Below are 138,534 nucleotides of genomic sequence, written 5' to 3'. Positions count from 1 at the left end.
CCTGGCTGCATCCCAGCCAACCCACACCCTCCCTGGGCTTCAGGGCTCCGGGGCGGGCGGAGTTGGGGTGTGGCTTGTTTTGGGGGGGCCTGGTTGGGAGAGGGGAGAGCCCTGGGCGGGGAGAGGCGCTCAGGAGCATCTCCTGGGCCAGGGCCCGCCTCCCCTCACAGCCCCACCCCCCCCCCCGGGAAGCCACCCAGAAAAGGAGGAGGAAAAATTTCATTTCCTGAACATGGGTGCAGGAGAGGAAGAGTGCAGGCCGCGTCCACGTGGCAGTTCCTGAGCGCCCGCCCCCGCCAGCAGCCTCACCCAGGCAGGCTCCCCAGGGGGTGGGGAGGACCCTACTGGGACCAGCGGCACCCCCTCCTCTCCGCTGGCCCTTCACGCCCCTCCCCTTCATGCCCTTCTCCAACTCTGCCCTCCTCTGCCCTGCAGAACTGGCTTGTGCCTGTCCCCCGAGCCCTTGACAGCAGGGACAGGGCCCCAGGAGCCGGTCAGGGTGGGGGACACGCAGGTCTCTCCCACCAGCAGCAGGGGGCTCACCCAGCTCCCAGGACCAGGCTTTCCCTCGGGGCCAAAGCCACGCCTCTGTGTGCGAGGTCTGCCCTGGCACCAGGGACACAGCCCAGAACAAAGCCTATGTCTCTGCTCTGGGTCCCCCGAAGAGAACAAATAAACAAGCATAGGGCTTGCCGACCCCACCTGAGGAAGGAAGATGCAGGGAGGAGATGGAGAGCAGGGTTGGGGGGGGCGGGGACCCTCAGAAGCGACACCCGAGTGAGGACACGGCGGTGGCAGAGAGAACCTGGAGTTCTGGGAAGGTGCTCCAGGCAGAGGGTGCGGCAAACGCAAAGGCCCTGAGGCAGGAGGGGCTCCCAGGAGGCCACAGTGGAAGGGAGCGAGAGGGAGGCCAGACCAGGCCCCGGTGGCATCCCAGAGCCGGGACGGAGCTGCCTCTGGCCCTCCCTGGTCTTGATGGTGCAGACAGCTGATGCCTGGGGAGGAAAGCGAGTGTTTCCTGCGGTTGTACAGGCCACCCTCTCCCTAAACACACTGAGTGCCAACCGTGTGCCTGGAGTGTCTGTGCGTGAAGTGTCTCCAAGGTGGACGTGGGGCACTATCTCCAGGCCAGGCTAAATCCTCCCCCGGCAGTCCCACCGTCCAGACCAGGAGGCCGGCACCGTCCAAGGCAGCACTGACGGAAAGCGCCGGCACGGAGCAGGCAGGGGACGGCCTGGCCCCAGGCTGGCCCTGCTCCAGCCGCTGCTGCCCTGCTGCTTGCAGACCTCAGATGTGAGGCACTGCGGGGGAAGCCCGTGATGACGGAACACCCAGGAGGTGGCTCTGGAAGGTTCTGGGAGTTTGCCCAGCACATCCTCCTACCCCGAGGGGTCTGCAAATGCTCCCCCAGGGGAAGCCGCAGGAGCAGGGTGTTTGGGGGAGAAGAGAGGTCCACGGGAGGGGCACCAGCAGGGCTTGGCCTCATCCCGAGGGCAGTGCGGGTGGCTGCTGGGGGGTACGCAGGGCCCGCAAGGCCCTCTTCCAGTTCCCCCTCCACACACAAGCCACCCGCCTCCTTGCAGATCTCCCCAGAGAAAGGCAGGAGCCATAGGGCTGCACTGACCCGGGACTGTGCCGTGCTCGGGGACCCAGGCACTGAATGCGGGTGATCTCACGACAGCCCAAGCAGGGGGGACGGCCACCCCCGTCACAGATGCCCGGGGGGTCACATTACCCCCTCCCCAGCCATGCAGCTGCCGGGTGCTCCAGCCGCCAGGCTCAGCCCAGGTCAGGACTGCGGAGCCGAGCCTCAGTGCTTGGCCGAGCTCAGCCCTGGTGCTTAGACGGAGCCCCGTCACCTCCCGAGTTTCCAAGACGAAAGAAAGTCGGCCCAAGTCAGAGGCTCACAGAGCTTCTTCCCCAAAGCCAGCCCAGTCCCAGCACCCCTCGGCCTCCCAAATGGACACCCAATGCGGGTGTCAGGGCAGGCTTCCCGAGCAGATGTGAGGCGCAGCCCGGACAAGAAGAAAAGCTGGGGAGGAAAGCCAAGTGCTTCCCTCACTCCCCGGGAGATGCCCTGAGTGGGAAGACGGGACACAAGCCTGGGCGGGACCTCGTGGAGGGCAGGCCGCAGCCTCCTCCCCAGCTCCCCCTGCACCTTGGGGCCCTGCTCACCGCAGGGGCCAGAGCCACGATCACATGCAGTTTGCACCCCGAAGGCCAGAGAAGCCCCAAGCTCAGACCACCCAGCCTCCTCCTGGGAAAAGCTGACAGTGGGGCAGGGTCAGGTCCTGGGGCTCTGATTCCAGCTGGGAACCCTGGCAGGGTGGAACTGAGGGTCCCCAGAGGGCACCAGGTACCCCTCACAGACATGACAGCCCAACACCCCGCTAGTGAACGGACTCTGTCTGGACCTAGGACATGGGAGGACAGGGCCCGGCACGTGGCATGCCAATGACCACATGTGAAGGGAAGGGTCCTCAGAAAAGCCCCTGTGGTCGGTGCCGTGACTTCCGCTTTGCCTGCTGGGAACTGGGGTGACCTGCCCCAGGCCTGCAGCTCCAGAGTAAGGCCCGGCCAAACGCTCCATCTGCAAGAGCCTCAAGACCTGGCACTGAGCCTCCAGACGGTTCCTGCAACCCCGAGGCCCGGGGTACCACCTGAGGAACAGTGAGCCACCACCCCAGCCCAGGACACCCCTCAGGTCCCCTGGGCTGCCCGTGGCCAGACCCCTGGTTGGGTAGGCTTCCTCTGCCCCCTAGTGTCCGCAACTTCAGGGCCCGTCAGGGTCAGTGGGGCAGGAGGGCCTGTGAGCAGGACCTGGGGCCAGTCACACCCGCGGCCTCGGGCATGAGTGCAAGTGGGGTGGGGCGAAGACCCAGACAGGCCACGCTCAGGAGGCCGTGCTCTGTGGTTGTGAGATTTTTAATCACCCTCGAATGAGGACCCCTGCAGTTTCCTTTTGCACTGGGGCCCGCAAGTTCTGCAGCTGGTCCAGCTCCCAGCTTCCACACTGGGTGGGTTGGACTCAGCCAGGCCCCTACCCCGGCCTTGGTTGCTCATCTGTGAAATGGGTTTATGCCCAGGTCCCAGGGTGGTCTCGGGGGTGAAGGAAACAGAGACTGAGCTCTGACACTCTGGGGCGGGTGGTGAGGGAGTCCGGGAGGCTGGTAGGGGGAGAGAGGAGGGGAGAGAGGGAGTAGGGGGGAAACAGGAAGAGAGGGAGGTAAGGGGGAATGCAGAGAAAGCGTGGGAAGGAGGGGGCAGGGAGGGGGCAGGGCCTGCTGCAGGCCGGGCACCGGCGAGCATGGAGCCCCCCAAGGGCCGCAGCCTCTCTCTCTCTCTCTCTCTCTGGAGCCGGCGTCCCCCACTCCCCCGCCGCCCAGTCCCCCACCCTCACGGAGGAGCTGGGAGGACTGGGCCACGTCCCGTGGAAACGAAGTGGCTGCATGTTTCCCGAGATGTTTTAAACGTTGTTCTGGCAAAACGCTGAGGCTCCCGCGCAGCCCGAGACATCCTGACATAAAACACGCCTGACCCCAGGCTCCTCCGGCCTCCTCTCCCGGCCAGCCCCAGCTCCCAGCTGCCGGACACACAGGCCCAGAAAGGCCAGCCCACCCTCTTCAAATGGCCTCTTTTTAGGGCCAAAATACAGCTCATGGTGAGTTTGTTTCTGCAGTTGCTAAATACAATAGCAACGCTGCATCCGTGTGGCTGGTTTCCTACTCTGCGCAGACTTTCTGGGCCAGAAGGGGCCCAGGTCTGCTGGTAAAAAGGCCTCATGATGCAGGGGAGAAACTGGAGTCCAGAGAGGCACAGGAACTCGCCTGGACCTCGGAGCAAATGGTTGAGCTGGGGGCAGTGTGTGGTCCCTAACAGCTGGGTCGTGGGGTGTCCCAGGGGAGGGGCCGGTCTGGTCAGCGCAGCACAAGTGTCAGCCCTGTGGGCCCTCTAAGCCTCGCCTCCCCTGTCTGTACCTGCTTCTAAACAGTAAGGACATCATTTTACCTAAACTACCTGGTGCAGGACCTGATTCATGGAGGGCAGCAAAAACAGACACTCAGGCAAGGAGGGAGGGAAGGGCTTGGACAGGTGAATAGGAGTTCACCAGGCTTGCCAGGCAGAGGCAGGGACCCAGACCACGTGGTGCACAGCAGGAAGGAGGTCAGCTGACCCCCACCCTGGGCCTACCACCCCTGCTCACCCCGGCTCCCTTCAACGTGTGAGAGGTTCTGGAAACATCTCCCGTTAGGGAGGTGAAACTTTTCCCCTGTCTTCTTATGTTCAGTTTTGGAGGCAAGAGAGAGATTATGGGAGAGAAAAGACAGATTTTTATTCCTTTGCATTTGTACTTGGGAGTTCACAGAAAAATTTGACTCAGGCAATTAGAACGTGGGGCTTATATGCCGCCTTACGGGTACATGATGGGGAAGGGGAGGGGGAGAAGGGTACTGGCAGGAAAACACGTGACTTTCCGGAAGGCTTCCTGGGCCCCTAGGAGAAGGGCAGGAGCTGTGACAGCTTTGCACGTGTCTGCTCGGGTGCGGTGTGTAAGCCCCGGCGCGCTCGTGCAAACAGTCTTTACTGGTGGCTCCGAGGACGGGATTTACGACAATTGGATTCTTTGGAGTTCTTTGGGGCGTCTCTGCTTTCAGGCAGATCAGAGATTGGGGGGACCCAAACGCCTTATTCAAAATAGTGTCTAGGCCACCAAGGCCTCCTGGGAGCCCTGCACTGCTCTCCCCAGACCCTCCATCTGGCAGGGGGGCATCCACTGGAGACACGGGACTCACAAAGGTTCAGGCTTCCTTGGTCACGTGCCTTCTGAAGGCTCCTTGCCAGCGAGGGTGGCCTCTCCTCCCCTGGGGGCACGGCTGCTGGGGGGGAGTTAGGGACATCCCCGTGGGAGGCTCCGGGGTAACCGAGCCACTGTGTAGGCAGAGGGATGCCCGGGAGAGCCGCCTGGGTGCATCCCCGGAGGGCCCCGAGTCTGGAGTGTCTGGTCATCATGGTGTAACTCCAGGCTGCTTGTACCAGGGCTTCGACACTTTCATCCATTCCCCGCCCCCCAGGTCACGCCCGGGCTCCCGGTCACGTACCTACGCGCAGGTGGGGCCCTTCTCTGGAGACGAGAGAGGAAGATCAAGGGCTGTAGGGCACCCAGAGCCCACCTCCACTTCCTGGCCCTCAGTTCAGCCGGCCTGCAGGGCCCGGGTGACTTCAGCTGCAGCTCCAGACCTAGAATTAGCACGTGAGCTGAGGCCATCGGGCCCAGTGACAGTGAAGCAAGGGACGTGGGTCAGGGCCGGGCATGCAGAGGTCAGCTAAGTGAGCCGAACAGAAGCAGGACACCGGCGCTCCAGAGCCGCAGTGGCTCAGACCTTCTGGCTCTACCCCAAGAGGCCTGCCTGCCCGGGAAGCCCCAAGATGGCCCCTGGGGGCCGCAAACACGGATGCCCTCCACACAGGTTGGCCCCAGTGGGTGTCAGGTTTTCACCAGCATGGGATGTAGCTGGGAACCCCACTGTTGACTTTAAAAAATGCACAATGTGAGAGTTGCGAGTTAAGTTTTATTGGGGGCAAAATGAGGACTGCAGCCCGGGAGACAGCGTTTCAGATGGCTCTGAGAAACTGCTCCGAGGAGGCCAGGGGAGGCGCCGGGATATACTGGAGTTTTGCAACAAAGGGCAGGTAGTGGGGAACTGTCAAAGGATTATTGTTAATTAAAGAAAACCAGATATCTCAAGTTAAGGAAGTTAGCACTTGGGTTTCCCTGGTGGCGCGGAGGTTGAGAGTCGGCCTGCCGATGCAGGGGACGCGGGTTCGTGCCCCGGTCCGGGATGATCCCACATGCCGCGGAGCGGCTGGGCCCGTGAGCCATGGCCACTGAGCCTGCGCGTCCGGAGCCTGTGCTTCCACAACGGGAGAGGCCACAACAGTGAGAGGTCCGCGTACCGCAAAAAAAAAAAAAAAAAAAAAAAAAAGGAAGTTAGCACTTTTCTGTGTATGGGAAGATGCAAGAGTCTGGGCTCACTGAAATCATTCCTTGACTGACGTGCACCTTAGCTTTCTGGGGCCTGTATCCTGTGTTTTCACATCCTGCGTTTCCTCAGGGCTCACCTGCTCACGTCGGAGGGCTGCCATCATTGGTGACTGTGACATCCTTTGTTTACTGATATGGCAGGAAATAATCCATTTATAAATATTCCGTCGATCACCACCATGTTTTGGCCACACAATGCACCTGCTGGGATGCCCCCGCCTCTCCCCACGGGGCATAGAGCATTGCGGTCCATCCTCAACATCTCCGCATGTACCCCCTACAAGGACTCAGATATCCAGTGCAGAACAGGAGCTCTGTCTACGGTGGGATCTCTGGGGGCTAAGGCCGCTAGCTTAGAGCTAACTGGCCACCTAGGCCCCACATTGGCTGGGCCAAGACCAAGGGGAACTGTAGAGGAAAAAGGTCTTCTTCATTTCCTCCTGGCCCCCTGGGCTCCCTGCTCACAGGTCCAGGGCGGCTCCCTCGGCCCCACGCCCACTCCCACCATCACGATAGGGATGCAGCTGAGCTCTGGACAAGGCTTCTGCTTGGACGCCCACAGGCACCTACACTGGCCAAGCCTGGGGACACGGAAGGAGGGAGGCTCGATGGGGCGTCGCAGAGGCCGCTGTCCGAGGGTGGAAGTGGATGGCTGCACTGAGTTCCTGGGGAACGGGGGTGCAGAGGAGGGCCCCGAGCCCAGCCGGGTGTCTCTGGGGCCTCAGCCGTGCACCGAAAGAGGGGAAGAGGGAGCCAGGTGAGGAGAGCGCAGAGGTGCCCGCGGTGGGAGCTCCGGGAGGGTTGGGCGGGGGTCAGGGGAGGGGAGGTCCAGCCTGACCCACAGCTTAAGAGTGAGCAGCCTTCAAGTTGGGACTCTGAGTTTTTCCTCATGGGAGAGATAATCAGATTGGGGTGAGGACAGATGACTAAGTCACCTCTGGCAAGAGAGGGGTGACCCAGACACTGCTGCTGCTGCAGAGGGCAGTGGAGGTGGCCTCGCGGGGAGGTGGCCGTGGGGATGGAGAGGAACGGGCGGCACAGAGGCAGCTCTCCCCCGACCCGCTTCCTGCGGAGCCTGGCCCTTCCCGGGCAGACACCCCCTCACTCCTGCACCTTCCGAAGTGGATGCTAAACAAGCCTTGAGGGTGAATCCTCTGTCCTCCTTTTAAAACTTTTTTATTCTTTTTTTTTTTTTTTAATGAAAAAGACCATTGAGTAACAGGCAATGGAAACTGATTCTATGGAGAAGTTTGGGACAGTCTCCAGGCCAGTGACCTGCACAAACATGGAAACTTCTGGAGGCTGGGGAGGGTCCGTGGCCACAGGCCTGTGGATGGATACCAGATGGCCGGGACGACCAGGGGCCTCCCTGTCTCAGCCACCGACATGTCCCCGTTTCATTGGCTGCTCCAACCTCCTGCCTGGCTGGGTGCTCTGTTGGCTGGGCTTTTTATTGCCCAGTTGTGACTCCAGCAACATCAACGCCCTCACCCTACAGACCGTCTTCAGGCAGACAGATGCCGCATGGGGGCTGTGACTGACTGGTTTTCTCCATGAAAAGGAGTAGCAGGAGTTCAGCTGCAATGAAGATGCAGAAGACACACCGGAAGCGCCAGAGCTGCGTTCCTAAAGCACGCGGCCTCGGTGTGCAGAGCTGGCTGGGCCCTCTCGACGTGCCCGGCGCTGCCCCGCGTCACAGGTGCCACCCTCGACCCCCCTTCCCCATAGCCACCGACAGCAGCCTGCAGCCGGGAAGTGAGTGGCCCTCCTCTGCCTCTAGCCTCCCCCCAGGCCCGCACGGCCCAGCACAGCCCTCCCAGGGCAGAGGCCGACAGACAGACGTGGCGCACAGCCTGGCTTAGGGCAGCTGCCGCTGGGACAGTCCCGTCACACTGGCTTGGCTCTCGGCCGGATGCTGTGCTGAAACCTTTATGCCAGAGGAGGGGGTTCTTCTTTTATCCCTATTTGACAGACAAGGAAACCGAGGCCAGGGAGCCCAGGGACATACCTGAGGTCAGGCGGCCGGAGTTGGAACACACATCCCACCAGGCTGCAATGCTCCCCCCAAGACACAAAACAGTCCCCGCAGGCCCCCCAGGGGCCATTTAGGCCTGGGCACGAGGCAAGCGGGGAGGCCTGGGGCCCAGCTCAACCCAGACACTGACGGAAGCATCCCGCGTATCAGACGTTGGGTCCCAGTGAGAAGAGTCAGGAGTGTGAGAAAATGGGCCACAGGTTGGTGCCACGAGGGCCATCTTGGAGAAAGGCCACTGCTGGGACCCGGCTGAGCCGAGCGGGCCACCCGAGGGCCAGGTGACCAGGAGGACAGCGTGCGAGTGACAGTGCAGGACTTCAAGGCGGTGGCTTCCCCTGGGCCCCGACCACGTGTGCTGGGAAGCCGGCCACCATGTTGTGAGGACGCTCAAGCAGCTCCCTGCCCCCACCGGGGTCCTGCAGGGGGACAAGCCGGCCCGCCACGCGGCGGCGACCCCGGGAGCAGCTCCACCGGCCCCGGTCAAGCCCGCAGAGGATGCAGCGCCAGCCAGGACCACCCCTGAGCTGCTTCTCAGTTCCTGACCCACAGAAACGGTGGAGGAGGATCGACGGCTACTGTTGCCTTAAGCCAACGAGCTTCAGGGTGGTTTGCTACACCAACCCTCCACGGCCCTCCCTGCTCTCAAGAAGAAGGTGGGAGATCTTCTCCCAGGACCCAACCCCTAGGCGCGCTGCCAGGCGCCTGTCACTCGGTGTTTTCTCCCGTTTAGTCCCCGGGGCACACGGCAGTGCGGGGCTCGGGGGAGCCTTTGGCAGGTGGCGTGAACAGACGGCCATCACCTGTCCTCGGCCTCCAAGGAGCATCGGAGCAGCCCCGTCAGGAGCTAGTTCCGGCTGAGGGAGGAGAGGCGGGGACCCGAGCGCTGGGCCCAGGCTTCCCCACATCCCCAGCACTGCGGAGGGTGGGCAGCTGTCATGTGAAGGCCCCCTCACCGGCTGACGGCCGCCAAGCAGCCGGAGGCTCCAGGACCCTCCAACTAGCAGGGACAGGACTTCTCGGAGGTAAGGGAGCCGTGCCGTCCAGCCGAGGCGTTCCCACCACGCCAGGAACCTCCCCCAGGCCGTCTCTCGGCCAGGCGGTGCGCTGTCACAGTTTCTCTGGGGACAGCCTGGGTTTGGCAGCCGTGACAGCCTCTTCCGCATCTCCCCAGCACAACTCTGAACGCCTGCACTTCACCCTCAGGTGACCAAGATGCCGTCTGGGTCCTGTCGACGTGGGGACGCGAGGGACATGCTCTCGACCTGGCCACTGCGCTCCTGAAAGCCGTCCAGGAGGCCTGGGGATGCTCGTGGTGTCGGCCGGCCGGGTACCCCGCCCCACTGGGAACAACCCAAATCCCCACCAGGGAGGGCACGGGAGGGCCCAGAGATGCCACCTGGAAGAAGGCAGCTTGGCACCCGATGCCCAGGAAAGGGGCCCCACGCCAGCGATGAGAACAGCTGTGCGGGGCATATCGGCCTGTCAGATGCTGGAAACTTCTGGAGGGTGAGCACAGAGCACGGGAACACCATTCTTCACCGAGCTCTGGAAGATTCTTTCTCCCACGCCCGTGCACCTATCCGTGCACCAGACCCACCTGATTCGGCCACTGACCAGCAGACAGAGCTTCAGGCGACACCTGCCCTTCTCTGGGCCTCAGTGTCCCTTTTGTCACCCAGAAGGCCTCACAGGGACGGGCCCCCAGGAGCCAGAACCAAAGCTCCCACAGCAGGAGCCCACCTGGTCCCGGCGCCGCAGGCCAGGACCGCCAGGGCGGGGCCTCCAGCTGTGAGGGCCCCAGGGCTCGGGAGGGAGGGGAAGGTTATAGCAGCGCCCCGGACGGACGCACAGCATCTCACACCAAGAGAGCAGAAATGCTCAACTGGGGAGAGCTCTGCAGAGAACCAGGGCTGGCTTCCTGGAGGAGGCCACACCCGGGCTGGTCCGAATCCCGCCTGACTCAGGAGGGGGCTGATTTCTCTAGGCCTGGGGTTCTCGACCAGGGGCATTTTTGCCCCCCGGGGGACATGTGGCAATGGCTGGAGACACTCGTGGTCATCACAGCCAGGGTGGGGGTGACACCTGGCATCAGGCGGTAGAGGCCAGGTGCCCTGAAGTCCTGCGCTGGACAGGACGCCCACCACAGAGACACAGCCAGTCCAGACGCCCGTGGTGCTGGGCACAGAAGCCCTGCTCTGGGCCCAGAGGGGACAAAGGGACTTCACAGACCGACCAGACCCCGCCCACGGGTGCAGCAATGGCCCCGTTGCCGGGAACCCCCAGCAACCTGCAGGCAGACTTCTGGGAGAGGATGCGGAAGCCTGGTTTGGGGCTCGAGGCAGAGGTGCCGGGACTCTGTATCAGGGGCACCGGGGAGCCTCAGTGTCTGGGGAGGGAGCCTGGCACCGATGCGAAGGGGCTTCTTGACTTTGGACTCACGGCAGCAGGGGTAGGGGGGTGGGTAGGGGATGGGGGCTCACTGCTGAGTCAAGCACTGCTTAAACCTCCTGAAATAAATTCTCAGAAACAGACATTTGTCATTTTGGAGGGTCCTACCTTCCTAACTTCAGTGACCTGAGTGCCATTTCCTCCACCCGCCTCTGAGCTCCGGGCCACCCCCCCCCCACCCCCGTATCCTCTCTTGCCCTCCAGCCTCCTGCTGGCTGAGCTGGCAGGTCGGGGGCAGGGCAGGGGAGTAACCTAGTTCTGCTCCCCACGGCCGGGCACGGGGCTGCAGCGTTCCCTCTGAGGATTCCCATGAGGCTCCCTGCAGGGCTCTGGGCCCCTCCCCCCATGTGGCTCCATGGAGGTGACAGCATCCACCCCCGTTCCCAGCCTGGCCCTGCACCAGCCCTTGGATCCCCTGCACCAGCCCCGCTGTGTAGGAGGTGACTCGTTATACACAGGTGACTCGTTAAACTCACATCGCTGGCCCAGTGGCCTGGGGCATCCGCTTCCTGCCGGAACCCTGCTCCCTCCCAGTCCCTGAGGCCCACGACTCAGACGGTGACAAGTCAGCCGCCCCTGACTCAGCAACCTCTCCAGGCCTCTGTTTCCCCAAACTGCAGATTGAGAGCTTGCTCCAGGGGAATCTGAAGGACCCGACAAGTTTCCCTCTGGACTTCAGAGAGAGCAGCCAGGCAGGGTGCCCCGGCCGGAGGGCCTCACAGCCCAGACAAACGCCACCGCCACTGGCCACCACTCCCCGGGTACCTCACAGCCCGAGCCCTGAGCGGAACATTTGCACTCAGCGGCTCATGGACTCTTACAATGACCCTCCCGGCTGGGCATCAGTCCCATCGTACAAATGGGGAAGCTGAGGCTCAGGGAGGGTTCGTCATTGCCTGAGGTCTGAGAGCTTCATTTCCAAACTATACAAACAGCTCCTACAATTCAATAACAACAACAAAAACCCAATCGAAAAATGGGCAGAAGACCTACATACACATTTCTCCAAAGAAGACATACAGATGGCCAACGGGCACGTGAAAAGATGCTCAACATCTGACGCACGTGCATCAGATGAGCTGAGGAGGATGTGGCTGGGTCCCCCCCACACCGTCCAGGCCCAGGTCCCTCGTCCTCCCATCCTGTCGCCTGGGACAAACAAGGCCACTCGCCCTGGGAGCTGCCCAGGGCCTCTGTAAGGAGACAGACCCGGCCCCAAGCCCACAGTCGACAACCAGTATGCAGTGGTGACTGCAGCCGGTGGGAGCCACAGTGGGCAAAGGTTTAAGAAGAAGTGGGACTTTTGTAGAGTCTCAAAGCACAGCAGCAACGCCCCACCCTCAAAAAAAGAAACCCACCAGCGTGAGCGGCCTGGGGTTCCCAGAGCACAGATGAAGAGCTGGGACTGGGCAGGCACGGAGAGGGGCCTCCTGGAGGATGCTCGGGCCTGAGGAAAGAGGCACGTGGCCTGGGCATTCTGAAGCCAGCCCCCAGCTCTGGGGGCTCCCGGCCCCTCCAGGCACCAGGCACTGGGCTGGGGGCTTGCATCCATCCTCCCCCTTAAATCCTTCCAGTAACCCAGGGAGGCCAGTGCTGCTAATGTCACAGAAGGGGAAACTGAGTTTCAGACCCATGGGCAGCCCGTTCAAGCCCCTGAAGGCTGTGGGTGGCATAGCCGGGAATCACAGCCAGGCCAGGGGCCCTCTCAGGGTCCACACACCTGGCCCCGCTTTCCCATTGGTCAACACAGCCAATGTTGGGGGGGCCTTCCAACCACCACACCTTAGGCCTAGCCCTGCCCCTGGCTCTTCAGAGAGACAAGACTTCCATTCACAAAAATGCAGAAGACGTGAAGATCAGACTGTGCTGTCCATGTGCCAAATGGCGGCAGAATCCAAAGAAGGAGGAAGCTCAGGTGGACAGGGGTGTTCAGGAGGGCTTCCTGGAGGAGGGGGTAGGATTGCAACTGGTCTCAGACTGTCCTCTGTGGAAGCCCCAGGGCCATGTTGCCAAGACCACTTGGGGATAAGCCACTTGGGGTCTTTCCTAGGCTGCATCCGCTTCCAGCCACCAGGCCCCCCACGCAGGTTGGAGTCCTGCTGTCCAAGATGGACCTGCCCCTCCCAGCCGAGCTACAGAGAGGAGATAGGAGCTGAGGTCCTGAGTGCAGCCGCAGACCAGGTGGCACTGAGCTTCAAGCATCACTGCAGACCCATTGCCCCACGTGCAAGCCCTTCGGTCAGCAAGTGCTCTTGGGTTCCTGGGGTGCCTGCATTTCCCGTGGGGCGATGAGGCCTTCAAGGGGCTCAAAGGAGGGTTTCTGACTAACCATTCATGGCCAGGGTCCCCCAGCGGAGAACCAGCCCCGGGTAAACACACAGGCAGGGAGGTGCCCCGCCACCAGCACCCAGTGGGGAGGTTTCGGGGTAGCCGCTCCTAAAATTAGCGGCATCAGCAAACACTCAAGCATCCACCACTTCCGCTGCCCCCCACCAAGAGGACGGTCCACCTCCTGTACCTCCCTACGCCCCCATCTTCCCCCAGAGAGTTAACGAAGGAATCAGGTCTGTCCCCCTACAGCCAGACCTTGACATTCATTGTCTCATCGCACCCCAGGCAGGCAGCAAACTGAGGTCTCAGGGGACAGTGCTTGCTGGAGGCTGACCGGCGTCCAGAACCTCCTGAAGGACCCCTGCCTGGCGCTCCCGCCCCACCCCAGGCCCATGGAAAGTCCAGCAAAGAGAATCAGCCCGAGGAGAGTGCAGCCCACTGCCAAGGCCCCAGCAGGCGGTGGGAGGGAGACAGAGAGCTCCCTGCTAAGCAGAGAGCCAGCGGCTACTTTCCATGGAAAAAATGTCTTCAGACCCCCAGAGGCCGGGAGGCCCCAGCCCATGAGTCAAGGCTCTGCTGCAGCCACTGCTGAATCGCTTCCCAGACAGACAGCCTCGACCCTGGCCCCCCACCCCATCCTGCGCCAGGCTCTGTCCCCCTCCCATCCATCAGGGCTGGGTCACAGCGAGGGACCCCTCCAGGCTCAGCCCCACCGGCAGGCGCCGTTGCGCCTAGCAGGCCCCTGGCCCTCTGCCTCGCCCCAGCACGGGCCCCAATGCGAGTCCCCTGTCCTCCAGGATGTCCACCTCCCCCCTGAAAAGTGGGCTTGCTTCGAGTGGGCTCCTGAGAGCCCACAGCGGCGTTGCTCGGGGGTGACCCCGGGGCCTGGCCTCAGGCCCTGGGCCCTTGCTTTCAGGCCTGGCACCAGTCAGCTGCCAGCAAACTGGGATCTGAATCCCTCCAGGCAGATGCTCGCCCATTCTCGCGCTGTCACTGGGCTTCTCTGCTGGGTTTTATTTCAAGAAGCATGTCTGAGACAGAACGTGGAGATGACAGCTAAGCCGGGCCACCTGTGCGGTCCTCCCTGGAGTGACTCCTCGGAGATGCCAGGGCTTGTGCCCGACAGGGCTTTATAAGTGGCAGGTGAGGCCCTTTCTGCCCGGGGGCCCCCTGCCGCTAGGGCTGGGAGGGGTCTGAGGCTCTGGCGACCGTGGCCCAGAGGCCTGGGCTCTGGCGGGGTGGGGAGAGTCCCTGGAGAAGGGGACTTAGCACCCTTGTGCAGTGAGGACCATATCAGCTCCCGCCGTGTTCCAGGGCCCCTGGCTCAGGGACCCGCCCTCCGGAGACCCCGTCTGGAGGTGCTGGGACAAGCAGGGTCCCGAGGACAGGGGTGGACAGAGGTGGGCTGCCATCCTCCCCCCACTCCAGGGCCCACGGTAGCCAGGGGCTGGGGACACTGTGGGGGGCCCAGACAACCGGCTACAGGGCTGACTTTGGACAGTGCGGGAGCCGGGGGGCACTCAGAGGCAGAGCCCTGAGGGCCGAGTCACCCCCGCAGCCCCGAGGGGACCCTCCTGACAACGAGGCTGGAGGGGAAGCAGAGCAGGCCCGGCAACGCCGTGACGTTTCCGTCCGGGGCCAGCGGGCTCTTGGCAGGGTCGAGAGACACTGATCTTTTCGGGAGCAGCCCAGTGGGCGCCCCTTCTCCCTCCCAGGCTGTGGGGCTGAGACCAGACAACCCAGGACACCCAAAGCAGGGGACCCCGTCTCCCCCACTTCTGCTTATCTCCTTGTGCAAAAGACCCCATGGGTCATCAGCTGGCCTGGCTCGAGGGCCAGGAGCCGGCCTGGGACCTATTTCATGTTGTGTGTGTCCCAGAACCAGCGGCGAGCTTCATATTTTCCCACTGACGTCACCCGGCATGGTTTGAATCTGAAGTGACTTCGAAACCCTCAGAGACATAATTGCAGTTGTCTTTGCAAAGTGAAATCAGATGGTTTTTCCAAACCTCCCCAGCCCCTGCCTCTTCCCCCACTCCCTCTCGCCCTCTCTCCTTTTTATTATGTTCCTTGGACCACGTCCAGGTGTTTCCTGCAATAGCAACCCTCCAAACATTACAAAAAAGAGCAGGCGTGCGGCTTCCCGCCGGCCCGGGTGGAAGTGGCGACGTGGCAGGGCGGGGGCGGCAGCCAGAGCTTCAGGCCGGCAGGAGGCAACAGGCTTCAGCCAGGCCACAGGTCCGGACACCCGCAGAACATGGCCGCAGGGCCACAGGGCTCCGGGGCAGCCCCCATCCCCGGATGCGGGGCCCTGGCCCAGCCGTGGGCCGAACGCAGGCCGTGACCTGGGAAAAAGCAGGGCAGAACGTCAAGTCCAGGCTCGGGGCTCAGGCTGACCCGGGTGTGATCCCAGCTCAGTGGCTCACACATGTGGCCGTGGGAGAGCCATGTCTTCACAGCGGCTGGGCGCCTTCATGACAAGCAGCGTCTGTCCAGGGCTGGCATCGGGGACCACGTCACCTAGACCAGCTCACCTGGAGGCTGGTCCACAGGGCCCATGGGAGGAGGGGCTTCAGAGCCTGGAAGGAGACCCAGCAGCCCTCCTGGAAGGAGGCAAAGATGGGGAAGGTGTGTCGGGCGGGGATGCCCTTGGGGCAGCGGCCTGGCTAGACCCACCGCTGGGGCCCGAGGCACCTCTGGGAGAGCCGGCACATGAGGACCCCTGGATGCCCCCCGAGCCTTAGTGAGGGCAGCACAGAGGCAGCCCCTGAGCCGGGGGAGAGAGAGCCAGATGCTGCCTCTGGAAGTCCCGCAGCCCCAGCCAGCCCCCAGCGCTCCCCCTTCCAAGACGACTGAGTCTGCACACGGACGCAGAGTCCAAAGTCTTACCAGGCAGTGTCCCCTCTGACCTATGTGCCTCCAGGTTCAGAATGGGGTGGGGTGGACGGGGGGAGGCCTCGGTCAGCAGGACCCCCCTCAGGGAGGGTCCCCCAACCTGAAAGAGTTTGGCTCTCCCCGGGACTGTAGGTGCCAGGTGGATGCCCAGTGGGCAGAGCTGGGAACCTGGACAGGGAAGCCCTCAGCAAAATGTCCCAGCGTCTGAGGACGTCCTACAGGGCCTGTTGGACACAAGCCTGCCTGCTGGGGGTCGAGGCAGAAATGGGACGGACGCCCCCCCACTGGCCTCGGGGCCAGTCAGCAGGGAGACTGACACTGCTGTCCAGGGGCTCCGACCACCGTCGGCTTCCGTGATGCACTGGAAGGACTCACAGAACCCAGACAAGCCGCTAAGCTCCTGGCTAACGTTTATTAGGGCGAGAGGACAGGGAAAAACCAGCCAAGGGAAGGTCCACATGCGGCAGGTCCAGGAGATACCAGGTACCAGCCCCTCCTGATGGACGTGTGATGTCATGGGTGAGGGTTGGCAGCCAGGGAAGCCCCCCTGAGCTTTGATGCCCAGGTTCTCGTTTGGAGTGGGTCATGTAGGCATGGCTGACTGCCCACGTGGGTGACCTTAGCCTCCAGCCCCTGCAGAGGTCGAGCTGGTACCATGAGCCCCTAGGCCCCCCCATAAACCCCATCATTTCACAGACTCTCTGGCCTGGCCTGGGGTGCCCCAGGTAGACAGAGATGCTCTTATCAGCAGGACGTCCCAAGGCTCAGAGGTCCCTGCCGGGAGCCGGGCCAGGGACGGACCTTTCTTGAATGTGCAGGGTGTGGGCAGCCCAGGTCTGCGGGGTTAACCTTTGACTGCACAGTGACCGTGACCCACCATGCACCATATTGGGAGGCAGTCTGCCCAAATGAGCCCAAGCTGGGGAGGCGAGGAGGGAAAGCAAAATTACAGCCCCTGCCAGACATATGGCAGGCGCGGGGCCAAGGGTGGGGCCGCCGTCACCTCCATCTTACAGGCGACGGAACAGAGGCTGGATGGGGGCACGGAGCCAGACTGTTCCAGAGCCCAAGTCCAAACCCAGTCTCACATGCAGCCGGCCCCTCAGCAGAGCGAGCTGGGCCCACGTCTCGGCGAGACCCTGCAATGGGCTGGGACTGGCTGCTGGACCAGCTTCCTCTCCATCACCCAAGGGTTCTTCCCTCAACTCCAGTGACACGAGCACCCTTCACCGCGGCCCCTGCTAAACCCTCCCAGGACCCCCGAGAAGAAAGACCGGGACCACTTCAGTCTCAAATGTGCAGCAAGTGTCTGGAAGGGTAGAGGGTGATACTTCACCCCCCAGAATGAAGCCCCGAAGCTCGGATTCCAGACAACAGAGGAGGCAGCTTTGGGGAAAGGGAGGTCTTCCTGCTGCCCACCCCATCCCCCGGAACCACAGAGTGTCGATTCCAGAGAAACCCCCTCTTTCCACAGAAAGGAAAGCTGACACCCCAGAAAGCAGAAGGGATGTGCCTCTGGCCACACAGAGCCGTCACAGCCCTCGGCCGCCCCGCACCGGTCACCTCTCCAGAGATGCCCCTGATGCAGGTTTAATCTTTTGATTCTTTGTAGAAACATTTTGGAAGGTTCACATCTAAAGGATTTTATGAACACGGCAGCTTTCCAGGCTGGTCCCTGGGAATAGCCACGGGTACGGGCGGCATCTGAGTAGCTCTGCAAAGCAGCCTCGCCTGGGACCCCAACAGCAGCAGAGACGTTTCCGTTAGACCTAAGGAAGACTGCCCGAGCGGCAGCCAGGAGATCGTACCTGGTTACAGACAAGTTTGGGGAATCCCCACCTGCACCTCCTTCCTGTATCACCTCAGTGAAGGCTCTGGAAGGCACAGGCACACACAATGGCCTCATAACACAGCAGTAGGGCCAGGTAATGCTGGCCAGTGGCCTGGCCAATACAGCTAAGGTCTATGGCCCGCCTATTAGTAGCTAAACCTCTAGACCTTGGTGTTTGGAACTAAAAGATGGCGAAATATCTGCATGGCCCAGGGGCAGGAAGAAGAGGATTTAAACCAGCGGCTCCTTTAGGAGAAGCTGGTGGGAGGTCACGGAAAGTCCTTGATTTCTTCAGACCCCACCTAGGCAACGAGGAATGAAATTAGAAGGTTTTCTTTTCCCTACATTGTACCCAAAGAACTACTATTTTCCTTTCAGCGCCGAGCTCAAATGCCACCTCCTCTGGGAAGCCTTCCAGCCTCCTCCCCCCCTGGCTGCTCCCTCCTCTGAATTCCCACAGCACCTTGGGCGTGGCCTCCTCCTGGCCCAGATCAGCCCACATTGGCTCCCCTCCTTACATGCAGCCCCAAGAGAATGTTCTAGATTTTCACTCTCCAATATGCCAGCCACTGGCCACATGTCGCTTTTGAGAGCTTGAAGTGGGGCTGGTACAAGTGGGGATGATGTGCTGTAAGTGTAAAATGTGTACCAAACCTCAGACTTGGTACCCAAAAACGAGTGTAAAATAGCTCACTAATAATTTTTAGATTGCCCACATGTTGAAATAATAATAGTTGACCATTGGGTTAAATTAAATATATTGTTAAAATTCACGTGGCTCTTAATGTGGCTACTAGAAAATTTTCGGCCACGCACGTCACATTCTATGGGACAGACTCTGCTCTCCCCTGAGCCAGCCCAGGGCCCGGCCCGTGCAGGTTTCCAGGCAGTGTTTGCTGAATGAATGAACAAATGACTGGGTGGTCAGGGCCACACGCCATTGCCTTTGCCCTGGAGCCTCGGACTCACCCCAGCGTGACCCATGACCATCTTGTTAAAACACAGACGATGTGTGAAGTTTAAACCATAGCTCCCTCCTCTGGAGTCTACAGCCAACCCGTGCCGCAGGCAGTGTGCGCCTGGCCCTGTGCTGGGGTCTCGGGGCACGCTGGGGAGAAGCTGGGGGGTGCACCCCGAGGGGTAGACGGGGAGCTCCAGTGAGCGTGCAGAGGTCTGCAAGCACGCCCTTGGCTGCACCTGCAGGCTCACAGCGGGCTGTGCAGGCAGTGGGAAGGCTGGGCGCCCGCCTTCTGCTCAGGCTGAGAGTCTGCCAGGCCGAGCTGGAGAAGGAAGCGGGAGGCTGCAATGTCCTTCCCTGGGTCTCTGCGGGCTGGCTCCTCACTGAGGCCCGGCCCGACCACGCCGTCTAGGTCGTCTCCCCAGACACCTCCTGGGGCTCCCCACCTGCCCCACCACTTGATTCTCACTCTGAACTGGGAAGGTGCCCGCCTGAGGCTTTCTACAGGCTCCGGGGAAAAGCTGGGGGTGTGGCACTGGGGTCCAAGGTGGTCAAAATTCATAATCGCTTCTCGCTCCACAAGGTCTGGCCACAGAGGGAGCTCCCACGGGACCTCCGCTGGGACCAGCTGGGGGCGGATGTCCCAGGCCCCTCCACTCTTCCACCGGTGATCTCCTGCATTCTGCATGCCCCTCCTCTCGGCAGGCAGCCACTGCACCCTCCCCGGCCCACTCTGCACCGTGGGGTGTGAGATGATCGCTGCCTTTGCACCTGGTTGTGAAAGTTTGCTCTCTCTCTCTTTTTTTTTTTTTCCCTGCTCTGTGTTTCCAGAACAGGACGTGGGAAAGAAAAGCATTGGGGGAAAAGGAGGGCCCCTCAACCAAGATGAAATCAGAGATGCTGGTGTGGGGCCCCTGGCTACTGGCACCGTCCATTTGGGCAGCTCCGCGGCCCCAGGCTCAGGGGACAGAGTGCGGAGGGACAGCACCTGTCCATCACAAAGCAGCACGCTGCTGGATGGGCTCTGGGAAAGGGAGGGCTGGAGGCGGTTGCCAGGGAGACGTCAGGGCTCAGCCAATCAGCACCGGCCACCAGGCTTGGTGGTGGGGTTCACTCAGTGGGGCAATGCTGTCCTCTGGTGGTGGAATGGGGAGCTGACAGCCCAGCCCCATCTCTGCCATCATGCCGGGTGGAGGCACCTGGTGATGTTTTCGCCTCATTCTAGGTACATTAAAGATACCCAGATAGGCATGCGTTTCTCTAGTGAGGGGTGGGGGGGCGAATACCTCCCTTCGTGATGAGTTTCACAACCATCCTGTACTCCAAGGAGGTTATTTTTATTGGAGTCACCCTCACCTGCTGCCCCACAAGTCAAGGTAAGCTGTTGGCAGGTAATAGATCACGAAATGGCTCTTTCCTTGAATCTGACTTAATTCGAAGTTATAATCCACAGAGTTCTGTGCACAAAGATAGGCTTTATTGAACTTGCTCAATCAGTAAGTTATCTCGGTTTGGTAAACCCTAAAGTTGCAGAATAGAGGAACTTTCCGCTTGGAATAGTTAGAGAGCGCCACCCACTGTCGACCCAGAGAACTGCAACCCAGCTTTACAAGCTGTTGTAACTCTTGGAACAGAAGGGCCACAGCCTCTGTGAGTGGGGCGGCTGGAGGGGTAGGAGAGGGTGTCCAGGAACTGGTGGGATTTCTAGAGCCCTAAGAGGTCCTGGCGGGACCAACAGAAAGAAACCACCAAAGTCAGAGGGATGAGTAAGTGAAGTCAGCTAGCTCCGGACCTTTAAGCCAGCTGCCCTCTCACACATTCCAGCTCACCCATGGACACAGCTACACAGAGGCAGTTCTATCAGGTTGGTAAGTGTACAGCCTCCACTCTCCTAAGGCTGTGGCAGAACCAACCCATCAGGCATCTGAATCCTTCTCAACACAGTGCCCCAGGCAGCCCCTGCTTTTGACTGGAAAGGGCAGACAGCTGGCCCTGGAGATGAACAGCTCAGAACAGCCCCTCAATCCACATTCTATTTGCTCCTAACTCATTTGTTTGTTTTGTGGGTTTGGGGGAGGTTTTTTGGTATATTTCTTGTTTTTTTAAATTAAAATCTCACTTATCTGTTGCACCCAAAGTTCACTGGATTTGTACTCACTGGCCAATTCCTGGACCCTTTCCTCCAACTTGTCCTACCAGGGCCCTCTGAGACCTCAGGGCCCTCCAGCAACCCCGATATCTTGGTCCTCTACTCCCTGGGCAGCCTCCTGAGGCCCAGGGGAGCCCCACCTTCTACACCCACCCACCTGTGACATTCTGCTCCAGAGCGGGGAAGCTGATGTGCGTGACTGCAGAACCCAGGGGCAGGGTGGCTGAGACCCAGGACTGGGTTCCGGAGCTGCCACCACCAGCAGGGCCCTGAGACACTGTCATGGAGGCTCTGAAGAGCTCACTTCCTGTTCCGTAAGGATGCTCTAATCTCCCCTCCCACGCCTACCTCATCCAACCCCAGACAAATCAGAAAACCTTGCCTCCCTATTGGGAAAGTATTCCCACCCCCTACACATGGGACCTCTCCAGCCCGGGTCCTGCTGACCTAGAACATGAGTGGGGGGTGATCTACTGGAGAGCTGGAGTTTGGGCCCCGAGGGGTAACATATGGTGTGGCCTGGGTGTCCAGCTGAGCCTCCTGCCCCCCCTGCCATCCCTGGTGCGTTCACTGGGCCTGGAAGCCAGACCATGGGCCTGCCGGGTGGGCACCGGCTGTGAGATGGGACTGGTTTCCGCCCAGCAGCCCAACCCTCCCTCGCCCGAGGCACCCGGGCTCTCCCCTATCAGCTGAGTTTGGGGCCTTTCAGATTGAAACACAAAAGCTGAGCTACTGCATGAAAACTTGTCCATGTGGTTCTGTAACTGGGGTCATGCCCATTCCCAGAGAGCTTTCATTGCTGGGGAAGGGGCTCAGGCACATACAACAGAGACCCTAGTTAGTGACCTTAGAGGGGTAGGAGGGAGTGGGGAGGGAGGGAGGTGAGGGAGAGCCAGTCAGTCTAGCAGGTCAGCTCTTCAGCCCCCTCCCGTCACCAGACCCCAGCAGCCCCCCACCATGCTCTCTCCCTCCATCTCTCTCTCCCCCCCCCCTCCTGAATATGGGATATTACACACAGGCTGGATATGGAATATCTCTGAAAAAGCAACGTCCTTATTCGCAACAGCTGGGCTGTCTCGCAAGAGGTCTTCAGTAAACACACTGGTTTCCGTAAGTCAGTATTCAGGCCACATTTTTTGTGTATATATGCTGCTTTGATTATCTAAATAAACTTTTTAAATTTTAGAATCATATTAGATTTACTGGATTGTTGCAAAGATAGTACAGGGAGTTTCCATAGACCCCTCGCCTAGCTTGCCCTCATGCTAACTAACATCTTACATTCATATCGCACATCTGTCATAACTAATGAACCAATATCAATACGTTACCTAAGGCAACAGCTCAGAGATATTGCGGGTTCGGTTCCAGACCACTGCGTTAAGTGAATATCACAAGAAAGCAAGTCACAGGAATGTTTTGGTTTCCCAGGGCCTATAAAGTTATGTTTACACTGTACTGTAGTCTATTAAGTGTACAATAGCATTAGGTCTAAAAAAACAATGTACAAACGTTCATTTAAAATATTTTATTGCTAAAATGTGCTACCCACCATCTGAGCCACTGGTAAGCTGTAATCTTTCTGCTGACGGAGGGTCTGGTCTGGATGCTAATGGCTGCTGACTGATCAGGGTGCTGGTAGCTGAAGGTTGGGGTGACTGCGACAATGTCTTAAAATAAGACCACCATGAAGTCCGCTGAATTAACTGACCCTTCCTTTCGTTAACGATTTCTCTGTAGTGTGCGATGTTGTCTGCTAGCATTTCGCCCACAGTAGAACTTCTTCCAAAATTGGAGTCAATGTTTTGAAACCCTGCTGCTGCTTCATCAACTAAGTGTGTGTAACATCCTCAATCCTTTGTTGTCATTTCCACAATCTTCACCAAATCTTCACCAGGAGTAGGTTCCATCTCAAGAAAACACTTTTGATGGCCAAAAAGCCCATGAAAAGATGCTCAACATCACTGATTATCAGAGAAATGCAAATCAAAACTACAGTGAGGTATCGCCTCACACTGGTCAGAATGGCCATCATCAAAAATCTACAAACAATAAATGCTGGAGAGGGTGTGGAGACAAGGGAACCCTCCTGCACTGTTGATGGGAATGTAAATTGATGCAGCCACTATGGAGAACAGTATGGAGGTTCCTTAAAAAATTAAAAATAGAACTACCCTACGACCCAGCAATCCCACTACTGGACATATACCCTGAGAAAACCATAATTCAAAAAGAGACATGTACCACAATGTTCATTGCAGCACTATTTACAATAGCCAGGACTATTTACAATAGCAACCTAAATGTCCATCGACAGAGGCATAGATAAAGAAGATGTGGTACATATATGCAGTGAAATATTACACAGCCATAAAAAGGAATGAGATAGTGCCATTTGCAGCAACATGGACGGACATAGAGATGATCATATTAAGTGAAGTAAGTCAGACGATTATACCACTCATATATGGAACATAATTTTTAAAAAGTGATAGAAATTAACTTAATTACAAAGCAGAAACAGACTTATCGGTATCGAAAACTAATTTATGGTTACCAAAGGGGAAACATGGGGGTGGGGGGCGTGTATAAACCAGGAGCTTGGGATGAACATACACACACCACTATATATAAGACAGATCACCAACAAGGACCTACTGTACAGCACAGGGAATTCTACTCAATACTCTGTGACAATCTGTAAGAGAAAAGAATCTTAAAAAGAATGAATATATATATATATACAACAGAATCATTTGCTGTACACCTGAAACTAACACAACATTGTAAATCAACTTTACTCAAATAAAATTAAAATTTAAAAAAAGCAAAAAATATGAGATTGAAGTTGGTAGATGTTAATACGTAAAGCATGAGTTTAGGGCAAAGGTCAGCAAACTAAAGCCCACTGTCTCCTTTCGTAAATAAAATCTTATTACAACACACACACTCACAAAAGACATCACTTCCTTTGCTCATCCGTAAGAAGCAACTCCTCCTCTGTTACAGTTTTATCATGAGGTTGCAGCAATCCAGTCACATCTTCAGGCTCCACTTCTCATTCCAGTTCTACTATTTCCACCACATCTGCAGTTCCTTCCTCCACTAAGGTCTTGAACCCCTCAAAGTCATCCATGAAGGCTGGAATCGACTTCTTCCAAACTCTTGTTAATGTTGATATTATGACCTCTTCCCATGAATCACGAATGTTCTTAACCATATCTAGAAGGGTGAACCCTTTCCAGAATATTTTCAGTTCACTTTGCCCAGATCCATCAGAGGAATCAGTATTTATGGCAGCTGTGGCCTTACAAAACATGTTTCTTAAATAATAAGACTTGAAATTCCTCCTTGATCCAGGGGCTGCAGAATGGATGCTGTGTTATCAGGCAAGGAAACATCATTGATCTCATTGTACATCATCTCCATCAGAGCTCTGGGGTGACCAGGTGCATCGTCAATGAGCAGTACTATTTTGAAAGGAAATCTTTTGTTCTGAGCAGTAGGTCTCAACAGTGGGCTTGAAATATTCAGTGAACCATGTAGTTAACGGATGTGCTGTCATCCAGGCTTTGTTGTTCCATGTATAGAGCACAGGCAGAGTAGATTTAGCATTATTCTCATGGGCCCTGGGATGCTGGGAATGGTAAATGAGCACTGACTTCAACTGAAAGTCGCCAGCTGCATTAGCCCCTAACGAGAGAGTCAGCCTGTCCTTCGAAGCCAGGCATTGACTTCTCCTCTCTGGCTATGAAAGTCCTGGATGGTGTCTTTTGCCTGGAGAGGCTGTTCTGTCTACACTGAATATCTGTTGCGTAGTGTAGCGCCTTCATGAATGATCTCAGCTGGATCTTCTGGATAACTGGCTGCAGCTTCTCCATCAGCACTTGCTGCTTCCCCTGGCACTTCGACGTTACGAGACGGCTTCTCTCCTTAAACCTCTTCAGCCGACGTCTGTCCGCTTCAGACTCTCCTTCTGCAGCTTCCTCGCCTCTCTCAGCCTTCACAGAATTGAAGAGCGTTAGGACCTTGCTCTGGATGAGGCTTTGGCTTAAGGGAACGTTGGGCTGCTCTGATCTTCTATCCAGGCCACTGGATAGAAGATGGCCATTTCTCCATACCAGCAATAAGGCTGTTTTGCTTTCCTATCATTCGTGTCTTCACTGGAGCAGCACCTTTAATTTCCTGCAAGGACTTTCCTTTGCCTTCACACCTTGGCAAACTGTTTGGTACAAGAGGCCCAGCTTTAGGCCTGTCTCAGCGCTTGACATGCCCTTCTCACCAAGCTTCGTCATCTCTAGCTTTTGATTTAAAGTGAGAGCCGTGCAACTCTTCCTTTCACTTGAACCCTTGGAGGTCATAGTAGGGTTATTAATTGGCCTGATTTCAATACTGCTGTATCTCAGGTCAAAGGAAGGCCCTAGGAGGGAGAGAGAGAGAGACGGGGAACAGCCGGTCGGTGGGCCAGCCGGAACACACACATTGATCAATTCAGTTCACCGTCATATATGGGTGCCGTTCATGGCTCCCCAAGCAATTACGGTAGTAACCTCGAAGGTCACAGATCACCATAGTGGATATAACATTAATGAAAAAGTTTGAAATACAGTGAAAATTCCCCAGATGTGACACAGAGACACAACATGAGCACATGTTGTTGGAAAAAAGGCACCAACAGACTTGCTTGACTCAGGGTCGCCGCAGACCTTCAGTTTGTAAACAACACAATATCTGCAGTGCGCAACAAAGTGAAGCGCAATAAAATGAGGTTTGCCTGTGTTTGTGTCCATAGTTTAATTTTCTTTGTTTTTTCCCTCATGTCCTCCTCTGTCCCCGGACCCCACCCAACCTTTAGCTGTCCCGTCTCCTAGGGCTCCTCTGGGCTGGCATGGTTTCTCAGACTTCCCGTATTTTCGATGTCCTCGACAGTTTTCAGATTGCTCAGGGATTTTGTAGAATGTTTTCAGCCGGGGCTGGTCTGGCGTTTTTCTTGTGGCTGGACTTGCTGGTGGGTTTGGGAGGAAGACCCCAGAGGGGAGGTGCCCACCTCATGCCATCACACCAGGGGTGCGGGCCAGCACCCGGGCTCATCACTGCTGGCGTTGACCTTGATCCCTGGCTGAGGTCATGTTTGCCAGGTTCCACCTCCGTGAAGCTCCTCTTGCTCTCCCTCCCTGTAGAGCCCTATTTATAAGGAGGTCACTGGGCACAGCCCACGCTCAAGGATGGTGGGTCAGGCTCCACCCCCTAGAGGGCAAGCGTCCACGTAACTCCTTTGGAATCCTTCTGCAGGGAGACTTGTCTCTTGTCCACCATTTGTCTATTTATTCAATCATGTATTTATACGAGTTACAGGCTCACGGATATTCATGCTATCCTTCGCGTTATCATCCAATCCAACTTTATTTATTCTGTCCCAGCTCCGGTTGTTGCAGCTTCAGCCATTGGGAACTGTGCCAACCACATCCTGTGCCCCCCGACGGCCCCACTGTCGTGCTTCTGTGGTTTCTGCGGGGCTTTTTCATTTTTACTTTCTAGCACGACAAGATGCTCCAGGCTCATCCTGGCCATTTCCTGCCCCAGCCCTAGAATCAGCAATCTCCCACAGAAGCCGTGGTCCTTGCATTGGAGCATCTCCCGCAGAAGCCGTGGTCCTTGCATTGGAGCATCTCCCGCAGAAGCCGTGGTCCTTGCATTGGAGCATCTCCCGCAGAAGCCGTGGTCCTTGCATTGGAGCATCTCCCGCAGAAGCCGTGGTCCTTGCATTGGAGCATCTCCCGCAGAAGCCGTGGTCCTTGCATTGGAGCATCTCCCGCAGAAGCCGTGGTCCTTGCATTGGAGCATCTCCCGCAGAAGCCGTGGTCCTTGCATTGGAGTATCTCCCGCAGAAGCCGTGGTCCTTGCATTGGAGCATGGTGTTAGAAACCAAGATCTGGGCGCGGGGGTGCTCGGGGCTGCTGGGAGCTGTGTGTCACTTCCAGTCTCTCTCAGCTGGTGGAGCAAGGAAACTGTGTGTATCCTACGCTGGGCTGTGTTTACACATAATTATAGGTATTCTCCATGCAGCCGTCTGTAGGAAGCCAGACCTGAGTGCGTACTGCATCTCCAGCTCTGAGCCACTGCCAGGCCGGTCATTCGAGCCCCTCCCCTGCTGGTCTGTCCCTCCCACTCTAGCAGCTACGTGCCAGGCCCCCCCGACACCCACCCCACGGCACGGTTCAGTTGCAGTGTAGACATACAGCAGCATCGGATATCAGAGCCGTCAGCCCGCAGCCCCGGAAACAGCTTTCTCAACTGAAGTGCGGCCTCACACAGTGCGTTTCATCTCTAATTTTACAAACCCCACTCCTCTCCAAAGCTGCTAGCTCAGCGGCTGTTCCCTCCACCCTTTCAGTGAGGTTGATTCAGGAAGGTTGTTCTGCCACCGTCCGCACGCCAACCTGGGATTCTCCCAACCTCCTAAGTAATTCTCTATTTGCATGCAATAAGGCTCCCTGTTTGTTCAGTAAAATCCTGTGGGTTTGGACAGGTTTGCAGTACCCACCAGTAGCCTCGTACAGAATAGTTTCCCTGCCCTGAGAATCCTGCATCTCACCTACTCGCTCCCCCCTGGAGCCCCTGGCAACCACTGATCTGTTTACCATCTCTATGGTGCCGCCTTTTACAGAATGTTGCATAAATGGAATCGTGTAGCATGTAGCCTTTCTCTTTCTTAGGCTTTTTCACTTAGCGATACGGATTTATAATTCCTCCCTGTCTTTCCGTGGCTGGACAGCTCATTTCTTTTTTGTTAAGAGTGTTCCCTCTGTCTGGATGGACCTCAATCTGCTTGTCCATTCACCTACTGAAGGACATCTTGGTCGCTTCCAGTTTTCGGCAATTATGAAGGAAGCTGCTGTACACGTCTGCGTACCAGTCTGGGGGCAGCCTGCCAAACCCCCTTCCAGAGCAGCCTCCCCAAGCCCTCTGCAGAGGAGGCCAAGTGCTGGGGGGAGCCTGCCCTGACGCCCCTGCGGCGGCAGCCTCTCCCCTTTCTGAGCTCTCAAACGGCCTTGGGCATCTAAAGTTTGGGCCCCACCGCCCAGCCCCTACCCCACCTCCCCGAGGTCTCGGCGGCAGACGGAAAGGGAGGTCCCCAGGCATCTCTGCCGGGCTGCTCCGTCCCAGCACCCGGGGCCCCACCTGCCCCGCTGGGCAGCCTGGGCTCCGAGCAGGCGGCAGGGCGGGCTCACGATGGCTCCTCTCCTGGCAGGAGCGCCGCCTAGGGGCCGGGGTTCCACTGCTCAGGCTGAACCCGGGCGGTCACCTCCTCTCCGGGCCTCAGTTTCTTACCTGAGCAATGGGGCTACTTGGTAGGATCATTACTCTGCTCTGAGCCGTCCGTCACAGCACCTGCTCACTACAGGTCTCCCCCATCCATAGAAGGGAGACTGAGGCCCAGCAGGGAAATGTTTTGTCCTCCATCTCCAGCGGGGTTGGACTCCGGGCCTGGCCTCCTGAGTCCCATGCCTCCCCGATGGCCCCGGCTGGGCACTGGCAGCTGCTGGTGTGAGAAGGGCAGGAGGATGGAGGCCCGACTTCGGTGGCTACCCGGAGACCTGTCCCTCCCCAGCCAGAGCAGGCTTCTCAGAGCTACATGGGGACCAGCCCCCGGGGGGCAGGGCGGCCAGGAAAGCCTCTGTGAAGCGCGTTGGCTCTGGGCCCCCAACCCATGTGCCCCTCTGGGCTGCGGGCCTGGACTCACCTCTGCCTTGTGGAGACGGGAACCAACCACAGTCCCACAGGCGGAAGCAGCTTTTTCCAGCCCCGCTGGGTGCTGTGCACCGTGCCTCACGGGCTTTGGGTCGAAGTGTCCGCGGCAGTCCTGCCAGGTTAGGGCAGGGCCCCAGGTGTCCAGGCAGGGAGGGCCTGGGGGTCAGGCTCGGGGACAGCTGGGCCAGGCCGCCCAGCGGGGGGTGGGATAGGGATGTCCGGGCACTCCTGGATTCAGACCCAGGGGCCCTAGTGGGGTGGAAAGCCCCTCAGGGTGGGGCTTGGGCCTGGTAAGTGTCATCCGTGAATGACGGCACGAAGTCCCCTCCCCGGGATCCCCAAATGCCCAGGGCTTGGCCACCCACCCGGGCAGCTCTGACCTGCCCTTGGAGTTTCACCTTCAAGGACACGATGGTGCTGACCTTCCCGGTCCCCCGGCCTGGAACTGGGCCCATAGCCCTGGCGTCCTGGCCCCCATAGACGTGGCCCCAGGCCAGAGCTCCGAGGGCTCCAGCCCCCGCCCCTGCCAGGTCTGCGCCTCTGTGCCACAGTCCCTTCGCACGGAAGCGACACAGGAAGTGGCGACTTCAGAGCACTTTCTGGATGACCAAGGTCTTGTACACCTCATCACAACGGCTCTGGGAGGTGGAGACGTCTGTCCTCGTGGTGGGGAAGCGGAAACTGAGGCCCAGAGAGGGCGGGACCCGGCCTGCCCCACCTCCCGGCCCAGGCTGAGCGCACAGTAGGCCCTGCTGCCCAGCCCACCCTGGGCATCCCTACTAAGCACCCGTGCCGCCCTCGCTTCTCCCACCCCAGCCTTCTGATGTGATCAGCTTGGGGGAGGCGGCCTGGGCATCAGGATTCCGCGAGGCTCCTGGTGATTCTGCGTGTAGGGCATCGGGACCCACTGCAGCGCGGGCTGCAGGGATGGGAGGGACAAGGGACCGGAAGGACCAGGGTGGGCTTTGCCCCAGCACTTCCAGCAGGGGGCAGTGCCGCCTCGCACCTGAGGCAGCTTGGCCCCGAAGCTTCTGTTCTGAGGCACTCAGCGCACCCTTCTACAGGGGTCCCTCTTAACGGGTGGGGGCTGGGCTGGTCCTGCCTCTGGGCCCCGCCACCCGACTCAGAACTCCTCCCAGGGGCTCTGTCTGCATCAGGGAGGCTGCCCCGGGGCTGCAGCCCCTTCCCAGCCTCCTGTGGGTTCTCCGGGCGTCCATGTAGAAGGCTTCTGCGGCTGGGTGGGGTTGGGGGGGTTGAAATGGCCAGTCCACTCTGACACTGAGTCCTCGAGGTCACCGGCAGTCGGGACGCCTCCCCTAGGGACAGGACGGATGGGAAGTCCACAGCCAGCAGGCTGGCCGTTCCCCGCGTGGACCCACAGCCACACTGGCGCGTAGTAGGGCAGCAGCCTCTCCTCGTTCTGGCTGGGGACGACCCACCACTGCAGGGGAGCCCCCGCGTTCGGGGGCAGATGGGATTCTGTGTGGGCAGCAGGGGCTGAGGACTGAAATCGTGACAAGGCCGCTCTGCCTAACCCTCCACATTCCGGTCACTTCCTGCCTGAGGTCTCAACTCTCCTGACCATCTCTGCAGGGTTCTCGTCACTCTGGGTACGGCAGCCCTCGGGCCCCGTGATGACACCTACTCTTCTGTCCTCTGCATCCTCTGCTGGGCATCGAGGCCTCACTGGGGGGCTCACCCCACCTTTCCAGGATGTCCCCCCCATTTCCCACACATGCCCTTTCTCCAATCACACTGCCTGCTTGCTGACGGCAGGGCCAGCCCTTTCCTGTCACTGGGCTCCGGCACCCAGCCCAGAACCTGTTATCTAAGGAAGCTCAGCACGGTTCCATCCAAAAACCCCCCACCCAAACCTCACCTCTCAGGTTACAACCCCCAAGCCCTGCTGACTCATCCTGTCACCACCTGATCCTGCTGGTGATAAACTTATCAAGGCCAGCATCTCTGGTCCAGGGGGACCGCCCTGGGCAGGAGTCACCATGGCAACTGGAGGCAGCAGAGAGGCCAGAAGCCAGGTTGCCAAGCGATGCCCGTAGGCAGCCTGGGTCTCCGCTTGACTGGAGGCTCGCCAGGGGCACAGCTCTCCTCAAGAAGCCGGGTGTCAGAGCCCTGCCCACCCGGACTCACCCACCTCTCGGCCCCCTCCACCTACTGGCCCCTCTGCTGCTGTCCCTCCGGGGTGACGTCAGCCCAGGTGCGCTCCCTGGAGCCTCTGTCCTGGACGTTTGGGGGATGCTGGGCCTGGATAGGTCCTCGGTCACTGCCCTGCTCGGCCTGGGAACCCACCTCTCCCTGCTCTTCCCCTGAGACCCCCGTGGCCCCTCCTCGCCCTGCAGCCATTGCAGCCATCCCTCCTCAGGGCCCACTTACACCTGTGACCCCGCACCCTGCCCAAGACACCCCTGCAGGATCCATCCGTGGAGGCCGGGCCCAGAGCTGGGCCAGGGTAGCCAGTGGGCCTGGGCATGTGGAAGGCAGGGCAAGGGGCCCTCAGTGGGTGGCAACCCTCCAATTCTCCAGGCCCCCCAGGGCTGACCCACTTTTCAGACCAAGATGAGGCCCCCGCGGCTGGTATTATTTGAGCTTTTATGACAGGAAACCAGAGCGGGCCGGTCCCAGCAAGGCCCGGAGGCGGTGGGAGGCTGTCTGCCTGTGCCCGCCCCTTCCAGGAGGTCCAGGCTGAGCTCTGGTGGGCAAGGCCACGCCCTCTCCCTGGGGAGGCCCTCCCAGGCAGCAGCAGGCCTGGCAGCGGGTCCGCGGCAAGGCCTCCGCGCCCTGCGCTTCCAGAGTCCCCCTGGCACGGCCTGCAGCCCTGGCAGGGACGGGAGCCGCGGAGTTTGTGAGGTGGTGTGCGTGCACGTGTGTACGAGCGTTTGCATGGGTGTGAATGCGCGTGTCCCCATGTATACTGTATGTGCACGAGCACATCTTAGGGGGGTTACCAGGGGAGCCCCTGCCTCTTGGGCCACAGGCCTCGTGGTGAGATTCACGCCCTCCTGCTGGAAGCCACCTTTGCCCTCGGTACCATGTGGCCGGCGCCACCGGGCGGGACTCTGGCCCTCAGGGTTCCCAGCTCCAGGACACCCCCGGGGCTCCCTGGAGGGTGCCTGCTGGCTGGAGGTGCACGAGAGGGTTCGGGGACCATCACCAAACTGCGGCCGGGCCCAGCCCAGCCCAGCCCCCGGACAGCATGGGGACGAGAGGGGGAAGGGGCGTCGCTACCTGCTCCCTAATGGGGCAGTTCGATGACGTCACTCATTCTGTGGCTGTGTGTGAACCTCCCGCCCGTTCAAGCCAGTGTGGACACCGGGGCTGGGCTCGGCCCACACCTGGCCCCTCGGACGCTGAGGGCAGCCCTCTCGGGAGGCCTCTGGACGGGGCCCAGACCCAGAGGCAGGCTCCCGGGAGCTCTGCGATCGGAGCAGACCCGGGAGGAGAAAGGGCCCGGGGGGGCCCAGGGCGCAGCCTCACCCTCCTGAACAGGCCGACACCGCCGTCCGGGGTGCAGTTGGGGCACCTGGTGTGGACCCGGCCCAGGTCAGGGCGAGGCCGGCAGGCCCTCCCCCTCCAGGGTGGCCGGAAGCCCCCGGCGTGGCTGACTTCCAGACCGACAGGAAAACCCCATCAGCACAGAGGCAAACTGAATGGGGATGTATTTTTAAACACTCATGTTTTGTTTGTTTCTCCTCTCACGTTTGGCTTTGAGTTTCTCTTTTCCACAATTCTAACACCATTGTTCGTGCATCCCCGGCACCTGCGGCCGCGAAGTTTTCGAGAACAATCACGTGGGGAAGTAATTTCACAGTCACAGAGTCTCGGGAAGGCCAGCTGGCAACAGGGACAGAACAGAGCAAGGCTTAAAAATTACTCGAAAGGGGAAGAAAACCCTTGAAAGTTTCAGGCCCACCTTCCTGCCCCAGAAAGAAAACATCTGTGTGCAGCGGTTTCGTCTGAAGCCCGTGCCCCGTCCCGAGAGCTCCCTCCTCCGCTCCACCTTGCGTGCCAACGTTGACTCAGAAAGCTTTCGCCTCAGTCTCTAGAAGCAGAAACAAAACAAGTCCCCCCTCCCCGCCACATCCTCCAAGTATACATGAGGGATAAAATTACATTTGTACAAAAATAGATTTTTTTTCTACCTTTCCCGATGCTTTAGACGTCTCTTTTCTCTGTATGTATTTGTCATCCTCTCTAAGTGTGAGCTACGCATCCCGGCTAAGGCATTCTAAGGACTGGGAACGGCTAAACCTGTTTGCTCCAAAGCATCTTAAAATAGATGCATCTCCTTGCCACGAGATATCCATTCGAACCCGGATTTCACCAAAGGAGGGGTCCTTACGTACTTGCTTACATGAAGCAAATCTGTAGGAAAACGGGGGGTGGGGGTGGGGGGGGAGGAAAGTCTTGATTAAAAATAAACAGAAAACGCTGGTAACTGGTACGTGTGTGTGGATGGCAAGCAGGTCTGTGCACACAGGGTCTCTGTACAGCAGGTACATTGTACACCACACACCTGCGTGGGCAGGGACCGAATTCCGTGATGGGGACGACATCAGCTGATTACCCGCTGGCTGCACGTTCCAGCCGGTGGAGGAAGCTCGGCATGGTCTCCGGCACTGGCCACCGGCCTGCCAGCCCGAATCCTTCCGGAACACGGCGAGTGCAGCGCCGTCTTCCCCCCCACCCCGGGGGACGAGAGGGCCAGGGGCTGACCCGGGAGTCATCTGGGCGGACGTCCCCGGGCAGGCCAGCTTCCAAGGAGACGCCTGACGGGGGACGAGCCGGAGTCTGGCTTTGCCAACACCTTCCAAACCCGGGGCGTGGTCGTCTTCACTCCTCGGCCTCGGCAGGCCCATCTGATGTCCAAGCAGGGAGGGGACGTGCCGGAAGCGTCCAGCAGGCGGGGACGGGCACAGGATGGCTAATGAGCTGATGTTAGTGCTATCTTTAGAAAATTAAAGATTGTCCCACCAAAATAATAATAATAATAATAATAATAATTACAAAAAATCACCTTAGTTGAACCAGATTGGTAATACTACTGAAGGTCTGGTTAAATAAAAATCCTACCTCTCTACTGAGTAATGTGCCGTTTCCCCACCATCATCTTTCAAACAAACAGCACTGCATGACAACATCGATGACAGCGGACCGAGGAGAAGATGAACGGGCAGCCCCCAAGAGCCCGAGATGCTGCCGTGCCGGCGGGGCCACGGAAGGCTGAGCGGCGAGGGGCCAGGGAGTTTCCGGCTTTGGGAGGGGGTGGCCTGGGGACCTCAGTGCTTTACGGGCAGTCAGCCCACGAGGCCGACCCCCCAGCAAAGCGCTCCATCCTGGGTCTTTCCCACTGGAGCCATCACGTTCCCGAGGGGTCCGGGGCAGCGGGAGGGGGCTGGGCGTGGACAGGGTGCATCTGACTACAGAAGGCACCGGGGTGGCGGGCCGCGGGGCGGTCCACGTTCCCAGGGGGAGGGGGTCCCAGAGGGAGGCCCCTGAGGGTGCTGGCGTCCCTCTGCCTGACACAAGCATGCCCCCAAAGGGTGCCAAGACTTGCAGGAAGAGTCTGGGAAGAGGGACAACTAGGCAGGCGTGGGCTCGCCCCATCTCTGCCCCAGATGGTGGACGGGGCTGGGGGTGCCTGTGTGGCAGGGGACGCCTCGCCTGGGCCACCACGTTAAGGGCGGGGTGGGGTGCCAGAGAAAGGGCATGTTTGTGGAAGCTTCCACGTCTTCTGTCCAGGTGCCTCACGCTTAGCTCGGGCCAGACCCTGGAGGGCAAAGAATGGACCCCGTCCTCCCTAGAGGCCTGGAGGCCGGCATCTCCCCTTCCAGCCCCAGGGGCACCCTTGCAGCAGCCGGGGGAACAGACTCGGGGGGAGGGCATCCACAGCCCCCATGCCCACCCCCGCTCTGGGGCCTCTCTGGTGGGGAGTGGCGGGAAGAAGACAGGCACCGCAGAGCATCCCCTTCATGGGCTGAGAAGACAGGACTCTCCTCCCCAACCCCTACCCCCGGCCCCCCAGCCCCCCGGCCCGGTTCAGGCCTCCCCCCCGACTGACAAATGCTGGGTTCATGGAGTACGAGGCATGCGAATGGAAAGTACTCAGACCAAAGGGAGGGCATTACAGTGCAAGAGAGGCCAGTTCAACCTGAGAGACCCTGCCCCGCCCCCGCCCCAGGGGGCGGAGGGCCTGCCTGCCTGGGGTGGGTGAAAGGTTCAGGGGTGGGTGCAGGGCTGGGTGGGGTGCCCTCAACCAGACCAGGTGTTGATGGAGCTCCCACAAAGGGCTCCATCAGCCGGCCAAGACCACAGCCAGGCCGGCTGTCCCCGAGGGGCATCCAGCCCTGGCCCAAGGGTGCTGGCTCTCAACGGTTCCTGACCCCAAGAGTCCTCTGGACAGAACAGCCAGCGAAGGGGCCTCCCTACCCAGAGCGTTCCAGAATGGACCATCTGCCCCCTGCCCCGAGCCATGCGCCCACAAGTCCCTCCTTCGACGTGCACAGCTGCCCGAGGACCCTCTGCGGAAAGTGACTCTCCTCTCCTCCCGTCCCTGTGGGCCTCCTTGGTGATGACCTCTGCCCTTGAGAGGTCAGCAGAGCCCAGGTCGGCATGGCCCTCCAGTGCTTCCAGGAGGGCCAGAGACCAGGCTAGCCCTCCAGGACTGGGGACTGGGGTCAGCCTTGGCCCTGGGCACAGACTGCAAGATTTGGGGGCGGGGTGGGGGTTGGTTACCCAGGGCTGGACAGGACCATGTGGGACAAGAAGCTGAAACCAGGACGATGCAAAGAGAGAAATGAGGTGGGGTGGGGTGGGCAGGTGACTCCAGTCCCTGCAGCCTTGAGGTGGCCCCAAAACCCTACACAGAGGTCAGCTTCTGTTCTGACTGGCTCGGGGACAAGGCTGAAAGTCATCTTTGGAAACAGGGGTTGCTCACCCTTCATTCTGACTGAGGGGAGACAAGGCTGCTTGCCCCAGAGCCCCTCCCGTCTTCCCAGGGGGCAGGTGGAGTCTTTTGCAATGAAATGCCAACCCCCCCACCTGTCCCCTCCTCCCGATTGTGGGTGAGGCCGGGCTGGCAGGTTGCCAGCACACACAGGAGGCAGAGGGATCCCTGCAAACAGAGGACCTCGCGACAACAAAACAGTGACGGAACAAAGCCACCCTCTGACCGCTGCAGCTCCGGGGGCGGGGGCCTGAGACCCCGTGAGCCGCCCGGGCTCCCCCGGGGCTCACACCAGTTCCTGCCACTCCGGCTGCCACCCCAGCATGGCCACTGCCCGGTCCAGTCGAGTAGTACTGAAAATGACGAGGGTGGCAGCACATCTCAGGCTTAGCAGTGACGGGCCACGCCCCCAAGTCCAAACATCCAGGCAGAGGAGGGGCGGGGCAGGCTCGGCTGAGAAGAGCTGCTGGCAGCCGGGCGGGGCGGCCGGACCGGCGGGTGCGAAGAACGGCCACGGGCCTAAGTCATTTGGTGCGGGGCTTCCAGCATCTCCATGAGGAAGGTGTCGATGGGCGTGTCCCCGATGAGTTTGAAGAAGAAGAGGTGTTCCAGGCACTTGAGGCCGATGGAGCGCAGGGCCGGCAGACGAAGTAGCAGCTTTGCAAACCTGCGGGACGGGAGCCGCGTGAGGGGCGGGCAGGGCGGGCCCTCCCACCCTCCGTCCCAGCGCCCAGCGGCCCCCTGGGGAAGGGACCAGGCTCACTGCCCCATCCCCCTGAGGCTGCCACGGCAGGAGCCCCCCAGGGTGGAGATCCAGGATGAAGGTCCAGTGGCGAGACAGTGGCCGGGCTGGGGCAGGCTGGACGGGGCTTCGTGGGGAAGCTACGACACGTGAGCTTTCTCCAGCGCAAGAGGGAGCCACGGTAGGATTTTAAGCAGGAAGAAGGGCTACGAGAAGAGATCTGAGCACCAGCAATGCCCCTGGCTGCAGGGGCGCCGAAGGTGAAGCCGCTCCTGAGCTGGGAGCAGGTCTGAGCCAACAAGCCCTTCTCGGCAAGGACCAGCCTCCAGGGGGCCCCACGCCAGGGCCCACCTTCCCCAGAAAGAGCTCGGCCAGAGGCACCTGATGCCCAGACAGGGCGGGTGGGAGAGAAGGAGGCGCCTCGGCCCGTGCCCACCCCCTGGGGAGTTTCTGGGGAGGACGCTGGGTGGGGGAGGAACACAGCAAGACTTTGGGAGCCTCTTGCAAAAGGGACGCCAGACTCAGTGGCCCCGCTGCCAAGGACAGTTGCCGTGGGGGGGTGACGGGGCCACATGCCCCTCCAGCGGCATCCACATCTGTCCCCCATGCCGTCCCCATCCCACGTGCTGCCTGGTCTCTCCACATGCCCCTCCAGGGGCCCCAGGGCCTCGTTAATTATTAACAGTGTCTGTATTTCAGGGGGAAAAGCCCCGTGCTTGGCTGCAACACTACCCGCGTTTTAAAGGCAGAAACGCAGCTCAGAGGCTGGAACAGGGCCAGAGAACGAGCTGTTTTCTGCTGAGCTGGCGAGATGGGCTAGGGCGGGAAGCCAGGAAAAACAGGCGGGCCTGCCACCCCTCCTCTCATCCTCCTCCGGGAAGTTTCACTCTAAACCAAACCAGATGAGGCTGAGCGAGACAGTTAACCCTGTGTGGCCCGTGTGCGCCAGTCGGCGGGGCGGCCAGCGGGAGAGGGAGGGGCACAATCAGGACACAGATTTGGAATGCCGTGAAGCCACTGATGCTTCCCCTGCTCCTGGACCCCCACGGCGCGCCCGGCACTGTGGACCCAGAAAGGAGACAATTCCAGCCCTTCCGGGGCCCACAGTCGGCCAGGAGAGACGGGCAGGTCTGCAGACCACGGCCATCTACTCTGCATACGCTTATAAACCACCTACTGTGTGCTGGCGTCCTTCCCTGCTAGGGGTGAGCACGCCAGGCCCCTACCTCTAGCGGTTCCCTTTGGCAGGCGGAGGAAGGCACTGACTTCGTTCACGTGCTTTACAGCGACAAGCACCTACTGTGTGCCCGCGCTGGGCCCATCTTTTTGGTGGGGCTACAAGGAAGCGTGAGAGCGTGCCCGCTGAGGCCGGGAGAGCGCCTCAATCCCCCACTGCCCTGGGTGAAGGCAGGGTGTCGCCTTGTAATCCACAAGAGGGTCTGAAGGGCTGGTGGCGGGGTCCTGCCCCGGGCAGGGGGTCTGCAAAGAGACCCCGAGGGCCGTCCAGGCAGAGGCTGGGCCGAGGCTCACCTTCCTGGCTGCTCGGGGTACTTGTGTTTGCAGTACGCCTCCAGGGACGCGTAGACCTTCTCGCGAAGCGTCTCCACCTCGGCCGGGTTCGAGAGCCCCTTGGAGTCTGTGAGGGAGCAGGGGCCGCAGGTGAGAGCCCTGCCCGGGGAACCTGCCCCAGGGACCGAGAGCCCCGACTCGGACGAGGCTGCTCGAGCCCTGGCCCTGCCGCCTGCTTGCCAGCCACTTGACCTTAGGCCAGTCCCCTGACCTCCTGCCACTCAGCCCCATCTGCAAAGTGGGACGGGCCTGCCCCCGGGGCGGCTCCTGGTTACCATGGCAACCGGGTGGCCTCCAGAGGTCTCAGCCCCCTGGAGCGAGAAGAAGGCTCCAAACCCTCTTGTACCTAAAAGAGCCAGACCCACGCTCTGGGGGGCCCCGAAGCCATCCCGAGCCCTGGGGCCCTGGCGGCAGGAGTCCAGTCTGGAAGGCTCTGCCTGTGGACGGAGATCCCTGGGGACCAGGGTCGCCAAAGCCCCCAGGGCCCAGGGGTGAGGCTTAGAAGCACGGGCCGCCCGGCTCATCCTGGTGAGCCGTCACAGGCCTCTCTCCGAGGCACTGAGAGCCCCCCGGCCGGGCAAAGCTTTGCTAATAAGCGCCCTGGGCTTCTTCATCTCCTGGAGTTACCCAGCAAGCTGACACTGGACGAGCCTCTCTCTCTCTCCCCGCTGCCCCCGGACAGCAGCCACCACTGCGCATCTGGATCTGGGCTCACACAGCCCCAGCCAGGCATGGTCCGTCCTAGTGGCTCAGGGGGCAGAGGCTAGAGCCTCCCTGCTGCTGGTCTGAAGCTGACGCAGCGTCCGGGGGCTCAGCCACGGAACAGGACTGCTGTCGGTTGGCCTGTAAGTCCCAGACCAGGGGGGTCCCACACCGGCCCTGCCCTGGCTGGCTGATGTCCCAGTAGGAGCACTGCGGCCCAGTGTGAATGCCATGGTGGCCCGGGGTCCTGGGCACCTTGGGAACGTGCCAGGCTCCGCTGCAACTGGGCTCCCCCAGGCCCTGGGGCTCCGCCAGCTCTGGACATCTCCCTTCTGTCCCCAGCAACCCCACGCCTGGGCCCCAACAGGTGAACCAGAGCCAGGAGCCAAGCCACGCACGACTTCAATGGGGATCCCGCCAGGCAGGGCCGAGACACGCGGCTCAGCCTCCCATGCTGGCAGGGTCACGGGCTCGAGCACAAAGCTGGGGAACACACGTCCCTGGCAACGGGCTGTCCCCCACGAGCGGACTCCCTCTCCACCCCGGCCCGGCCCTCAGCACTGGAGCCGGTGGAGGGCAAGGAGTCAGGGCCCATGACCCCTAGGGCCGTCCCGTCCTCCCACCGCCTGGTCAGCTCCCGGCACCTCCCCCTAGAAGCCCTCAGCAGCCCCAAACCTGCCCCCGGTGTCCCCGTCCACCCCCAAAGCATCCGGACTCCAGAACTCGGGCAGCAGAGGCGCGCGAAGAGGCCATCTCCTCTGGAGCCCAGGATGCCGGGGCGAGTGGGGCCTCGCTTTGGACGCAGCGCCCAAAGGCCCGGCCAGAGCCCTCACCAAACCGCAGAGGATGAGCGCGGCTGCGCAAGCCTTGTCCGACCTTCACGAGGGCCTTGGGAAGAAGGTGGCACGGCTGTGCCCCCCTCGTAAGGGAGACCCCGAGGCTCGGAGAAGGGGCGGGTCGCCGACGCTGCAGCGCCCGTGAGCAGCGGGGCTGGGATGAGAGCCCGGGGACTCTAGTCCCCCAGGCGGGCTGACACCCGGGCCTGGACAGCAGGTGAAGCGGCAGGAAGGCAGTACCGGGGTTGAAGAGGACGATGGCGCGCAGGCAGCCCAGCTCCGTCTTGTCCATCTGCATGTCCCGCATCTTGGACACCAGCTCCGTCAGCACCCTGCGGGGGAAGCGGGCAAATGCCGACGTCCCAAGTCAGACCACGGCCCTCACAGGACCCGCCAGGAACCCCAAAGCGCTCGGGAGGCCCGCTGTGGGCCTGGAGGGCAGCTGAGAAGAGCCAGGAGACCGGGGGAGCTGCCCAGCCTGTCCCATCCCACCCCGGGGGCGCCATGCCTCTTCCTCAAGAAGGTCTGCGAATGGGATTTTATCCTGGGGGGCCAGAGACTAAAGAGGAGCCTCGTGACAGCCGGGGCGAGCCAAGGCCCCGCACGTCCAGGGCAAAGCCCACTGCCACACGCCCCCACGGGGATGCAGACCACACACGGCGGCCTGAGCGCCGCATTCCTGCCGCTCCCCGGAGTCCGCCCGCGGGAAGGCATTTCCCCAGCTCCTGGGCTTCCCGGCTCCTTCCTTGCAGCCGGAGCGGGCTCCGTTCCACTTCCCGACACCGGCCACTTATTACATTCCCATCACCGTCCCCTCTCTAGCAGCTGGAAGCACAGAGCTGTCAGCTGGGTGCGTGACTGGGGCCGCACTTCTAAACATGCCCCCAGGGGACGTGCTCTCCAAGAAGCCGTCTGTGGGCAGCAAAGCCCGCGCTCCACAGCCCCTTTGGGTGGCACTACTGTACACGAGCTCGCTAAAGGCCCTGAAACGTCCTGCGGCAAAGACACATCCCTACACTGTCTAAACCAGTGCTTGCCCGCGGTACGCGGTGCCCCTCTGTTCTCCCTGAGCTGTCCCACGGGGCAGCAGGGCTCCCACATTTATCCCCGGGGGGCTACAGGAGGGGCTTCTGCTGCTCCCCTCTAACGTCAAGGCTCCTGTACTCGGGGGCTCCCCTGGGACCCCTCCCACCACCATCCCCAGCCCCTACGCCCTGCCACCCGCTCCTTCCCACTCACCACTCCTGTGCCACGCCCCCCACACCCGAGGGACCCTGGGACGCCCCTCCCCAGCCCTTCCCACTCCGGCTGGCTGAGCTGACACCCAGGTCCCCAGGTCCTCCGGGCTCTTAGGCAAGGCCCAGAGACAGGAATGAGTAGCTCCCGTCCGCCCTGCCTGGTGCAGCGCAGGTGGGCCATGATTCTGGAGGTACTTGAACGGAGCCCCCTACCCACTGCCCAGCACTGGCCCCCCGGCTGTGTGCCGAGGGGCAGAGAGCGGTGTCTCCACCGGGGACACGCCAGAAGCAGCGCTGAGATGCAGCCGGGCACCCGGGGACAGGGTGCGCGCGGGCTCACAGGCGCCGCGATGCTTTTAGTCTCAGCTCGTAAGAGTCTCCGCCGCATCCGACATGACAGCAGCACGGAACGGAACCTACGGCACAGGCTACCTTTGCGTTAAAAATAGGGCAGCTTTCCTTCCCACGGGCAGGACTTGAAAACATACTTGGAGAAAAGTAAACCAAAAACGTCAGCTGCGGCTGTCGGGGGTCCCCGGAGGGATTTTAACCTCAGTCCTTGCACGTCTCTGTATCTCCGCAAGTGTAGCCCTCGTGAACAGGACAAAGGCCAAGCAGGTCACGGCCGTGGGCTGGGCTGGGCCCCCACCTGTCAAAGATGGCGCCCACCCCCGCGCTGTGGGCGCTATTGCGGTGGACGTGCAGCCCGGTGGCCAGGAGGATGCCGTCCTTCACGGCTATGGAGCGGTGGGAGAAGGAGGCGATGAGCAGCTCGTTCCAGCCTGCGGCGGGGAGAACACACGGTCACTGCTGTCTCCAGACCCCCGGGCCTCCCTGCCCCCGACCCCCGTTGGGCCCCCCAGAGGCAGCTCTCACCCTCCCAAGCCACGGTTCCCAAAGTGGGCTCCATGAAACCCCGAGCCCATGACCGTTCCACAGAAAGGAAGTTCCCAAGCATGGACGTTTGGGGGATGCCTCTACAGCGCGTGCAGTAAAGGCCCTGAGAAGTCCCGCACAGAGCATGTCCTGTAGCGTAGCTTAACCCAGGCTCCCCAACCAGGGTGCCAGGGAAGTCTCTCTCTGTAAGTGCCAGACACTTGTGCCACGGAGCACAAGGGAGCTCCCAGGACCCTCTCCAGGCGGCCCTGGAGCAGCTGCCGCCAGTCTGGCCCCCCACGGCAAACTCCCAGAGACTGACGTTTTGTGGATGCCACAAAACAGCAAATTATTGAGCTGAAACAAGGTGTGTTTAGAGCCAAAGGCCAACTCGCCGCTCTCTCTACATGAGGCCCTGGCGCACCCAGCGTACGTGCAAGGGCTACAAAGACGGATGGAAGCGATTCTGTGAGCAGGTGTCTCGATGACCCTATAAACTGAACAGCATGAATCGTCCCACAGGACTGTCACTAGTGACCGTCACAGCCACCACTCCTGAGTGCCCCGAAGGTTCTGGGCTGGCGGCTGCCAGTATCACAAGGATCATCCCACTGAATGCTGATTCAACCCCACAGAGCAAGTATCGGCCCCGTTTCATACAGAGGAAAACTGAGGCCCAGGGAGAGGAAGGCGCTGCCTGGTCGGTGAATCAGAATGCCCTCCGACCCCTGGTCCCAGACTTTCCCAATCCCTGCGGGTCTGACGGCTCTGGGTGTTGGGTTTTGTGCCCCAGAGTGAAAACTCCTCTGGGCACGGGCTCTCCCCGCCCCCAGGTTCAGCGCGAGGGACACCCCGCTGGCCAAACACCAGGGCCAAGGACCAGAGCTCTGCGAGGGGCCGGACCAGCCCCCCAGCGCCTGCCCTACCTGCCACTCTGCGATCACTCTGCCTCTCTCCCTCTCATCCCCCACTGAGGCCCGCCCAGCCCCTTCCTACCTCTGACCCTGCTGCCACCTGTCCTCCTGCCCCCAAGAGTGGGCCCGGCAGGCGCTGGGCTGGCCCAATGCTCCTGTGGCTCCCAGCACAGGCCCGGAGCACGCAGGTCAGCGGGTGCACACCGCAGGGCCCAGCGCGCACGTATGGACCGGTGGGGTGGGGCTCCCGCCCAGCACCTCCCAGCTGGCCAGTCCCTACTGTCTCTCTGGCAGGAGCTTTGCACCAAGGACCCCAGTGTCCCAGCAGAAACCGGCTTCCACGCGGCAAGGCCGTCATGCCCACTTTCCAGATGAGGGAACGGCCTGGAGGGCGGGCGGCTGCCTCGTCGGGACTCCAAAGCCGCCGCTCCCCTCCCCCGCCCCCGCCCGCCCCCAGGTCCCAGGATCTCCCTCACCACCCGTTCGGCCGTGAGGTGTGTGCTGAGCACCGAGCGAGCTGTTTTTGCACCAGCTTCGCGCATCGCAAGCCCAGCCTGGGAAAGGGGCTGCGGCCTCAGTCGGGGGAGAAGGCAGAACACACAGCCCCCCGAGGGCAGCCCTTGCTGGACATGCTCACCCCTCCCTCTCCACAGGTCCCCCAGACGGCCCGTCACCCCTCTGAAGGCCACTAGGAGAGACCCCAAACCGAATCCTTCCTTATGAGGGAGGGGAGGGAAGCCCAGGCCGCGGTGGGCAGTGCTGGAGCAGAAGCCCCGGCCCGTGCCCCTTCCCCTGCGGCCCCACACGGCAGCAGGAAGGCCGCGTCCCGGCAGCAGGAAGGCCGCGTCCCACCCGCGGGGCCCCAAAGCCCCCGCCCCTCTCCTGTCCACGCCTGCCCAGCCCCCGCCAGGCCCGGCCACTCACCTGCCCGCAGCAGGATGACCTGGTCGTCCAGGGGCAGCTCGGAGAAGTGTGGGATCCGCTTGGCCCACTCCACCAGGGTGAAGAGCTGCTTGTCGGCCGCCTGGCAGATGTTGGTGACGGGGTCATTGGGCTGCGGGAAGGGGCACCGCGTGAGCACCGAGCAGAGAACGCGGCCCCAGGCCAGGCCCCGCCACACGCCTTACCCGGCAGTGGCGGCTGAATAACGCCCCCGGCGACACCCACGTCCTATACCCCAGAACCTGCTAACGTGCCACCTTACCCGGCAAAGGGGACTCTGCAGACGCGGCCGGGTTAAGGGTTTGGAGATGGGAGGTTACCCTGGAAGAAGTGGGTGGGCCCAGTGCCATCACGAGGGTCCCTACTGGAGCGGGGAGGAGGTCAGAGCGGAGAGAAGGCGTGAGGACGGAGGCCGAGGTCGAGGAGGGAAGACGCTGCCGGCCCCGGAGCCGGAGGAAGGGCCGGGAGCTGAGGAACGCGGGCAGCTCCAGAGCGGGGTCAGGCCGGGCAGCAGCTTCTCCCCGAGAAGGGCCAGCCCTGCCGATGCCCTGACTTGGCCCAGGGCCACTGAGCTCAGCCTTCTGACCTCGAGAAGCGTGAGATACTAAACTCTGTGCTGTCTTAGGCACTTGATTTGCGGTCACTTGTCCTAGCAGCCACAGGAAGGACACCGTGCCACGACCCACTCGGTCCCCACCGCAGCCCCGGGGGCTGGGGCCGGGTGACCCCGTGTCAGAGGCCAGACTCGGGGGTGGCACTCAGAGAGGGTGCATCAGAGGCCCCTCCAGAAAGTTCTAGCCAGAAGGGGACGCCCCGGTCATTCTCAGAGACGAGGAAACCTGGGCGGCCTCCGCGGCACCCTGCTGCTCCTGGCTCCAGCCTGTGGGGCTCGGGTGGAGAACCCTCTGGGCCCGGGGACAGGGGGACCGAGGCCCGTGCATGGGATGTGGAAACCCCTCATTCCAGAAACCATGACGGCCAGGCAGCCACACGGGGGAGGCCCCCTCGGAAGAGCTTCCCCTGACGGAAACCATCCGCCCTCCAGTGACGCAGCCTAAACAACCCAGCCCCGTGAAGGGCCTGCTGAGGGCTCTCGTGGGAGGCCCGGTGACCAACTGGGACCGAGGCCACCGGGGTGGACAGAGCCAGGCGAGCAGAGAGGGGACCTGGGACCCCGGGAGAGGCGGCAGCCGGGGGCGTGGCCCGTTGGTCCGCGGACCTCAGGGGGAGGGGCAGACAGGCACCAGCTGCTGGGCGCCCCCCCCTCCACCTGCTCTGCAACAAACCTCCCAGGAGCGTCAACCGGAAGTCCACACACTCGCTGGGCCCCGGACACCACGTGCCCAGGACACCCTGCGGGCGTCGCCCACCCCATCCCGTCTGATGGACAGCGGCAGCCACGGGCACCCACACGAGCGAAACACCCAGCAGCTAGCGCGCCAGAGGCCAGGGCCGGGTTCTCGCCGGAGCCACTGCGGCCAGGCTGCACTCCCGGGACCGTGCTCCTTGCCCGTCCACGCCGCAGGGCAGCCCCTCGAGGTGAGAGCACAAGCCTGATGGTGGCGGGCATGGGGGAGCCATGCAGGGGGAAGCGGGGGGCGTGGGGAAGACCCGAGGAGAGCCCCAGCGGTCGGGCCTTCTCCCTGGGCACCGGCCAACGGCCCCCCTCCGAGCCCTCAAGGGGCCCAAAGCAGGTCCGGGGCACAGGCTGTCACCCTGAGCCATCCCGGGCAGGCCGGGGCCTTGTAGGTGAGCACAGTCACGCCTAGAGCTGGGGGCGACGTCTGCCTGCACGGTGGGTGCAGGACTAGGCCTGGGGGGCTGCCCTGGGGGAGGGGGCTCCAGCTCTGCCCTGCTCCGTCCCGCAGGGTGGTCTCCAGCAAGTACTTAACTTCTCCGAGCCTGGATTCCCACTCAGAGACAAAACAGGCCTCATTCAACGGCAGCTTCTGGAGTTCCAGCCCGTGCCTGAGAGGGCGGGACCTTCCCTGTGCTAGGAGGTGACAGCGGGATCCCCAGGCAGAGGCCCGAGGCTGCCCCAGGGCAGAGAGGTGTCGCCGGTGTCGAGAGAAGGGGCCTAACGAGCCGTCCCCGGGGGGGGGGGACCCAGGCCAGCCCAGCGCAAGCTGCAGCACGAGGGCAGACCCGCTGCCCGCCGGCCCGCCTGCCTGTCCCCTAGACCCCCCTCCGCCTGCCCTGAATTCGTGGACAGAGAAGATGGCAGATTTGTTTTCTTCCCAATAACGTCCTTACTTGACAAAATTAAAAGCTGGCAGGCCAGGACCTCTCTCTCGGGGTTTCGACTCAGTCGTGAAGCCCTCCCCACCCTGCACTGGGACCAGAGAGGGGGCGTGGGGTCGGGCCGGACCACAGACCAGACGGACCGCTGAGCATCACAGCCGACGGGAGTCATTCTACGAGAGGCCGAGAGGCGGCGCGCCCAGGAGAGGGCCCGCCTTCCCTGGCACGCAGCCGAAGCGGGCGTCTCAGAGGGGCCGTGGTCCTGGGGCATCACAGAGTGCGGGGCAGCAGGGCGGCCTGCGACCCCCCACAGATGAGACGGGACCCTCACACTCGGAGATGGGGGTGGGGGCCACGTGAGAGCACCTACGGGCAGGGCAGGGTCCTGTGGAACAGCCTGATGGCAAGGATGGAGAATTAACCCACCGCACACGCTGCGGTGTGGCCCCCACGTGCTAGGGGCCGTGAAGAGTAACGTCAGGAGCTCTGAGCCCACAGAACAGGGGCACCAGGGGGGTCAAAGGGAAAGGGGCTCCGCGAGGAAGTGACACCTCTCTGAGGCTGAAGCCCGAGGAGGAACAGAGGGAGCGGCACATGCAAAGGCCCTGGGGTTGGGGCAGGGAGCTGGGCAGGTGCGTCCGGTGCCGTCTGGGCCACCGTGAGCCGGGGAGACCTCAGGGCAGGCCACAGGGCTGTGGTCCCACCCTGACCACACACGGGAGACATAGATGAAGTCTGGACCTAACACTGCCCGCAAACCAGAACCCCTGAAACCCGGCTGGACGATGGGCCAGAGACAACATGAAGCTTGAAGGTTACCATAAAGTCCTGGGCTTTGAGCCAAACAAGCAAAACCTCACCCACCCGACTGGGGACATTCCAGAGGGGGTCTCCCTCCCAGGAGCGCGCCGGGGCCACAGTCCCCAGAGCAGGGCGGGGGTGCACTCACCGAGCTGGGGTTCAGCCCCACGTTTGCCTCCACGTACGTCTCGGTCTTGGGCTCGACGGCCAGCTCGGCCTCCAGGATCTTCTCCACGGGCATGTCCTCGTTGGCGCTGCTAGTGGACTCCACCTCGTTCTCAGCCCGGTCCTTGCCCCGCTGCCGCTCCTCCTGCACAGCTGAGGCACGGGGAGGCTTCCAGTCAGCCCGCAGCTCCCGCGGCAGCCCCTCCGCCGCCAGGGCCCGAGCAGCGCGCCCACAAGCTGGCCGGGGCCGGGGAGAAGGATGCTGCTCAGAGCCGGCCAGACTGCGGCCCCCTTCTCTGCCCCAAGCCTGGCCTCCTGGAGGCTGTGCGCTCTGAGAACAGAACACGCCGCCTCTCATTAATTCATTCACCTACTGGTCACCCCAGGACCCGCCCAGGGCCAGGGCAGATGGGACCCAGCTCTCAGGAAACTGACAGTTCAACAGGGATCCCAACGTGGAGTGAGAAGGGCTTTGATGGGCTACGGACTGAGGCAAAGCCAGGAAGGCTTCCCGGAAAAAGTGACAGTGAAATTGAAGGAACGGGAAAAATAGGGAGAGCAATTCAGGCAGGAGAGGTAGCGTGCGTCAAGGCCTAGAACCAGAGCAGAAATGCCGCTGATGAAAGGGCCTCTCACGTCAGCTAGGGAGCAGAACAAGGGGTGCAACGCTGGGGAGCGTGGCCGAGAACAGGGTCCAATGTGCCCCAGGAAAAGGATGGGGTGAGATGCAGATCTCTGATGGTCCCTTTCTGCTGCGGGGAGGAGAGGGGCTGGGGGAGAGCACAAGCTGGGTCAAACCCAGGCTTGAGACGGGACAGCCCGGGCCGGCCGGGCGGGTGCGGGGGTCCAGCACGAGGGTAGAACCTGAGCAGATGCTGCAGTCGGGGCAGCCTAGTTTCTGGGAACCCAGGGAGAGAAGCTGATGGGAGGAGGCGGAGAGGGAACGGTTCATTCCAACACATCCCCGCGGAGACCCAGGTGGGAGGGAAGGCCGAGGGGACCAGGCACCCCGCGGCTGGGCGTTCACAGACCCTCGACTTCACAGCCCGTGCAGCTCGAGCCGCCCTTTCCCAAGAAGGGCCGAGACCTCCCTGAGGTCACGCAGCAGGCCCAAGGCGACGCTGAACCAGAGCCAGGCTGTGGACCCACCCAGAGCCCCGCAAAGACACAGGAAGGCTCCCGGGGGCTTCTGCAGCGCCCTCTGCTGGCCCTCACACCCCCGCTTCCTCTGCTGGGGACACCAAGGGCCCTGGACCCGGGGAAAGGAGGCCTGGCGGGGTGGGAGAGGCTGCCCACACAGCACCAGCATGGGGGAGCCCCTGGGCGTATCGGGCCTGTGCCTCCCCAGGGACGCGCCAGATGCCACTAAGCGAGGGCCGCAGCGCCAGGACGGGGCCCGCCACCGCCGCCGGCCGCCCTCCCTTGGTCCGGCTCTGCTGAGCCAGAGCAGATGTCCAGACGTCCCCCGACACTCCCAGGGCGCCCACGGCCTCCTCAGGACCAGCTCCTCAGCCCCCACCCCACACAAGGCTTCCTGGGGCCCCTGGAGACCCCAAGGCAGAGCAGGAGCTCATGCGAGGCGACTTCCCGAGGGCGGCAGTGAAACCTCTCACACACTCCCAGCCCCACCGAGGGGAAGGCCCTGCACGCAGCCCCCAGCATGGAGCCTTCCGGAAGCCGGGAGGGCGCGGCCCCTCGGGGGACTTCCCACGTGCCATCACCCCTCTGGGCCTCCGTCGAGGCTTACCCTCCCCTGCAGGAAGTCTGGACCGGGCAAAACACAGCGCCCTGCTCCCGCAGACGCCGCTGTCACGGGACTGCCCCCCACGCGTACCTCCAGACCCACCTGCCCTGCCCAGCTCCGGGCCCGAGCTCGGGGCGGCCTCACCCGGGCCCTCTCACCCTTGGCCTCGAGTGGGTCTCGCAAACGCAGGGGACCAGCAGGAGGGAGGAGGGGGTCCGCGGCTCTGGCGCCCGCCCTGCCCGGCCACGGTTCTCAGCGGTCACTTCCTCCTCAGGCCACAGCTCTAGGGGCTCTGCCGGCCCAGCCCCGCTCTGTCCTCCAAGCCTGGGGGTGTGAGGGCTCCCCTCTTGCTCCCTGGGGGTCCCCCGGGCCCGTGCCATTCTTGGGACACCGCCCACAGCTCTGCAACAGTCCACGTGGACCCCTCTCCACCACGCCGGCCCCGCCAACGACCGTTCAGACCCTCTCCGGGCCGCGGGGCTCCCTGAGGGCCAGCCCTGCATCCTTCTCGCCTCCACAAATGGCTATTTAGGGATGGCCCCTCCCGGGGGCTGCGCTCTCCAAGACGCAAACGCCGACTCGAGTGAGAGATTCTCCATCCGTGTGGCGAGACTCGGGACAGAGGGCCGGCCCACGCTTCAGATCCACCAGCTGGGCCCCGGGGCCAGGCGGGAGGCCTCGAGTCAGAGTTTTTGCAAGCCTGGTGCTTCTGGAAAGTCTGACAGCCGGTGGGGCTGGGTGGGGAGCTCAAGCTGGCCGGCCTGGCTCTGGCCTCTTCCGACACAGCGGATGCCGGGCTGGAGCAGGGCCCCTCCTCGTGTCGCCGTCTGCTACAGGGGACGGGGTCACAGACCAGAAGAGTGGACCCGGTGGGCGGCAGCCACAGGCTGATCTGGAGTGATGGGGACCCTGGCAGGCCGGTGTCCCTGAGACCCTGAGGGTGGGGGTCCCCAGGGTCTGTCCTCTGAGCAGAATCCTAACTCCTCAGAGCCGGGACACAGCTGAGAGGCACGTTTGAGCAGGTGGGGAAACAGGCCCAGAGCACCAAAGGGGTGCGGCTGAGCCCTCAGGAGAACAGGCGGCTTCAAGCTACAGGCTCTGGAATCAGACGCTGTGTGGCCCCGGGCGAGTCCCTAGCCTCTCAGTGCCCCAGCTTCCCCAGCCACAGAGGGACGAGGTTGGCACCGGCCTCCAGGCTGGACCCGCAGGAGGCGCCCTCGGGACGCTCGCGGCTTCGTCCCCGCACACGGCCCCCATGACGCGGCCCAGTTCAGGGGCTCTCCTCCCCTTCCAGACGGGACAGGGTGGCAGGTGGGGGTCCCTCAGCACTTGCCTCCTACGTGGGGGCGTCCGGAATTAATTCGCGAGCGCTCTGTGAAGCGCTCTGAAGCCATGAAGGGCCGGGCCGCTCCGAGCAGCATCGTTACAAATGTTATTGTTTTATTTAAACACGGGGGGGTGGGGGGCAGGGGGGAGGGGCTGGGGATTCATGCTTTGCCAGCTCGACCACCTCTTAGACGTGGCTGTGATTGACTTATGTCCACTGGCGCCGGGAAGCCTCGGGTGGGAGGCGTCGGCCAAGACAGGGCCTCGTTATCCTCCCAGCCCCGAGCCACGGGCGGACGGGCCGGCACGGGGAGGGGACGCTGCCGGGAGGGCAGAGGAGGCCAGGCCCCCACGCCAGGGATCCCCAGGAAAGCCCCCGGGGCCGACCCTCCCCCAGCAGCCGAGCACGCGCCTGGGAGGGGCACTCAACGCCCAGCATAAGCGGGGTCCCCGGCGTCAGGAGACAGCTGGTGCCGGACGTCCTGGGGAGCAGCAGCCCACAGCCAGGGTGGGACCCCCGTCCCGTGACCTGCACAGTGCCCACTGCCGCCCTCCGGCTCCTGGGGCCGGGCAGGAAGCCGCGAGGTGGGAGGGGTGTCTGGGCGGGGTGGGGGTGGGGGGACCACAGGCCTGCCACCTCCTTTGCTTTGGCACCGCCGGCGGCTGGGCCCTTCCTCCATCCCCTGTATGGCCCCCGGGGCAGGCAGGGCTGCACTTCTCCAAGGGCTCTGGCCCGGCGGCCTCTTCTCAAGGCTGGCAGGGCATGTCCCTGTCAGAGGTCACAGGGCGAGTTATGTCCCTCGAGCTCGGAGGACACATCCCTCCTTCCCTCAGGGGGCTCAACCCAGGACAAGACGCCTGCACACAAGAATGATCACGTGCAACATACACGGGCACGCACATGGGTTCACACGCTTGCACACACGCTGCGGCCCCCACTCTGACCCCGCCAGGCGCGGGGCTGGCACCCGCCACGTTCCCCCCAACAGGCCCTTCGGGGAGCCTGCCGACACCCCCATGCACCGCGCGGAAACTGAGGCTCGGAGAGGCAAGGCCACGCGCCCCACCCGCACAGGGAGGCGGGGGAACCGGCGGGGGCCTCTCCGCAGCCGCTGCGGGGCCACGTCCGCTGGCGTACACGCATCGGGCACTGCCGCTTCCCCACCCCAGGCCCTCGGAGGCAGGGGATGGGGCGCAGGAAGGAAACGGGGAGAGGCCTTCCTCAGAGAGGAAGAAGGAAGCAGAGGCGGGGCAGCGGGTGACCCTCCAGCCTGCTGCTGTCAGGTCCCCCCCCTTCAGACGGGAGCACAGGCAGGCCCCCGAGCCCTGCAGCGGCACGCGCAGCGGACAGGCCCGGGCTCAGCCTGGGGAGGGCTGGCCCGCGGGGCAACTCCCACCTGGGCCCCACCAACCCCGGAATGCTGCGGAACGAGCCCCCAGGGGCTGCGTGTGTGCGCACGCCCCTGCCGTTGCCCGACACGAGAGGCCGTGGGCCTGCCGCGTCCCTCCTTACCAGCGCGGGGGCAGGGTGCCTGTCGGCCCTCCCTGCGGTCGGCCGGTCCAGGGGCCAGCCCCAAGCCTGTGCCCCACCTGCCCCAGGGGTGTGATCAAAGCCTCTCCCAGGGGTCGTGCGGCACTGAGGCCGGTCAGCATGGCCGCCCGCGTGGGGCTGGCGCCCAGGAGGGCTCAGGCCGGCCCTGGGGGCGGACAAGCCACATCCTGTGTGCTCCCAGCCAAGGCTGGGGTGGCACTCCAGGCCCCCGTCCCCCTGGGCCCCACTGGGCCCCAACTCATGCTGCCACCAGCCCTGCCACCGCCAGGGAGCCCTCCTGGCGGGGGTCGCCCGAGGACAGCAGAGAGGAAGGAGGCTGCCTCAGGACCGAGCCCCCTGCAGGGCCGGCACTGAGGCTGCGCCGGGGCCACCGGTCACTCCTCCCGAGAGCGAGGCAGTGGGCCGGGCCCCGCAGGCGACGGGAAGCACGACGGGCGCTGCCACCCACGCCAGGACAGAGCCTCCTCCCGTGGCCCCAGGGCTCGCGGGCCGCACGGCGGCGGTGAGGAGAGTTTTACATCGTGTTGGGAGCAGGAGAGGGCGGTGTAGGAGGATCCTGACCGCCTGCTTGTGACTTATAAATCCAGCAGGAGGCAAGGGGGTGCGGGGGGTCCTGATGGGATCCGGTATTTATCTAATGGCCCATAAATCAGGTCTGCCTCAGGATCTCGCCCAGCGCTCCACATTTATGCACCAGACGAGAGACGGGCGGCGCGGCTCCGGCCCAGGCAGACGGGAGCAGCCTGGCCCCGCCAGTGCGGCCCTGAGACCTCCGCGAGCGCCCATCCCCCCTGCACCCCATTTCTCCACCCGGGAGGTGTGGGAACAGCGTCACAGCACCACGGCTGTTGACGTGTGTGCGACAAGGACAGAGCCCCCAGAGAGGCTCCGCACACGGCAGGCGCTCCTACAGCCCCCGGTGAGCACAGGGGAGGGGTCGGACCCGGTGCCCCCCCAGCCCCGGGCCTGCAGCTCCACTGGGACAGGAGAGGGGTGTCATCCACTCTCCCCCAGGCCTTGGGGGAGCAGGCAGCTGGGGTCTGCCCCAGGCTGACCTTAGGAGGGGGTCAGCATTTCCGGGAAAGCCCTGGGGACCCGTGGACGGTCACCCCCTGGGGCCCCACAGTGCCACATCCACTGAGTTTCTCGGCCTCGGCGTGCGCTGACCCCGGCAGCTGGGCACGGGGTCTGCCAAACACTCTTCCACTCTTCTGGTGTCAGCTGGACATCTGCCCACCCAAGCCTTGCCTGACGTCCACGGCTGGGCCAGGGGCCCACTCTGGGCTCCCACAGTGCCCTGGGCTTCCCCCAAGGCAGCACTGATCACACCTGGGGGGCCCTGCCTGGCTGTCCGACGGTCGCTGTGAACGGACGGATGCCCATGGCTCGCTGCTGTGTGCCCAGCGCCCGGCGTGGTACCAGGCGCCCGGGGTGGCCAGCTCAGCAGGAGAGTGACCTCACTCGACACCGTGGTGCCCGCAGGGAGCCCCGAGCCGCAGCTGCACGTCGGGGCCCCACCTCCCCTCAGCACACTGGTACCTCCCCTCTGGCCAGGCCCCACATCTGGATGCAGACTGATCTGCTGCCCACCACACGCTTGCCCCCCGCCCAAGTTTCCATCCTTCAAGAACCACGCTGCACTCACCACCTCCAGGAAGTCTACCCTGACTACAAAGGGTGGCCAGAGGAACCGGGGCTGGGCACAGGCCTCCCCCAGCCAGGCACATGCTTCCTCTGCCCTCCTGATGGTCTAAAGGAATAGCTCTGCACTGGAAGCCAGAGGCCCAGGCTCCAGCCCGACATGTGACCTTGGACAAGCCCTGGACTCTCTGGGCCTCAGCTTCTCCACCCACACAAAGAAGGGTGGGCCAAGGTCTCCATGGAACACGTACCCTGATCAGGAAGGCCTGGAGCCCAGGCCGGCCCCTCGCTCACGCTGAAGCCCAGGAGGCGCCCCGCCCCTCACCAGCGGCTACCACCGAGCCCCATCACATCACTGCAATGCACAGGCAGCCTCGCGGCCTCAAGGAGCAAATCCTGCAGGACCACACGGCCCAGCTGAGGTTTCGGTTTCTCAGCAAGAACAAGTGGGGCTGAAGAGAGAAACAAGTGAAAGGAGATGAAAACTGCAGTCCCCACGAGAGAGGAGTCCTCGGTGGTGAGACGCCAGCCCGAGACCCCGACAGGAGCCGGTGGGAAGGAGGTAGAAAATCACAAGCCACGCGTGGACCATGGGAGCAGCCGCAGCAGAGAAGGGATCCCAGACAGCACCTCCTAAACCTGCGAGGCCCCAGGCGCGGGACGCTCAAGCAGAGACGCAGACCAAACCGAGAGAAGCCACCCAGAATACAGGAGCCGCCGAACCTGCGCTGGGGAAACCGAGGCCCACGGACGGCCAAGGGCCACGAGGAGCCACCCCGGGCTCGGGCCCAGGTCTGGCTGGACAGCTTGACAAGCTCAGCGACCTCAGGGGAGCGGCCTTCCGCGCTACACGCCCCATCCGCCCCTAATAAACGTCACAACCCAAGGCCGAGAGACCCGCAGCCCGAGTCCCTCTGCTTGGGAGGACCTGGGGTCGCCAGGCACCCCGGCCAGATCTGCAGGAGGAAGCACAGCCCAGGACCAGCTGGCGTCCAGCAGGCTTGGGAACGTCCCGATGGTCTCTGGAGTTCCCTGCCCCACCCCCGGCCCGGGTCTCCTCGACCGGCCCCTACTGCAGCGGGAACGAGGCTCCAGGACCCGCGCGCACGCCCTCCCGGGCTCGCTCATTCAGCGCCCGCATCTCCCACCCCCAGCCTTGGCTCCCGCTGCTTCTGCCTCTGCCTCTCCCAGAGCCCAGGCACTCGGCCGGGCCCACCGTGACCTTGAAGAGGCTCTGATCAATGTCTGTCCCCAGCGGGGCTGGGAGCCGCCAGCAGGCAGGACCGAGAGTGTCTCTTCCGTAATCCCAGAGCCTAGCACACGGCAGGTACTCGGGAAAGAGCCGGTGAGTGAGCTCACAGCCCCCGGAGAGGTGCTGCCAACAGAGCAGCAGCCGCCGCCTCTGGAGGGAGTGAGCACCCCGTCATCAGAGGTATGCAAAGGAGGTCCGCGCAACCGCCAAGTCCAGAGCCACCCCTGTGCTCCGAGAGGGGAGAGGGCCAGCACCGCCTACCTTCGCGTTTCATGCCCATGGCCAGGCACTTCTGGTAGCGGCAGTACTGGCACCGGTTCCGCTGCCGCTTGTCAATCAGGCAGTCTTTGTTGTCCCGGCAGGTGTAGGTCAGGTCCTTGCGCACCGTCCGCTTGAAGAAGCCCTTGCAGCCCTCGCAGCTGTACACCCCATAGTGCTTGCCTGCAGGTGGGGCGGCCGTGAGCAGCCTGCGGCCAACTGGCAGAAGGGGCTCGTCCCACTGGGGTAAGGGAGCCAGCCTGGGAGCGCAGCAGGGCTGCATCCCGGCCCCGCCCAAGACCCGGACCCCGGGGTCCTCGCCGTCTCCGCGTCTGAGATGGCGGCCCGAGGAGGTCGGCCGTCCTGCCCCCGGGGCTGCCGGGCTCGGAAGTGGGACGCGAAGGGCCCTTCACCCGGGGCACAGCCCTGCTGCCCCCACGCCATCGTCACCACCACAGCTGCCTCGTCTCTGGAAGCCTCAAAGCCACGCTGCCGCTTACCACCTCCCGGACGTGGACACGCTAGAAGGTCCTGGGTGCGCGGCTCGGAGCTCCGAGCAGCCCCCTGTTGGCCGGGGCCCTGCCGTCCCCACTGTGCCCTCGCGGCCTACCTGAGGAGCGGTCCCCGCAGATAGCACAGATGTGCTTGGTGAAGGACGCCATGTTCCCCGAGGGGTGGGCCGGGACTTTGAGGACGCCGTTGAGGCCCAGCGGGGGCTTGATGTCCTCGCTGCTGCTGACGGGGTTCATGGGCGAGTTGAGCTGAGGGGGGGGAAGCCGGGGTCAGCCCTGGCAGGCTGCTGCGAGGCACCTGCTGCTGGGCCAGGAAGGTGCTGCCACACACCCCCTTTACTGAGAGACAAACAGGCTCAGAGAGGGGCCCTGCCCACCCCAAGCCACGCAGAGTGGCAGGGCCCAGCCCCGCTGAGCGCAGGCGGGATGCCGGGCACCACTTCCTCAACCAGGCCGGAGGAGCCCGTCCTGCCCTCAGGGCCCGACCCTCCCGCAGGACCCCAGGCTCGAAGGAGGACCCGCAAGGCCCCTGCTCACACCCTCTGCCCCTCGCCCACCTAAATAAGAACCGCCTGCCATTCCTGGGCGCTCCCCCGACAGGACAGCGAGAGCGCTGGGACCCTCCGGTGAGGCAGGCGCTTTGGGGACTCCCAACCCATAGATGGGCACTGAAGCCTGGTCCCAGCAAGGAGGGAGGAGATCCAGGGTCCACCAGCAGGCCACGCTGCCCCGGCCTCGGCAGGCAGGGTAGGGGTCTTGGATCGTGTGACCCAAGAAGAGAGGGAGGAGACAACATCCCTTACACACACACACACACACACACACACACACACACACACCCCTCCATCCCTCCCGCCATCCTGACACTGCTCCAGGAAGAAGGGTGGGAAACTCACCAGTCACCCTGGCAACAGCTGCTGCGGCTGCAATGACACAGCAGTTTTGGTTCCGCTGCGCCCACCCCAGCTCTCCCATCAGCGCCAAGGGCCCCGAGGTGCTTCCCGCCGCATCCTGCGCGCCAGCCGGTCCCCACAGGCGCCAGGACGCCAGCTGGGCGGCCCCCCAGCACCCCGACTTCTGCAAACCCCTGACAAAGGCGGAAGTCAGGTCCTACGATGTCTCTGGATGGACTGCAGCTGCCATGCTGCCCCCCGGTCGCCCCAAGCTGGGCCCCTCCTGCACAAGGGAACCTCACCCCCTTCCTTCCCTGCGGCCCCAATCCCCTACTCCCATCCCCCTTTCTCACGGGATGGGAAGAGCCGGGTGCTCAAAGCACAAACCATCCCAAAGGCTGTTTCACACCAGCCCCAGCGCCTGCAGGGATTCTTCCAGCCCTGGACAGGTCTGGATTCTTCTGCTCAGGTGGGCTGTGGTTCTATCAGGTCACTTAACCCCACGGGACTCGCGGGGGGCTGCAAGGAGGCCGGGAGGCCAGCCCCGGCCACCTGGGGCTGTCAAGATGCAGGAGGTGGGGCGAGAGAGCGTCCAGAGGACCCCACTGCACCCAAGAACACGTACCCCACACCTCCAACCACCCCCGCAGGACCTGCAGGCTTCAGGAGCACCTCCCAGATGAGCCTCAACTAAGCAAGGGCGCCTACTGTTTGCTAAGGGCCACCGTGCACGGCATCTGTCACGTGGAAAGCCCCTAGCGAGCAGGGAGAGCTGCCCTCCCCTTTCCAGAGTGGACACGGAGGTTCAGGGAGGTCAGGGGACCAGCAGAGAGCCCACGGGTGCTAAGTGGCCGAGCAGGTGTGAGCTCAGGCCCCTGGGAGCCACAAGCGCTGAGGGACTCCCCGCACACGGCAGAAGGGACAACCAGGGCCCCAGGGAACGGGCCGGCCCAGAGCCGCTCGGTGATCCCATCCACCAGACCATCCGCTGAGCAACCAGCCAGGCGCCCGAGGCCCCGAGGAACGCGCCCTGCCCAGCCTGCAGAGCTCGCCCACGGCCGTAGGCGGGACGGCCACAGCTTGTCGCGGGATTCTGCCTCCTCTATTCCCTGTGTGACTGCAGGGAAATCATCTCATCGCTCTGGGCCTGACGCTCCTCGCGTAGAAACTGGAGAAGACTGAGTGCCTCCATCCCAGGGCTGCCGCCGGGATGACGGGGCGACTCGCGGGCAGCAGAGCTCCTGAAGCCGGCCTGGGGCGCAGCAGCCCCTGCGTTAGCACTCGGGCTTCCGGGGGCCGCCGCTGGGCCAGCTGGGCCGCGGACAATGGAAGGCGGCGTCCCAGGCAGAGGCCCCCCCACCCCCGGAGCAGACGTCTGGAGGTGGGGAAACCAAAGGACTGTTGGGAAAAGGGCGGGAAATCCGTGCGGCCAGGAGTGGAGGGTCAGCTGCAGGGGCCGGGGGCAGGCCTTGAGGGGCCACCGGGCGCGTGGGAGCAGCGGGCGCAGGCTGGAGGCTGGCATGAGGCCTCTCTCGGGCTGCGGGAGCCCGGCCGCGACTCCACGCGGCTCTGGATCCGCTAGGCGGCACTGAGGAGAGGAGCTCGGGCGTGTCCTCTTTCTGTGGTTGCTCAAACCATGCCGGGTGGGTAGGGGCCACCTGTCCTCTCTCCCAGGCCCCCACGTGCAGGCCCTTGGGCCCGGCGCCCGCCCTAAGGAAACAGGCAGGCCGCAGCACCAGGGAAGCAGCTGCAGGCAGGATGGATGGAGCCGTCAGTCGCGGTCAGTGTCACGGCCAAGCTGGCTCCCAGGCCACACGCTGAGGGCATCCCTGCCCTCCCGGGCTCAGGCTTCCTTCCCGGGGGCACAGCTGTCAGCCCAGAGGCTCTGGGGAGCCCTAGGAGACCCTGCACGTGTGTGAAGATGTCGGCTGGTTGTAGCCCCGTCCTCACCCCGGGCCTGGGGCCTCCACTTCCCTTCTCTGCCTCAACTGGTGGGTCCTGGCACGGCTGCCATGGCAAGGCTGAGGGGGACAGGGGTCGCCCTTCTCCCTCCCTAGCCCCAAGCTGGTGGGCCTTGGACTGGTTCACAGCCCCCAGGACAGAGCGCGGGGTGCCTTGTTCTGCCAGACACGCACACCCACCCACCGTGGGCTCAAAGCCCCCCCCACACCTATGGGGGACGGCTCCCCTCCTGCACTCCGTCCCGTGTCCTAGGAGACCCGGGGCACCAACAGCCCCTTCTGGAGGCCAAAGACTCCCTGGCGTGCCCAGGATGGGGGTCCCATCCCATTTCCCCTTTCACATCCTTGGCAGGTGTCTCAGTTCCCGCGGAACCTACGGGACTTACTGAAATAACCACCCGGCTCCATCAGGGCCCCCCAGGCCTCCTCGCCGCCCCTCTCTTCCACGCCCACCGTGCCCTTCCTTCCCGGCCCATCACCCACGGTCAGGACGGGGTGGCAGGCCCTTGGCCCCGCTGGCCTCCGTCTGCCCGTCAAGGCAGGTGGCGAACGCCACGAAGCGCACGTGGCCTGCCGGACGCCCCATCACAGAGGCCTCCCAGCCACGGTGCCCACGGCGAGGACAGGCAGGGGCCACGCAGGCCCTGCTCCAGGGAGGCTCGCCAGGCTGGTGAGGCCAGGAGACTGAGGCGCCCACACGTGCCAGGCCCTGTGGGCGGGCTCCGGGATGTGGTGGGGAATGCTCCCTGGGCTGATGGAGCCCCCGAACCCGGGGAGAGAGGCGGGGCAACTCGGCAACGGCACCTGAGGTCCAGCCTGGCCCTGCCCAGACCCACCCCCGCGCCGTTTCCATTTCCCTGCAGGGTGGGGTCGAGGAGGAGGCCCTCCCTGACAGCAGAAGTCAGAAAGCCTCACTGGTTCCGGCCCTGTGACTTTGCGGTTGTGGTTTTGAGGCAGGGTGTGGGGGCATGTCCCCCTCGAGCTCCACCCACACTTCCATGAATCTGGGGAACCCCAGGTTTCCAAGACAAACTGCTGAAGCCTAGAAGCTGAACTCAGGGCCCAGGGAAGGAGTTACGGGGGCAAGGGTGGAGGTAGGGGTCGGGGGGACTGAGGCCGCGCACGGGGCTCAGACCACGGCTAAACCAACTGCGGCCTGATCGACCTACGGAGGAACAGGCGGACGGCCGACCAGAAGGGCAGCCGCGAACGTCTGGGACACACGGGGTTTGTTCCCCACCCTCCCCCCCCCAAGCTCCACTCCTGCCCTCATCCCCTCATCAGCCTCACGGGCCCTGCGGCCCCTCGCTCACAAGCAACCTGCATCCAACAGGCACCCACCGTGTGCCAGGAGCCTGGCTGTGAGCAGAGAACAACAGAGAACAGGGTGCACGTGGCCCCAAACCGCCGCTCGCCAGCACCGCCCACCCTTGCCCCCAGACAGGCTACCAGTGCCTGGAGGCACCAGGCTCCCTCAAGGTTTGGGGGGCATCACTGCCACCCTCGGGCCCTGCCCCCGCACAGCCCTTGCTCCAGACTCCACACCCAGGCTCCCGCCGAACGCGTGCCCGCGGGGCCAGCAAGGAGCCTCCCGGGGCCCTCCCTGGGAGCCAGCAGGTGCCGCCTCTGTCCTGGTTCCCAGGGGACAGGGTGCAGGCCCAGCCCTCGTGTGCCCTCCCGTCGAGCAGCATCGTCAGGGTGTGGCGGCCATACGCTCACAAGGGCACGGCCGGGCCCAGGAAGGCAGCCAAGACCCCCGTGCCAACACCTCCGGCCTTCTGCCTGCTTCTGGTGACAGGTGACATGAGGGGCCACCTGAGGCCCGAGCTCCTCTGCACCTGTCCTCCAGGCACAAAGGGGCTGATGAGGTGGCCCTGGAAGAGCCAGCCAGGTGCTCCACGACCAGCTCTGGACAGGCCCAGCCGATGGAGCGGGGGAGGGCTGTCCTGCAGGCGGCGTGGCTCCGTGGGCAGCAGGGAGCCCACGGGACACGCGGACACGACTAGCTGTGCAGCTCTGGGCCGTGGAGCCTGCGCCCGAGTCCCTCTCTGGCCGCTGTCCTGCAGCCCCGTGGAAACAGCTCCCAGAGCCTCCCCCACGGAGCCCTCCTCTAAGCGGGCCTCCCTCTACGGGGATGAGAGCTGGACCCAGACTTGAACGACGCTCAGAGCAAAGGGGGCCCCACCAACGTCCAAAAGGACAGTTTGAGCCCCAGAAAGAGGGAAGACCCCTGGGATTCAGCAGATCTCCTAGGCGTCCAGTGAGAAATCCACCAGGAAACCCCCAGAGCCAGGAGAGGAGGTGCCTAGCAGGGGTCCTGGGCACTCAGGACAGCTCTGCAGGGGTTCAGACGAGAAGCGCCCAGGGGAGGGTGGACCAGGCCTCGGGGGTCCCCACGGCAAGAACTGGCTGAGTCAGGCCCACCAGGTGCCGGCAGCTTCCTGATCTGGACCCAACCCCGAAAGCCAGGCTGTTCAGAGGAGCATCTGGGCAAACACGACCACAGAGACCACCAAGCCCGGCAGATGAGCCTCAGGCCTGGCACCCCCGAGGAGGCAGCGTCTGCCCGAGCCTGGGGGTCGGGGCAGGGAGCACCGAGACACCCCGTGTGGGGAAGGGTCCGGGCCTGGGCACAAGAAGGGCAGGCCAGGGGATGACGGGGCTCCAGGTAGGCGGCTTCAGCCTGAGGACCTAGGAGTCCCCACCCTACAGAGCTCTGAGTCCTAGAGGCAGGTCCCCCCCGCACTGGAGGGGGCCTCGCTGGGATAGAGGGCCGGCGAGGAAGCTTGGTCACTGACCCCCGAGGGCCACGGGCACAGGAGTCAGCCAGACCTGAGCTCAAACCCAGGCGAAAGCTGCCTCTCTGACACTGTTTCCAGAGCGGAAAGGGAGAAGCGACAGCACCTGCCTCCCAGGGTCCACAGGACTACGCGGGTAAAGCCAGGCCCCGTCCCTCTGGTCCAGGCCCCGCCCCCGCACTTACCTGGGGGCTGCCGGTGCCGAAGCCCAGGGTGGGTGTGGTGGGCACGGACATGGAGTGGGGGCCCATGGGGGAGCTGATGACCGAGAAGGGCGGGCCCATGCCGTTGATGGGGGAGCTCAGGGTGCTGATGGGCGAGTGCAGCTGTCCCGGGGAGCCGAGCGAGGAGCCGATGCCGGGCCCCAGGGAGGGGTGCAGCGAGGGGGCGGCCATGGAGCCGCGCCCCGTGGGGGAGTTGAGGGAAGAGGAGTTCACCTGCGTGGAGAAGTCTGTAAGACAAGAAGCCACAGGAGGCCAGTCAGGAATCCACACCTGCGGGGTACAGCCTGGCCCGCTACCCCCTCAGGCCACAGCTACCAGGCCGTGGAAGGGCAAGGGACCCCCACTGCAACCCTACGGCTCCCCAGCAACACGAGGCCAGTCCAGCCATGCCCAGAGCTCCCCTCCAAGGCACCAGCCCCACCTGGACCAACTTTAAGGCTCAGGCTGGGCCCCAGGCAGATGCAGGAGAAGCAGGCTGACAGCTGCTCTCAGATGCCTGTCTGGGCAGGGAGGCCAGATGGCTGCCCCTGGAACCCTCAGCACCCCAGGCCTGTCCACCTGGAACGCCTGGTGGCCGGGAGTTGCCAGCCCCTCTGCCCATCTACTCAGGGGGTCAAGGTGAAAGTCTGGGGATGATAAAAATAATGAAGGCTGACACTTTCGGAACACCCACTAAGTAGCAGAAACAGTGCATGTCCTCAGCAGAGGTGAACGCACGGAGTTAGGAGGTACACGGCGGTCCTATTATCCCATTTTACAGATGGGGAATTGAGGCCCTGTGTTCCTACCGCTGCCCACGGCAGGGCAGGCCCAGCACACAGCCTGGGCCTGCTCAGGTACCCCAGCGGCGGTGGCCAAGACAACAGGCCCCCAGGCCCCTCTACCTCATGGGGCCCCGAAGAATACAGCTTCCTGTGTGCCCAGGCCTGGTGGCGTGCGGCCTGAGGCAGGGGAGCTTCCAGGCAGGCCTGGTGGAGGGGGCCCAGGTGTGCACCAGGCCTGCAGACGGGCAACCCACAGAGGCTGCGGCAGTGAGAGGCCGGGACCTCCCACACACCAGCCTTTCATGCCAGGGATTTCAAAGCCCCCCAGGCACTAATTGGGCCTCCCCTTCCTACCCTGAGGGCTCAACGAGAAGCTTCCCCAGGAAGGAGGCTCTCCGGGTGAATCCACTGCCCTGGGGCCTGAGCAGACAGTGGGGAACTCAGAGAGGCCCAAACAAGGCAGCATGAGTCAGAGCTGCAGGCCACAGCTAGTCCAGTCCGGCCTCTGGCAGGGTGGCCTGAGCAAGCCACGCCCCCTCGGTGGGCCTCAGCCTTCCCATCTGCAAAATGGTCTCTCGGGCCCTTCCCGCCAGGCCTGCAGTGATCACACATGCTTCTGAGAAGTCGAGCGGGCCACGGGTGTGATCGGGCGGCCCCCGTCCACGTACCCCCAAGTCGGGGGACGTGCCCTGCTTGCACCAGCAATAGCCGCAGGAGAACTTCGCCTGCCTGAACCTCGGAGCGGCCGTGCCCCGAGCGGTCCCTGAGCGCCAGGCTTGGGGCAGGAAGAAGCCTTGTTTGTTTGTGCATCGCCCCCGAGTCCTCTCACCCACTTTGGTCACCGGTGCAAACTGAGTCTCGGGGACAGGCTGCAGGACACCGCTACCAACCGTCAGGGCCAGGCAGACCCGACCCCGGCCAGAGCTGAGCTTCCTCCAGGGCCTTGTGAACTTGTCCACGGAGGTGCTGGGCAGTGGCCAGCCCGTGGGGTGGGGTGGTCCCCGCAGGAACATGGGAGGCTCTGCCAACCCTGGGGACCCCCTTCTCTGGGAGCACTTACCCATTTCCATCCTGTAACCCCCAGCCTGCTGGGCACCTCCTCCCTTGCCTGCCCTCTGAGGGAGGAGGGGCACGGGAAGGGGGCCTGGAATTCCCAGCCAGGGAGTGCGGGCCTGCCTGCCACTGCACCAGCAAAAGAGCCTCATCTGATCCGTCTGAAACCGTTGCCATTCACAGAACTGGGAGTAAACCATTTCACTGAACTTGAAAATAAGAGCTTCAAATTCCAGAACCAGATGGCGGCACCTATTGGCAGAGATGGGTACTGCAAGCCAGCCCTATTAGCCATTAAGCTCCCTGCACCCACAAGGTCTGGCTGCACATCCTTGACCTCACTGATCGCTTGCGACCCTGTCCACCCACCTGTGACAGACAAGGAAACAGGCACAGGGAAGGTGCAAAAGTTACCCAGGCACACGCCCCCAAACCTGCAGCTGCCCCTAGGCCGAGCAGCCACGGTTCTTTCTACCAAGCCCCTGGGACAACTGGAATGCCCATTTCACCTGGCCCTTGACCACCCCTGCATGAGGAACCCTGAGCCAGCTGGTCCCTGTCCAAGCCCACCCTGCAGGATGCAGGCTAGCGCTGGCCCCTCCCCTTTACTCAGTCCCGAGAAGCACGCCTCCGACTTCAGGCGGGGAGGGCAAGGGAAGCAAGATGGACGTTACAACATCTGTTTTGCAGACACCTCCACCGGAGAGCACGGGGGGCAACTCCTGGGGCTCCCGATCGGACAGGGGTCCCAACCCCAGCAGCGCGTCCAGAAGCCTGAGGGCCTGGCCACTCTAGGGGAGCAGCCCACTCTTCTCCCCAGCCTCTGGGAACGAGATGGGGGTCTGGGGCCAAGAGGGAGACAGCACTCCGGGATTCTCACAGCTTCCTCACCTCCACCCGCTGCCCGGAAATCTTGGGGGAACTGGGGGGCTCTGAATGGGAGAAGAGGACGGGGTGGGGGACTTCTCAGGGGCTGCTCTCCTTAAGGGGCAGAGTGCAGCCGGGAGCGCCATGGGGCCCAGAGCCTGTCGGGGCCTCTGCTGCGGGCCGGCCACACCTGCGGGGTGTGGGGAGCCGGGCTTCCCGTTCACACAGCTGCAGAAGAGGCTCCCCAGGTCCACGCTGGGCCTACGCGGCCTGAGCTGTTTGCTTGTTTGTTTGTTTGTTGCTCCCTGGCAGGAAGGGGTGGGAGCGGCAAGAGAAAGCTTTGGCCGGAAGGAAGGAGGGAGGGAAGTAGCTACCAGGCTGCACCCCAAAAGCTTCTGCAGCCCCTCAAATCTGGGAACCGTGAGGAGGGCAACAACGAGATGGAGGGAAACTGGGCAAGACAGGAGGGGCCGGGTACAGGGGGGCGGGGGGCCTCCGGTAAAAACGGGGGGCCAGGGGAAGGGGCACCAGCCTCCAGCCTCTGCGTGTGGCCCGTCTCCCAAATGCAAAGGTCGGGGCCCGGTTCCTGAGCCCAGCCCCCATCCTCTGAGCCCCAGGGTCACGTGTACAGCAACTGCTCCAAACCAGGGACTGTGAGCCCCTGGGAGGGGCCACCCCGGCCAAGATCCACCTCAACGACCCCCACTCTGGGCCCTTCCTGTTGACACAGAACCCCCACAGCAGACACTTTCCCGGAGCCTGGGTGACAACGGGCAGGGGGTATTTTCTGGAGTCCTCTGGAGTCTGGCCGGGAAGGGAACGTTAGGAGGAAAAGGGAAAAATGCCTAAACACCCCCTGCTCGCAGAGAGGCCCCGCCCTGCCCTCCACGTGCACGCAGGCTCTGCCTTTTCCGGGCCACTATCTGTCCCCACCCACTGATAAACAGTAGGTTTAGCGATAAGGCGCTATTCTTGAAGCCATACTTTGGACTCGCAGGGGACTTGTCACCAGCGGTCACCACACGTTTATCTGATCCTGGGCTGCGGGACACCAGGCTCAGGCCCAGACCCCACCCTGGGAGCTGCTGACACCCAGCTCTCCCCACCCAAGGGGGCACACGGGGCCTCGGAGGGAGGGGCAAAACCCAACTGCCGACTCCTCCCCGCCCCCCACCGCCGCCCAAGAACCCGGGCCTCGCCAGGCCTGAACCCAGCACCTCACACCGCTTTACACCCTCCATGCCCCTGGGGACCAGCAGTAATCCGTGAGACTCAGGACTCCAGGGAAGGAGACCATGGCCCGGGACCTCACAGGGACCTCCAACAAGAGACAGGCCCCCGTCCAGGCAGGAGGACATCCCAGCAGCCCCAACACAGGCAAAGGGACTTCAAAGAGCTGCCAGATTCAGTTCAGGAAGGCTTGCGTGGAAGAGGTGATGGACAGATCTCTCCCTTGGCACAAAAAGCGTTTCAGGCCATAAAACTGACTCTAAAATGCAAATACCTGGAGTCCAGATAGGGAAGCCATGGAGCAGAGATGGAATGCCCTGGAATGCTCGGCGCCCAGAGCAGGAGAGCAGTAACCCCCTGGGCCCCCAGAGTATATGGGTGTGAAAAGTTACATTCAGTAAAGTTAAAATAAAGAATGTTCTCATGGTAACTGACAAGGGCACAGGCTGCTCCTCGATAGTGAGTTCCCCGTCGCAGCTGTATGCAAGCAGAAACTACAGCCACCACTCAGGAGTGGCCAACCAGGTGGGCCCTGAGGTCCCTCTGAGAGAGGGAAGGGACATTCCCCGCCCCCCCACCCCCCGCCAACAGTCCTGAACTGCACGGGCTCCCTCCAGAATGCCCACCAGGACCCTCCTGCCCCCCCGCCCCACCCCGGAACCCCCAGCAGGAAGCGGGGGAACCCCCACCAACTCCTTTCTGGTCTCTGCCAGACAGCCTGGGAAGGCGGGGGAGGTGGCAGGAAATACCAACCCCGCTGAGGCTGCCCGGCTGGGGCGGGGGTGAGCCCCTGGACCTCCAGCCCCTCTTCGGGAGCCAGGGAACCCCCGACTCTCAGAAAGGGGAGCTCAGGGCTCCTCCGCGGCCCTTCTGAACCTACAGGGCCGATCAGGGCAGGGTCCGGGCGGGCCACAGACTGGGGTCGAGGGCCCAGCCAAGCAGGAAGCCCAGCGGAGGGAGGGGAGGGACAGGCAGTCCAACCGAAGGAGCACGGGAAGGAGTCCCGTGGGGCTGGAGTGAGCGGGGACTTCAGAGGGGGCCGTGCAGCACAGCACGGAGGTGGGAGAGGGGGCCAGGAGGGGAGAGGGGCACAAAGGGGGGAGGGGAGCCCCGAGGGCGCCAGCACCCTACCCTGACAAGAATGAGCCCAAATCCGCCCCCCCCCCACTGCCCCGAACCAAAACCCCACCACGGGGTGCTGGAGGGCCCTCGGGAGCTTCCTGGGACGCCCGCCTCCAGACCCCACCTTCCGGAAGGACTGCTTCCCCTGCCGCCCAGGGGAGGGAGAAGTGGCAGCCCACTGGGGACTGTGGTGGGGCCGTGGCGGTCGGGGTTTGGGGGAAGCTCGGGGTGGTTGGTGCAGGGGAGGGGTGGGGCAGGAGGCGTCCACAGGCTCCACGGGGTGAGGGGCCTTCAGGAACTGCGGCGGCAGGGGGTGGGGGACAGACGTGCCCCCGACAGGGGTGTGCCGGCCCTGGTGGGGAAACGCCCGCCACTCAGGTTCCCCTTCTGTAACATGGGTACGCCGACAGCAGAGGCTGCTGTGACAGCCCACAGGAGTGGGCCCCACGAGCCCCTGCAGGGTAGGGTTCCAGCGCAGGCCCTGGGCCTGCCGAGGGTGGACCTACACCTCCAACCCCAGGGGGCGTGGCCAGCTCGCCGCCTCCGGCCCAGTGTCAGTTTACAGCTCAGGTGGCCTAGCCTGAAATTTCAGCTCCTCTGGGGTCACCCTGCCCTTTCCCCAACGAATGTCCCCAGCCCCAAATCTCAGCCCCCGCTGAGGAGGACACAGGTCAGCTCAGCCCTTACACGTGATCAGGAGAAACTCCCGCCTGCCTCCGGCTCTCCCCAAGAGCCTGGGACCTCAGAACAGGGTCAGATAGGGAGCCCACCGGGCAGGCAGCCTCAGGGGCCCCTACAGAGAGGCCCCCAACGGGCCAGGAGGGACCCAGGCCCAGCAATCCGTCGGCCTGCAGGGACCATTACTCAGGTCCCAGCTCCACACCAGAGCCCAGGGTGGCGCAGACCTGCCCAGACCCCAGGGGAGAGAGGAGGAGGGGCAGGGCGAACCAAGGCATGCACCTCCTTCACCCCGCCCCCCACCGCTCACAGATGCCCACTGGTCACCCGACAGGGGCTCCACCCCCTCCCCAGGCCGCATGGACAGCAGCAGCTGGCCTCTCCCAAGTACTGCTTCCTGGCACCGCCCTACCCAGCCCTCCGTGACACAGGCGGGGATGCCGGAGGGGAAGGGGGCAGGAGGGGGCAGGCCGAGTGGACGCCGAGGAACGGGCAGGACACTGCTGGGTGAGGGACAGGCCCCACGTCTCCAGCAACCTCAGGGCTGTTCGGGAGCCCAGAGTGACTGGGGGCTGCAGGCCCGGTGGGCAGAGGCTCCGCCACCACCATCACCACCACCTGAGGGACCCCTTGCCCTGCTCCCTGCACAGACAAGAGGCTGAGGCCCTAAGAGGCGGGTGGTGACGCTGAATGGCTTTTACCACAAGTGACAAACGGACGATGTCTCGGGCTCTGATGGCCGTCCTGAGCCGGCCAGGGCTGGCGAGGGGCGGAAGGAGGAACGGGCAGTGGCGGCAGCCGCCCTCACCCAGCACACTCGTACAGCCTGGGGGCACCGTGACCGGGCCGCTGTCAGGGAAGTGGGGAGCACAGCCGGGAGGAAAGGGGGGGGCAGGAGGGGCTCCGTGTGACCAGCCAGCCAGTGCCTGGGCCTGAAAGGTCCAGGAGAGAGCTGAGGGGTAATGGTGCCAAGGCACTGGGGCGCTAGCGCCAGGGTCTTTGCAGGAGGCTGCCCCCCCCACGCCCACCCTCCAGAAGCTCACGGTCTAAGAGGGCTGCGGCCACAGCCCTCACACCAGGCCCAGCTCGAGGGTCAACCAACGTGTCTCCACCACTTTCCCCCGATTCCTGCGGTGGGCGCTACCACCACCCACCGGGCCAGTGGCACTTGGGCAGATGTCCGAGGGGGGCGCTACCTGGCGGTACCCTAGGCGCTGAGCGGCACCTGGGGTAGCACTGCTCCAACCACCACGGTACAGAGGAGGGATCTGAGTCCCAGAGCTGCGTCCACTACCTAACTGTCCACAGCTTACGGAAACACGCTCGGGGAGAGGGGCTTGGGGGGTGCAGGGAACACCCTGGCCGGACCCCCGGGAGGTTGGGGCCGGACTCCTCCGGCCCAGCTCCCTGGCTGCGTCACGCCCCTCTTCGCCAGGCCACGCGGCGCACGCCCGGTGCTACGGGAAGAAGCCACTCGCAGCTTCAGGGTGACGGGGACCAGGGCCTGCTGCTGGGACACCTCCCTCCTGGCTCCATCCTGCACCCTACACGAACGCCCCGAAGGCTGGCTCGGGAAAGGTCAACGCCCCACCTTCCCCGCCCCCTTCCCCATGACTGTAGGGCCTCCGGGACCTCGGGGCACGGCCGGTTTTTCAGGAGAAGCCAGGTGGCCACAGGCAGAGCCAGTCCCTGGCAGTCCTGTCCCCAGAGGCCTTGGGAAGCTTGGGGGCTGGGGGTTGTTCACGGTCAGGACTGGCAATGACAGCTGTGCCAACGTGACTCTGAGACCCAACCCAGCGCCGGGCTGCCACTCGGGTGCCGCTCCTCCAGCCAGCCAGCAGGGTGACCACCTCAGGGTGCAGGCCACAGAGCCACCACCTGGGACCCCCAAACAGGAGGCCGGTCCTTCTAGGAGAACTCCAAGGCATCTGAATTTACGGGGAGGTTCCCCCACTCTCCCCGCCCCAGAGACGGCTGCGGGACAAGCATTCACTAGCCTCCATGACTGGACCACCCACCCAACCCAGGGCCCCAGAGGTGCGAGAGGCCGGCCCAGCCGGCGCCAAGGAAGGAGTCGGGAGGACACGGTGGACAGGCAGTGCCCGGCTCAGCCCCACCCAGCAACACTCCCTCCAGCTGGTTCCGGAAAGGAGCCCCCCCGCAGGAGGGCTGCCGGGTGGAGGCCGCACAGGGCCACCCTCCCAGAAAGATGCCAAGGGACAGAGAGAGAGTCCCCAGAGCTGCTTCCAACCCCGTGGCCGGAGGCCCTCGGCAGGCCAGCCTGCACCCCTGAGGGGCCGTCCCCTCCCCCGGGCATGGCAGGGAGATGACCCCGATCTACCGCCGGACCACTGGGCCATGCCTCCTGTTCAGTGGCCTAACGCGGGCTGCCCGGGGGAGAGGCTGGGGAGGGGCAGCAGCCGACCCCCAGGCCTGCTGGAATCCCCAGGGGGGCAGCACAGGCACAGAAAGGGGGGGGACAAGAGGGACGGGGCCACAGAGCCGCTGGGACTGCGGCCTCTGCAAGATGGAGATCCCCGAACCCACGGCGTGCTGGCGGCCCCGCGGCTTGGGAGCCCCCCCCCCGCCCTGACCCCGCAATGAAATCAGAGCCTCCAGAACACGGCGCTAGAGTCTAACAAGCCACACGCCCTGTGTGGCTGCCCCGAGCCGGCGTTGATCACAGGGCCTCCGAAAAGCCTGGGGACGTGGGCCTGGCTCCGTCCCACCTGCAGAGGAGGAAGGGGCTCAGGGAGGGAGGGGCACTCCCCAAGCCGGAGCCGGAGTCAGCGGCCGGGGACCAGGACCCAGCTCTCCACCCTGATGCTCCCAACACACTTCACTCTCACGCAGAGCCCCCGCAGCCAGCCTGGGTGGCCGGCAGAGCTCCAGGCCCGACCCGGTGCTAGCAGGCACGCCCACCGTGGGGTCGAAGGGCACGGGGAGCTGGGAGCACGCTCACCTCTCCGGGGCCGGGCAGGGGCTCCCGGGTGCCGCAGCCTCCTGTCCAGGCAGCACCCCTGAACCGTCCCCAGCACCTCCAGGGCGCCGGCCCAGATGGCGGGTGGGGGGGCGCGGAGAGGGGGGGAAATTCCTGATGAAACCCCGCCTGCTCGACGGCAGCCTGGTGGTGGGGGGCCCCGAGCCCGCGGGCTGGCTGAGGCAGTTTCTCTTCAACAGGAAAAGAATGACGCTTGTTTCATTTTGAGCCGTGTCGCTCCGGCTGGCTCAGGGGCCCGCGGCCGGCTCTGTCATGGAACGCCTGTGCTTTCCACCCCCACTACAGCTGTTTTTCTCTCTAACTTTCTCGCAGCCCCTGCCGGCGTCGGGAACATGTTTGCAGACACTCAGGCCCAAGTTCGCCGGCGTCCCATCCACCTGTGCTGGCGTCGGGGGGCTCCGTGCCAGGTGGCCAACCTGTCCCAGTAGTGTGGCGCGGTCAGGGAGAGATCAGGGCCTGCCTCCTCTGGGCCCGGTGTGGGCTGGCCTCTCCCGGGGCGTCCCCAATCCTCCCACTGCCCTCCGAGCATCGCCACTTCTCGGACGTGGGCACAGATGCTTGGCACCTCCAGCGTGTGGTGGCCCAGGGCTGCACAATAGGTGGGGCCGGGCCAAGCCGGAGACCCTGGAGGGCAGAGCGCCAGCCCAGCTCCCGAGCGGCTCACGCACGGCAGGCTCTCGGAGACCCCCGCTGCTGCGTGCCGAGAGCCCGGCCCCTCAGCGTCCTGCCCTGAGCAGAGGCTGACCCACACCGCGCTGACTCAGCCAGGTCGCCAGGCTGGTGCCGTCGTGGGCGGAGGCACAGATGGCAGGGGCTCTGCAGCCAGCAGACAGGACCTCACCCATGAGACAGACCGAGAACGGGACATCCGCCTGCTGGAGCGGGGCTTCCCCATCTCGGCCGCAGGAGGGGTACCTCCCACTCGGACCAGCACAGCAGCCCCAATCCCACCGCTCCTGCAGCAGGGCCTGCAGCCTAGCCGGCTCTCCCCTGCTCTGGAAAGGCCCCCTCCCTCAAAGGGCAGCCTCCGGGGGCGGGGCGGGGGAACCAGCCTCTGAACCCCCTTGGGCTGTGTCGCCACTGTGCGGATTCAGCTGGGGGCCCACGGGGCTGGCAGGATTGGTTCCCAAGCTGAGATGCGACTCTGCCACCCCTTGGGGACCTGCTGTGAGACAGGGTCTACCCTTCACCCCCGCCCCCAGGCCCCCAGCAAGTGCAGGGACAGGAGAGTGGGTTCGACTCTGCACCAGGAAACGGAGGCCCAGGAGGCCCTAGAACCTCCACCTCCATCCTCACAAAGCACTGAACCGCGTCCCCAGATCTCCGACCTAAGGCCTCATTCCTGACACACCTTGCCGGGGCGGAGCGGCCAGGAGGTTGAGAACCTTCTCATCCCACAACAGGCGCTTTTCAGGGGCTGCTGCGGCAGCAGACCCCGCAGACGCGAGGGTGGCCGTGTAACAGGCAGCGTCCGTGCCCCGTGACCCCCTGCCCTGAGAACCCAGATGGGCCTCAGCAAGCACCCACGGCAGCACCCAGCCCGGCCACCCAGCCCACAGGGCCTCCAGGCAGGAAGGGGATGGACAGACTGACAGGTGGAAAGTCTCTCCCTGGGCCCGGATGACCGTGACCTCCGTCCGCACAGCACCGCCCCCCGGGAGTGACCCACCAGCCCCTTCGTACAGACGAGAGCCTCAAGTGGCCAAGCTCAGATCTGGCGGTGGCCAGGACACAGCCACTGGCTCTGCGTGCCCTTCCCATGGCCGCCCCCTGCGCTGGTCACTTGGCAGTATGGCCACTGTCCACTCAGTCACCACCAGAACCTTCCATGGCTCCCCACCACAGGCCCCAAACTCCAAAGCCCGCCCCCCACCTTGTTCCGGCCACCTGGGGCCGGGGCCTCTGCCCTTGCACCGCCGCCTCAGTGCCCCTTCCGGGCCCTCTCGGCTTCACCAACAACCACAAGCAACCCCCGGGGGGGCCAAGGTCAGGGTCAATGCGGGGAGGGAATCTGGGAAAGTATGTTTCCACTGCCGGCTCCTGCCCTTGGGAATATATCTGCCGACAGCTTCCAGCAACTGTGAACCACGTGCGGTTTTGAACACAGGATGGGGGCTGGGGGCCGCCCACCGCGCGGCCAGCCAGGTGACCGACACGCGCTCCCAGCGGCAGGGCCGTGTTGAGGGGCCCCAGTGACCAGACCTGTGCCCAGGGGTGCTGGAGCTCGGTGAGGCCCAGCTTGGAGGGATGGGGCAACACCAAGGCCTAGGGGGACACACCAGGCAGGCAGCAGCCTCCAGCTCTCAGGGCTGCCGGAGGGAGGGGGGAGCCCCTCAGCACCTGACAAGGAGAAGCGGGGACCCGGAACCATGCCTTCCACAGCTCCAAACCCACCCCGATTCCCCAAACCCACGCGCAGTCCACAGAGCTGCCTGGGAAGCAGGGCTCAGTCCCTCCTGGGAACATACAGCCCGCTGGACACCTGGGGAGCCCTTAGCACCTGGCCCCGCGAGGGAGCAGCTGTCGCCTGCATCGTCAGAGGGAGGACAGTGAAGTACCACCTCACTCTGTCAGAGGCCTTGAGTGCAACACCCACGCCTACCCAGACCCAGGAGGGCTGCAGATCCAGGCACAGGAAGACCCCAGATACCAAGAAAGCCAAATGCACTCGAAACAGCAACTCCAGAAACTAAAAGACTTCGCGCGTTTGGCTCAAGGAGACGCCCTTGCTCAGAGCCTATTGACTCAATGTCACCCACTACGCTAACATGCCTCTTTGGATGATTTCCCAGAGAAGGAACGACCGGAAAAAGCGAAAAGTGGTAGCAAGAGATGCTACAGGTGGGAGACAATGGGAAAAAAAGAAAAAATCAAGCCACTATCCGCCAGCCAAGTAGGTGCATGTTCCACGCAGAGAAACCCCAAAATACCCTGCTCTCATCTCCTGTGTGTGGCCAGAATAACGGTCCCGATCCCCTGCAGGGAGACGGGCAGATGCGCGGCAGGACTCAGAACGCCCAGCCCGGCCACCAGATGCCCACGATGACCCCTCGTCACGCTCCCATGGGTTGCAACCACCAAAACGCGCCCCTCGTACACATACGCAGCTTCCGGCTGAGAACCCTGGAAAGAAGTCAGCACGCTCCCCACTCTCTCTACGAGCACAGAGCCTGGCCTAACAGCCCGGGATGTTTTCTGTATGAACGTAATTTTAGATGATTTTAAATGTCCTGTCACGCCAAGAGACGAACTGACCCGGAAAATTCTCTTTCCTGCGCTCAGTTTACAGACAAGGAAACCAAAACCAAGGGCTGAAGAGGCCTGTGCAGGGCCCCGTGTGTGGGGGTGCTCAGTCCTTGCCCTCGAGGAAGAGCTGCCGGAGGGGTGTGAACGCAGACCCCCCACTGACACCTCCGGAACAGGAAGGCACCGCCCCCGGTACACGTGCCACAGAGCTCTTTGCTGCAGGAGGACAGGGCCGGGGAGGAACCTCGGGCTCAGAGACTCAGACCTGGCGTGAGCCTTCGCGGTCACTCAGGGAGGATGGGAGACACCGAGCCCAGAGAGGCCCAGGGCCGGCCCCGGGACACGAGCACACCCTGAGTGCCCGTCCCTGAAATCCTGACCGAGCAGAACGTGGGCAAGGCTTGTACGGGGCAAGGTAGGGTGGGCAGCCCCCCAGTCAAGACGGCCCAGCGCCCCCGGCTGCAGTGTCCTCTCGTTTTGGGTCCCAACTCCAACACCAAGTGGTTCCCGGAGACGGCCCAGTGCAGCCTCGCCGGGCGTCCACACCTTCCACACGGCGTGAGGGAGGCCGGGTCACGGCCCCACCCAGGGAGAGGCAGGCGAGGCACCCGAGACGTGGGGTCTGAACATTCACAAATCACAAAAGGCCTTTCAAACGCCCGGAAGAGCCAGGTGGTCCCGGCTCCCACCCCGAAGGCCACATCTTGCTGGAGGCCCTCCCCTGAACCTCCGCGTGGCCCTGGGAAAATAACTTCACGTCTCTGGGCCTCAGCTTCCCCCAGAACCTGGGCACAGGGGAGCACGTCCTCCTAGGGGCGTCGGTGAAGGTCAGTGAGTGACCCACACGAGCCCCGGCACAGGGTGAGCGTGAAGAAATGGAGCTCCTGGTAACCCAACGAAGGGAAGCGGCCCGTGAGCTGGGCCAGCATGATGCGGGAGACCGGGACCCGCTGGGATGCCAGCCTCTGGTCTCCCCGCAGGCCTCGTCCCTGACAAACCCCTCACCACAGGAGCCGGAGTCAAGACCCAGGGGCGAGCCGCGTCCAGGGCCATCTGTCCATCCCGGGCCGACTCCGGGCAGCCCAAGCCCCGTGTGGCCTCATCGCAGGGTGCCTGTGGCTCCCAGAGCAGACGTTTCCCACACCAGACCCAGGAGGATGGGCCAGGTCCACCGCACCCTCCGACCAGACAAGTCCCCGCCATCCCCAGCCTCAGTTTCCTCATCTGAAAAGCCAGACCCCAAGAGGCCCTCCAGGGAGCCTCAAGGCAAGGAGAGGAAAAGAGCCAGCCCCTTTCCCTTCCCCACCCAAAAACCCGTTGGCCCAGACACCCAGGGCAGGCCAGAGCCCAGCAGCCCCGGCCTCGGGCCGGGGGCAAGAATCGGGACACCGACCAGATGCGCCGAGCACGGCCGGGCACCTCTCGTGCGCTGGGCAGCCGTGACTGGCCCTAGACAGGCACACTCTGTGCAGACACCCAGCACCGGCCCGGCTCTCCCCACCTGTCCCCCGCATCCCCCCGCCCCGGCACAGTCACCACAAGCACTGCACCCTACAGACGAGACACAGGCACCTCCCAGGCCATACCGCCCCCAGCGCCCCCCAAGCCCAGCCCTCACCTGCCGGCCACCTGGGGTCGCCCGCCCGCCAGGCCAGGCCACCTCCCGAAAGAGAGGCCAGAAGGTACAGCCTCATGGCCACAGGTACGCCCACCACGGGGGCGGCCCCATCAGCCCCCGGCCCGCCGGCTCAGGGTCCCACGGCCTCTGGCGATGCCGCACGGTGGACGAGCAAAGCAGCAGAAGCCGGCGAGGAAGGAGGCCCGGGAGGGCCAGCGTCTCCGCCAGGCAGCTGGGAATCCGCCGGAACTGCTGAGTTCCCCTTTCCCAGGGCCGCCCGGCCCACCACCCTCACCCAGACACCTGTGACCACAGGCGGCTCCCGCTGGCCGAAGCCAAGTGCTTCTCAGAGGAGAACAGGGACCCCAGCCTCGTTTCCTCCACCTGAGAGCAGTCTCAGCCTTCAGACGACGCGGCGCATGGGACCCTCGCCCAGCCAGGGGCCCAGAAGAGGGAGAGGGCAAGGCCCAGACCGGAGTTCAAATCCACTCCTCCGCTGCCAGCTGCCTGGCCGTGGGCAAGTCAGGACGCCTGGCCGAGCCCACTTCCCCAGCTGCAGGCTGGCGTGAGGGCGCGGGGATGGGGCACGACGGCTCCCCGACGCGCTGCCAGCCGGCTCACCCAGGCACGCTCATTCGCCCAGATGTGCGGGCCTGGCGGGGGGGCGGGGGGGCGTGGGCTGGAAGAAGCCCAAGCAGCACTCGTGGGGGCCACAGACCCCCGCCCACCCTCAGGCCCCCACCACGCCTTCCCCCCTGCTCCCCGACAGGAGCATCCTGTGCCCTGACGCACCAGCAGCGAGGGGTCCTGCAGGAGGGACGACGGCGCAGGCGCCGGCCAAGCAGGGGGGAGGTGGCGGTGCCGCAGGGCCTTGACCGCCGCTGGGAGCCCCCCAGCCCGGGAAGCAGGGCCTGGACAGGACTAGACGAGCCCCGGGTGGGGGCTCGGCCTCACAGCGGGTGTGCAGGAAGTACGGAAGGAAGGAAGCCTTCGTGGCCCCCGGCCACCCTCCAGCCACACAACGGGGTCATTCTCCCGGGGCACAGAATGCCTTTTGTAGCCCATCAGCCAGCAGCCCGGCCCAGGGCCGGCGGTGGAAGTGAGGGTGCGGGGGGCTATATCACACGGCCTTCAGCCCCGCTGCGCTCTGGCAGGCAAGTGGGGCGTCCTCAGTCCCTGCGCCCCCGAGGCCTAAGGTCCAACCAACACTGTCCACATCAGGCTGCAGGGGCCGAGGCTGCCCGGGCAGCTCTGAGCCGCACATGCTGCCCGCACACGGCCTGCTCTGTGGCAGCTGGCGGCCAGGCCGGCCCCGGACAGAAGGCAGGCGGTGCCCTCACTTGAGCACACGGAAACCCTGCTGCCCACTCCAGGCCTGGCACTGGCCGTGGGGCAGGGTCAGGGCCCAGGCGGCCTCGCTCGTCCAGCAGGACTCCTACAGAAGGGCCAGGGACTCCCGCCCACGCTGACCCGGCTGCCGGCCCAGCAGCAGTCCCCCTCCCCTGCCCCCCAGGCATCTCCAGCGCACACCACCATCAAGCACCCATCCGCTCGCACGGCGCTCTCCACCTGAGACCCAACTTGCTGTGGGACCCGGGCAGGTCCCTTCCCTCCAGGGGGCCCACCACCCACCCCGCCCTGACCATAGAGGTCCACACTCGCGGAACCCACTAAAGTTTGGGGTTCAAGGATGAAGAGGGAAATCCCCAGGGGTCACACTGCAGAGTGGCGGGTCCAGGACTCCCAGGTCCAGGGAGGGAGACGCGACATCCCTTCCCACATTATTTGTCTCAGGTTCTGCCGTGTGCACGTGTGGTTTTCGCGGAGGCCTGATTTTAGCAAGACCCTGGCCAGACGGTCCCGAGGCTGCTGCCGCCCTCCTCCGTATTGGCCGGGATTCCTCATTCACTCCTCTTCACAGCTCCGGGCTCCCTGCTTGCCTGGTTCAGGGCCCGGGACCACACCTGGCTAAGCTCACCCGATGGACGGGGGCGTGGCGAGGGCCGGCCTGCAGCAAGGATCACGGCCCAGCCCCAGTCACAGAGGCAAGCCACGCCCACTCAGCTGTGGCTGGTGGTCTGCCGTGACCCCCAGCTCCTCCTCGGCTGGGGAGGTGCCTGTGAGGCCCTCTGGACCCTAGCCCCACTGACTCAGTTCACTTGCGCCCAATGAGCCTCACCACTTGAGCGCTTCCGCACCAGGGCAGGAAAGGTGCTCAGCCCCACAGGTGGCAGGCAGGGTCACCTCTCGAGTCCACAGAGACTTAATCTGCCTCAGCAGCGCCAGTGCTGGGCCCAGGGCACATCCCGGCCAGCAGCTGGCTCCCAGCCCACCACGCCCCCTCAGCCTCAGGCCCCCCGAACACCACCCCATGCCCGGACGGTGCCACCTCCTGTGCCGCCACGACGTGGCGCCTCGCTGGCAGGAAGACCCAACCTCGGCGCCCTCAGAGGAGTCCAGCTGACCAGGCACTGGGCCTGTCCCACCAGCTGGGCGGCCTCAGGGGTGACGACACAACCTGGGCACGTGACCCACCTGTGTGGTGACAACTGGGGGTCCCCTCGCAGGACTGGGTGTTCAGAGGCCCCAGGCCCTGCCACCCCGGCCTCCGTGTGCGTACGCGAGCCACATCCACGTGGGCCCCGAGGCCCGCAAGTCTGCGCGGGGCACCGCCATGTGCCTCCTGCCCCCCGGGGGTCTCACCAGCCAGGCCCTGCCCCGGGCTGGCCCAGCCAAAGGCGCTCAGACGTTAGCGAGCACCCGGAACGTGCCAGGCGCCGAGCAGAAGCCCAAGCAGCAGCACGTGCTGCCTCCGGGGGGGCAGAAAAGGGGGGGCCCAGGGGGCTGACCCGCGGGGGCTGCAGCAGCCCACACGCACATCTCCTCCCGACCAGCGTTCAGCGACATCCCGTCAGCGGCTTCAAGCTGGCCACGGCGGGAGTGTCTGCCCCACAGAAAGTAGAGAAAAACCACAGATCACACCCCCCCGCCCCCCGAGCCACAGGGCTGCCCCTCTCCCAGCCCCAGCTTCCCCCCAGATGTAACAAGGGGGTCGGCATGCGGCCTGAAAGGTCCCTCCCCTCGCCCCCAGCACCTCTCCATCCCAGGGACCTACTGTTCCTTCCAAGCACAGGGGCCCTGTTCAGACCCCGCTTCTGGGCCTCCTGGACAGTCCGGCAACACCCAAGATGTTGGCCCAGGGGTTGCCCCTGGCAGACGGGCTCTGGGGCAGCCTCTCTCTCCCTCCAGCTGTCCTAGACCTGCCTCAGTGACTACCTCCTGGCCCCCAGGAGCGCCCCCACCAGGCCCCGCTGCGGCCCCCTGCCTTCCCCAGGCCTCACCCTCATAGTCAAGGCACTGGAGGCTGGAGCCCAGGCCCTAGCCAGCAGCCCCGGAGCCCAGGCGAAAACAAACACACACACACACACACACCACCCAACCCTCAGCTTCCTTCCTCCCCAAGGCCGGCACGAGAGAACGGCAAGCAGGGGCCGGGGGTGGGCGGAGGCACCAGCCCACATGGCTACGTTGAGCCCCGGCGCTGTCCCCTGGCTCAGCCAGTGGCCCCCTCCCTCTCACTCACATCCTGGTGGGGTGGGGGCGGGGGGGTGCTGGAGGGGCAGCACAGAGACCAAGGGCCACGCTGAGGCCGGCGGGCCTGGGCCGGGGGTGACGAGGGCCCCCTGGTGGGCTCCACCTGCAGCCCCCTGCCCCCACCAGGAGCACTTGATTCTTCCTGTTTTCCTACACCCAGGAGGCGCCCACAGGGACGCGCAAGAAGTCAGGGGCTAGTCCGCCGTGAAGCCACCCCCTCAATGCCCTGAGCAGAGGCCCCACCCCTGCTGCTGACCGTTACACCTTGGAAAAACCCTGAATTCACCCAGGGGTCTCTATCGATCACTCCCACCAAGGCCAGCCCCACCTCCCTCTCTCAGAGGGGCCCTGGGGCCACCACGGCCCATCTGCCCCACAACGGTCTCGGTGCCCAGCCCAGCGTCCCCGGGAGGCTCCAGCTGGTGTGGCCATCAGCCCCCCTCAGCCCCAGCCCTGGCCCTCAGAGCAGCATGGTCATCCCCTCCGGGTCTTCCTGTCAGGGACACCTCCTCCAGGGAGCCCTCCTCACACCTGCTGGACAGAGTAGGAAGGTCTGGACAGAGCCCCAGCCCTGTAGATGCTAGCTCAGGTCCGAGCCCACCGCCCCAGAAGGCAGGTCTGCAGACAGGCCGGGTCCTCCTGGACACCAGCCCCAAGCCCGGGCTGGTCACCCCACCCCCGCCCCCAGGCATGCTTGCCCTGCTCCAGCCGCCCCGCCTCCCCCAGGACCTCAGTGCCCCAGCCCAGCCTGCAGGCCGCTCCTTCCCTGCAGTGGTGCCTACGCCGGCCCTCAAGGGCAGGAGCCCTCCTGCTTTGCAGAAGCAGCAGCTGAGGCTCAGAGGGCACACGGTGCCCGGGTCACAGATCCGACAAGAGGCTCCGCCGGGCTCAGGCCCCGGCTCTGTCTGACTGCCCTGCGCGGTGGGCACCACGCCCCACAGCAGGGCCTCCACATGCCCACTGCCCCTGGGGCTCTGCTGTCTCTGCCACAAGCGGGAGAGCGGGGTGCTGACCCTCAGGAGGAGGTGAGGCTGCTGCCGACCCTGGAACCCCTGCAGATCTAAGCCCCCCGAACCCCGGGACTGGCGGCCCGGAAGCACCACAGAGGCCTGTACTCTGGCCTCTAACCCCCGAGACCCGGGGGGAGGGGTCTGCAGGTGTTCAGCGGGCCTCGGTGGCCAGCATTATCCCCAGCTGGACAGGAGCGGGACGGCCCGGGCACAGGAGGGCTGGGGTCTGGCCTGGAGGTGCCCCGGGACAGCGGCAGCTGCCCCTTCAAACTGAGCCCACTGCCATGCTTGCCCCCTGGACATCGAGGGACATCGACCCACCCGACCCAGGGGCCTGGACTCCGTGCCCATCTGCCTCCCCACCTCCCCGTCCCCCTCCCCCCCAGCAGGTTCTCTGCCCACCTGGAAGGCAGGCACCTGGGCAGCGTCTGCTCCGTGTGAGGCTCTGAGCCGGGTGGCAGGCAGGAGCCCTGTCCCCCGCTGCACAGCCCGGGGAGGGGAGGCTGGGTCTCAGAGACCCCAACCCCAGATCTGGGCCTTGTCCCAGCTCCTCCAGGAGGCACAGGCAGCCCCCGGCCCCCAGTCCCCCGGGCCAGGCCGGCAGCGTGCCCTGTCACGCCCGCCCACGGCCGGGCCCCCGCCGCCCCGGCTCCCAGGCTCCGTGTGACTCACAGGGCCGGCACGCCACCTCCGGCCCCTCCACAGGCGGCCGCCCTGAACACACACGCCACACTTGTCCAGACTTGATGCCGGCGGCCGGTGGGATGGGCCTGGGAACGGGGGAGGGGGCCGGCCAGGCACCGGGCCACAAAGGGGCCCTCAGGAGGGGCCCAGGTAGGTCGCACTCAGGCGGGTGACCCAGGAACTGTAGCCCCTGCAGGGCTGGAGCCCGATCCCAAAGAGCCCACAGGCCCCGGGGAGCGGCGCAGGGAAGGGCCTGGGAGCTGGGCCCACGCCCTCCTCGAGTCACCAGCCCAGAGGCCAGTGTGCCCACCGACTAGGGAGGGCGCTGAGCGCCCCCACACCCAGGCCCGGACCTCCGCCCTCCCCCTGTGAGGCTGAACTTCACCCTAGGGGCCAGGTAGGCCAATGGGCCCTGGCACCCTGCAGGCCACAGGCCTCTGGTCTCGGGCTCTGGCCGGGGCCACACAGGGAAGCCCACCCCAGGGAGGGTCTCGGCCAGAGCGTTCAGGCCGGGCGCGAGGTCTCAGTCATCAATCAGGAGTGTCGTGTCACCTCCCGGAATGAGGGGGGCCGAGAAGGGGTGACGGCCGGGAGGCTGAGGCCCTGCCAGCCGTCAGGGGAGCGTGGCAAACGCCTCTAAGAGGGCGGCCACACCGCAGCTGTAAGGGCTGGAGCAGGCCTCCGACACAGAAGGGCCACCGCCCACCCACCATCCGGGGCGGGGCCCTCCTCAGGCTCCCCCGCTGTGCCACCGCGGCCAGAGAGCAAGGGAGGCCCTGGCCCGGGAGTCCCCAGGAGCCCCCCGTGCCGGGCACCCACCTTGAGGCAGTCTGTGCCCCCTTCGGTCCGCAGGCATGGACACCGCTCCCTCAGCAGCAGGAAGCGGGAAGCCCACAGCAAGTGGGGACAGACCCCCGGGGGCAGGGTGAACGGTGGCGGGACACGAAGGGGAAATAAAGGCCACGGGCCCGGGAAGAGCACAGCAGGGACAAGCAGTTAGGACGGGGAACAGCAAACAGGCCCACTCCTGCTGCGCGAGGCGGTGGGCAGGAGGGCCAGCGAGGCGGGAGCTGTACCAGCGGCCGTCAGCGGCTGCAGCCGCTAATGACTGCGGGACGGACGTCAGCAGGGCCCACCCCCGCCGGAGGGAAGGCGAGGGGCGAGGGGCCCCACCGAGGCAGGGGCTGGCCTCTCTTCCGGGCACAGGATGGAGCAGAACACGCCGACTGGAGGAAACAAAACAAAGTCACGGCCAAGGATGGCCTGGCTCCCCCCCTGCACTCGCTTCAAGGGGATCTACAAGGCAGCCGGGCGGGGCCCGAGGGCCACCTGTGGGCAGGACGTCCGCGGGATCCCGGAGGCAGATGGACACACGGTCAGGCTGCGGCACCTCTGGGGTCCAGAGCCCTCGGTGTGCGGGGGGAACCAGCCTCCCTCCAGGCTGCCCTCCGGAGCGGAGCAGGGCAAGCACGCGGGGGTCGGAGCGCCCCACCTCTGGCTGCAACGGAGCTCTCGACCGACGCTGGTGAACCACGTCTCAGCCAGCCGGGGAGACAGGGAGCGCTACACCTCACACCTGCCCCCGGGCACTGCCACGGTCTGGACGGGCATTAACAGCTCCCCCCCACCCCCGGGGACAGCTGCCCGCCCCCCCCGCCGGGGACAGCTCCACGGGGACGGGGACCAGGGAAGCATCCTCGTTTCCCTGCAGGCCACCAGGAACGTGCCACCTCTTCTCCCTGCTCCACCCTCCAGAGACAGAAGTGTGTGGGCCCTCGGGGGGCAAGAGTGAAACTGCTCGGGGGCTAGGACCCCCCGGCCCAGGGACCTGCACACAAGCATCACACGGCTACGCCCGGGGCGGCCTGGCTCCCCTGCGTGGCCCCAGCCGATGGAGAGCACGCCTCTCTCCCCATGACGACGGCACCCGTCCCAGAATGCGCCCCTGAAGCAGGCCGGGGTGGCCTGGCACCCACGGTCCCCCTCTCCCCGGCCTCTTCCCGGAGCCCGCGCCCTCGGCCCCTCCCTGCCTTGCCCAGAAGGCGCGCGGCTGCCAGCTTCCTGCTGAGCTGCTTCTAATCCCCAAACGCAGCCAGTGCGAAACCTGCTCGGCACCCACGGCACCACCGTCCGCCGTGCAGCCCCCATCTGGGAGGGCAGGGTGTGGGGAGGGCCGTGGGCTTCGGCCCCGCCCAGCCCCCAGCCAGCCCTGCCACCTCCCCAACACCCCTCCCCCACCCGAGGGGACGGGACGGGTTCCCGGGACACAGGCTGGTCTGGGCAGCAGGGGTCCGTGACCCACAAACACACACACACACACACACACACACGCACACACACACACACACAGAGAGGACTAGGAAAAGGGAGAACTCAGACTCGCGGGTGAACATGATAAATCTCTGGAGGACAGGGGGCTCCCCACTCCCCCAAATCCTGCACAGGCAGGCGACGGGGCGCGGGGACAGGGGCCGACACCCCACATCCCCCCGAGGCACGTGACCCCAGGGCCTTCATCCGCAGCCGGGCTCTGCGTGGTTAACAATAGGATGTGAAGCGCCCAACCTGTGTGCAGGGCAACCCGGACACCCCTGGGCACAGCGCTGCCCCTGAACACATGCTCCCCAGCCGTGGCAGCCCCGGGCCCGGGCTACAGAGGCCCAGCGACACATGTGGACGAGTTAACCGGCCACACACACGGTGAACTTGACGGTGAACTTGTCAAAGGCAGAGTTCTGCCTCCTGGGATGAAACAAAGAAACGGACGCACCCCCGGGCCAGGGTCACGTGAAGAGCGGGCCCCAACAGCCCGCTGCCGTGAAGTCTGAGAGGAGCAAAGTGACAGAGGTGAGCCAGGGCTGACGGGGGCCAGCTCTCGCTCTGGGTTCCCCTGAACGCGGGCGATGCGTGCGTTTCACCACGAGCGCACTGTACCCCAGAGCCCAGGGCAAGCTCCAAACGGGGCCTGCCCCACGGGGCAGTTCGACGTGGGGACACTGCACCGCTCTGGGCCTCAACCCGACAGCCCTGGGGGGAGGGGACCCGGGCTACCCCCATTCTCACCTGCTTATTGCTCAGCGGGGTCACCAGGACAGGCCGTGACCCCTGCACTGGGGAATGGCCCACCGTGACAGCGGGAGGGTAGCCAGCTAGCCTGCCAACAACCCGACAGATGACCACCAGTGCCCATGGAGAGCTGTGAGTGCCCACACCGCCTGGGGGCCCAAGGGAACAGGGGTGGGGCCCCCTGGGCCCACAGCTGGGAAGCAGGAAGCCTGGGGTTCTGTACCCAACCAGGTCCCAGAGGCTACTCAAAACTGGCCGGGTCCCTCCCCCAAGCGGTCTGGCGCCCCAAGGCCCACTGCTAAACGCCAGCCAGGCAGGGGCACTGCCAGCATTTCCTGAATGCCCAGTGCCCGGGAGCCCACACTGGGCACATCAGAGTGTGTAGCTCATCCAGCTCTTTCAGAAATTCTACGAGCATCACTGTCTTTCTACAGAAGAAGTGAAGCTTGGAGACACAAAGTTCAACCTGCCCAAGGCCACCCAGCTGGGTCAGTGCAGGCGAGACAGGGGTCCAAGGCTGCCTGGGCACAAGGTGCGGGGCTGAGGGAGGTGAGCAGAGCGGGCCAGCAGGGGGACAGACAGTGGGCAATGGCGGGATCCTCCACGCCACAGGGCATGGAGACACCGACACGGGGAGCGCAGACGGGCGTGAGCACACACGCGGGTCAAGGCGTGTGCACGCACACGTGCCCTGCTGGGGGCCCAGAAGCCCCTGAATCCCCCCACCTGGCAATGCCCTCAGGGGAGTTGGCAGCGCTCGAGGGTTGGGGGGCTGTGGCTGGCACAGGATCCTCCTGGGTGCTGGGTCCAGAGTCTCGGAGAAGCGGTTCTCTCCCCCACCGGCCATGGGAGGGCCTAACCCCCCCACCAAAGGCCTCCTTTTCCTCCACCGAAAGGAAGGGGGCGTCTCGCCTTGCCACTGGAGAGCTCAGCTTTATAGACACCGAAAATCCGTATTCCGTTTTTATTTAAAGCATAATAAACACCAAGATGGGCTGTTATCTGTCTACACGCGGAGAGAAAAGGCAGCCAGCAGGCTAACCTTGGGCAGGTGGGACTCAGTGGCTGGTTTTGACTTTCTTTGGTTTTGGTAACAGCGTTGCAGGGTGCTTGAGTTTTGTTTTCTCTTTTGGTGGGGGTGGGGTGGGGCGGGGGGAGGTCAAGGTTGCTTTACAGAATCTCAGCATTTCCCCCATCAGCCATGTGCACAAATTCGCCCACCAAAAGCGCTCTCCAGGCCAAACGCGGATTTGATTTCCTCCAGAACCCCACCCGCCCCAGAGCCCTTCAAAGGTTCCCCCAGCGTGGGCCTCAAGGCGCCCCAGGAGGGCTGGGGGTCCCCTGCCCAGCCCCACACCTGCTCGTCACCCCACCTGTGTTCTCGGCTATGAGACAGCTGACCAGCACCACTCGGGCCCGAGCTCTGATGCCAACCCCTCCGAGTGGCCCCTGGGCTAACCCAGAGATGAACTGGGGGTGGCTCTGGGCCAGGGCCTGCCTGAAGCTTCTGCCAGCTGCCTAAGACCAACCTGCCTCAGCATCCCACCCCCAGAGCTCCAGAACGGGCCGAGGCCCACCGGGAGACCCCTCAGCCTCCCTCCAAGAAGCTCCCCCACCTCCCAGACCAGGACTGGGCCAGCTGAGTGCCCAGATGCCACTGTCGTTCCGGAAGCAGGAAGGTCTCCTCAGCGCCCAGGCCAACGCAGGCCGTGAGAGCCACCTCCCGCCCTCCTCCTCGCCAGACCTCGGCACCCCTGGCCCTCCCCAATCTGAGCCTGCCCACTCTCCACCCCCAGGCTTGGGAACCGACTCATTTCCGGGAACACACCAGCTCTCTCACCTCTGGGCTTGGACATGCTGTTCCCTGGGCCTGAAACTCCCCCTACACCTCTCTTGGCTCACTCCAACCCCGTTTGAACGACACCTCCTCCAGGAAGCCCTCCTGATTCTCCCAGCCAAGGTAGGGATGTCTTCTACTACATACCCTCAACAGGGCACTCACCACACCACAGGGTGTCCCCAGCCCACTAGTCTGAGACTGAAGGGCTGGAGCCGCAACTGGTTCACCAGGCATCCCTGGGGCCTGGCCTGGGGCCTGGAACACAGCAGGCACTGAATAAAGACCAAATGGACTGGGGATGAGAGGTGGGAAAGGGCCAATACAGGCTGCAGGATTCCCCACAGTCCTTAAGAACCAGCGGAGCGACCACCAAGTTCCAAGGAGGCCCTAAAGTGCGAGGAGGAGGGCGGGAGGTGGCGCTCATGGCCATCGTCGGCCTGGGCGCCCAGGAGACCTTCCTGCCTCCAGAATGACAGTGGCGAGCACCAAGTTCCAAAGAGGCCCTAAGGTGCTGACAAGCTGTGCAACCCCAAGAAGGCTGAACAACGCCTCTGAGCCTTTATCTCCTCTTCTACAAAGAGATGTCGCCTAAGAAAAAAGCGGCCAGGAGGCAGTGGACGTGCACGAGTGACCACGAGGCTGGTCTGTCCTCATCCATCCCCACAGGTGGTGAACACAGGTGTCCCACAGCCCACAGATCTGGGTTCGAGTCCTGGCTGCTCAGCTCACAGCTCGGGGGTGGGGGGGCCCGCGGGCATCTGACCCAACCCCACTGGGTCTAAGCGTCCTCGTCCTCCGAAAGGGGACAGTGCCCTCGGCTTCGGCTCCCTTCACGTATCACGGAGCACCCCCTAGTGCGACGCCTACTCCCCCACTGCCCCCCACTGTGCTGGGGACAGGCAGATAGTCAAGGCCAGGCCCTGCCAGGGACAACCAGTCCAGAGCCAGAGGCCTTTTCCAGGAACCCGAAGGGCCCAGTCAGTCAGTGATGCAGCAGCAGGAAGGGTACTCTACCTTCCTGTCGGAGACTCCACTTGCCTCCCTCCAGCCATAACCTACAGTAGACGCCTACATCCCCGCAAACCAAGCCCTGGGCTCTCTGTGCACAGCTGGGGGAGGGGACAGACCTGCATGCATGCCCACCACGAGGACAGTCACCCCAGCCAGAGGCCCAGGGAGGGCACCAGACTCACGCAGGGGACCCCTGGCACCGGAGGCACTGAGACCAGGGTCCAAGTCCAGCCCCACCTCCTCCTGACCAAGGACCACAGGAAGCAATGTCACCTCTCTGGGCGCCAACGTTCTCATCTGGAAAATGGGCGAATAAAACCTCCAGACAGGGTTGTTTCGGGACGTAAATGGTGTGAGCTGAGCACGGTGCCTGGGGCACAGCAGGCAGGCAGCAACCACAGTTCCTGGGACACAGTAGGTACTCGGTAACCGAGAGCCACCTCGGGGGTCACCGCCCTTCCCGTTACTGTCACTCCCAGCCCCAGTGAAGGCGCTACGTGTCACCGGCTGGAACCTGCGTGGTCCTCCCCACCAGACCACTGAAACTTCCACCTTACCAGCACGTGGGTCTCCCGACGCACCCTCTGTCCACAGGCCCCTGGCTCAGCGGCTGCCTCGCTGTGTGGCCCAAGCCCAGCCCCTCACCCTCTCTGAGCACCCACTTCCTCATCTATGAGAGGCTAGTCTCCAGGGCCCCTCCCCCGCCGACAGGCACCGGGCAGACGCCGCGGCCAGGGTGAGGCCGGCCACAGGTTCCTAGAACCCCAGGCCCCACCCCGCAGGGGACCTGGCTGGGGTCTGCAGGAGCGCCGCGCTGGGAAGACGGTCCTGAGCCCCTCTCCTCTTCCTCTTAATCCAGACAGCCAGATTCCAACCCTCAACCCGCTCCACACCCAAGCTGGCAGAGGTCCCTCAGGGATCAGAGAGGTTGCACAGCTCAGAATGGCAGGGCCAGGACCTGCCACTGGGGGTGGACTTTTCCACTACACCACCTCCTCCCAACCTGATCCAGCAGAATCCTAGAGAGCGTGGCCTTCACCGGCCGCAGCCTAGACACCAGTTCCCTGCCTCCTGCTGTGTGCCCCCAGCAGGTCACTCGGCCTCTCTGAGCCCCAGTTTCCTCTCTGAACACTGAGCGTAAGAACACCCACCCCAGGAGGTTACAGGCAGGGCTCCACGAGCCCCGGAAGTCGAGGGCCTGGAGCACAGTGGATGATCAATGAACCTGCAGCCACCACGGTCACTGGCTGCCCACGCACAGGGCAGCCCCAGGCCCGCTTCCCACCGTCTCCCCAAGGTGGGCTGTTCAGTAAAGGGCCCACACCCCCAGTCCAGGGCTGTCCACCGGAGGGCATGGGAGCCAGGACCCTTGGCCACCGCCCTCTGCCGCCAGGCTGGTGTGTGTCCCCCCCGGGCCAGCGGGACATCCTGGCCCGCCTCCTCCTCTCTCCGCCCCTCCCCTCCCTCCTGCCCAGGAGGCAGCATCGGCACAGACTCAGAGGCCTGGGTTCAAATCCTGCCCTCCACGCCAAAGCCACCTGACTTCCGTAAAATGGGCAGATCACAAGGATTACGTGGGCCCAGGGTAACGCGGCCCTGCCCTGATGTCACGACCTCTGCCCCGCCCAGGTGGCAGTAGGGGAGGGGCGGTCTCTCCTCGTTTCCCCAGGGAGAAAACGGGGAACTGGGCACCCCAAGAGGGAGGCCCCGGCCAGGCCTGGCACGCGGTCCTGTGACAGCTGGCAGGATGTTGGGAAACCCATAGGCACTTATTTCAACACCGCGGCCGCGTCAGCGACCGGTTTCGACACACAGCGGCGCCCGGGGAGGGCCGCGGCCCTCTCGTCCGCCTGCCTGGCCCGACCCAGATGCGGCCCTCGTCCTCAGGGGCGCACAAGACAGGCCGCGTCGTTTCGAAGGTGCAGAGGCCGGCCCCGCGGCCCCGGGCCACCACAGGCCCGCTCTGCCCCAAGCCTCCTGTGGCCCTGAGTTGGCCCAGCGCTCAGCGGACCCACCAGGGGCCAAGCTCGGGGAGATCACGTTCTAGAAAGAGAGAGCACCCCGGGGCCACTCCTCACCAGCCCCGGGAGGCACAGCCGAGTCAGGGAGGGTTCAGCCCGGCCCTCCCAGGCCTCACGGTCAGCGCACGGACCCAGCCGAGGCCTGCACGCGGCCTGCGTCCCTTCCAGCCGAGCCCAGGGCCTGCACGCGGCCTGCGTCCCTTCCAGCCGAGCCCAGGGCCTGCACGCGGCCTGCGTCCCTTCCAGCCGAGCCCAGGGCCTGCACGCGGCCTGCGTCCCTTCCAGCCGAGCCCAGGGCCTGCACGCGGCCTGCGTCCCTTCCAGCCGAGCCCAGGGCCTGCACGCGGCCTGCGTCCCTTCCAGCCCAGCCCAGGGCCTGCACGCGGCCTGCGTCCCTTCCAGCCCAGCCCAGGGCCTGCACGCGGCCTGCGTCCCTTCCAGCCGAGCCCAGGGCCTGCACGCGGCCTGCGTCCCTTCCAGCCGAGGCCAGGGCCTGCACGCGGCCTGCGTCCCTTCCAGCCGAGCCCAGGGCCTGCACGCGGCCTGCACCCCTTGGCTGAATTTTAAGCAAAAACAAGAGGCGCCTGGGCTGGCAGCTGCCACTCAAGGGCACCCCCTGCTCCCCAAAACATGGTCCCGCTGAGCCCCACCCACAGAAAGAAACTGAGGCCCAGTCAGGGCGAGGGACTCGCCCAAGGCCACACCTGGAGGCGCGGGGGCAGCGGGGACCCCGCTTGGCGCCACACCTGGGCCAGGAGGACGGGAGCGTTTTAGTTGGGGTGGGGTCTGAGTCTGAGTTGGGACGGGGTCCACCGTGGCGGTAAATCCCCTCCGCGTGCCCTCTGCCGTGCGTCCCCGGGAGGGAGGGGGCGTGCCCAGGGTCCCTCCAGCCGCTGACCCCCGGAGCCGGCCCAGGGCCCCCAGCGCCAGCCGCCCTCCCCCACCCCATCTTCAGCCCGGGGGGCTGAGGTTCCCGGCACAGCCGCCTGCCGTTCAGGCCTGACACGGCCTGGCCCCCGGCCCCCGGGAGACATCCAGGACCAGTCAGTGGAGGGGACGCTGCAGGGACCGCCACCTCCCACAGTGACTGCACCCCTCACCCAGCCACCCAGCCTGGCGGCCCCCCATCTCAGCAGCAGCATCTCTTAGGACGAGGGGCCCTGCCGTGGTCAGAGCTCCACTGGGTACACCGCCCACCAGGTCCTGCCGGGGCCAGCCCTTCCCAACCGGCAGACTTGCCACACCTGGGCCTCCACGCGCCCAGCACTCCTACCCGGGTGCCCCTGCCAGTGGCCCGCACAATGCCCAGCTGGCTCTCAGGGACAGCTCAGCGGTTACCAGGAAGGATGACAGGGCCACCACGCCACGGTCTCTGAAATCCCGACAGGCTCGACACGGCCGGCGGCACCCAGAGAGACACGGAATTTCAAATGACTGTACCCCTTCCATCAGGTGGGGACCGGGTGTCTTCTCCACACCAGGTACTGCTCTAGACCTGGGCACGCAGCAGAGAACCCACAGGGGGATGGAGTGCAAACTGGCCAGAAATAAGGCAGGTAATTAGGAGGCACCAGGTGGGGTCGCCCGGTCTGGACACAGTGGCAGGGCAAGGCCGGCAGGAGCAGGCCACGAGGGAGGGGGCCCGGTGCTCCCAGCAGCGGGAACCGCCAGCCAGAGGGGTCTCCTGCCAGGGAGAGGGCAGCCTGCCCGGGTTCAAACTCAGGCCCGAGGTCATCAAAACTCAGGCTCCCCCAGGGCCCACCGTGGATAGAAGTCACCCCACATGCCCTCTGAAGCCTCCGGAGACGCCCCCGATGGGCACAGACAGGTGGCTGTCCCCCTGGCCCCACATCAGGAGACCAGGGGCCACAGCTGGCTGCATCCCAGCACGTCAGGCAACAGGATCCCCTCCCCAGGTGCCCGGGAGCCCCAGCCCAGCACCCCGCTAGGTCTTCAGACCCAGCAGAGTCTGGAAGCCGGAGAGGGAAGAGGAGAGTGTTATCCGTGGTGGGACGCAGCGCCTTGAACACCGCGCTCGCCGCACGCGGAGACGCGTGTCTATGCACGTACACGTGTACGTGCGCGACTGTGCGTAAACAAGAGGTGTAAGGTCTCAGGCTAATGGGCCTTGCGCTGGGAGGAGGGGGCCTCACCCCCGGCCCGCACCTCCTTTTCCACCTCTGAACCTCAAGGATGCAGGGAACGGCAGCGCAGCTGTGCGACGATGCCCGCCTGGCCGGAGAGGGAAAAGGACTTTCCGAGGTCACTTGGCCGAGAGGGACCCAGGCACCCCAGGCTGGACCTCAGAGCCAGGCCCGTAACTCCCAAACCCGGTCAGCACCCGAGGGGCGAGGAGACCCTGGGCTGGGCTGGGGGCGTGGGGACCTCACAGGGACAGGACGACAGGACCCCAGAGGCCCTCGTCCCTCACACCCACACACGCATGTGCACCGCCCACGGAACGGAGCCCGATTTCACTCAAAAAGACAGCCAGCGCTCCGAACTCTCTGCTGCCTGGCCCCTCACCCTGCAGGGAGCACGTCTACCCCATCCAAGTACCGGGAGGTCCCCGAGGCAGGGGCCGTCTGGCCCCGGGAGGGAAGCCCCAGGCCCTCGGAGCCGAACTCACCAGAGCCCTGGGATGGCCGGGGTGAGAGCTGCTCCCATCTTCCTGGAAGGGGCCTCGCCTCCTCCTGAGGGCCTGGTCACGCCTCCGTCCAGCCCCCGACCGACCGTCTGCTGAGCCGGTGGGGGCACCGGGCACTGGGAGCCCGGACTGGACTGGGCCACATACCGGCGTGTCCTCCTTCACCGGGAGGAGGCCTCTGCAGGGACAGGGGCGCCTGGGGACAGGGCCCAGCGAGAGGTCTCAACTTAAGGCCTCTCCTCCACCTCCACCCTCCACCCCCGTATCTTACACACGTGGTAAGCGGGGAAAGGAGCCTCCGTAACTGAAGAGCGAGAACCAGGTGAGAGACGGGCTGGTGCTCCCCAGGCTGAGGGCCCGGGCCTCCTCCAACCCCGACCCCGGGACTCAAGCCGAGGAAACTCCTGCCGCTGCCCCTCAGACGGCGGAAAGAGTCCCGGGAGACGGAGAAGACCCAGGCCTACACCCGCTGCAGCTGAGCTCGGGCAGCCCGGGCCTGGAGCCCGGCGCTCACGCCGGTACCTCCACAGGGTGAACGAGCAGGGTTGTTTAATAACAAATTACAAAGAGCCGGCGGGGAGTGTCTTATCAGCAAGGATCTCCGGCAGGGCCGATCCCGTGGACTGATGTCAGGGAGCTCTGGGAATGATTTAGCTTAATTAGCAGTTCCTGCACGATCAGCAAAAAGCGCTGGCTGAGCCGGGGCCCGGGAACCAGCGTAGCCGCCAGAGCCGGGGCCCTGGGTGACGCCAGAACCAGAGGTGCCAACAGGTTGCCACGAGGCAGCACGGGCACTGCGGGCGCTAAGGCCGTCTCTGCCCCTCAGTGGGCGCGTGGGCTCCCACGGGCCCACCGCACAGCTGGGCAAGTCGAGGCCCGGGAGACTGCACTCCAGGCAAACTCAAAGTCCAGGGCACACCCCGAAGGCCGGCCGAGAGAAGCCCACCACGCCCTCCCTGGCAGCCCGACAGCTTGGCAAAGGTTCACGTCCCGTCTATGAGCAGCTGGCTCCTTTGCTGCTCTGTGCCACCTGCCACAGAGGCCCGAGACCGCCACCCAGCCACCCCCTCCAAGGGCATGGAGGCAGGGGGCAGACCTTGGTCCCAGGGCGCTGCATGGCCTGGGGCAAGGGATCCTCCGCTCCGGGCCTCAGTTCCCCACGTGTCCGTGGACGGCGCCTCCCGGCCCTTCAGACCCCAACACTGTTATTATCTCCAGGTGCAGCTTCTGGAAGCAAGAAGACCAGGCCAGGCTGGCCCGGCTCGGGACGAGGCCCAAGCCCACCGGTGGGGGACGCTTGATCCCCACCCTCCCACGCCAAGCCCTGCTGCGCTGGCCCCAGGCTGGCCTCACGCTGCCCGAGGATGCTCAGGGCTGGGGCAGCTGTGGCTGGGGCCGGGGAGGGGGCCGCTCCCTCGGCCCTAGGAGCCCGCCACAGCCGGGCGCTCTGTCACTGACACCAGAGGTAGCGAGTTCCAGAGGGGCCGGGGGAGCACAGGAGCAGCCCTGCCCTGCACCCTGCTGAGGAAGCTGGAGCCGGCCGGAGATCACTGTGGATTCCTGAGCCCGTGCCAAGGCCCTGGGGCCCGGAGGGGCGGTGAGCCATGCAGCGGAGAGGAAGGCCCTCGCCCCCTCCCCATGCGTGCGGGGCATGCGCAGGGGACCACCCAGGCAGCGCCGACACCGGAGAATCGCCTCCAGGACCGCAGTCCCTCCCTGGCCGCCTCCCCGCCGGGGCCTGGCGTCTCCCAGCCTCAGTCTTCCTGTGCGACCAGGCACAGCACGGCCCACAAGGCCTGGCCTGAGAGATGCTGGCCAAGTGTCAACCCCACCCCCCAGAAAGGAAGGGGTGCAAGAAGCTGGCGCCAGACAAAACCCTACAGTCTTAAGGCTCAGGCCAAGAGAGAGCCATGCTCAGAGGTAATTCGCCTGAGCCCCTGACCCCGACCCTTCACCTCTGGGCTACCCACGGGCTCACACGGAGGGCCCAGCTTTACCAATGCTGAGCGTCTGCGTGTGTGCCTTTCCCCACCAGCCAAGCCCCCCAGCGTGGGACCCGTGCCCCAAGCTGGGTCCTGATCCGGGCAAGATGAACGGCGGAGTGAGTTCTGCCCAAAGCATCTTCCCTTGCCTCCACGGAGCATGCCAGCCGCCCCTCCCCCGGTCCGCCCAGCTCCTCGTGGCCACCCCTGCCAAGGCAGCCGCCAGGGTCAGATGTAAACCGGCCCCTCCCAGGCCCACCGAGGGACAGCAGGGCCCCAGTCCCCGCACACAGCACAAGCCACTGGGCCCCCAGCGCCCCAAGCAAGGAAGAGCAGGGGGCCTGGCCACACACAGCACCCGGGCCTGCCACCCACACCAAGGCCGGCGTGAGACCCAGAGAGAGGCCAAAAACGCCCAGTCTCACACCACAACCGGGTGCCGCTGCGTGTCTCAGGGGCGGACACACCTGCCAAACCCCATTCGCAGGGGCAGGGTCGGCCCACACTCCAAGCGCACCCAGGGCCAGGGCCCAGATGCCTCCTTGGTCACCCGCCCAGGTACCGCTGCCCCCCCCCCCGGGGAAACAGCTGGTGGGGCAGAGGGGTTTCGGCCGGGCACCAGCAGGCCAGTGGCTGTGACCCGGAGTCTCCACCTCTTTGTCTTTAAAGCAGGCGTCCCCGAGAGGACCCTGAGATGGCACACGGGGTGGGGGGCTCTCCCGAGGCCGGTGTGCAGCCAGCCACGATCGTCAGCAGCCCCTGGCCACGCACCCACCCCCCCCCCCACCGGGAGCTGTCAGCTCCCCACCTCCTCCCTTCCAGCACCCGGACCCCGGCTACGCTGCCCACCCAAAACCTCACAGCCTTTACCACGAGACACGCCCCCACCAGATGCTGCGGGACTGCCCGCCCCCACGGGGTGACCTCGGACGGGCACAGCCCTCTCCAGCCTCAGTTTCCTCATCTGAGAGGGGAGGGGGCGGAGAGGAGAAAGGACCTGGAGATCCTCATGCCATGTTCAAAGGCCAGGGCCCACATCCCAGCTCGTGGACCTCCTGCCCTGCCGGGACACACGGGTTCCCACCTCACGGCTTCTGCACCCTCGTCTGGAAGGTCTGGGCAAGACGCCGTGGACCTCGGAAACTCAGCTCAGCTCAAGATTTAGGGAGAAAGATCCATGACATCCCGCCGGTGGAAGAACCTAGAAAAGCAGGCTGGAGGAGGAGGGGGGCGGGGCAGAAGACCCGTCCGGGAGGGGGGTGCCCAGCAACCACGCCCACAGCGCAGGCTGCCGGCTTTCGGGGTCGGGGGGGGGGTTGCCGTTCTTTTCTCTGGCTGTGAAGTTCAGCAAAGGCTCTTCCCCCCAAACTGCTAAAGCAAGTGGAGGAGACAAAACATTCCCGCCCGAGGTTTCCGCAAAGGGCGCGACTGTGTTTACCCAAAACTCACGCCACCCGAAAGCCGGCGCCCTGCCCCTCCCACGCACCTGCTGGAAGGTGGGCGCTTCCCCCGACGCGAGGAGGCCCAGCGGCCCCCCAGAACCCGGTGCTTTCACCGTGGGGAAGGTGCAGCGAGGGGCCGTCCTCCGAGGGCTGTGCTCAGGCGGACGGCGGCTGCTGCCGTACCAGCCGAGCGTGGCCGTGCGCTGAGTACCTGGCACGGCCCAGGATGCGGGCTCCCGGAGGTGTGCTCGCCGTGTCCCCTCTGCACGACCCTCTCTGCCCACGTGCCCCGTCGGCGCCTGCCTAGAAACGCTGCCAGCAAGTCACAGAAACGGCGGAGGCAGGCGCCCCTGCAGGGTGAGGGCCAAGGAGCACACCAACAGGCCCCCAGCAGAGCTTTCTCCTTTCTCCTCTCCGCCCCCTCCCCTCTCAGATGAGGAAACTGAGGCTGGAGAGGCTGTGCCCGCAGCATCTCGGGGCTCACCCCTGGCCCATTCGGGCTGGGCGCTTAGATGGGAAGCCAGTAAGCCGTGAAATGAGCTGATCCTCTAAATGGACCCCCTTCCACCTCTCCCCTGCGGCAGGGAAGGGGGTGGGCAGACAAGGCCGGTGCCTCCTGGGCCCAAGGCTTGTCTCCCCAGGGGAGGGGACGCCGCCTCTGAGGCCAGCCCTGCTGCCACCAGGCTGTGCAGGAACAGGGAGCAGCGAGGCCTCGCTGCCCACACACCCGCGGCCATCACTCACAGTACGCCCATCACAAGACACGAAGACCCCCAGAAGGCTCCCCACCACAGACAGAGCCCTGCAGCCCCGGGAGGGTGACCATACCGTCCCAGACCTGTCCAAGGGAAGGGGGTGGGAGGAGGGGCGCCAGCTCTGCGGCCATCCCCGTCCTTCTCTGACTAAGGACAGCAAGCGTTCGCCCAGACCGGGGCTGGGAGCTGGGGCGGGATGGGATGGCTGGGTCGGAGGGCGCCTCGGGCCCGAGAAACATGGTGTGGGAGCCAGGCTCAGGCGGAGGAGAAGACCCCTCCCCAACTCCCGCTCGGAGCCCCGACAGCCAGGCTTGGCCATCATCAGGAGCGTCCACCCCAGCCAGGAGCTGGCCACGAGAGACGAGTGGCTCCACACAGACTCTGAGGCTCACCCCTGGGGACCTCCGGTCTCTCCTGCTCGGGGAAACAACTCACGTGGCCCCAGGGCCCCCCGCCACAGGGAGAGAAGGCGGCCCGTCTCTGGGAGGCAGCTCTGCAACCTCGAATACCACCGTCTATTCGCTCAGCGCACCCGCGGCCGCGAGCGCTGTGCCGGGTGCTGGGTGCACAGTGGGGACACGGCCAGCTCCACTCCCGCCCTCTGGAAGTCCAGCCGGGCAAAGCTGGGGGAGACCCCGGACCAGCCACCAAAACACGCTGCCTGTGGCAGGAGGGAGAGACGTGGGGCTGCGGGAGCGTCCACGGGGACCACAGCGGGCGCGAGGGGTCCGGGAGACGCCCCGGCCCCGCACAGACCTCTGGCCCCCATACACGAGACGACCAGGAGCCACGGGGGGGCAGGTCGGGCAGGGAACACGCGGGGCCGGGGCGGGCGATAGCCCAGCGGCGATGGGGACACTGAGTCACGAGCGGGGGCTGCCCCAAGCAGCAGGGACAAGCAGAGCCCACTTTCCAGAGCCACGTCCCTCCTGACCCCCTCGGGCAGTGGGGCAACGTCCAGGAGAGGCAGTGCTGGCCAGGGGCGAGCTCGGGGCTGGGAGGGGGCCAGAGCTGGGGCACGTCGCCTGCACCTCCGTCACCTGCATCTTCTGGCCACGGCTGTCCCAACCCCCCCTGGATGGACTCGGGCTGGAAAGAGCGAGAGGGACGGGGGGTGGGGGGCATGGGTAGCAGGGGGTGACGCGAGGAGGGACCACGGGGCCTGAGGCGCCGGGACAGCTGGGCAGGTCCTGAAATGGGCCACTGCACACAGTGGGTCGCAGGCCCGGATGGCGTCAGGGCCAGCGCGGGGACAGCCACCCTGCCGCGAGGGAGGCCTCCATCTCCCCACCCGTGACGTGAGCTCTCCAAGTTTCCTTCTGGCTCTGAGACCAGGTGCCAGGCCCAGAGAAAGCTCCAGTGTTAATTAGTTCATGAGCAAATTAGCAAAATGGTCACCGCGTTACTCTGATGAGACAGATGCCAGGACACATGGCAAAGTCAAGTCTGACACCGAAAGGCTGCTCGCTCCCATCAGATAAACTCCGAGCGGAGCCCGCAGAGGAGGCGCTGGCCGCACCGGGCTCAAAGGGAGCCGGGGGCGGAGCCAGGCACCTCGCAAACCCTGCCAGGCCTCCTGGGTTCCCAGACCAGCCGGAGGCGGCTCCCAGACCCCAGAGCAGAGCAAAGATGGGGCTCAGCTGGGGCTCTCACAGGTCCCAGCCCAGGACCCCTTCGCCCAGCCTGCCCAACAGCCCCATTCGGCGCCCGCCCGGCCTGCCCCCGCCTTGGTCCCCCACGTCCACCATCCCCCAGGTGAAGTCCCAGGTCTCGGCCCAGCCCGGGGGCAGCCCCACTCCCAGGGACCCCAGGCCTTGAATGGGGCTACTCCCTCCAGGACGTCCTGGCCAGAACTCCTCCCTGGCTGGTCCCGGATCCCGGGTTGCCCCCGGACAAGTCAGACCCTGGGACCGAAGCGGGGGCCCCTCTGCTGCTAAAGACCTTTCAACAGGTTTGGAAGCAGCGTCTGGACGAGGGGTGCTGGGCAGGGCGCGGAACCCACGTCGTCCCCACCGCCTGTCCTCCAGACAAGGAGGCGGGCTCAGGGATGCCATCTCGAACCCAGCACTTCTGCAAGGCCACAGGGCACACCCGGCCTTACTGTCACAGCTCGGTCCCGTGACCAGCACGGGTGGGAGCGGGGAAGGAACAGCTGCTTCCTGCCAGCTCGGCCCTGGCCCCGACCACACGGGAATCTGCAGCCCGTCACCGGCTCAGGCAGCGGCCGGACGCCGACCCCTCACCCCGCAGCCTGGGCAAGGCCACCGAGAGCAGCGCGTGGCTCCCAGCCCGGGCCTGGGGACCCTGGGACCACCCCCCCACACACACGCCCCCACCCCCCGGCCAGACAGTGAGGGCAGGGGCTTTAGGTAAGAGCCTGGGGGCTCCTGCCACCTCTGCCTCTTGGGGGTTAAGTGGCCATGACAAACCCAGCCCGGATCACGGCTGAAGGACCGGACGCGGCACTCAGCACCGCCAGTCCCACCCCGGCTCAACCGCCTTGCCTGGCTCCTTGCCCCCTCTCCAGCCCGGGACCCCGGGACGCCCCAGAACCTTCTGCCTAGCCTTGGTGGGGCGACAAGGAGCCTGAGTGCGTGAGCTCCTCCCCTTCACAGGCCAGGCCCACCAGAGCCCCCCGGGCTGCCCTGCCCAGCTAGACAGATGGCCTGAAGCAGCCCACGAGGGAAGTGGCCAGGAGGTCGGCCAGGGTACCAAGGGCTGTCACAGGACCTCCCGAACCATGGCTGTGTGTTTGGGGAGGGCGGGGGGTGGCCACAGGAGGGGCCGCCTGCCACCTGCCCCCGCCAGGGCTCCACCGCGGCTGGTTCTGACCCCGGAGCCACAGGTACCTGCCCTCTCCTGGGATTCAGACCATAAACGATTACTGGGTTTTTTATTACTTATTCAGCAGAGTGAGGGACGGGTCCTTCTTAACCAATCTTCGGGAAAAATCAAGCCCAGGCCCACGGAGAGAGAGTGGGGGCCAGCCTCCTCCCCTGGGGTCCCACCCTCCCCAGCCCAGCACCCTCCAGACAAAGGCATACACAGTGTCCCCTGAGAGGGCGCAGAGCCCAGAGGAGAATGAGGATGACGATTTATGGAATTCATTTTCCACGGAGCTGGGGGGCTGGGGGCTGGGGGCTGGGAGCTGGGCAGATGGGGGGTTGGGAGCTGGCGAGGCGCCGCGGGGCAGGAGCGCCAGAGAGCCAAGAGGGATGGAGAAGGAAAGGGAGTGAAGCCAGAAGAAAAAAGTGCCCGGGGAGGGGCAGCCTGGGGCAGCAGGTACCCCCCGCATGACTAATTAGCTGGTTACTGGCGAGTAACGAGCAGAGGTGCCCTCCAAAACACCAGAGGCCCCAGGGCAGCCCCGACAAGGGAGCCCCATCAACGCCGCCTGGGCCCTGCAGCCCTCCCAGGCTCTGCGTGGCCTCGGGCATCCACTGCTGGGCCTCAGTTTCCCCAGATGTTCACTGAGACTGGTGGGTTTCAAATCTGGTTCTTAGGCGGGGAAGTGGCCCAAAGGGAACAGAACACCTCACTCTCCTCGCCTGTCCCTACTGATAGCCTGGGAGACCCGCCCCCCAAGGCCCCCCACTCTCTGCTGCAGACCCTGTTTCCTCCTGGGCCTCACCCCAAACTTCTCCTGCACCAGGAGGTGCTCAAACGCTCCCTGAACTGAACGGGCCCCTCTGCCTTGGAAAGGGGGAGGTGACACAAGGCTTAATGAAAATCCCCCCCAACGTGGGGTGTGAGCCTCTCGGCGACTCTAGCTTGGCCCACAGGGCTCCCCCGCACCCCTTCTTTCCTTCCGCTTTTCTAAGCTCTAGGGGGTGCTGGGACACCCCCCTCCCCTTCCCTCCCTGAGCCCGCAGCAGTGAACTGTGAACTGCGGGGCTCCTGGCCCTCTGCCCTCATGCACAGCACGCTTTCACACACAGGCCAGGCTCAGACCTGCCGGCATTCCCGAGGCTGCCACCACCGCCTCGCGGAGACCCCAGCCCTGGCCCAGGCCTGCCCCAGAGCAGCGTGTGTCGGGCAGGGCTGAGAGGTCCTGCCCCATCCTGCTGACAACAAGGGCAGGGAGAGCCTGGGGGCAGCGCTGCTCTACTGAAACAGCACCAGAGGAAAGCCTGGAAACCCAGATTCCTGGAGAATTCTCGGGAACTGGACCTTGTTAGCTTCCGCATACAACACGTCCAGGGTTCCCACAGGGTCAAGTCCAGACCCGGCACAGGCCCTCTGGGGCCAGCCCAGGCTCAGGCCTTGACTTCCCCGCAAGAACCCAGAAGTCCCCTTTCACCTCTGGGCCTTTGCAAATGCTGTTCCCCCATCCGTTCCCTTATCTAGACCTGCAGTTGTTGCCTCTTCCAGGAAGCCTTCCCCCAAGCTCCACCCCAGCCCAGGTTGATGGAGTCCCTTTCACCCTGGACTGCAGCTGCCCACGTCCTGCCCGTCGCCCCAACTAGACCCTGAGCCCTCGCCTTACCTCCTGCCTGAAAGTGGCCTCCTGCCCAGCTCACGGCTCATCAGGCCAGGACAGTCTCCAGGTGAGGACACCCAGTCTGGGCTGGGCAGAACTTGGCGGTCTGGGCCCTGACCTGGGAAAGCAGTGACTGTCGGCTCCTTCCTTGGTCGGGGGCAGGGTGGCCAGCGGCAGCCCTCTCAGAAGTGACACACGGCCTCCCACGGGGACCCCTCTGAAGGACACAACCCTCGGGTGGGCAGGCGACCAGGGTCTGTCCACGAAAACACACGCAGGGGTCGCACCTCACTCCCGCCATGCGTCCCGAAGGATCCCCAGGCCACCCACGGCCCGTGCTCCCGCCGGCCTTCCCGTGCTCCCGGGGCACCGTGGATAACTGCGGCCACCCCCGGCCTCCTCCTCGGCCGTCGCTTCTCCCCGCTGCCCTCGGGCCCGCCACGAGCTGCCGCCACAGTCTCATCCCCTGGTAAGACAGGTCACAGGCTGCCAGGGCCACACTGGTCAACTTACAGAGAAGCACGACTGACACCCCCTTTTCTAGGAACGTGGGCTCCGCCCTGAGGGTGGCCCTGCTTATTTCTGAAACAGGTCCGCGTCCTGGGACGTTCTGGCTAACAGAGAGCCGACTGCTGCCTGGGAGGCGCACTCCCTCCCTAAACGCCGCTCAGGACCGTGTCCACCACTGCATCCCCGGGCCTCAGGGGGCCTGGCGGGCGTGGGGTTGCCAGGGCCTCAGCGGCTCCCGCCCTCCCCTTGACCCAGCCGTCCGGGGCCTGGCACAACTCCTGTGGACAGACCCCCTCCTCCAACCCCACCCCCGGGCCCAGGAGGAAACCGAGGCAGGAAGGGCCTGACGTCACACAGCTGCAGGACGGGCTGAGGCGAGACCCAGTTCCGTGCAGGCCTCTCCCCGGCCCCGCAGAGCCCGCTTTTCCCCAGGACGGGGCCGGGGGAGCGGGGAGGAGGGTGCAAGCGTGTCCCGCAGCAGCCGACTCCGGCTGGTTTCTCCTCCCGGGGAGCAGGCCCTCCACCGGGGACCAGATCCAAACCCGTCCAACTGCCCCGGACGACCCAGCGCCGGGCGACTATCTGCTCCAACGCGTTACGCAACCCGGCCCCCAGCGAGTGATTGCAACAGGCCGCTGGGCCGCAGATAAGCAGGCAGAGGTGCAGGGTGGGGGGGACTGGGGGCGGATTTTTGCTTTGCTTTGTGTCTCGTTTCTGCTCCCCAGCCCGGCTCGGGCCCTGAGGCTGCTAGGTGGGGAAGGAGGCAGGTGAGGGGGCCCCGGGAGACACCCTCTATCAGGGTCCGGGCTGAGCAGGCCCCGGGCGAGGGGAGGCCTTTCCCGGCCGTGTGGGCACACGTGCCGCCGGCCGAGCTGTGACCGCCCCCCCTCAGTAGGACCCTGATGAGAAAGTCCACCCTCCCCGTCTGAAGCCCAGCGGTATCTGGTCCAAGAGTCACGAACAGGATCACCCCCGTGCGCCTGGCACGCAGGGCCGTCACTTGGGGGCGGGGAGGGCCCCACTCCCGCCCAGCCTCCTCTGTGCACAGGGTCCCCTCCCTCATCAGCAGGGCTGGGGGACGGGCTTGAAGAGGAGCCCGCCGTGGGGACCCTCGCGCCCTGTGGCCCGCCCACCCGCCAGGGATCTTTTCTCACGCCCAGATGGTGAGCCCAGCCCGAGGCCAGATCCGGGGACCCCAGACCCCGCCGCCACGTGCTCCATCTTCCCAGCGTGAGCCAGACCGTTCCCACCCACCCTACAGAGACCCAGCGAGGCAGCGCCTTATTCTCTCCATTTCAGTGATGAAGAAACCAAGGCTCGGAGTGCTTGAGTAACTTGTGGCCCCCTGCTCCCCAGTGGGGGCACCCCCAAAAGCCTGACGCTGTGCCGCCCACCCGGGACCAGCCTACCCAGTCCCACAGGGTTGGGGCAGGGAAGCTGGGCGAAGGTGGGTCGGCCTCCCGAGAAGGCCCCTAGCCCATCCCAGACCGTCTGGGGTGGCAGGGAAGGAGCAAAGGCCAGCAGGGTTCATGCTTCCCCGGTCACCAGGAAAAGGAGGCCTGGTCTGGGACAGCCTGAGCCCGGCTCCCACAGCAAGAGCTCTGGTGGGCCCCGCTCTGGCTCCCCGTGGGGACACAACCCTGCCTCCTCTCTTCGGAGGCATCCAGGTCCAGCAGGCATCCCAGACCTCGTCCCCCAAACCCGGCTGTGGTCAACCCCCCCAAGGGCTTATCTGACACCCTTAGGCTGACACCCTTATCTGACACCCTCACAGCCTCTGCTCCCCTGGGACCAGGGAGCCACAAAGCTTTCCAAAGAATGCAGACTCCAGGGCAGGGCAGAGCCAGGGCCCTGGGAGGAATTCCCCGCACAGCTGCAGGTTGCACAACGGGCCAGGTCTCTACCTGCCTCTGCAGTGTTGCAAGGACTCACCGCCCTTCAGGCTGGAGAACAGAGCGAGGGCAGAGGTCGGTGCTTCCCCCACCCTCAGGAGGGCAGGGTCCGGGGCTCCCAGACCTCGCAGCACTCAGCCCTGGCCACAGAGGACGCCTTGCAAACCTCTCGGCAGGTAGCCGCCACCCCATCCCTCCTCTCGGGCTCTGCTGGCCCCCGAACTCTGGGCCTGTGCCTCTCCCTTCCCACCCCACCCGAGAGGTGAGGCCCAAACAAGCGAAGATTAACCAGAACTGACACGCAGTGATTCCCAAGGCTGTGGCTGAGCCACGAGCACCGTTCACCTTCCCAGCCTCCCGAGGGCAGATCGGGAAACTGAGACTGGGGCGGGGTGGGGGAGGTGCCCGACATCTTCCTGACCCCGGACGACGGTCCGGCTGGTCTTCACCATTTGTCTTTCAGTTGCCAGCGCTCCCTGCCCCCTACAAGTCAGACTGGCCGCCTGGCCCAGCTGCGGAGCTCAGATGCCCAGCCTGCCAGGCACCGCTCACGCTGACCCTGGGGACCCAAAGCACAGAGCCTGGGACCTGGGCCTGCACTTCCCCAGGTGAGGATGGACTCCGGGGCAGAAAGAGGCAGAGGGGAGCCAGGCACAGGGGAGGGCTCCTGCCTGCAGGGAGGGGGTGGCCCGGCCCCAGCCCCACCCTGAACCCCAAAGGCCAACCTGGGCAGGAGAAAGGATGCACGGCCCTCCTGCAATCGCGGGTCCCGGGCACTCCTGGAACAGACACCCTGCTCACACAGCTTCCTGAGAGCAGGGGAGCCAGTCTCTGGGGGGTACCTCTGGCCCAAACACCCCGTAACACTGAGGCAGGCTCCCCAACTACCAGTGGAGACTTCCTAGTGGCCTCAGTCCCTACATGCCCACGCCCATCGCCGGCCCTGGAAGGCCCACGGGCACTGGCAGGGAAGTCAGCGTGCAAAGGTCTGCGGGACGGGAGCCACGGATCAGGGACTCAGGGAATCATCACCTGAGGAACGTGGAGGGCCCGGGACATGGGGCCAGGTCTGACCCAGACCAACAACAGAGCTCCTGAAGATTTAAATCTCCTGGGAACACACACACATACATACATACATACACACACACACACACACACACACACACACACACACACACACACACACGCACACGGAGTTACAGGAAGGATACTGGGGAGCACCTGGCCCAGATGATACCTGCACGTCAGTGTCACCCAGGGGCTGCCGAAAAGCCCCAGGGCCCAGGTCCGGCCCCCAAGGCTGCTGATCTAATTGGTCCAGGGCGTGGCCTGGACACCGGCAGTTCTGAAGGCTCCCCTGCTTTCAAAGGAGGGCAAGGCAGGGAGGGTTCGGGTTCGGGTCAGGGCAGCCAGGGTGAGAAGCTCCGACCGGGTCACTTTCACAAATCCCTCAGGCCTTCTCCCGCCAGCCTGTTCAAGGAGGGGGGATGCAGAGTAACCGGCGGCGGCATCAGCGAACACTTCTGGAGGAGTGATGATGACCACGGACACGGCCTCGCCATTCAGCTCCTGGTGACAGAGCTCCATCCCAGTAGCTGCGGACGCCGGCAGGCCCAGGACGGCAACGGCGCGGCACGCACCTCTCCTGCCCCTGATCTCCCTGCTCGCCATCACTGCACCTCGCCGAGGCCTCAGAACTTCTCCCGCTGAGCCCCTGGCGGCCACGATCCGTCAGTGAGAGAGGCCTGCGGGCTGGGGCCTGCGGGCTGGGGCCTGCGGGCTGGGGCAGACCTGAGTCCCCGCTCCGGGGGCCTGGTGACCTCTGCTCCCCGAGACGGCACCTCTTGCTCTCCCAACCCCATCCCCTGCAGCCCCTGTGGAACACTGCCCCGAACTGCAGACACAGCTTTCTAAAAGCGCCCTCGGCGCGGCTCGGAGATGTGTTTGGAGCTGCCCATGAGTCTTTCCAACATCACCAGGGAGACGTCAGGCATGCCAAGTCACAGACGGCTCGGCTCGCCAAACAGGTACACCTAGCCCTGGAAACAAACCACCTTCTAAAGGGACCGGAAGGCTTCAGGGAGGAATGGCCCCTTCCCTTCCCGAGGCCTGGTATCGCTGCCCAGAGGGCACCTCAGCCCTCCTGCCCTGGGAAGGGGTTGGCGGGAGGGCAGGCGACCTGCTGGTCTGGAGTAGGAGGGCTGTATCCAGGCCACCACCTTCAGGAGGACCGGAAGGCCCAGCTGGACACACTGGGGACACACACGTTCCAAGAAGCTGACAGGGCATCGCTTGGTAGAGTCTGAATTCTTTTGAACACGAGGGAAGGTTTGCTGAAAGCGGGGAAAGTCCAGGGCGGCCACGCGAAGGGAGACCAGCCTAACACCCCTGCATGTACACACACAGCAGCACGAACACACGCACACACACACGTGCCCACTTGCACACATGCACACACATGCAGCCCAGGCCGCCAGATCCCCCTCCACGTCTGTCCACCAGGCCCAGGCCTCCCACACCCAGGGCTGTCAGAAATTCCACCTTCTGGGGACCTTCGTGAGTACAATTCCAGCAGCCTTTAAATCCGCCTAAGAAAATAAACATGCCCTCTCCCCAGCAGAGCCGGCTCAGGCCAGGGTCTGCCCTCGTCGCCTCGGGCCCCGGAATCCTGGCTGTGGGCCCACCCCTCCCCGCCACCAGTGCCAAAAGGGGATCCAACTCGGCAGACCCTGGAGGGCCCCGGCCAGTCCACTCACCCTCCCAGCCCACGCGCCCGGGGCCCAGCCCGACCGCACGGGCAGAACCCAGGGCGCGAACTGCCCTCTGCCTCCCCGGGTGCAACCAGTGCCCACGCTAGGAAGTGGGGGCCCCGTCCCCCAGGAGACAAGGAAGACGGGGGAGGCCGCGCTGAGACCCGCTGCCCTGGGCCGGGGAAGATGAGCAGATGGGGCCGACGTGCCCAAGGCGCTGCAGCCCACACAGCTGCCCCCGACCCCCGGGATGGAGTGGGCACCTCGCTCTCCCAGAGGACCGCGCCCCTCTCTGCGCCCCATACAACGTGCAGGGGACGCTAAGGACCGACGTGGAGCCGCTCCCCGTGCTGGCCCCGCACTCGGCCCCTCGGTCGACCCCATGACACCCGCACCCTGACTCTGTTTCGCAGCGGAGACCGCGGCTGAGTCAGGAGGTGGCTGCAGGACGTGGCTGGGGCACGCGGCCCCCAGCGCCCGCCGGCAGCCGGGGATCAGCGCCAGCCCCGCCAAAGGAAAACAAGGGAGGCCCAGCAGAGGGTGGCTGGAGGCTGGGTGGTCCAGACACTTAGCCTCGCACGGTCTGCTCTGGGCGCGCGGCCACCTCTGCCCGCTGCTGGGCAGAGGCGAGGTGGGGAGGGGCAGGGCGGTGCTGCCAAGCCCTGGGCCGCCCGTCTGTGGGCCCGGAGTGGGACCCCTGCGCCCTCCCTGGTGCCCGAGACGCGCCCGCGGGCCCTCATGCACCCCAGGTGGGCCCTGGCGAGCGGCCACCAGGCCTGGCTGGATCCCCCAGCCCAACCCCGCTGGGGTGTCCGACCTCCCGTCAGGAGTGTTAGGGTCCATCCACGTCTAGGCTGCCCCACGGCCCGGGAGGCCTGGGGGCGGCTCACCTGCCCCCTGCCTCGCCACGTTCCCATCACACACCTGGGCAGGCCCAAAACCCACTGCAGCCCTGGGACCAGGCCCTCAAGCCCAGAACACTGACCCCTGGCTGTATTCAAGCCCCTCACACATCACTCCTGGGACCCTCCTGCGGGGCCGTCAGGGCTCCAGCTCCCCACACATCAGGCCTCCTGACCAACAGGAAGCCAGACCTCAGCCCCCCAGGCTCTCCCCGTCCTGACACACGTGCACACCTGCGCACTCACACATGGGCACACAGAGACCAGAATCTACCACCCCCCACCCCACCACACACAGACCAGAACGACCCCACCAACACACGCCAGCCACACACCCCGCCCCCCGGGAGGCTGGGCCCACAGCCGCTGCATGGCCGCCCCAGACCTCCCCGAGGCCCCGCGCACCCTCTCACAGACCCCACTGGGCGCTGTTCACCTCTCATTTGATGCTTAACAATTCCTTCACGGCTCCAGATTGGCCGTTACACCTCGGCTTCAATTAAAGAGGCCGCACGACGGCATTTTAAACAGCAGTGTCATTTCCTAATTGACGAGACTCCATCATCAAAAAAAAAATACTCAGACGGGCCTGAAACAGAGCCGGCGCCCCTCCTCCACCCCCTCGGAGCAGGCGACGAAGGTTCAGCTTCAATTTTTAATCCGCTGATGAAATATTCACAGGCCAGGGAGGGGATCACGTTTCCCAAGGTGTAGGATCCCTGGCCTCTCCAGGGGCTCCCCGAGCTGGGAGGACACGAGTTTGGGGTGATGAGGTGAAGGCGGGGGGCTGGACACCTGCCCGCCCCGCAGCCAGCACCCTGTCGCCGCCTGGGTCCACAGGCTCTTCCCTCCCCTGCACCCTGCCCCGGGTGCATCACAAACTCCACTGCTGGGGGGGAGGCCTCTGGGGGGTGACTCCTTGGAGGGGGACACAGGGGCCCAAGGTCACCAGCAATGTCCCCCCAGGCCTCCTGGTCCCAGACCTGCCATGTCTGGACCTCCAGTGCTAGTCCAACCTGCTCCAGGAGAACCAGCTCTGTCCCCGGCACTGTCGTTTCCTAAGCGAAACGTCAGAGGCCCAGCCCCCGACGCCAGCATTTCCTCAAGATCAGGCATTTATACCTCAAGGCTGCAAACGCTTCTCGTGACGGTTAAGTCGGCGGCCCCCCGTTTTACAGGCGGGGATACTAAAGCGGAGCGGAGAGGCCCTGGCCGCCCTCCCAGGGCGTCTGCCCACCGTCACCGAGGAGCACGGGAACGGCCAGGTGAGAGAGGCGTGTGACACTCGGCTTCCGGCGGTGGCAGTGCAGCCCCTGCCCCCTCACGGAGCGCACAGTACAGATGAAGAGGCAGAGCCGGCGAGAGGGGCCCCAGGACTCAGCTCCCCAGAGTGCGTCCCCGCGTGCAGCAGGGTGGGCGAGGACCCCGGCCCACCTCCTTCCCGCCTGCCTCGAACAGAGGGTGAAAACATTCCAGATGGGCAGCCCCCTGGGTGGGAGGGGTGGTGAACCAGGCCGCCATGCCCGGCCGGGCACCGAGGGCAAGGTCCTTCCATTTCCTGCGCAGGCCACACGGTGAGCACGGCCAGAGGACACAGCCGTGGGCCTGGCACCATCCCTCCTGGGCAGCTGGCCGGCTGCCCGCTGTGCCCTCCGCAGGGGAAGACCCTGGACGGAAACTACGGGCCTCTGAGGAGGATGACTCCGCCAAAGGCAGCCCCGCGGAACCCCCAGCCGCTGACCCAGCTGCGAGACCAGGATGGCCAGCCTCCTCTACAGGTGCGGGAACGGAGGCTCAGAGGAGCCGGGGGTCTCTAACGCCAGTGGTGTGTTTGGCCCTCCACCCTGCAGTACCAGCGCCCCCAGCGCTCTAGAAGGCCCATCCCCCCACCTCCCCCTCCCTCCCCAACCCCTGCAGCACCCTGGCAGCTTCCACGCATCCTGCCGAGCGAGCCTGACACTGACCAGCTGCCCAGCCGGCCCGGACAGGTCGTTTAATCAAAGCCTGCGATCAGCACAGCCCCTCCTGAGATCACTGGGCAGATGCACCCGCCCAGCCATCTGGCGCAGCCACTCCTTCTGACCCTGGACCCGCGCGTACCCCGGACAGAGGCGTGAGTCCAGGGCCCGGGGAAGGGGGCCCAGCAGTGCAGGAGGGGGACAGTGTTACAGGCAGAACGCTGGTGTGTGCTGTCAGCCAGCCGCCAGCTGTGCCCCTGCCCGACCCCCCGAGCCAGCTGTCCTGGGTGGGCACGGCCCAGGGGCTCGGCCCTGCGGGACCACGTGCAGAGCTGTGATCGTTGGGTTCACACCCTAGATACACGCTCGAAGCGAATATGGCCAAATCCTCAGACACGGAGATACAGACAGCCTCAGGGAGGACCGAAGACCCAAACAGCCCAGCACGGGGCCTCCGATGCTGCCAGCCCAGCCCGCCCGCGCTCACCTAGACTCTGGTCCCCGTCCCCTAATGCTCCCTGCACATAAGAGCCCCAGGGACCGAGGGGCCGCGGGCCCCAGCCCACCCCCTGTGGCCACCACCCCCAGCTGCAGCAGCCCGACACCAAGAGACACGGCCCGCTCGGTCCCACAGACCCTGAGACATCAAACCTCATGTGGGCATCGGGCCACCCGTGGCCCCCAGGTCAGGTCCCAGCCCACCAGAGGGGGCTGCTTCTCCCTCACCCCCTCCCTGGCCAGGCTCAACCCCGACACGCCAGCCCCCAACTTCAGAGCCCCCCCCCCCGGGGCAGACAGGCCAGTCCCTGTCTGCTCTCTCCTGCCCCCTCAGGGATGCCCCCCACTCCCCACTCACCAAGCCCACCAAGCCCTCCACCCGGGCCGGGTCACTCCCTGCCCAGAGCTGCCCAAGCAGGCGTCCGGGCACAGCATCACAGGTGGGGGCAGGCGGCAGCCCCAGGCCCGGCCAACCCCCTCTCCCGGGAGAGCCTCTGTGCGGGCCCTCCTGGGCCGGGGCAGCACTCAGGGGACCCCCAACCCCACCACGAGTCCAGGGGCAGTGCAGGTCCCTGCCTGGCGGCGGCGCAACACCAAACATCACCCACCACCTCGGCACAGGCACCCCCTTCACTGCCTGCGACACAACTGGGTCTCCGACACGCCTGCCCCCTCCCCGGAGCCTGTCTGCCCACTGGCGCTACACCGCAGCTCCCACGGGTGCTGGGCGGAGCTGGTGTCCGGGGCGCAGCCTTACTGAGGTCCAGGAGCAGGTGTTCCTGGAGGCCGGGGGGCCAGCGTTTGGGCACCACGCTCAGAATTCTACTCTCACTCGGGGGCTGTGAGCCCCCCACCCAGGTCCCAGCTGCCGCCCGCCCCAGCACCCCTGGGAGGCATCCTGGTGGGACTGGACACCTGACAGCAGATGGACCCCAGGACAGGGCAAGGGTCTGGACGTGCAGGAGCGGCCCATCTCAGGAAGACAGGTGAGCCCCGGGGTCAGGGGGCGTCCCATAGACAAGAAGGGGTCAACAGTCCCCGATATCAGCACATGGCTCCCCAGCCATGACCAAGCCTGACCTGCAGCAGGGCGCTCCCACGACCGCCCTGAGCTCAGAGCATCCTCACGCCCACGGGGAGCTCCCTGCCGAGCACCCAGCCCTCCACGGACGCTATGCTCCCCACGCCAGCAAACGCCGCTCCGACCGCCCTGCCGCCTGTTCCCACCCTCGAGCCCCTGCTCGTGCTGACCAGGTGCTGCACTGAGAACATTCCACACTCTGACCACAGGCCCCAGATTCCCAAGTCTCTCTCCCAAGACCGGACGTCAGCGTCCCCGGCTCTTCCAATCTCCACGCGGCCCTGTGTGGCCTCACTGACCACTCAGGACTCCGGCCTCTTCCCCCGCCAAGCCCCCCACAAACAGCACCACCTCTCACCAAACCTCGCGGGCACCCCAATTCCCAGAGCCCCCAGCCCTGGCCTGTTGGGTGTGGCTTTAACTGCAGCCCAGACCCACCGAGTCCCCCATCCCCACAGCCGCCACCTCCTCAGGGACTGAGGACCCTACCCCTGCCCCTGGGCCTGGTCTCACCAGCGGCCAGGGCTTCCCTCCCCTGTGGGACAGGCCCAGAGCCCCACTGGAGTCCACGTGGCTCTGCCTCTCCCAGCACTACCCCCGTCCCGCCTGACCGCCATCCAACACCAGCCTCTGTGCTGACCTGCCCTGGTCAGGCTCACTCCCACCTCAGGGCCTTTGCACATGCTGCCTCCGCGGCTGGGAAAGCTCTTCCTTCCCGTCTCTGCCTGGCTGCCCCTTCTCGTCCTACAGCCTCACCTCAAGCGTCATCCCACGTACCCAGGACTCGGCCATTATCACCGCAGGCCCCGTGCTCCTCTGGACGTGGGGGTGTGGAGGTCAGAGGCGAGCCCGGCTCTGAGCAACTAGGCCACGGAAGACTCCTCCAGGGCCCTCCCGCTCAGAGGACGCACCGACACTGTGACGGCCACCCCCCGCCCCCCAGCTCCCCTCCATCCGGGCGGAGGGCGCGCCGTCTGCCCCTGGGACAATGCTGGGGGGCGCAGACAAATGCAGGCTGACCGCCCGGAGCCCGCAGTTAATCTCGGTCAGCAGCGTGGCAGGGGGCGGGGTGTCCTCCACCCAGTGATTTGCATTTTTATTAAATCACAGAAAACTTAGACACGTTATTGCCTCCCTCAGCCTTTAACTCCTTCTCTGCCCTGCACTGCACGCAGCCACTCCACGCGGGTCTGTCCCAGGGTGACACCCTGGCTCCCACCCCACCTCCACCTGCCTGTCGCCTCCCCAGTGCCGGCCCCTGACCCTCCCCACGGCCAGCCAGGGCTCCTCTTCACAGCACAGGGCCCTCCCCGCCCAGCACAGGGTCCTCCCCCCCAGCACAGGGCCCTCCCCCCCAGCACAGGGCCCTCCCCTATAGCCAAGGTCCTCTCCCAGGGCCCAGCTCTGGCCAGTGCGGCCAAGAGGCAGTACCTCCTCCGCCTCCCACAGTGGCCTTGAGTCAGGCAAAGCACCTCCCCCTCGGACCTGTTTTCCCCCCTATGACATGGGGTCTCGCAGGCCCAGCTATGACCCCACCCTGACACTGTCCCAATGGGGAGGCCCCGAGACCTCCCACCACCGCAAGCCTGCGGGCAGGCGGCAGGGGGAGGGGCAGCGGCAGTGGGGGCTGTCCCTGGGCAGCCCAGCCCTGTCCCCAGCCGCCTTCTTCCTTCACCCCCTGCGCTGAAGGCCTGGGGAGGGGGCGCCAGGAGTTGGGCAGGTCCCACAGCCCCTGGGAACCCCGAAGCCCCAGCGCGCGTGCCCCCGTCCGGGGACAGACAGGAGCCCTGCCAGCTAGTCGCTTGCAGGATGCACAGGGCCTCAGGAGGAAAGAACAGGCTCAGGTGGCCAAGGGTGACCGTGGGGGGAACCAAGGCCACGGCAGCCCGGGGGTCCACGGGGGCGACACCCACGCGAGACCGGAAGGAGCAACGGTGGCTGCAGGGCGACCCGGGGAAGGGCACTCCGAGGCAGGAACAGCATGTGCAAAGGCTGTGCGCAGGGGAAGGGCTGGGAACATTCTAGCAACAGGAAGCAGATCGGTACAGCTGGTCCCCCGGGGGGAAGAAATGAGAGACAGGCCCGGGGCTGGGACTTCACCCTGAGGACCACGGCAGCGTGGGAGGGGCATAAAGACCACAGCGTGATCAGGGTCAAGTGCTTCAGAACGCGTGAGCAAAGAGCACCTCAAGGAGACGCTGTGTGGCCCGACGCCATCACATCACTCTGGGTGTCACCCCCACGTGCCCCACCCCGACAAGCGGCCGCCCCCTACTGGCAACACGGTCCCTACAGGGCAGGTGGGGAAAAGACACCATCGGACGCACAAGGCACGGGGCCGTGGGTGTGGGGGAGGCCCTCCTAAGGGGGGCATCAAGGAGGGCTTCCCATAGGAAGGGGCGTCTGAGCACAGCCCGCCAAGCAGGTGCGGCACCACTGCCACCATCGCACCACGCGGTGCGCTCATCTGTGCCAGGAGTTGACCCAGATTTAGTCATGAATGAACCTGGCCGAGAGTCGAGTCTCTAATTACTTTTCACTTCCCCTCATCATGCATTATGCATTGACAGCGAGCGAGCAGAGACAGGGGACAGAGGAAAAGCACGCAGCACAGTTAATTTCAGCTCCAATTGTTCTCTCCCGCCTCGCCCTCCCCGCTGCGGGGGGAGAGCCTTTCCTAGCTGATGTTTCACAGATACCTTAAGGGGTCAAGCAGGCGACTGCCGGGGGTGGCAGAGTAGGGTGGGGGGACACCAGAGCTGTTATCAGACGCTGACACGTCAGAGCAACAGAAATGCCTCCCCACCAGGCCCAAGCCCGTGGCCCTGGCCGCTGCCTGCGGGAGGCCACTGAGGCAGGGACAATGGCTTCTCGACGCCAGGAGCCAACCCCCCTGGCTGGCCAGCTCCATTCTGGCCCCGGGGCATGGCTGGAAGGGCCCTGAGCCTACCAGGTGCCCCCACCGCTGACGGCCCAGGGGACACGAAAATCCCGTCTCCAGGTTTGGCCCAAACTTTCAACATCCTTCCCAGCAGCCCCATTCCTTGGGCAGAACATCAGCTCTGGGACCCCAGCGGGAGTAGTTATCCCCACCTGACAGGTAAGGAGACCGAGGCCTCTGCCCAAGGCCCCGCCAAGACTGGGCGCTCACCCGCTGGGGCGCATCCGCTTCCATCTTCCAGGCAAAGAGGAACCACCAAATGCTCTACCGGGGCGGAGAGCCCTCCTGTTCAAGCAGCCTAAGCAACAGGCCCCGTGAACGCCAGACCCCAACTCTCCACACGGCCCAGAGCCCCAGGAGGCAGGCCCACCCTCCGTGGCTGGCATCGCCCCCCCACTCGCCCCAACGCCACATCCACTGTCTGACCACGGGGCCAGCGCTGACGCTGATGAGGGCTCTAAGCCCACATCCATCACTCCCTGCAGGGCGACGGGACAGCGGGCACTGTGGCTGTGGGGTGGAGAGGACCTAACCCCAGGGGAGCGTCCAGGAGGAGGCCTAATATATGCAGACACCTGGCAGAGCAGCAAGCTGGAGGGTGAATGGGCAGGACCCAGAGGAGGGAGCAGGCGTAGCTCCTGAGGACAAAGGGTCGCAGGGAGGGCAGAGGAGAGCAGGGCTGGGAGGCAGTGAGAACTTCATCCCGCGGGCACTGGGGAGCCACAGAGGGTGGTGCACAGGGGAAAGGGCAGTCCAGCAGGGCAGGGAGGTAGGCCAGGAGCCACGGGAGCAGTGGGCCCCGGAGCCCAGAGCTGGCTCCAGCCCCAACGCAATCTCCTGCCGGGAAGCCGGGCAGGAACCTAGGGCTCGACTTCCCACCTTCACAAAAGAAATCTGGGCCATGGGTGCCCCGGGTCGGGGTTTCTGTCGAGAGATCCGGTCTCCCCCACCCTGCAGCTGCTGAGTCAGAAGCCCGGGGCGGGGGCGGGGGAGACCCAAATCACACCCCCTTCCAGCAGCGCAGGCAGGCAGCTGAGCACGCTGGCGCCCAGCTCCCCCCACCCCCGGGCCAGACCGGAGCTCAGACGGCCAGCTCCCGGGCCCTCCCGGCCCCAGCACCCCCTCGCCGGGACGTAAGCCACAGCATCCTCACTTGTCAGCACCGGAAGGGACCCACTTGGGGCCGGGGACACGGAGGCCTGGGGCAGGACAGGGTGGGCTCGTCCACGCTTGGCCAGATCCCCTCCTGGGGCACGGAGCAGGGACCCTCAGAAGGCAGGGACGTCGGGCGCAGCCCTGGGAACTGTTTCAAGGTGGGGTGGCACTGGAAGCAGGCTGCTGGGACAAAGAATCGGAGCAGGGGCAGGGCGGGCCCGCCAGGCAGAGGGAACAGCACGCGCGAAGGCTCAGAGGTGGGGACACAGACGGCGCGGCCCAGCAGGGACCTCTCGGGGCTCTGCTCCGCCAGCGGGGCCCCAGAGGGAGAAGACTGCCAGGTCTGCGGGGAGAGCTGACAGGCCTGAGCACCCCACTCTGGTGGGGCCATGAGGGCCGGCAATGGGCCCGTGAGTGTCGCAGGCAGGAGGGCAGAAGGGCAAGAGGGAGCCGGGGACGTCACATCTGCTGACCGAGCCCCCGCCCGCACCCGGCTTTGGGGAGGAAACGCTCTTTCCCACAGTTTCGAAAGATCCTCTTTGCTTGAAGGAAGAAGCAAACCCGGAATCACACCCTTCCACGGCTTGGGGCCGTGGGGCTGGGGCTGGGGCTGGGGCGCCGGGCCCCCGAGCCCACCCACCAGAGAGCCACCCACCTGAACACACTTCCCTGCCCAGGACACTAAGCAGGGAAAGGCCAGTGGGGACTGGACAAGGGACTTAAGCCCCAAGTCCGCGTCAAGGCTGCACCTGGCAACGGCTCTCGCTTCCTGGCCCTGCGAGATCCCTGGGCCCCAGAAGGTTCCGGAACCAGCGGTCCCTGAAACCGCCCCTCCCAGGGAAGCACTTCCTCCCAGGGGAGAACTCCCGCATCTCCCCCCATGGCCCAGCCCATCACTGGGTGCCGCAGAGCACTGAGGGGCAGCCCTTCACAGCCCCCCCAGCACAAGAGCAAGAAACTCCTCTCCCCAGCCTGCAGATGCAGACACTGAGGGTCAGGGAGGCCCCCAGCCACTGCTCTTCCCTGCTCCCCGGCGAGAACTAAAGTTCCGACCCTCCTTAAGTTCACCCTCACGACCACCCTAGAAGTAAGTGTCATCACCCCACTCCACAGATGACAAAGTCCAGGCTCAGAGAATGAGATGCTGCCCCAGGTCACACAGCTGCAAAGGGCTGAGCGGGGACCCGAACCAGGCACGTGAGTCCTCCCCCCGCAGCACGCCAGGGCCACCCAGCCCACACGTGGCTTCCCAGGCTCATAGAAGGAACCCCTCACCAGAGCAGTGACAAGACAGCCCCACCAGCCAGATGGCCCTCTGCCCATGCCACCTCCCCAGGGCGGGGCGGGTAGAAATCCCATAATCTCTAGGGCCTCTCCAGGGAGGAAGTGTCCCCCCACCCCCGCCTGGGCCACGGGATTCGGTTTTCTGTCCTCTAATCAAGAGATTCCCCACAGTCCTGGCAGCCACACGTGCACGCCAGGAGGAGAGGCCACCTCGGCACAGGGCAACAGCCACGGCCGAGTCCGGCTGGGCCAGCCAGGGCGGGAAGGGCCAGGAGGGAGGCCGGACTGGCTCCTCCCTCAGCGCCCTCCACCGGGCCCTCAAGTCAGAATCCCAGACCTACCAGGTCCGTCTGGGCACTGCTGGGGCTGCCCATGCCGGCCTGGGAAGCCCACCCAGCGCCTACGGGGTGGCAGAGGGTCCCAGGTACCAGTGGGGCTCAGCAGGACAGAGTCCAGGATCAACCAGCTGCTTGGCACCTGCCTTACTGCCAACAGGTGGGGTGACGGGCACAGAGCGGGCACCTTAGTGCCGAGGAGGACGGGGCCGGGCCCCGGCCTTCCCACCGAGCGTGTGCCCTTCGTCCATCGCCACTCACCTGGGCAGCCCTCCTGACCGCAGAGCCCTGTGCCCTCAGGTGCCGGCGGCACGCTGGGGTCTCACGCAGACTCACTGGTCGGTGCTCTGACGTGGACACTACGAGCGCCGGTGAGACGGACCTGTCTGCGTGGAAAACATCTGTGTCCCACGTCCCCATCCCGGCAAGCAGCCCCCAATGTCAGGACCACGTGGGCCTTCTACTCTGACCTCACAGCCCCTCACCAAGTGCTCAGGCCCGCAGCAGGTCCGGGATAAACCCTGCCCCTTGGCCATAATGGCTGGGCCAGTCCTGCCCAGCCCCTCCCCACTGACGGCCTGGGGCAGACAGCAAGATGCCGCGTTCCCAGCTCCGGCTCTGGGGCCCTGGCACCTGCGGGGCCTCGGCAGCGGCACCCTGGTTCTCTGCACCTCAAAATACACGGGGTTGGCGGCCCCACGCCCACAATCTGTGTGGCCTCGAGGATCTGCTGGGCCTCTGAACCCGGGCCTCACCTGCAAGGGGAGAGTGCAGTGGGCTGGGCACAGGCTGGCACCAGGCCACTTGGTGGACCGCAGCCCACCGGCCCTCCACCTGAACCCCAGCCCCACCCAGGCCTGGGAGTCACGGCGGGCCTGACCCCCAAGGTCAGGACCCCCCACCGCCAAATGCTAGCACAGGGCCCAGCCGTGCCCACGCAGGCAGGCGAGGGCCCCATCGCCCCAGGCCGGGTCGTAAGCCCTTGGGGTAGATGCCCCCAACCTGGGGTTTCCACGTCCCCCCGCAGCCAGCAGCACCCGTCACAGGAAGACCTTGCGGGCCAGACCCTCCAACACCCCACCCCCACCCCGGCTGAGGCGGGCTTGGCCGACCCCTTGGCACAGCTGGTCCCTCAGAGGGTCGGGCCTGGGCCCGCGGCAGATACAGTCTGAATGAGGCCGAGCCCAGTCCTCCCCTCGGGGCACCCTGCCCGGCCAGTCAGAGGCAGAAACACTGAGTATTTATTTACCCTCATGTCCCTGACCCACCCCACCCAGCAGATACACCCACACCGGTCACCCTTTCTCCTCTGTCATGAGGTTTCACCCCCAACCTCAACTTCCAGCGGAGAACCAGGCGAGAATGGGAGGAAACTGAGTCATGAGCTGGGGCACTGCCACCACACACTCCCCACAGCTGGTCCCAGGGGATGGAAAGGGGCCACCCTGCAGAACTCTATACCTGGGGAGAGAGTGAGCTCCCTGCCACCGAGGGTGTGCAAGCCACGCTGCTGAACCGGGGTCTTGCACACACGCTTGGCTTCCCCAAGGCCCCAGGCCCGAGCCAGGAAGCCGGGTGTAGACTGGAGGGCGTGGGCCTATCTAACCCAGAGCTGCTAAAAAGAGCCAACGGGGAAGTAAAAATAGGAAATAAAAATAAAATTGCTCCAGCCAGCCCTGGTTGTTTGTGTAGGAAACACTGCATCTCCCGGCCCAGCAGGGCGGGCTCAGCTCTGGGCCCCTCCCGGACGAGGAATGTCTCTCCCCACATCCCCCCTCCTCCCAGGACTTAAGCTGTGCTCCCTGGGCAGGAAGTGCCTCTGAGAAGGATCCCGAGAGCCGGGTTCAAATCTCAGCTCTGACACTCATCGACTGTGGGACCCTGGGCAGGGAGCTGGGCCCCCTCCCAGGGCTGCAGACCCCCACCCTGCCCTGCCCGAGGCTCCGGCAACACCGGCCCACCACCTCCTCTGCCAGGTTCCCCTCTGGGACCCTCCCCATCTGCCCCGAGGTGGGCAGTCAGGAGATAAGAGCACCAGACTACAGAGAGGACCAGACCTGGCCCTCCGCGCAGCCCAGAGCTCCATTTCCGTATCCACACAATTAGAGGAAGTCTTCCTTCTCATCCTTTCCTGCGGGTCCTTTCCAGGGTTGGCATTAGGCTCATTCTCACTAAAGTGTGCATGACTGACCCTGGCTTCAAGACCGGCTCATTCTCCCAGGGTGCAGAACCCCACAGAAGAGAAGACACCCCGGCCAGAGGGCCAGGCTGCGGCTCACACATCCCACCGCCCGCCCCGCCCCACCCTTGGCGGGCAAGGACCCTCCACCGCCCGCTCCGCTCAGGGAGGCACTTGCCGGATCAACGCTCATCGATCGGCCACGTCTGCCGAGGGCGCCCGCCGCAAGGGCTCGGGAGAGCTGCAGACCATCAGTGATGCTGCGCAGCCCGGGCCCGGGGCAGTGGGACACCAGCCGCGGACGAGCGCCCCCACCCACCGTGCACCTCTTCAGAAAGCCTTGTCGCTCCCGCGGCCCCTTCGGCCCCCACCACCGGGTCTGACGTTCGTCTAACCCCTCGCCCAGGCCAGGGAACTGGGGTGAGCCCTGGGGGACTGGCTGGGGAGGTCTGGGGGTGACATGGCTGGTCTGATCCAACACCGGTCCAGTGACCCTGCCCGACCTCTGCACCCCACGTGGTTCTGGTTCCAAGTCCCCAAGGAGGGTCTGGGGAGGATGGGGTCCCTGAGGGTGGGGGTGGGGGGCAGCACACGCCACTCCCAGTCCTGGCCTTGCTGCCCAGCCCCCTCCGGCCCACAGACCCTCTGAGCTGGCCGGAGAGCCCGAGCTGGGGGTTCCACGGGTGAGAGCACAGGACAAGAGAGCAGACCCTGGGCCCTCTGGCCTCCAGGTCCTGGGGGCCAAGCCCGAGGTCAGGGACACCAGCAGCCCACCCAATATAGGCGCGTGGGCCAGCGGCCACCAAGCACGGAGCGAGGAGTCCAGACAGCCAGGGATACGACAGGAGTGACGACGGTCATTTAAGAAACCAGGCAGGGGGTGTGTGTGTGTGCGTGTGTGTGTGCGTGTGCGTGTGTGTGCAGGGCCAGCCACCAAGAGGGGCTGAGGGTCAGCAGTGGAGGGAGGTCCGGGGCAGGCCATCTCCAGAGCCCTGGAGGGATTCCCTGAGACCCCCAGGTCCCCACGAGGCCCGTTCACTCCCCCAAGGCCATGATCTGCCTGCCCCCTCCCCTCGCCCAGGGGCCCGGGCAGAGCGCAAGGCCTGGCCTCGATGCAGGACGGACATGACGGCCGAGGGGGTGGGGGGCCCCGGCTGCCCCTCCAATAACGAGCTCCACAGCTTATCAGCCACGTGCAGGACCGGTGCGGGCTCAGGAGCCATCCCCTCCCCCCTCCGGTAGCCGGCCATGAGAGCATCCCCGCTGCCCAACGAGGAGACACGATAACTGTCCACAAGCAGCTACGTCTCGGCAAAGAGGTGCGGGCAGGGCGGCTGCTGCAGCCGGGAGACACACGCGGGGAGCACACCTCTCCGAGACCTGCAGCCAGCGAGGGCACCGGGAGCTGCGACCTTGCCCCGTGGCCCTGGGACTTGGGGTGGGGAGGGTGCCAGCCGGGGTCGGAGGGGCAGCACCTGGACCGGGGGGCGGTCAACCTAGAACCAGAGCTGCCCGCGGTCCTGCAGCCGGATCGCACCCCGGCAGAGGAGAACCTCTGAGCACCACGGCGTTTCCTTTTTATAAATCCCATCCCACGCCAGCCACGGGAGCCAGGAATAAGTCGGCAGGGATCCAACGCCCAGTGGCAGCCTGTCCCAGGCCGGCGGCTGTGCCCGCACGCCTGCCCACCCTCCCAGCCTGGGAGGGAAGCCCAGAGAGGCCTTGGACGTCTCGGGCTGTGCTGTGCACTCTGCCTGCAGCATCTCCCACACTCTCAGGCACCCAGGCTCCCATAAGCCCCGTCTACACCTGCGGAACTAAGCTGGGACCGCCAGCCAGGCCGTGGGAACCTAAGGCGCGTGCTCCAGACTGCCCAGCTGCCTGGGCCCAGGTGTCAGGCTGCATCCTACACCAAAGTCCTGATTGCCCCCCCCAGACCTTCCTCTAGAGTTTTCCTCATCTGGTAAAAGGCACATCACCCTTCCTGTGCTCAGGCCAAAAGCCCCAGACCACTTCTGCCTCGTTACCACTCCCCCGCCCTGCCCTCTGCCCCCCGCTTCTCACACAGCAGCAGAGCCTCCTACCAAGCACAGGCCAGACGCCACCCTCCCTGGCCCGGGACCCTCCAGTGGCTCCACCTCCCCGGGGCAGGGGTTCCACAGGCTTCTCCGCGCTCTCTGATTCCGTCTCTACCCTTTCCCCTCACTGGCTCGGCTCCAGCCACACAGGTAGATTCAAGGAACTCTGAGTGGGAGGCCTCAGACGGACAACACTGACGTGCGGATCCGAGCACGCAGAAACTGACTTCTCCCAGGCAAACTCCTATGCATCCCTCACAACCCAATTCAGATGGCCCAGCCCACTGAACAGCAGGGCAAGCTGATGACCCTTCTCCTGTGCCTGCCCCGCTCCCAGTAGTCCTCCCAGCGCCACACTCACACTGTCCCCTCCCCACTGTGAAAGCAGGCATGACCACACCTGTCAACCACGAGTGACCTACCCTGACGCGCATTATCAGCCCCACTTTACAGATAAGAAAACTGAGGCCCAGAGAGGTTTTAAAACTCTGGCCCAAGGTGACACGAGTGGTAGTGTGGTGGCAGTCCACACCAGTCCCTATGACCCCAGGCACCACTCACCATCTTGGGGGCTGAGTCTCATTCAACGCTGCCTCCCCAGGGACCAGGAGGTCCAGGCGTCTGCAGACAGACAGCCAGTCAGACGGACAGAGGCACGAACAGACGGCTGGCAGGTGGGAGCTTTGCTCTGAACCGCTCGGCCAGGCTTTGATTTCTACCCTCTCGCCCCACCGGCCAAGTTTCAACAAGACGTACTGAGCAGCAGAGGAAGGAACCACGTCGCGACACAGGCAGTCATCTGGGGCTGCGGACCCCCCATGCTGCATCCGGGCGCTGAGTCCACGGGACGCCCAGGTCCCGTCCAGCAGCAGGTGACAGCTGCATCTGAAGCACGCGGGGCGGGGGGGGGGGCTCCGCCCCGGATGGGGACACCCACGGTTGCAAGCCTGGCCTCAGGCTCCCCGAGGGCTTCCAGCTGCCATCTGGGCTCAGGGATCCTCCAGGGCAGGGTCTCCGTCGATGGCTCCGGGCTCTCCCTGCTCCACGCCCAGGAATCAGCACCAGGGTAGACACACAGCAGGACTTCCCTCCCTTGAAAGTTGGGACGGACCCCCAGAAGAAGGGTGATTCAAACAATGATGACTTTCAAAGTCACTTTGCAAGGGGTGGGCTCCCCCCGCCGTGACGTTTCTCAAGTGGAGGGGGTGGGGGAGACATTTGCAGAAAGCGCTAATTCAGTCAACAAACACTTGCTGAGGCTGGTGCAGCGCCTGGTGCCGTGCGCTCGGCAGCCAACTAGACCTGCGAGCCAAGCCCATTGGTGGGCAGGGGTGCTCGGCGGTCTCAGGCCCCGCGGGGAAAGGGCCGCGCGCGACTGGCAGTGCCCGCCAAGGGTCCCGGCCGGGGAGCGGCGGCGTGCCGGCCCTGTGCGCCCCACCTCCGACCCCGCCCAACATCCTTCCTTCCATTTCACAGATGCGGAAACCGAGATAAACAGGGAGGAAGTAACGCGCTCCAAGTCACAAAGTGCATGTGGCAGAGCCGGAAGGTTCAGGCCGGGGGCTCTGAGCGGGCCACCCATCCCCCGTCAGCGGTCTGCAGGGATCAGCCTCTTGGGGGCAGAGGCTGGCGCCCCGACCTTTACCCAGGGAGACAGAGCAGGGAAGGGGGAAGGCCCTGGCTCCCCTCCCTGCTGTCCGCACCCCTCCAGCTGGACCCAGGAAGGTGGCCACCAGTGCCGCCCCGCCCCACCCCAGGCTGTGGCCCACCTCGCCACCATCTGAGCTCAGAGTGGCCTGGCACTCAATGCCCAGGGCCCCCACCTCCTAGCCCTCCTCCTGACCTTGATCCTGGGCAGAAAGTCCAGGAGCAGGGGCGGGGCGGGGGCAGCTCCGCCACCTCCTGTGGACTCTGGCCCCAGTAAGAGCCATTTCTCTCAATCCAGGCAAGGAGGGGGTGAATCGAGGAACCACCAGACGGCCCAGCACTCCTGCGGGAGGCTCCACGGCGGGGCAGGGGCACTTCGGGGACGGACCAAGGGATGTGGGGACAGACAGGCGGGTGGGGAAAGGACCCCCAGCTGCTCCACCCAGAGAGGGGCCCGACTCTGGCCACTCCCCCCAGGAGCCAGAGCTCCGAGCTGGCGTAAGAACACGAGGTGGGCCAGCGTGGGCCATGCTCCAGACCAGGACATCCCAGGGCCCGGGAAGCAGAGGGGACATCAGGCTCAGAGGGGCTGCCTGCCGCCAGGCTGGGGGTGGCCAGGTCGCGGCCAGGCCCACTCCCAGCCTTACCTCCTCCCAAGGTTAATCACTCCCAGAGCAGCTGACCACATCCCTCACGCTCCCGCGGGTCCTCACCAGCACAGACCGGTAACCAGCCATCAGGGGGCCAGGCAGAGGGGCCTGGCCGTGCAGCTGGATCCTTCTGAAATCCTCCAGGGACTGCCCACCCAACAAACTCCTATTCATCCCGTAAAACCTAACTACAACATCACCTCCTCTTTGAAGCCTCCCTGACTTCCCCAGGCAATTTACAGGTGGAGCAACTGAGACCCAGAAAAGTAAATTTGCCAGCCCAGGGCCACACGGCCCCCAGCTCAGAGCGGGTACTCATTCATCACACCAGCACGCTTTGAACACAAGAAAGCCAGAAAGCAGAGTGAGCGGTGCCTGATGCGGACGGAGAGGCTGGAGGGCCACGTGACACTGAGCAGAGGCCCGAGCTCCACACTGGGGCAATGGGGGCCCGCGGAGAATTCCAGGTTGGGGATGTCAGGGCCCAAGGAGAGAAGGGGCTGGCCCGGCCTTGGGTGGTGGCTGGCGTGACAGCACCTGCAGCTCCCCTGCCCCCGCTCTGCCCAGCCCCCATCAGTAAGATTATTGCCCCCTGACATGCTGCTTTACCCCCAAACCGTCTCACCGTAACACTCCCAGGTGAAAGCCAGAGCTGGACCCGGCGGGACTGACCATACTCCCCACCGCAGCCGACTTCCTACCTCCCACAGCTCAGATCCTGTCCCCTCAACGGAGGAGGCCACTTCCTGAGGAGGGGATCCCCAGCTCTGCCACCCCAACTGCAAGGCCACCAGCTCAGGGGAACAGGGCCAAGGAAGGGAGGAGCAGAGGCCTCTGGTAGCCAGAGGGCCCCAGGGAAACCGAGGCCCGCAGGGAGAAGGGACCTGCCCGGGCATGCAGCGAGCTGCTCAGAGAGCCAACTGGACCGTCCACCCAACCCTGGGCTGCAGCCCTGCAGGGGAGGGGCCCTCCTGCCGCCCGGAGGCAGGGGAGGGGTGACCACCAGCCTGCCCAGGTGGGCCAAGACAAGGGGGTTCAGGGGACACCCCAAGAGCTCAACCATACAGGTCTCTCCTGGGAGCAGCAGGGACAGCCTCTGCTGAGGGCACCCCGAGGCTGCCCCGGATGAAGCCGGGTCGCGGGGGTCCACAGCCAGGGCACCTCGGGCACATCCTTCAGGCTCCCCAAGACTGAAGCCCTCATCCCCAAAATGTGGACACAACAGCCCCACCCCAGGGCCTGTCCACATGGAGGGCACTCAGCCCAGGCCACCGCCCTGCCACCGCGGCCCAGTGCCGCCCCACGCCGGGCCCGGCCTCTGAGGGCCAAGCAGCCAGCAAGGTGGGTTCTCCGGACAGGAGGCCTGCGTCTCCTGGAGAGCGGGGGCCGGGCTGGACCACCAGCCCCTCGCCAGAGCCCCAGGCGCATCCTCCATGGCGTGCGGTCGTGGGTCACCTGCACCCCACTCCTCGACCACGGGCGCTTTCCTGGACGGCTTGGAGCCCACCGTGAGCACCCCCTTGGCTGACCCTCCCGTGTCCCTACGAGGCTGCGTCGTCACCCCGCGTCCGAATGAGAAGCGGCAGAGCTGAACCCGGGTGGCCCGGCACCCAGTCCAGAACTGAGCCCACCGCCCCGCACTCTACTCGGCCGGCTCACAAGCGAAAGGCCGCGCACAGCCTGGCTGGCTCTGGCGGGAAAAGCACTCAGGCTGCCGGAGGGCACGGCCCCGCAGACCGGAGGGAGGGGACCGGGACAGGGACCTCCAGGGAGGGGCTCGGGGCCAGCCGCCCGACGGCGCCTTCTCCAGAGGGCCGGGCAGAGAGCCTGTGAGTGCGGCGACTCCGGCCACCTGGGCTGTCACCACCTGACCTCTGCCCAGGGCCAGTGCGGACACTTAAGCTAAAGTGGTCAATTACGGGACACTTAGATCCCTCCCCGGGGCTCCCCAGCCTCCCTCGGTTCTGGGCCGCAGCACCAGGAAGCCAGCTGAATCAGTAACCTCATTACAGCCCAGCGGCCGCACCCGGGGCCGGCTTTGAACTCCGCGGGGTTTATCCATGGCCACTGCAGGATTCACACACGGCTGGCCCGGGCCCAGCCTGCTCTCCCCTCCCTCTCCTCCCCTCCGCGCCGGAGCCTCCAGACTCAGGACGGCCGCGGCCTCTGCTGAGACCCATCACCACCGGCCCCGCACCCTGGGCACAGCCCGAGAAACCGAGGCACGGCGAGACACCACTGTTGCTCAGATGAGCCCACGGAGGCGCAGGGGTGCCGGGGCCAGGCTCTGGGTCACCGGGAAGCAGACCAAGGGCTCCTCTTTGTGTCCCCAGCCCCAACTGACGGCGCGCCCCACACCTGTCTCGGGAACTTGGGACCAAGGGCCAGCCGTGAACATCTCACGAGGAGGGACCCCAGGGCAACAACTCACACCGAGGCCCTCAGTGGCTCCAGCCCCACAAGGCCCCCCAACATCCCATTTCCCAGCCCCAAGGTCAGTCCCCACCTTGGTCCTCGAGTCCTTGCTCTGACCCCAGGAGGCCCAGTCGCCCTGCCCCGGCACAGACAGCCCATCCCCCAACTTTGGTGCTCTGGGCCCGACACGTCCTTCCGGGATTGGGCTCAGCCCTCTTGACTTCCAGACTGTTCCATCACCTTTCCCGGAGACCCCAGTCCCCCTCGCTGAAGCCACTAGCGCCCCAGGTCCTGGAACGTCTCGGTTGATGTAATGCGGGGCCCATGGGGTGGAGAGCACGTCCCCAAGGACAGGCCAAGGGCCCACGGGCCAGGAAGGGAGAAGGGGACAGGAGAAGAGCCAGGGCCGGGCAGGAGTTGGGGGGTGGGGGTGGGGTCCTCTCCCAGCCCCGTGCTCCAACCCAGTGGCCCAGCCTGACCCCCCCCCAGGAAGCCACTTGGGGTCCCCGCCCCCAGTGCAGGCCGCTGTGCCGAGACCCAGCCAGAGCCCACTCACAGGGGCACCTACCCACCGGGCTCCAAGCCTGCCCAGGACCCTTCTCCTCCAGCCCAGCCTCTGCACATAGCTGGAGGCCTAATTCCGACCCCAGGGCCCCGGGGCCCCTCCTGGTCACCGTGTCAACCGGCCAGCTCTCACGCAACACGGCTTCTCCTAGCTCCGGCCACACGGGCTGCTGGGCCCTGTCTCAGCTGACCCTCCACCCGGAGCGCCCCTCCCCCTGACCTGCCGCAGCCCTGCCTCTGCTTCAGAGTCCACGCCAGGACTGGCTCCCACAGGAAGCCCGGCCGCCCTCCCGCTCACGGCCAGCTCCGGCCCGGCCGGCGCTCGGCAGGTGTTCCCCGGGCGCCGTGGGGACTGAAGCCAGCCAGCAGGCCCGAGTCCTTCTAAGGAAAAGCACATTGAGACTTTATTAGAATCAGCTGGGAAGGCCAGGCCCGTGCGCGTGTCCGTGCACGCGTGTTTGTGTGCCCGCGCTCGTGGGAGTGGGTGCGTGAGCGCCCGTGCGCGCGTGTGCACGTGTGTTCGTACGTGTGCGTGTGTTCACAGCTGTGCACCTGTGTGCGTGTACGCGTGGAGGCGTGTGGTCACGTACACACGTGTGCGCTGCCCACAGGGAACGCAAAGATAAGGGGACCAGGTGTGGCTGTCCTCGCCCAGTACCCCCACCAGGTCCCTCAGGAATTTGCTGCCTGACAGCTCTGCCCTGGCAGGGCGAGGACGGGGACCCCAGGCCACGGGGGTCTTGAGGCTGCGCCTCTAGCTGTCACCCAGCCCGTGGTTTTCCAGTCTATCAATAATACCCTCAACCCTGCGCCACTCCCAGCCGGGGACAACCGCGGAGGAGGTTCGGGGTCTCTACTCCCCAGAGGACCTTCGAGGGGTGAACGGGGACAGAACGGGGACAGACGGGGACAGTGAAGCTTCAACCTCCACCAAGTCTCCCAGAACAAAACGTTCCCTCACCTAGGGCCCGACACGCATAACAGGGCTCCCGGGGAGCCAGGACGGGGCACAGACCCACACCTGACGATCAGGAGGTCGGGGGACAGCGGCGCCACCCCAGGGACTGGTCCTGGCCCAGCTGGTGCTCAGGCCCCGCCACTGGGACACCAAGGTGCTGAGAGAAAGCAGGCAGGACCGTGCAGAGGCGCAGCGCGGCACAAAGACCGCGACGGACCTCACGTTTCCGTGGGCCCCGCGAGGCTGTCACGAGGTCCTAGCAACCGAGGCGCAGGCGCCCAGGGACTGGAGCCTGCAAGCAGGCGCCCAGGGACTGGAGCCGTCATGTCCTCGGATGGACAGCACAGTGCCCCGCGCACGTCAGAAGAGATTCAGAGACATGGGACAGACGCGGGCCAAGGAGGCCCACCTGGCTTCTGGAGGCCAAGGAAATGGGTCCCTGAGCGGCCGCCCCGTTCACTTGCTTCACTCACGCAGGGACGCGGGTCCCAGGCACGAGAGGACACACCGACGTAGGGACACAGGACAGACGGCGCCAGGCACAGGGCAGGCAGGGCTCAGCTGCAGGGCCTAGAGCGAGCGCGCGGCTGCAGCCGCCTGAGCGTGCGCACACCGGGGCCGCCATGTGCGCGTGTCCCCACTCTCCTCCGCGTCGGCCGGGGCCAGGTTTACTGAGCTGCTTTCTGCCCCACCACGCTCACTCGGCTCTGAGCTAGACGACTGCTTTGTAACTCTAGGGTGCAATTTCTCCGTCTGTGAGGCACCGGGGCACGACTGCTCGGAACATCCCGCGCCAGGCTCGGTGGGCGCGCAAGCGAGGCCCTCGCCCCACCAGCTCCTGCGGGCCTCGGGGAGGGTGCACAGGGCAGGGGCCGTGTCGGTGCTCGTTCAGCGCGGCAGACGAGGCCGGGGGCGCCCTCCTCTCCAGCGTGGGCCCCGCAGCCCTGACAGCAGCAGCCATGCCTCTGCTTTGTGCTCCTGTTTCAGCCTAACACTCGAGAACCGGGCCCCTCGCTGATCCAGGCAGGGGGCACGGGGAGGCTCCGGCCACGGGCCTCGCCTTCGAAGAAGGGCCGTCAGGTAGACACGCCCCTGAAATAGGATGGGCTGCCTTTCCGCCAGCACCGTAGAAGGGCCAACACACGTGTCCATTTTACAGATGGACAGTTAAGGCTCCGGGAGGCCAGCAGGCAGGCCACACACACGGGCAGCAGGGACAGAGGACCCCATCCCCAGGGGCCTGACCACCAGCCCACAAGAGGACACGGTCCCCCAGGAAGGTGCAGCTCCCAGGGTCTGCTCCCCCTCTCCCCGGGAATGGCCAGGTCATTCGAGAGAGAGCAGGTAGGGGGAGCAAGTGACAAAGGGGCCTGAGGAGGAGAGGAAGGGAGAGCGAAGATGGAGCTGCCCCTTGGAAAACGTCAGCAGTGCAGGCAGGGGAGGGGAGGGGAGGGGCCCGGCCCTCTCCCCGCACCTTCCACAGCATCCAGGTAACAGACCTGCACCGTGCACGTCAGGGCGAAGGGATCTGATCCCCAAGCGGACACCAACCTCACCAGCCACCCAGGTTCTCAAGGGCCTGCACCCCTGCCCAGCCCTAACCCTGCCTGTAGTCAGCTCCCATAGGAACAGACCAGTCGACGGGACACCTCAAGGCCCTGCACCCCTGCCCAGCCCTAACCCTGCCTGTAGTCAGCTCCCATAGGAACAGACCGGTCGACGGGACACCTCGAGGCCCTGGCCACCAGAGCCAGCTAGACAAATTGTGACAAACTAGGGGTGGGTGAAAAGGGAAGATGGATCAGGTCTTGTCCTGGGCCAATTCAGTGGCCTCTGCTCTGTCCTATGGACAGCAACTGAGTCGGCCCAGGAGCCCTCTTCTCCTGGAGGACGGGCCTTACTCGAGACCACCGCCTACCGTGGAAACACACCAACTGTGGAGAGAGCCCGGGCGAGCCAAGAAAATGAAAGTCCGGAGGCAGCTTCCACCGGCTCTGGGCAGGCGCTTGGGGCCTCCCCCCGACCCCACACCACCTCCTGTGCAGCCGCTGTCTGTCCCCCCCTGGCTCACCGAGGGGCCCCTCTCCTGATGCCAGAGCCCGTGGTACCCACACCAGCCCCATTCTGTACCACACAGTAATCCCACCACCAGCCCCCAGAACGGGAGACAAGGACCACCAACCGAAACCCGCCCACAGAGGCACAGAGGGGGTGGGGCAGGGGCCGGGGAAAGGCAGGCAGAGGGCCTCCTGGAGGAGGCCCAGCTCCCCGCAGGCCCGGAAGGACAGGCACAGCTGGAAGAGCTGGTGGAGCTGGGATCAGGCCCCCAGCAGCTGCCCCGGGGCGAGCAGGGCTGCCCGCTCAAGTCTGCCAAACCCCAGCTCAGCGCTGCCCGCCCGCACGCCCTCCGTGGCTCCTCCCGGGGGTCCCCAGCTCGCCCCACCCATGTTCGGGCAGAGCGGGTCAGGGCTACACGCTGGGCCCAGGCACAGCAGACAGGCGACCAAGCCCAGGCAAGGATGCAGGCCAGCAAGGCCACGGCCACGGCCACACCCATCTGAGGGCTGTTTTTCTCACCCTGACACTTCCCCCGTCAACAAACAGAGCCCCCTCCAGAGTTTACCAAAACAAACGCCCCAACAGTCAGCAGTGCCCAGGCCAAGACAGGACTGCCTCGCAGGCCGGACTCCAAGCCCAGCCTCCAAGCCCAGCCTCCAGAGAGACACATGACCCTGTTATTTCGGGAGGCCCCGGAATGTGCTCTATTTTGGGTCCCGAGGGCTCTGATGTTACCAGATGCCCCTTACCGGGGCTCCAAGCTCTCCCAGGTCCCCAAGGGCTGCCCAGAGGGTGACCAGCGGACCTCCTGCTCTGCTACTGCCCCCCACCCTTCCCCGGGCAAAGGGGCTACTGGCAGCCAGGGCTCTGGGGTCTGAGACCTTGGGACACTGCGGACTCAGCCTTCCAGTCCCACTGTCCAGCCTGATGCCAGCGCACGTCTCCCCCCGACGGGCACGGGCACTGGTCCGCCCTGGGCAGTGGCAGCAGGGGCAGGGAGCAGGGGCTGCCTTGGGCACGTTCCTTGGCCTCCAGATCTGTACCTTGGGCTCATCCCCGCCCCGCCCCCACTGGGAGGCTCAGCAGCTGGGAGACTCCCGGGCGGGTGACAGCAAGTACCCAGGCCCACCGAGCCCCAGGCGATGGGTGCTGGAAGGAGCAGGCCCTCTGCCCAAGGCCCCGAAAGCGGCCGGACAGCCGTATGGGGCAACGCCACCTGCCCAGCAGCTTCAGGTCCGCCCTGGGTCGCCAGCCGCGCCTGGACAAGCCGGGCCTCCTGATACTGACCCCCAACGAGGAATTAGGCCGTGTTGACAAAAGGGCTTAGGCAAGTAGCCGCTTAAATGGACCTTCAACTCCACCAGACTTCAGAGCTGCTCACAAGCTTAGAAAAAACTAAAGTGTAATCAGAGCCCAGGGCTCTCCACTCAGGCCTGGGGCACGAGCTGCCTGGGAGGCCACAGGCTGAGTCAAGGAGAGAAGCTCCCCCAGCCAGCCAACTTGCAGCAGCAGGGGGGCGGCGGGGCGCAGGGGATGGGGGGGGAGGGGAAAGGTGCGGGGAGGAACACAACACCTACCCAGGTTCCTGGGGCACGACCTTTCCTCTTCACAGGAACTCCAGCACAGCGACCCTACAGCCTGGACCCTATGTGTGCTGACTCCCAGGACCCTCCCAGGATGTCAGACACTGGGACCTGTCCCGCTCCAGGTACCCAGCCATGGCCCTGCCTCGTCGCGGGGGCCAGGAGGGGAGCAAAGGCAGAGCTGAGCATTCTTGGTCCAGAGGGACGCTCTGTATGTGCACACACGTGTGCAAAGCTTTAACGGGGGACAGGAGAGGCTGTCGGCCGCCACGGGGCCCCGCCAGGCCCGGCAGTGGCAAGTCAAACAACTCAGCTTTCAATCCTGCTACACACACACACACACACACACACACACACACACACACACACACACGGTCACCACGGGCTGGGGGTTCAAATCCAAAATCCATCACTTTGTAGCCTGTGGCCTCAGTCGCTCTCACCCAGGTTTCTCATCTGCAAAATGGGCATAAGCACCCACCCTGGGGGCTCTGGGGAGGAAGGAGGGTGCTCAGCCTGGTGCCTGCAGAGGTCTTCGCTGTACAGAGTCAGGGAAGGAGTCTTAGACTTGACAGACTCGGAACCCTGCCCCCGTCACCCTGCCATATGCCCCTCTGTGAGCCGGCGCCGAGTGCTCAGACCCTCGCCCAGACATCCCGGGGAGGGGGGCCAGCTCCACGCTGCTCCCCTCCACCTCCCCGTCTCACCAAACGTCCCTGCAGCTGTGCTGAGTTCCGGCAGCCAAGCCGGTGGCCAAACTGCACCCCGGGCTGCAGGAGGGTGGGCAGGCAGGAGGGGCAATAGACCGCGGGTTTCATTCATAATCAGCTGCTCTAATTTCCATTCAGCACAAATCCTTCACCCAGACTGACAGCCTAGCTGCCGGCCCCACCACCAAATTAATATCCTTCCCGGGCTCATTTATAAAGTCTCCCCACCCCCTCCCCCCTTCCCGGCCTCTCACTGGCTCCCAAACCCTAGGGAGGACGACGGCTCGGGGCACCTGGCCATGCCCCCCTCCTCCTCCTCCGTGGGTCCAGGCCTTGAACTGGAGAGCAGTCCGGGGCAGGGAAGCCACTGGGTGGGATGGCAGTGGGAGAACAGGAAAACCGGCCCTCCGTGCCTCTAGGGTGTCCACCCCAAGTGCAGGGCCAGCTCCAGAGAACGCCCGGAGAACACTCTGGTGCGCCAGAGTGAGGGGCCCCATTTCTGGAATGGGGCCCCAGGTTTGATGTTCCCGGTCTTACGGCCCCTTGGCGACCCTGCCCACCCGCGCCCGGGCTGCTCTGGGGGAGGAGGAGTCCGGAGTGTTCCAGGGCCGGCGGCCTGCTGGACTCGGCAGCCCAGGCGGCGGCGCAGAGGCCGTCCCGATGCCAGGGCGGCTGAAGGCTAGGAGCGCACAAGTTGCGCCGCCCCGCTGGAGGTGGGCGCCCGGGCGGGGGTCGCGGGCCGCTGCCAGGAGGGGCCAGGAGCCCCCCCCCTTCCAGCCGACCGGCTGCCCCTCCGGCCCCGCCGCCCGCCCGCTGCCCACTCCCGCTCCGCCACCAAGTCGGCGGCCCGGCGCGGGCCGGGGGGCCGCCAGCCGCCCTCGCCCCCTCCCAGCCCGGCCGGCCCGGGTAAAAGTTGCCCGGCCCACCCGCTCCCGCCCGGCGCCCCAACTCCGCGCGGGCCGGCTGGGGGAGCGGGGCTAGCCGGGGCCCCCGCGCGCGCCGGGAACGCGCCCCGCCGCCGCCGCCCCCGCCGCCGCCCGCGATCACTCACCGAGCGGCAGGAAATGTTTGGTGTCCATGTCTGCGGCGACCTCGCGGCGGGAGGCGGACGAGCGCGGCGGCCCCCGGCGCGGCCGGCCGGGCCCGGGCGGCGGGAGCCGGCGGCGGCGGCGGCGGCGGCGGCGCGCGGAGGCCGCGGCGCGGCGAGTTGTTGCAAAAGTCGCCCAACAATGTAAACTACTTGTGCTGCGCGCCGCCGCCGCGCGCCCGCGCCCGCGCCCCCGCCGCGCGCGCCCGCGCCCCGCTCAGACCGCTGCGGCGCCGGCGGGGGGGCGGCGGGGGGCCCGCGACGGGCGCGGACTCGGCGCAGCGCCGCCGCCCGCCCGGCCTGCGCGCCCGCCCAGCCCCGCCCGCCCGGAGCGCACCCCCCGCCGGTCCCCCCGCCCGCCCGGAGCGGACTACCCCCTCCGCGCCCCCACCTCGTCAGCACGGAGCGCGCCCCCCGCCCCCCGCGCGCCGCCCGCCCAGCCGCCGAGTTGCGAGCGAGCAAGCGAGCGGTGCAAACTTGCAAGTTTCCCTCCACCAGGGGTTCCCCGGAGCCGCGCGGGGGCGGCGGGGGCGCAGGGGCGGGGGGGGGCGGGGGGGGCTGGGGGGGGCGGGGCGGGAGCAGTATTCCCTCCCCGGCCTGCCCCAAAAAAACCACCCGGCGGAGCAGGCGGAGAGCCTGGCTGGAGCGACCGGCACGGCCGGGCCATTGTCTGGGCGGCCGCACAAAGCGGCCGGCCGCGCTGCGCGCCGACCCTGGCCGGCATGTGGGGAAACTGAGGCCCTGAGTGGCCGTGAGCCCCGACGCGAGAGCACAGGCTCGGCTCCGTCATCTGGGGAGTGTTTTATTTTCTGGAGCCCCCAGTCCGCCCCCGACTTTCACACTCAGGGCAAGCAGAGATCGAAGGGCACCCCGGCCTCGCCCCCACGGACCCTCCCCTGGCCCCCCGGGAAGGAGAGGCTCCCGCTTCTGCTGCACTGTGGCCCTGGCTTCTGGGAGCCCTCTTTAAAGGCACCAGGCTGGGGACCAGCTGCCGCGAGTTGGGTGCTGACATAGTGACCGGTGGCTATTTTTACGCCTTGGACAGTTCTCTGTCCTGGCTTTTAAATTCATGACTTGTTTGTTTAAAAGCGAAAGGAAGGACGCCTGTCCCGACCGCTCGGGCTGCTGGAGTTGGGGCTTCGGTATGAGTTACCTGCGCGGAGCCGAGCCTCCTGAGCAGGCGCAGGCCAGGCGCTGCCGTGCCGTCGCCGTGTCCGGCCGCCCAGCGCTGAGCCGCCCTCCTCACAGACCCCTGCTAGACCCATATTCCCGATGGTGACCCAGGCTCGTTGGGGTGGGGGTGGGGGCAGAGGGGCTTACCAAGGTCACACAGGCTGCACGTGGTGGCCCCCGGGCCAGGGGGCACTGATAGGGAGGTGATGACTGTGGATGGCCATCACCGCTGCCCAGGGACAACCCCTGCCCTTCACAAGAGAGGCACCACTGTCACCTGTGTGACCTCAAGCCAGCCTCACCACCCTTCTGGGCTTTAGTTTTCCCTCTGTGGAATGGGGGAGCAACGGGCCCACCTCCTACTGGACAGCCAGGAGCTGGATCCCACCAAGGCCATTGAGACCCTTCCAGGAGGGAGGCCCTTGGGTCACCTGGAGCATCCTGAGGCGGGGCGCTGTGGAACGAGTGCTGGTTGGGGAGCCCTCCCTCCCCCAGCACAGGCCACAGCCCAGGCTTGTCCTGTCCCCTGGCTTCTGCTTGATCCGTGCCCCATCCCCTCACGGAGAAAGCCCTGTCTTTGCTGGCTCCTGGGCCGCCGACCCATCTGCCCTCCCTCCAGCATCAGCCTGTGTAAGTGTGGTCCTCCTCTGCTGTCATCACAACAAACGCACTCCCCCTTTCCCCCAGCACAGCCACCCGCTTCTACAACTGATTTCCTCCTGCCAGGGCTGGGGGCAGGCAAGCACCCAGGGAAAGGATGAGAAGGAGCAAACGGGTGCTGACACGTCTGGGGTGTGTGCCACGTGCCAGCCACAGTTCTCAGGCCTGTCTCCGCCACCTCTGGCGTGGCCCTAGCCACAGCAGCATCAGTGGCCCGTCTGAACCCCATCCTCCCGGACTGTCCTGACCCGCATCGGACCTCGCCACTCCTGCCGGAGAAGAAGAGGCCAGATGCCCTCGCCACTCGGGGGCCCCACTGGGCACGAGGAGGAGAGCTCCAACAACCCGTGGGCAGTGGGCACTGCCAGCCCACCCAACGGATGAGGACGGCGAGGCTGGGAGAGGCGACACGACGGAACAGGTCACGCTGCAGTGAGGACGCAGCCAGCGTTTGAACCCAAGGCCTGTCCTTGGAACCCCTGGGCCACTGAGGGTGTGAGCCTGCACAGGCCCCCCGGACCCCCAGTGACCTGCGGTGCAGCACTGCCTTCCTGTCACATCCTGTGTGGACAGCCCATCCGTGCTCTGCTGGATGAGGACGGGTCGGGGGTGTGCTTCCATCGCTGTGGATCAGTCGTTCGTTCAACAAACATCACTTAAGCCTTTACCAAGGGGCCAGACCCTGTGCTCAGGGAACTCATGTGGAGGTGTGGTCCCAGATGAACAGGCAAGGGCCGATCCCAGCTCTGCCTCTTACCTTACGTGTGGCCTGGCCAGGTCACTCCCTTCCCTGTGCCTCAGTCTCCTTATCTGTAAAGTGGGCATGGCCACCCCCTCCTGCTGAGTCATGGAGATGACTAAACAAGGTAATGCTGGAAGAGTCTGGGCCCGAGGAGGTTCGTGATAGTTACTGCCACTACTGTTATCACTATTATTATAAGACGGTGAATTAGGCCCTCTGGCAGCCCCGGCCCAGGGGGGAAATAAGACACATCCACCCTCCCCCAGCCCCTTCCCCCTTGCCCTGGAAAACTCGAGACTCCCTTTGGAACTGTTGGCACTTGGAGCCAGGGAGACACACACAGGCAAACTTCCATATGGGTTCCTCACGCCGGGCAAGGCACAGGCACCCAGGTTGCCGAGGCTGCAAGAGGGGCCTCTGTTCCTAAGAGAGACCTACGAAGGTGTCCCCCAGCCCCAGCCTCGCCCAGGGCTCCAGGAGGCCGCATGGACAGTGAAGGGAGCATGGGGTCCAGAGCCACGCAGACCTGGCTCCAGCCCATCCTCAGCGCCTACGGATGCTGAGCTGCTCTCGGCCTCCCCTTCCCATCTGCAGGGGTTCGGGAGTGGCAGGGGGCAGGGGTGTTCCAGGAGCCGGCTGGCTCGGAATGGGGAGGGGAGCCGGCTGCGGAGGGGGGCAAACACCCGGGCTCCCTGACGGAAAATGTGTGTGCTGCTTGTTATTTCTATTTCGCACTCCCCCCTCGAGCCGGGGCGCCTTGGTGCAAACGATCCCACAGGACACCGCCCGGGACGGTGGCTGCCCCATTTGGAGTCGCCAGGTCTGAGCTAACCATGGAAAAAAACACCCCCAGCCTTCCTGCCATGTGCTCCTGCAGCCAAAACTATTTTTATAGTAATATCCATCTATTTACAACCTGGGATCTGAGAGGGTTTTGTTTTTTGTTTGGGGCTTTTTATCCCCTCCCGAAGGATGCTTTTTAAGGTACTTTGGTTTTGTCCATGCGCCTGTCTCAGCTCAGTCTTGTAAACGTCTCTGGAATCACTTGGTGAATAATATTTTTAAAGGCCGGTGTCTGCCAGGCTGGAGCCCCCAAGGCTGGCGTCTGGGTGGGCGGCTCCCAGCAGTTGCTGGGGCACCAAGGGGCACCGCAGCTGCTTCCGGTTCCTTCACCCAAGGGAGGGTCCGTGTGATCCCAAACTGGCAACCGGCAGGATCTCGCCGGGGGTCGGGGCCTTTGGCCCCCATCAGGCAGGGCAGGGGCTTAGGCCCTCCAGCCTGTCCCAAAGTCCCCCAGCCCGGAGGGCACTTTCTCACCGTCTCTGTGGCTCCTTTGGGGGCGACAGTCTCTATCCCTGGTGACAGATGACTCAAGCTAGGAGGTGGGGACGAAGCCCAGAGAGGCAAGGGCTCACCTGAGCTCACATGGCGAGACAGATGGAGCTGCCCTGAGTCCTGCCCTGTCTCTCCATCGTGTGGGGGAGTGCGGGAAAGCTACGTGTCCACCCTCAGCCTCTAGTCTGTCCTGCTTAGTAGGGAGAAGAGAAGGGATTGGGGCGGGGGGGAGGTGGAAACGCAGTGGAGGAGAGGACACCTTCTGTGAAATGTCTGCTCCCATCAACGGGCAGTTGCCAGCCCTGAAGGACAGCCAGCCCCACACACCCAGACCAGAGGAGGCCAGAGAAAGGTTAGGCTCTGTTTCAATGAGATGCACTGAAGGCGGCCAGCTTCCCTCCATCGTGTGCGAGCCTCTCTCCAAACCTCTGGGAGCTAAAAGGCAGTTTGGGCAAAGCAGTTCATGTGAGACAGGCCTAAGGGGATAGGGGCTGCTGTGTGAACAGAGACCGGGATTTCGGGGCAGCTCCAGGCAAGAGCTGGTGGGATCCTTCCAGAGGCCTCCAACAAGATGCTCCCTCCAAACCCCAAGGCCACTTGGAAGGAGTCACAGATGACGGGGGTGGGGGGAAAGGAGGAGTGGGAGGCAGCTCGGGGGGTTAGAGTGTGCCAGGTGGTCCGGAGGGTTCCAAGCCAGCAGAGGAAGACACTGGTGTTTCCTGGGGACTCTCCACCAACTCCACCCCAGCCCTGCAGACAGATTCCTGCTTCCCCATTTCACAGATGATGATACTGAGCCAGAGGGGAGCAGTGACTGGCTCCAGGTCATGCAGCGGCTCCAGCACCGAAGTCAACAGCTTCACAATAGAGGCTGATGGTCAGACCCCCTTAGGACGACCACCCACCTCAGCCTCTTGCCTTCACAGTGAACTGCCCCACCTCCCTGCTTCTCACTGGTGTGTGGATGGTGAGACCAGAGTCCAGAGAGAAGGGCCAGGCAGCCGACTTGGAAAACTGGGTGCTAGGGTGGGTACCAGGAGGAGGAAGCCTCCCCTGGCTCAGCCACCAGTTCTCACATGGCCCTCTCTGAACCTCAGTCTCTTCTTCTATGAAATGGAAGAAAACAGCGAGCTAATCATGGAGCCTTTTTTGTATGAAATGAGAACATCAACAGGGACATCAACGTTGACATATACCAGCAGCTCAGGAGAAGGGCTCAGGCCAAGAGTCCCAGCCTGGGGTGCCGATTCCATCCTGGGCCTGGCTCTGAAGATGGCCTGCCCCTCCCTGGCTCCCCTCCATCATGCCCCTCTCCAGACACCGCAAGAAGATAATGTGTTTTACCGGGAGCATTTATTATCGACAACTGCCACATAAATCTCTCTCTGTATACATACGTGTGCACGAGAGGTGGATAAACAGGGCAGAGCCGCTGTGCGCAATCTCACTGCTGTAGTCAACTTGCCCCCAAAAAGATAACGGGACATGATTCAGAATATTTATTTGGCAGACATGATATGAACCCTAATAGCCTGTTGGGATTAAAACTATCCTACGTCTCTGTCATCCACCAACGTGGTTTAAATATTGTACCTGCGGCCACTGCGGCAACAGGTACGTCTCTGTCATCCACCAATGTGGTTTAAATATCGTACCTGCGGCCACTGCGGCAACAGGGAGATGGGAGCGGGTCTTGATAGCGGCCGTAAAGAGGAGTCCGTGTGCGTTGAGGAATGGGAAAGTAGCGGAGGAGTTTGCCCCGCGCTCCTCGTGCTTGCATCGAGAGAAACCTTCCCTGAAAACGTGGGTCCGCCACCCCCAGACCGCCACCCCTGGGACAAAGACTGCCCGGCACACGCTGTTCTGCAGCCCTCGGCCAGCAGCGTCCCAGGAGGGCCTGGCCTGACTCCAGGCTGCAGCTCAGGGTCCGATGAAGCTGCCACCCCCGCAGAGGAGGCCCCAGAAGGCCCAGGCCCCGGGACCTGGGGATGGGACCACCGGCTCTCCGTTTCCCAACCCGGGACGTCGTGGGAGCTCAAACTATTCACGGAGGGAGGGCGGGGAGGAAGGAGGATATGCTGTTTTCAGGGGCCAGGCTCCTACCATCGCGGCAGTGGCTCCTCTGCAAGCCTGGGGGTGGGCCCTCAGGATCCCTGTTTACATCTCCGTCCTTCTGCACTTAGAAAAACCACCTTTCCCTCCCAGGGCCTCGGTTTACCCATCAGTACAATGAGTCTCCGGCCCCTGGGTCGGGCATGTACCCTGAGCAAGGCTTTGAGGGTTTGCTTTGGGAAGAACCCAAAGACTTAGCTCTGAGAAAATCTCCAGGGGGTTGTTTAACCCCCTCCACCTTTACCCACACCACGCCCCACCCCACCTGGTCCCACCCACCTGCCCCCAGGCCCCAGAGCTCCCCTTGGAGGAGACCCACCCCCAGGCCGATGATGACTATTGGCCTTTGTTTCTGCCGCTAACCGGGGTCCCTGCTGCCCAGAGGAGCCGCTTCTGAGCTGTCCTGAAAAAGAGGGGCTGTTCTGGAAATGTTGCCCAGGGCGAGAGCCCAGACCCACCTGCCTGGAGCTGGCCCAGGAAGGAGGACGTCACCCTCACAGGCAAGACGGACGGACAGGAAAGGTGAGCCCCGGGCCGGAGCGGCGCTGATGAACGCGTTTCCCCGGCCACAGGCGCGGTCCTCCATCACCGCCTCAGGGAAGCCCACTCCTCCTGGGCCCCTGCCATCCACGTTCCCCACCTCCTGCTTCCAGGCGGTACTAGCCACGTGTGGGCACCCACCAGGCACCTCCACCAATACGTTCCCAGGACAGGGGTTTCTGCTTCGTCGTCGTCTGCTTCTGCAACCCGGGGGTCCTCCTGGCCTCACCCTAGAGCCCCGGACCCTGTGTGCAGTGGGCTGCCCTCCCCTTGCCCCCTCTCTGGTCACTCCGTCCTCATCTCTTCCAGGGATGTGAGCAACAGGGCTCCCACCTTCCCCGGGGTGATGGCGACACAGGACGGGGGACGAAAACCAGGCGGTCAGGGGTCCCACGCATGGCCTGGACGGCTGCCGGGATCCAGTGGGTTTAGGTGGGCATAGCAGCAAGGCCCTTTCCTCCCAGTTCCCAGGGAGGGAGGCAAGGGTGAGACGGGGCAGGGCCACGCCCTGGTCGAGGCCAACTGGGGCTCCGGAGCCTGCCCACTAGGCCCCCACCCCCCGAATCAGGAGGGAAGCCCCACTAAGCGGGGATGACGGGGCTGAACTTGTGGCGCCCAGGGTGGACCGAATGAGATCAAGTCACGAAGCCCCTCCTGGGCCTGGCCTGAGCGAGCAGGCAGGAAACCGCTTGGGTGACTGGGTCATCAAGCCCGGCTGGGCCCAGCCTCCGTGGTCACTGTCAGGGTGCCTCTCACACCCATCACCCCCCAAGGCACTCCACCCAGAGTCCAGTCGAGCTCACCCAGGCCAGGTCCCAGCATCATCCGGTTTAAGCCTCATGGCCAGAAATTTCCAGATCGTCCTAGCATTTAGATGCGGGTCCCTGATACTGCAGGGTGCCGTGCCTCTGGGTGAGGACAGGCCCATTTCAGGTGAGTCTGCCCACACCACGCCCACGGCTGGGGAGACGGCCGTGGCTCCGGCCCTTGGAGCTGAGCTGGTTGAGGGCTCCTCCCCTCGAGCAGTGCTCTGCTGCTCTGGCCCCTGGGTCTCAGGTCTTAGGAAGCATACGCTTGGGAAGGCCCAGGGGAACTCCCAGCAGGCCCTTGGGGCTGCTCAGGGCTGGCTGGGAGGGCACCGGGACACCAGCAGAGGTGAGCTCTCGCCTTACCAGCTGCACCCCTATCACCCCTGGGCAGGGAGGGTGAGGCAGGACACCTGGGGAAGCTGCTGTCCCCACGCTGCGCCGCCCTCGCCGGTGTCAGGCTGTCCTGAGGAGCTGGCCGGCCAGGCTGGCCCCGTGAACTCCTGGCACACGGCAGTCCAGCCGCTGGCCCTCTCGGCTCACCAGGTTCAGAGAAACATTAGCCGACCGGGACACTGTCACCCTGATAGCCTGACCGGTGTCACTTCCTAGGGTTCAGACTCAGGGAGGTGCCCTGGTCGGTTCAGCCTGTCTGCTGGCCGTCCTCTCCCCAACCTCAGTTTCGTCCTCTGCAACCGAAGCCTGCTGCCCCTCACCCCACTGGTGTGTGATGCCAGAGCTCTGTCCTGGGGATGACCCGGTCGCGGCCTCACCGGGAGCAGAGAGAGAGCCACGCCCGAATCCAAGCCGGCTGCTCTGCGTCCTAAGGAAACGGACACAGTGGGAGATTCAGCGAGGAAGATGAGGCCTGGCGGCAGCTGGGAAGGTGGGAAACAGCCTCAAGGGGCCCCGACGATCGTCTGTCTGTTCAATAATAAGGGATCAGGGACTTCCCCGGCGGTCCAGTGGTTAAGACTCCGCGCTTCCAATGCAGGGGGTGCAGGTTCCATCGGGGAGCTAAGATCCCACATGCCGCGCAGCTCAGACAAAAAACAAAAACAACAGCAATAAAGGATCAGCTCCGATAGAGCACACGCGTGTGCTGAAAACAATACACTGCCGAGTGGGAAAAAAAATTCCAATTATAAACGCATCCACAGAACTCAGGAAAGAAGCCCCTCCTCCCGTTTGTTACTGGTGGGGAGTTCTAGCAATGGAGCCAGGAGC

The 138,534-nt window shown here is 64.7% G+C and overlaps 2 protein-coding genes across 9 annotated transcripts; one reads left to right on the top strand and one right to left on the bottom strand.

Moving 5' to 3' along the window:
• Positions 1-34,675: 34,675 nt before the first annotated feature.
• Positions 34,676-130,025, bottom strand: RXRA (retinoid X receptor alpha). 8 transcript variants are annotated; one of them, XM_060153923.1, is made up of 11 exons: positions 90,318-90,579; positions 90,025-90,238; positions 60,552-60,817; positions 54,813-54,963; positions 54,206-54,385; positions 46,413-46,666; positions 43,205-43,334; positions 41,140-41,272; positions 39,493-39,584; positions 37,676-37,781; positions 34,676-36,070 (listed from the first exon to the last, which is right to left on the bottom strand). In XM_060153923.1, the coding sequence occupies exons 3-11, from the start codon at positions 60,759-60,761 to the stop codon at positions 35,923-35,925; spliced, it is 1,404 nt and encodes a 467-aa protein (XP_060009906.1). In that variant the 5' UTR covers positions 60,762-60,817; positions 90,025-90,238; positions 90,318-90,579; the 3' UTR covers positions 34,676-35,922. The 8 variants fall into 8 exon arrangements, with proteins under 8 accessions (XP_060009906.1, XP_060009911.1, XP_060009904.1 ...); XM_060153928.1 differs by lacking the exons at positions 90,025-90,238; positions 90,318-90,579 and adding an exon at positions 129,904-130,025 and having other exon boundaries at positions 46,413-46,582; XM_060153921.1 differs by lacking the exons at positions 90,025-90,238; positions 90,318-90,579 and adding an exon at positions 129,904-130,004.
• On the top strand, positions 99,722-105,281 carry LOC132523234 (uncharacterized). Its single transcript, XM_060153920.1, has 5 exons — positions 99,722-99,871; positions 100,372-100,541; positions 101,128-101,279; positions 101,567-101,711; positions 102,561-105,281. The coding sequence occupies exons 2-5, from the start codon at positions 100,372-100,374 to the stop codon at positions 102,814-102,816; spliced, it is 723 nt and encodes a 240-aa protein (XP_060009903.1). The 5' UTR covers positions 99,722-99,871; the 3' UTR covers positions 102,817-105,281.
• Positions 130,026-138,534: the final 8,509 nt, after the last annotated feature.

This window comes from Lagenorhynchus albirostris, chromosome 7 (genome assembly GCF_949774975.1).
Source record: "Lagenorhynchus albirostris chromosome 7, mLagAlb1.1, whole genome shotgun sequence".
Classification (NCBI taxonomy): domain Eukaryota; kingdom Metazoa; phylum Chordata; class Mammalia; order Artiodactyla; family Delphinidae; genus Lagenorhynchus; species Lagenorhynchus albirostris.
The sequence above is the reverse complement of the archived record's forward strand: the minus strand, read 5'-3'. Positions and strand labels throughout refer to the sequence as shown.

What these genes read in the sequence shown, in the direction of transcription:
- LOC132523234 (XM_060153920.1), top strand. Translation starts at nt 100,372, where the DNA reads ATGGTGAGCCCAGCCCGAGGCCAGATCCGGGGACCCCAGACCCCGCCG. An exon ending in CCTTGCAAACCTCTCGGCAG is followed by an intron (nt 101,280 to 101,566) that starts GTAGCCGCCACC and finishes TTTGTCTTTCAG; the next exon opens with TTGCCAGCGCTCCCTGCCCC. An exon ending in CTGGGCCTGCACTTCCCCAG is followed by an intron (nt 101,712 to 102,560) that starts GTGAGGATGGAC and finishes CAAATCCCTCAG; the next exon opens with GCCTTCTCCCGCCAGCCTGT.
- RXRA (XM_060153921.1), bottom strand. Translation starts at nt 129,931, where the DNA reads ATGGACACCAAACATTTCCTGCCGCTCG. An exon ending in CATGGGCATGAAACGCGAAG is followed by an intron (nt 46,667 to 54,205) that starts GTAGGCGGTGCT and finishes GGCCCCGGCCAG; the next exon opens with CTTGTGGGCGCGCTGCTCGG. An exon ending in TGGGGCTGAACCCCAGCTCG is followed by an intron (nt 43,335 to 46,412) that starts GTGAGTGCACCC and finishes CCCTTCCCGCAG; the next exon opens with CCCAATGACCCCGTCACCAA.